The sequence below is a fragment of the Bombina bombina genome, chromosome 2 (genome assembly GCF_027579735.1).
Source record: "Bombina bombina isolate aBomBom1 chromosome 2, aBomBom1.pri, whole genome shotgun sequence".
NCBI lineage: Eukaryota > Metazoa > Chordata > Amphibia > Anura > Bombinatoridae > Bombina > Bombina bombina.
In genome coordinates this window covers 910,795,367-910,939,545 of record NC_069500.1, presented here as the reverse complement: position 1 = coordinate 910,939,545, position 144,179 = coordinate 910,795,367, and the positions used below count along the sequence as shown (strand labels likewise).

General features: G+C 37.5%; 1 protein-coding gene and 1 long non-coding RNA gene across 2 annotated transcripts; both read left to right on the top strand.

Annotated features, from left to right (window-relative positions):
- The first annotated feature begins 45,432 nt into the window (after positions 1-45,432).
- On the top strand, positions 45,433-106,448 carry LOC128648099 (uncharacterized). The gene is made up of 4 exons (XR_008400510.1): positions 45,433-45,448; positions 78,110-78,193; positions 91,675-91,716; positions 106,322-106,448. It is a non-coding gene; the product is annotated as an uncharacterized LOC128648099 (long non-coding RNA).
- A 1,991-nt stretch (positions 106,449-108,439) lies between these two features.
- Positions 108,440-109,707, top strand: IBSP (integrin binding sialoprotein). Its single transcript, XM_053700157.1, has 3 exons — positions 108,440-108,523; positions 108,833-109,091; positions 109,158-109,707. The coding sequence occupies exons 1-3, from the start codon at positions 108,440-108,442 to the stop codon at positions 109,295-109,297; spliced, it is 483 nt and encodes a 160-aa protein (XP_053556132.1). The 3' UTR covers positions 109,298-109,707.
- The last annotated feature ends 34,472 nt before the right edge of the window (positions 109,708-144,179 follow it).

The following is a 144,179-nucleotide window of genomic DNA, read 5'->3' as shown; positions in this document are numbered from 1 at the left end:
TCATATGGTGACAACAATTGAGCTACATAGGAGAGGAGGTCTTTATTGGAAATAGATTCTGGTACGCCTTTCAATCTGATGGTATTCCTCCTACTCCTGTTCTCTAGATCTTCAAGTTTCTCTTGCATTTTTGCAAGTTGTTGTTGTTGTGAACTGACTGTTTGAGATACTTCATTAAGATCTTCTGTTAGGGTGTCGTTATACTCTTCCAGGGAGTCAATCCTGCCTCCCAAGTCAGTGATTTCTGTTTTGATCTCAAAGAGACGGTTGGTTACTGCTGTATGCAAATTGTCTATTTTGTTCCACAACTTTTCAAAGTTGGCTGCGATGTCTTGTTTGGAAACTAGAGCTCTTAGGTCAGCTCTTATAACTGGTGTTTGATCTCCTTCCATATATAATGTTTCCACTTCAGATTCTTCCTGTTCCTCTGATTCTGTGTTAGTTATATGTGCCGCTTTGTGGGTTTGAGAAATTTTAAAGAAGGTGTTCATATTAGATAGTTTGGAGGGTTTATCCCCTTTAGTGGATTTTCTGGAGGACATTTTCTGCTTAATTCTGTGTATGTAGAGTATTTAGTTAAATCATATCTTCTAGGTATTGGCTATTATGTCAAAGAGGTTGTATAGGTTATAGCTGGTGACTGAATGTTTCCCTCTTCTGTGATAGCCAAAGTATAGAGTCTGGATTAGACTCCTTGTAACTCTTTAGTGTCCCTTTAAGTGTAAGGCATGATTGATCACTTTTTTAAAGCCTTATTCCCTTTACTTGGCAGCTTCTCTTGGGCAGCTATATGTAAACAAAATATAGATGTGCCTGTATTATATTCAGCTTCATTTAAACCTCAGGCCTCTTGCCAGTACTTTTACAAATATATATTATGTTGCTCTCACTCTGGTTAGTTAATAGCAGCTATTTCTGGTATTATTTGTCTCCAGATCCCCTCTACGCTTGCTGGTATTCTAACTTATCATTGCTCCATAGACTTTGAAGGGATATTATGCACTAAATACATGTTATAAGCATTGCATTAAGGTTATTCCCCGTCTCCCTCTAGTCATGGGTGCTGCCGTGTTGAAATCTGTCTTTTACTACATTCCAGTGCTAACCTGTTTGCACCTCTACAGTGTAACCAAGGTTCCATAAAGGCAGCACTCATAATTAAAGGGATGTGCTTGCAATGTATTTAGTGTTTCTTCAATGGGGATTTTCTGCTGAAACCCATTAGATACATTTTTCTAATGTATTGTGATCAAAGTCTAGGTTTAGTTATTCGTCAAAAATAGTTCATATCTTGCTGTAGGCATTTTAATTTACATCAACCATTATTTATTTGTTCTGATATGCTACAATTGGCTAATACTAAACATTTTCAATGTTTATTGTCCAAATTATAATTACATTAATGTTTAATAATTCAATTGATTTGTGCTTTGAATAGCAGAAAATGTTATAATATTACAAAGTATTACACTGCCCCGCCCAGTTACTTTATAAAGCCACCCGGCTGACAAAAAATTCTGTGGAGAACAGATGGTATTTGAAAAGCCCAGATTTGCACAGATATTTGTGTATTGCACTTTTACGCTAATAACACAGACTGCTGCTGCCTGCAGCCATATTCAGCATTTGTTTCTATAACGAATGCTTAATAATTAAACTCTGCACATGCCTACTAATAAAGAGTATGAAACAAAATATTTTCTGTGATGGATGTTGAAAGTTATGAGTCAATGGCCTCTATTTATCATAGTCTTGCGGACCTAATCCGACAGTGCGGATCAGGTCCGCCAGTCCTTGCTGAATACAGCGAGCAATACGCTCGCCGTATTCAGCATTGCACCAGCAGCTCACAAGAGCTGCTGGTGCAACACCGCCCCCTGCAGACTCGCGGCCAATGGGCCGCCAGCAGTGGGGTGTCAATCAACCCGATCGTACTCGATCGGGTTGATTTCCGGCGATGTCTGTCCGCCTACTCAGAGCAGGCGGACAGGTTATGGAGCAGCGGTCTTTGTGACCGCTGCTTCATAACTGCTGTTTCTGGTGAGCCTGCAGGTTCGCCAGAAACATGGGGCATCAAGCTCTATTCGGAGCTTGATAGATAGGCCCCAATATCTGACAATTTTGTTGAAGGCATATGAAAAGGTGAGGTAGGCCCATTTGAATAGGATTTTGATATTATCTTAAAGGGACACTGAACCCTAATTTTTTCTTTTGTAATTCAGAAAGAGCATGCAATTTTAAGCAACTTTCTAATTTACTCCTATTATCAATTTTTCTTCGTTCTCTTGCTATCATTATTTGAAAAAGAAGGCATCTAAGTTTTTTTTTGGTTTCAGTACTCAGGACAGCACTTTTTTATTGGTGGATGAATTTATCCACCAATCAGCAAGGACAACCCAGGTTGTTCACCAAAAATGGGCCGGCATCTAAACTTACATTCTTGCATTTCAAATAAAGATACCAAGAGAATGAAGAAAATTTGATAATAGGAGTAAATTAGAAAGTTGCTTAAAATGTCATGCTCAATCTGAATCACGAAAGAAAAATTTTGGTTACAGTGTCCCTTTAAGTTGTCCTACAGGATACAAAAAACATGTTAAATTGGGTGCTTCCCTCTTTATGGCAACATGCTACAGGATACAAATACATATTAAATAGGGTGTTTTGAGAAGGTCAAGCATTACTGGGCCATGTGCTAAAAGGGGAGTTACATGAAGATCTAGGTTGGAGTGGTGGAAATTGAGTGGCCTTCACAAAGTCATTACCCCAACTCCATTGTACACTGTTGTGATAAATTGGAACATCAATTGATGACCAGACTTTCTGGTCCAACTTCAGTGCCAAACCTCACAAATGCTCTTTTGGCTAAATAGGCACAAATTCCCACAGACACACTACACAATTCATAAGAAAACCTTCCAAGAAGGGTGGTGGGTGTTAAAACTGCAAAATGGGGAGGGACAACTCCATATTAATGCTTATAATTTTGGAATGAGATGTTTAACAAGCTCATATATTTGTGATGGTCAGATGCTCATATACTTTTGGCCATATAGTGTACCTCCCTGTTGGTCTATGGGATTGTGTATGGTTCCTCCATTCTTCTTCACCCCAGCAATTAATCATGTTTTAAAACTATACTCTGCCCAACATAGGTTTCACATGCCTTTTGAACTTGTGGCATCAATATATTGTTGTTTAATTTTGTTATTCTATTATTTCTGTTCATTTCTTATCCAATACAAATGCATTTAAAAAAATTAACCACAAATGTAAGAAAGATCCTCTTTGGACATAAAAATAGCAAGGAAAACGTGCATGTTTTAAAAAAAATAAAATATTTAGCTTATATATTATAGAAAATTAACATTTACATTAGATTAATCAAGCAGCTCAATCAAAAGGGGCTGTTATATGAACAATTGTGCTTAAGCAGGGATATCCTATGTTGTGAAAAAATCACAGTGGATTTTTTTTTATTGACAATTTAAAAAACAATACTTATTGGATCACATTTAAAAGAACTGGATCCTGAATTTGTTTCTCTATTCAGATTAAATATTGATATATCAGGATTACATAAATGCCAGATGATAGTTAATCAGATAAAAGAATAAAAAAATACACATATATTTTATATTTTTTTCTTGTTTTGCTTATATTTTTAAGATCCAAAGAATTCATAATTATGAAGAACGCAACTTGACTTTGAGTGAAATCCCTCATGATGTTGGAAAGCTACAGAAGATGAACAGAAATATTAAGCAAGATGAAGCGTTTGAAGTAGTAAATGAACCAACACAGCAACAAACTGCACATGGGCTATCCCTAAAATGCTCTGCTGCTGTTATCCATGGTGTAAAGAAAAAGTCAAGAATTTACAACTTAAAAAATAATTCTGTAATAGTTAACAAATCCTCACAGGGTATAAGCAAAATAAGTGACATGTCAAAGACAGATTTAAACCAGAAAATTCAACCCATTACAAATGAACACAAAATAAAAGCCAAAATAAGTAATAAGCAAATTGAAATTACAGAAGGTTCTTACAACAATTCCAAAGAAATTCTTATTAATAAAAGGCATGGTGTTCGCTCAATAGCGGGTAAGAAAACTGTAAAGAAACGCAGTGTTAAAAATAAAGAAAACCAGTCATCAGTATCATTTCATGGTCCGAATGCTATGAGCTTGGTAGAATTGACATACTCAGCAAATTTAGAAGGGACTGGCCACTCTATTGATTTAAATGCGATGGCAAGTAATTCTGGTTCTTTAGAAGACCACACTAAATCAAATGATTCTAATAGCTCATATGATTCAAGTGAATTGACTAACTCAATTGAATTAAGCATTTATACTGGTTCAACAGAATTGTATAAACCCTCTAGTTCAACTGAACTCACTATTTCAGGTGATTCTAAAAGTTCAATAAGTGAATCCAGTGACCAGAGTTTAAACAGAGATCAGAATACATCCAGTAGTTCTAGTGAACAGAACACAACCAGTAAACCCAGTGTTCAAAGTTCCTCCAGTGAATCTAGTGATAAAAATACATCCAGTGAATCCAGTGATCAGAGCTCCTCTAGTGAATCTAGTGATCAGAATACATCCAGTGAATCTAGTGATCAGAATACATCCAGTGAATCTAGTGATCAGAATACATCTAGTGAATCTAGTGATCAGAATACATCCAGTGAATCTAGTGATACAAATACACCCAGTGAATCTAGTGATAAGAATACATCCAGTGAATCTAGTGATCAGAATACATCCAGTGAATCTAGTGATCAGAATACATCCAGTGAATCTAGTGATCAGAATACATCTAGTGAATCTAGTGATCAGAATACATCCAGTGAATCTAGTGATAAGAATACATCTAGTAAATCTAGTGAACAGAATACATTCAGTGAATCTAGTAATAAGAATACTTCCAGTGAATCTAGTAACCAGAGTTCCTCTAGTGAATCTAGTGATCAGAATATATCCAGTGAATCTAGTAACCAGAGTTCCTCTAGTCAATCTAATCACCAGAAAACATCCAATGAATCTAGTAACCAGAGTTCCTGTAGTGACTCTAGTAATAATAATACATTTAGTGATCAGGAAACACCCAGTGAGTCTAGTCAATATAGTTCCTTTAGTGAATGTAGTGATCAGAATACAGCCATTAAATCCATTGATCAGAATACTCTAAGTGAATCTAATTAGAGTTTCTCCAGTAAATACTCTGGCCAGTATTCCTTCAATAAATCTAATGATCAGAATACATCTAATGAATCTAGTAACCAGAGTTCCCCTAGTGACTCTAGAAACCAGAGTTCTTCAAGTGAATCTAGTAACCAGAGTTTCTGTAGTGAATCTAGTAATAATAATAAATTTAGCACCCAGTGAATCTAGTCATCAGAGTTCCTCTAGTGAATGTAGTGATCAGAATGCAGCCTATGGGGCCTATTTATTAAAGGTCTTGCAGAAATGATCCGACAGTGCGGATCAGGTCCGCAAGACCTCGCTGAATGCGGAGAGCAATACGCTCACCGCATTTAACATTGCACCAGCAGCTTACAAGAGGGAGGTGTCAATCAACCCGATCGTACTCGATCGGGTTGATTTCCGGCAATTCCTGTCCGCCTCATCTGAGACCGTTTTAGACCGCTGCTTCATAACTGCTGTTTCTGGCGAGTCTGAAGACTCGCCAGAAACACGGGCCCACAAGCTCCGTTCGGAGCTTGATAAATGGACCCCAATGAATCCATTGATCAGAATTCTCACAGTGAATCTAATTTTTAGAGTTTCTCCAGTAAGTATTGCTTCAATAAATCTAATAATCAGAAATCTTGAAGTCCCCTAGTGAATACAGCAGTATGATTTTTACAGAATCCAACTGTAGCCAGTGGCGTCACTAGGGTTGGTGTCACCCGGTGCGGTAAGTCATGGTGTCACCCCCCCCCCCCCAGAAAGCAGACACACACAAAAACACAGGCAAACACACATACAAACACTCAGACACACTTAAAAACATACTGAGATGCACACACAAACACTCGGAAACACACTCAGACACACACACAAAAACACACACACAAAAACACTGACACACAAAAACTCAGACACACACATATAAAATATGTAAACTGCACTGCATTAATTATGAAGCTCATGCTCCCTGGCTCAGCAGAACATCAAATGAAAGATAAACAGAGCACTCTAAAATAAATCACTGAAGAAAAGGTTTAGGCGCACAAACTATGAAAATTCTGCTCTCTGACTCTGTTCCAAGTCTGTCAGTGCACAGCCCTGGGCCGCATGTCACTGAGCAGTGAGCACAGATAGGCAGGCAGGTTTAGGCTAGCAGCGCAACTTTGCAAGCCCCACGGCACACCCATAACATTCATAGTGAAATTGGGCAGGGGAGGAGCAAAGTACAAACAAGCAAAAGCAGCCAGGAAAACTATTTGTTGAAATTGCAGTACTGGCTCAAGGGGCAAAAAAATTGTGTGGCTACAACTTCCCCAGTCCCACTAATGTTCACAAATGCCAGCCTCTAATAAAATAATCTATGCATCTCAACATTGTATTTCTTTGAATTTCAATAAAATGTAAAAAAAAAAAAAAAATTTTTTTTTTTTTTTGGTTTCACCCCCTGGAGGGTGTCACCCGGGTGCGGCCCGCCCCCCCCCCCGCCCCCCCCTAGTGACGCCACTGACTGTAGCTTTTATAAGGTCAGCAGAGTTTTTTTTTTGTCAGAAAAGCAATAGTCAGCATGAAGTAGCTGCGTTAATGTTGTGAGCAAGAAAGCTCTTATACAAAGTATCTGTTTCAATTGCATGACTTGTATTTATTAGATATAAGCCTTCATAATACTTATTAATTACAAGTTGCAAAAGTTGCTTTCCTATTCACTATTGTTTAGATAAGTCTGAGTTCTATATGCCATTACTAAAAGGCTATCACTTTGTATCTTCCATATTTGTGATTTTGTGCATTTTTTACACACCAGAAAATATGTATATCTTATATATATCTTATGTAAATCTTATGTATATCTTATCTATATCTTATGTATATCTTGATGTAATCATTGTTAAAAAATAAATACATAAAACAAACAGATATTCAGAAGTGTAATTTTCATACTTTTTCAGTTGCTGTTTAAATCATAAAACATTTTCTTATTATTATTATTTATTATTATTATTATTATTATTATTACATCAGCGAAAACGGTAAAAAAAAAAAAAAACAGGTATATTTATGCCACAGTTTAAGTTCTTATCTAAGAATGAAAATGCAGGCAATTACTGGTATCAATATTTGCTTAGAGGAATATTAACTCAACAATTTCTATAACGCATATAAAAGAACAATATTTAAATTTGTTAAAAATATAGAAAAGTGTTATGTCTACACACAGCAAGTCCATAGAAGCTCACTGACTTATAAGGAAGACTTTCAGCAATGTTGGTGGGCGGTGACCCCCAAAAAATAAAAACAAAACATCTTTATTTTTTCAGCACAGGAAGATGCATTTAAAAAATAATTTAATGAATATTTCAATTCCTTCTCTTAGCTGAAAGAAAAAAAGAAAAAAAAAAACATGTTAATGTCTCATTAATTTTAGCCTAATTAGGGCCAGAGTGGAGCAGTATTTCACACTCCCGCTCGAGCATTAACTCAGCTAGATGGAAGCTTTTTGCGAGCGCTGGGTAGCGCTTGTATTACAACTTAAAAGTAAATAGTTTTCGTTTGTGTGCTAACCCGACTAGTGAAAAAAGTCAAACTTAGAATATTGCGTGTGCAATAGCCTATTCTCCCATAGAAGTCAATGGAGCAAAAAAAAACAAAGAAAAAAAAAAAAACCCTCTTCTCGCGCACAGCACACTTGAGAATAAGCGATCGGGTTTAACCCAACATGGAAATATGAATATTTCACATAGGAGAATATGTTCTTCACATAGGAGAATATGTTCTATTTATTCATAAATACATAGAGCATATTCTGCTATTTGCAGAACATTGAATGTAAAATATTTATAGTAAATACACAGTATAACACTGAATACTGCATAAATATGATTTTACATGTTTTCGTCTTCTTAAAGGGACAGTCTACACCAGAATGTTTATTGTTTTAAAAGATAGATAATCCCTTTATTACCCATTTCCTAGTTTTGCATAACCAACACAGTTATATAAATATACTTTTTACCTCTGTGATTACCTTGTATCTAAGCCTCTACAAACTGGCCCCCTTATTTCGGTTCTTTTGACAGACTTGCATTTTAGCCAATCATTGCTGACTCCTAGGTAACTCCATGTGCGTGAGCTCAATGTTATCTATATGACACACATGAACTAACACTCTCTAGTGGTGAAAAACTGTCAAAATGCATTCAGATAAGAAGAGGCGGCCTTCATGGTCTAAGAAATTAGCATATGAACCTCCTAGGTTTAGCTTTCAACTGAGAATACCAAGAGAACAAAGCAAAATTGGTGATAAAAGTAAATTGGAAAGTTGTTTAAAATCCATGCCCTATCTGACTCATGAAAGTTTATTTTGGACTAGACTGTTCCTTTAACTGCAAAGGGCTCCAATTAACTTATATATATACAGGGAGTGCAGAATTATTAGGCAAGTTGTATTTTTGAGGATTAATTTTATTATTGAACAACAACCATGTTCTCAATGAACCCAAAAAACTCATTAATATCAAAGCTGAATAGTTTTGGAAGTAGTTTTTAGTTTGTTTTTAGTTATAGCTATTTTAGGGGGATATCTGTGTGTGCAGGTGACTATTACTGTGCATAATTATTAGGCAACTTAATAAAAAACAAATATATACCCATTTCAATTATTTATTTTTACCAGTGAAACCAATATAACATCTCAACATTCACAGATATACATTTCTGACATTCAAAAACAAAACAAAAACAAATCAGTGACCAATATAGCCACCTTTCTTTGCAAGGACACTCAAAAGCCTGCCATCCATGGATTCTGTCAGTGTTTTGATCTGTTCACCATCAACATTGCGTGCAGCAGCAACCACAGCCTCCCAGACACTGTTCAGAGAAGTGTACTGTTTTCCCTCCTTGTAAATCTCACATTTGATGATGGACCACAGGTTCTCAATGGGCTTCAGATCAGGTGAACAAGGAGGCCATGTCATTAGATTTTCTTCTTTTATACCCTTTCTTGCCAGCCACGCTGTGGAGTACTTGGACGCGTGTGATGGAGCATTGTCCTGCATGAAAATCATGTTTTTCTTGAAGGATGCAGACTTCTTCCTGTACCACTGCTTGAAGAAGGTGTCTTCCAGAAACTGGCAGTAGGACTGGGAGTTGAGCTTGACTCCATCCTCAACCCGAAAAGTCCCCACGAGCTCATCTTTGATGATACCAGCCCAAACCAGTACTCCACCTCCACCTTGCTGGCGTCTGAGTCGGACTGGAGCTCTCTGCCCTTTACCAATCCAGCCACGGGCCCATCCATCTGGCCCATCAAGACTCACTCTCATTTCATCAGTCCATAAAACCTTAGACAAAATCAGTCTTGAGATATTTCTTGGCCCAGTCTTGACGTTTCAGCTTGTGTGTCTTGTTCAGTGGTGGTCGTCTTTCAGCCTTTCTTACCTTGGCCATGTCTCTGAGTATTGCACACCTTGTGCTTTTGGGCACTCCAGTGATGTTGCAGCTCTGAAATATGGCCAAACTGGTGGAAAGTGGCATCTTGGCAGCTGCACGCTTGACTTTTCTCAGTTCATGGGCAGTTATTTTGCGCCTTGGTTTTTCCACACGCTTCTTGCGACCCTGTTGACTATTTTGAATGAAACGCTTGATTGTTCAATGATCACGCTTCAGAAGCTTTTCAATTTTAAGAGTGCTGCATCCCTCTGCAAGATATCTCACTATTTTTGACTTTTCTGAGCCTGTCAAGTCCTTCTTTTGACCCATTTTGCCAAAGGAAAGGAAGTTGCCTAATAATTATGCACACCTGATATAGGGTGTTGATGTCATTAGACCACACCCCTTCTCATTACAGAGATGCACATCACATAATATGCTTAATTGGTAGTAGGCTTTCGAGCCTATACAGCTTGGAGTAAGACAACATGCATAAAGAGGATGATGTGGTCAAAATACTCATTTGCCTAATAATTCTGCACTCCCTGTATATATATATACAATATAATATAATACATATAAACACACACACACACACACACATATATATATATATATATATATATATATATATATATATATATACATATATAGATACGTATTACATATCCATCTTTAGACATGTATATGTACTGTACATATCTTTATGTTAAAGCCCTTTGCTTGCCTCATATATTTAAACCTAATAATGTTTTTGTGCAATATTTGTTTTAATAATTTTTATTAGATAGTGTTATTTTGAGCGAAACTGTACTTTGTAATGTATTTTTTATGTTTTGTGCAACTTTTTTGTTTTGATTAAACAGTTAAAGGGACAGTCAAGTCCAAACAAACTTTCATGATTTAAATAGGGAAAGTAATTGTAAACAACTTTCCAATTTACTTTTATTACCAATTTTGCTTTGTTCTTTTGGTATTCTTAGTTGAAAGCTAAACCTAGGAGGTTCATATGCTAATTTCTTAGACCTTGAAGGCCGCCTCTAATCGGAAAGCATTTTGACAGTTTTTCACCACTAGAGGGCGTTAGTTCATGTGTTTCACATAGATAACATTGAGCTAAGGCACGTGAAGCTCCTAGGAGTCAGCACTGATTGGCTAAAAATGCAAGTCTGTCAAAAGAACTGAAATTAGGGGGCAGTCTGCAGAGGCTTGGATACAAGGTAATCACAGAAATAAAAAGTATATTATTATAACTGTGTTGGCTATGCAAAACTGGAGAATGTGTAATAAAGGTATTATCTACATTTTTAAACAACAAAAATTCTGGTGTTTACTGTCCCTTTAAGTCTATCGACCCTACACTACTGTGTCTTTAATCATCAAAAAGGGGTTAAACACATAGAAGAAGTATTGCTTTGGCCCATCTAATATTTGCACATCTAAGTCATCCTGAGTAGCACTCCTACTGAGTGTTTAACCCCTTTGTGGTTTTAGTGTAGGGTCAATAGTGTGTAAGTTTTATGCTTTAATTTAAAGTATTATTTTTTTAAACTCCCCAAAAAAATTTAATTGACATGGGAGAAGTGCTGAGTAGTTTGCATTAAAGGAACATTAACCCCACAATTTGTCTTTCATGACTCAGATAGGGCATGCACTTTTAATCAACTTTCTAATTTACTTCTATTATGTAGTTAGCTTTTTTATCTTGATATCCTCTGTTGAAAGCATACCTAGGTAGGCTCAGGAGCAGAAATGCACTATTGGAGCCAATGATCCCTCTAAGGCCAGTTTTGTGAGTGGCCCAGCAGTGACAAAGTTAATAAGAGAACCATATGTTGCAGTCTGCATTGTGCAGTGTTTGCTAATTGCGGGGTGTGGTTCCCTAATTAACTGTTTCACTGCTGGGCCACTCACAAAACTGGACTTAGAGGAAACACTGACTGGGAGCTAGCTGCTGATTGGTGGCTGCACATATATGCTGCTTGTCATTTGCTCCCATAGTACATTGCTGCTCCCTCAACAAAGAATATCAAGAGATCAAAGTGAATTTGATAATAGAAGTAAATTGTAAATTGCTTAAAATCTTATGCTCCTAAAATATTTTAGGTTTCATGTCCCTTTAATTAAGTACCCATATTTTTATCCAATAGGATAAATAAAAATAATCAACAAATTGCATGTTTATTACACAATACAATAGCAATCACCAACAGATCCGCCCATAATCCAAAATGATCCGATTCTTCAAGCTATACGGCTAGATTACGAGTTTTGCGTTAGGCTTAAAAGCAGTGTTGGCCAGTCCTAACGCTGCTTTTTAACGCCCGCTGGTATTACGAGTCTTGCAGGTACAGGTGTACCGCTCACTTTTATGGCCAAACTTGGAAATACCGCAAATCCACTTACGTAAATTGCTTATCCTATTTTTTCAATGGGACTTGCATAGCGCCGGTATTACGAGTCTGCCAAAAAGTGAGCGGTAAACCCTCTCCTGTAAAGACTGGTACCAAATTTTAAAGTCAGTAGTTGACAGTTTTATGGTACAACACTGAAAACTCTTAACTAAAGTGCTAAAAAGTACACTAACACCCATAAACTACCTATTAACCCCTAAACCGAGGCCCTCCCGCATCGCAAACACTAAAAAAACTTTTTAACCCCTAATCTGCCGAACCGGACATCGCCGCCACTATAATAAATATATTAACCCCTAAACCGCCGCACTCCCACCTCGCAAACACTAGTTACATTTTATTAACCTCTAATCTGCCATCCATAACATCGCCGCCACCTACCTACATTTATTAACTCCCCAATGTCGCTGCCACTATTCTAAATGTATTAACCCCGAAACCTAAGTCTAACCCTAACCCTAACCCCCCCTAACTTAAATATAATTTAAATAAATCTAAATAAAATTCCTATCATTAACTAAATTATCCCTATTTAAAACAAAATACTTAGCTATAAAATAAACCCTAAGCTAGCTAGCTTGTAACTAATAGTTACATTGTATCTAGCTTAGGGTTTATTTTTATTTTACAGGCAAGTTTGTATTTATTTTAACTAGGTAGAATAGTTACTAAATAGTTATTAACTATTTAATAGCTACCTAGCTAAAATAAATACAAAAGTACCTGTAAAATAAAACCTAACGTAAGTTACACTAACACCTAACACTACACTATAATTAAATTAATTCCCTAAATTAAATACAATTAAATAAAATTAGCTAAAGTACAAAACCCTCCCCCACTAAATTACAGAAAATAATAAACAAATTACAAGATTTTTAAACTAATTACACCTAATCTAATCCCCCTAACAAAATAAAAAAGCCCCCCAAAATAAAAAAGTCCTACTTTACACTAAATTACAAATAGCCCTTAAAAGGGCCTTTTGCGGGGCATTGCCCCAAAGTAATCAGCTCTTTTACCTTTTAAAAAAATTACAAATCCCCCCCCAACATTAAAACCCACCGCCCACACAACCAACCCTACTCTAAAACCCACCCAATACCCCCTTAAAAAAAACCTAACACTAACCCCTTGAAGATCACCTTACCGGGAGAAGTCTTCATCCAACTGGGCTGAAGTCCTCAACGAAGCTGGGAGAAGTCTTCATCTAAGCTGGGCAAAGTGGTCCTCCAGACGGGCAGAAGTCTTCATCCAGACGGCATCTTCTATCTTCATCCATCCGGCGCGGAGCGGGTCCATCTTCAAGACATCCGACGCGGAGCATCCTCTTCATCTGACGGCTAACACAGAATGAAGGTACCTTTAAGTGATGTCATCCAAGATGGCGACCCTTCAATTCCGATTAGCTGATAAAATTCTATCAGCCAATCGGAATTAAGGTAGAAAATCAATAGGATTGAATTCTATCAGCCAATCGGAATTTAAGGGACGCCATCTTGGATGACATCACTTAAAGGTACCTTCATTCTGTGTTAGCCGTCGGATGAAGAGGATGCTCCACGTCGGAAGTCTTGAAGATGGACCCGCTCCGCGCCGGATGGATGAAGATAGAAGATGCCGTCTGGATAAAATCTTCTGCCCGTCTGGAGGACCACTTCGCCCGGCTTAGATGAAGACTTTTCCCGGCTTCGTTGAGGACTTTGGCCCGGTTGGATGAAGACTTCTCCCGGTAAGGTGATCTTCAAGGGGTTAGTGTTAGGTTTTTTTAAGGGGGTATTGGGTGGGTTTTAGAGTAGGGTTGGTTGTGTGGGTGGGGGTTTTAATGTTGGGGGGGATTTGTAAAAAAGTTTACAGATAAAAGAGCTGATTACTTTGGGGCAATGCCCTGCAAAAGGCCCTTTTAAGGGCTATTTGTAATTTAGTGTAGGGTAGGGCTTTTTTATTTTGGGGGGGCTTTTTTATTTTGTTAGAGGGATTAGATTAGGTGTAATTAGTTTAAAAATCTTGTAATTTGTTTATTATTTTCTGTAATTTAGTGGGGGGGTTTTATGTACTTTAGCTAATTTTATTTAATTGTATTTAATTGTATTTAATTTAGGGAATTAATTTAATTATAGTGTAGTGTTAGGTGTTAGTGTAACTTACGTTAGGTTTTATTTTACAGGTACTTTTGTATTTATTTTAGCTAGGTAGTTTATTAAATAGTTAATAACTATTTAGTAACTATTCTACCTAGTTAAAATAAATACAAACTTGCCTGTAAAATAAAAATAAACCCTAAGCTAGATATAATGTAACTATTAGTTATATTGTAGCTATCTTAGGGTTTATTTTATAGGTAAGTATTTAGTTTTACATAGGAATAATTTAGTTAATGATAGGAATTTTAATTAGATTTATTTAAATTATATTTAAGTTAGGGGGGGTTAGGGTTAGACTTAGGTTTAGGGGTTAATAAATTTAGAATAGTGGCGGCGACATTGGGGGCGGCAGATTAGGGGTTAATAAATGTAGGTAGGTTGCGGCGACATTGTGGAAGGCAGATTAGGGGTTAATAAATATAATCTAGGTGGCGGCGATGTTGCGGGAAGCAGATTAGGGGTTAATAAGTATAATATAGGTGGCGGCGGTGTCCGGAGCGGCAGATTATGGGTTAATAATATAATGCAGGTGTCGGCGATGTCGTGGGAGGCAGATTAGGGGTTAATTAAGTATAAGATTAGGGGTGTTTAGACTCGGGTTCATGTTAGGGTGTTAGGTGTAGCCATAAATTTTATTTCCCCATAGGAATCAATGGGGCTGCGTTAGGAGCTAAACGCTGCTTTTTTGCAGGTGTTAGACTTTTTTTCAGCTGGCTCTCCCCATTGATACCTATGGGGAAATCGTGCACAAGCACGTTACACCAGCTCACCGCTGACTTAAGCAGCGTTGGTATTGGAGTGAGATTTTGAGCAAAATTTTGCTCTACGCTCACTTTTTGCCTTTTAACGCCGGGTTTGTAAAAAACTGTAAGTGAGCAGTGAGAGAAAACTGCTCGTTAGCACCACACCCCTGTTACCGCAAAACTTGTAATCTAGCCTATAGTTAGCGAACAGCCAAAAATTGTATATACCAGGGCTCCTACCCTTAGGAGCAAATTAGCACCCAGTAAAAGGGTTAAACATAAAAATATGGGTTCTCTCAGTACAAAAGAGAAACCTAAAACGTTTTTAGGACATATAGGTATTTTCAAATGTAGTAAAATAGGATGTAACACGTGCAGATACATAACATCTGGCAAAAAATCTTTCAAATCCAACTCTACAGGTGAAAATTTTGAAATCTCCAGATTCTTTAATTATGACTCTAGCTTTATCGTATATGTACTTGAATGTATATGTGGGGTCCAATATGTAGGTCGCACCTCCAGAAAGGCTCGTACCCATTGGGGGGAACACTGGCAGAACTGCAAAAATTGTAAAAAGAAAAATATCAAACATAGCATGCCCGATCACTGCCTCACTAAACACGATGGTAATCATCAATTTTTTTAATTTTTACCCCATTGACTATATTCCTCCCTCTACAGATTATAACCAGCTCATTAAAATGAGACAACGTGAGACCTTTTGGATACATAAATTAAATACTCTCAGCTAGATTACAAGTTTTGTCGGTAAAGACTAGCGGTGCTAATGCTCCTTTTTTTCCAGCGCTCACTTTAAACAACGCTGGTATTACAAGTTTTCTGCATGGCTGCGTTAGCCTCAGAAAAGTGAGCATTGAGCAAATTTAGCACCACTTCTCCCTGTAATACCAGCGTTGCTTACGGTAGCGGTAAGCTGGCTAAAACGTGCTCGTGCACGATTTCCCCATAGGAAACAATGGGGCTGAGCTGGCTGAAAAAAAACCTAACACCTGCAAAAAAGCAGCGTTCAGCTCCTAACGCAGCCCCATTGTTTCCTATAGGGAAATACTTTCTAAGTCTACACCTAACACCCTAACATGAACCCTGAGCCTAAACACCCCTAACCTTACACTTATTAACCCCTAATCTGCCGCCCCCAACATCCTCGCCACCTGCATTATATTATTAACCCCTAACCTGCCGCTCCGGACACTGCCGCCACCTACATTATAGTTATGAACCCCTAATCTGCCACCCCCAACGTCGCTGCCACCTACCTACAATTATTAACCCCTAATCTGCCGACCGGACATCGCCGCCACTATAATAAATGTATTAACCCCTAAACCGCCGCACTCCCGCCTCGGAAACACTCCCTAGTTTTTATTAACCCCTAATCTGCCCCCCCCCAACATTGCAGACACCTACCTACAATTATTAACCCCTAATCTGCCGACCCTAACGTCGCCGCTACTATAATAAAGTTATTAACCCCTAAACCTAAGTCTAACCCTAAACACCCCCTAAATCAAATATAATTTAAATACATCTAAATAAAATTACTATACTTAAATAAATTATTCCTATTTAAAAATAAATACTTACCTATAAAATAAACCCTAATATAGCTACAATATAACTAATAGTTACATTGTAGCTATTTTAGGATTTATATTTATTTTATAGGAAACTTTGTATTTATTTTAACTAGGTACAATAGTTATTAAATAGTTAATAACTATTTAATAGCTAACTAGTTAAAATAATTACCTGTAAAATAAATCCTAACCTATGTTACAAATACACCTAACACTACACTATCAATAAATTAATTAAATAAATTAACTACAATTATCTAAAATAAAATACAATTAAATAAACTAAACTATATTACAAAAAGCAAACACTAAATTACAAAAAATAAAAAAATATTACAAGAAGTTTAATCTAATTACACCTAATCTAAACCCCCCAAAATAATAAAATTCCCTATCCTTAACTAAATTACAAATAGCCCTTAAAAGGGCCTTTTGCGGGGCATTGCCCCAAAGTAATCAGCTCTTTTACCAGCCCTTAAAAGGGCTTTTTGCGGGGCATTGCCCCAAAGTAATCAGCTCTTTTACCTGTAAAAAAAAAAATACAATACCCCCCAACATTAAAACCCACCACCCACATACCCCTACTCTAAAACCCACCCGATCCCCCCTTAAAAAAACCTAACACTAACCCCCTGAAGATAACCCTACCTTGAGCCGTCTTCACCCAGCCGTGCCGAACTCTTCATCCAATCCGGCAAGAAGAGGTCCTCCAGAGGGTCCGAAGTCTTCATCCTATCCGGGCAGAAGAGGACATCCAGACCGGAAGAAATCTTCATCCAAGCGGCATCTTCTTTCTTCATCCTTCCGGCGCGGAAAATCTTCCTTGCCCGATGACTAGACGATGAATGACGGTTCCTTTAAATGACGTCATCCAAGATGGCGTCCCTCGAATTCCGATTGGCTGATAGGATTCTATCAGCCAATCGGTATTAAGGTAGGAAAAATCCGATTGGCTGATTCAATCAGCCAATCGGATTGACCTCGCATTCTATTGGCTGTTCCGATCAGCCAATAGAATGCAAGGTCAATCCAATTGGCTGATTGGATCAGCCAATCGGATTGAACTTCAATCCAATTGGCTGATTGACTCAGTCAATCGGATTTTTTCCTACCTTAATTCCGATTGGCTGATAGAATCCTATCAGCCAATCGGAATTCGAGGGATGCCATCTTGGGTGACGTCATTTAAAGGAACCTTCATTCATCGTCGGGCAAGGAGGATGTTCCGTGTCGGAGGTCTTCAAGATGGTGCCCCTCCGCTCCGGAAGGATGAAGAAAGAAGATGCCGCTTGGATGAAGATTTCTTCCAGTCTGGATGTCCTCTTCTGCCCGGATAGGATGAAGACTTCGGACCCTCTGGAGGACCTCTTCATGCCGTATTGGATGAAGAGTTCAGCATGGCTGGGTGAGGACGGCTCAAGGTAGGGTGATCTTCAGGAGGTAAGTGTTAGTTTTTTTTTTAAGGGGGGATGTGGGTGGTGGGTTTTAATGTTGGGGGGGTATTGTATTTCTTTTTTTTTACAGGTAAAAGAGCTGATTACTTTGGGGCAATGCCTCGCAAAAGGCCCATTTAATGGCTATTTGTAATTTAGTTTAGGATAGGGAATTTTATTATTTTGGGGGGCTTTTTTATTTTATAAGGGGGATTAGATTAGGTGTAATTAGATTAAACTTCCTGTAATATTTTTTTATTTTTTGTAATTTAGTGTTTGTTTTTTTTTGTAATATAGTTTAGTTTATTTAATTGTATTTTAATTTAGATAATTGTAGTTAATTTATTCAATTAATTTATTGATAGTGTAGTGTTAGGTGTATTTGTAACTTAGGTTAGGATTTATTTTACTATTGTACCTAGTTAAAATAAATACAAAGTTGCCTGTAAAATAAATATAAATCCTAAAATAGCTACAATGTAACTATTAGTAATATTGTAGCTATATTAGGGTTTATTTTATAGGTAAGTATTTATTTTTAAATAGGAATAATTTATTTAATTATAGTAATTTTATTTAGATGTATTTAAATTATATTTAACTTAGGGGGGTGTTAAGGTTAGGGCTAGACTTAGGTTTAGGGGTTAATAACTTTATTATAGTAGCAGCGACGTTGGGGACGGCAGATTAGGGTTTAATAATTGTAGGTAGGTGGCGGCGATGTTAGGGATGGCAGATTAGGGGTTAATAAAATTTATTATAGTGTTTGCGAGGTGGGAGTGTGGCGGTTTAGGGGTTAATACATTAATTAGTGGCGGCGATGTCCGGTCGGCAGATTAGGGGTTAATAAGTGTTGGTAGGTGGCGGCGACGTTGGGGGGGGCAGATTAGGGGTTAATAACTATAATGTAGTTGTCGGCGATGTTAGGGGCAGCAGATTAGGGGTTCATAGGTATAATGTAGGTGGCGGCGATGTCCGGTCGACAGATTAGGGGTTAAAAAAAAATATTTTAGTGTTTGCGATGTGGGGGGTCTCGGTTTAGGGGTTCATAGGTAGTTTATGGGTGTTAGTGTACTTTGTAGCACTTTAGTTAAGAGATTTATGTTCCGCGTTAGCCCATAAAACTCTTAACTACTGACTTTTATATGCGGTAGGAGTCTTGGAGGTAGAGGCTGTACCGCTCACTTCTTCCAAGACTTGTAATACCAGCGTTAGGCAAATCCCATTAAAAAGATAGGATACACAATTGATGTAAGGGGATTTGCGGTATGGAAAAGTCACGGAAAAAAGTGCCTAACTCGTAATACAAGCGGGTGTTAAAAAGCAGCATTAGGACCCCTTAACGCTGCTTTTTAAAGCTAACGCCGAACTCGTAATCTAGCCGTCTGTTTCCTACAGGTCTTAATTCTAATGTAAATTTGGTAGCTTTCAATTGATTGCTCTATATTCAAATTCAATGATCTTCTTTAAACATGTGCACTCTAATTTCCTTTTTACCATCAAGTTCATTTATACATGTGCGTTTTAACATCCATTTAAACATGTGCGCTCTTTTAAATATGAGCACCCTAACATCTACTTTTTCACCATTAGTTCGCTTACATGTAAGAGTGAGAATCATGCTTCGAACTCCCCGCACATTTGCGTTTTCCATTTTCTCTTGTTGACAAACACACATGCATGGGGTATTTTTCTCCATATTTTCTCTGTGGTATAAATTTTAAAATAGTTTTAATATTATGTTACCAGTCGCTATATTACCTTGCCGCTACAAACTGTTTATATGACTGATTAAATGTAAATAATACATTGATTGCAATCTTGAGATCGCTAGCTATCTGTAATTTTTATAATTATAATTTGTGTTATTTATTGTTTAGATGATCAACTTATTCTCTTTATATAACACTACCGTTTGCCCTTTTTTGTGTATATGTTTCTATTTTTCAGATGGACCCACATATGTAGCGATATTTCCTCTGATATAGATTAATACATTGCTTGTATTATGCTGTCAGCCTCTACAATTATTTGTTCCTAATTTTATGTTACTTATTGTGTACATTGATATCTCTTGATATGAGTATCATTTTAGTGCTGTCATTATGTTACTTTTTTGTCAATTGTGCAGCTATATATTATTTTTTGTCTTATTGGTCTATCCCCTGTTTACCATTGGTTATCTAATTATCCAATGACATCCGTTGTTTGTTTTTTAAAAGCCTCTGCGAAAGCATGTCATGTATTCAGCCTGAGGAAACGGCCAGAGCAATACGGCCGAGAAACGCGTTGCTAAGCATATTAAAACCTGTTTATACTTACTCGGATGTCCTGCTTTATTATCCATACATTGTTTTCAATTCAAATCACCAATATCAAGATCAGATGCCACTCCAGCATTGTACTTGCTACAGTAATTACCATTGCAGTTTGACCGTTTGGGCTCTGTTCCTGGAACCTGTTACAAGACAGACACTGGACTGGCGATCTAAGGATTGTACCTGCTGTGGATCGCATACCATCCTCTGAACCACTGAAGTACTGAAAATATTTCCATGATTTTTCACAAAGTAAGAACCTACAATTTTCCATTATTATATTTTCTTTTCTTTTTTTTTTTAAATTCTGTTTATTAAGAATCTGTTTTCGGATTACAACATAGTTTTCAGACATACAAAACAAAGCAATTTTCTTAAAAGGTATATTGGTCTAGTATACAGATTTTTTTTTAAATTTAGCGTAATGAAATTATAAGCATTTCAAAAGTAACTGTTGTGTCTCAGTATATGTTAAATTTCTTCTCTTTTCTTCTGCAGGGTTGAGGTTAAAGATTAGTAATGTATTAGCTCTGGATCAGTTGGTGTTATTACTAAGCATTTTACCTAGTTGTTCTCTGCTTACTCCCCAATGGTTGGCTGGAGTTTGGTGAGGTTTCTAATGTGATCATCCCACATTGCTTGTAATTCTATGAAATTATTCCTTTTGCCACATTTAAACGAGCTTTACTCTTCTAGTTCAATTAGTTCTGTGATTTTGTTTCTCCACATTACAAGGTCCGGAACTTCTTTTGACTTCCAGTTCTTGGCAATGAGGATGTTTGCACTATTCGTAAAAATTCGAAAGAGATGATTGAGGTGTTTGATAGGGAGTCGGTAAGATTTATTTAACAGCCATATCTGAGGGTCAGATGGGATAGGAGTCTGTAAGATGTTCTCAATTTCTTGTATAATGTTATACCAGTATTGGTTTATTTGGGAGCACCCCCACCACATATATCCCATTCCGATTCCCACATGCCCACGCCTCCAGCACCTGTTATTAGTAGTGGGAAACAGTCGGTGTAGTTTTCTAGGAGTCATATACCAGCAATGCAGTATTTTGTAGTTAATTTCCAGAATGGAAGCAGAAGTAGAAGACTTCTTAGTGTTAGAAAACATATTAACTGCTGTTTGTGGTAGTATTATAACTCCTAGTTCTCTTTCCCACATTTCTATGGAGTATGGTAAGTTCCCGGGGAGGGGTTGTGTGAGAAATTTATGTATAAGAGAGATTTAGTGTTTTACTGGAGTGTTGGATAGGTAGAGTTTTTCGATATTAGTGGGAGAACGGGTCATGTTGCGGGAATGTTTGTGTGTGGAGATGTAGTTATGTAGTCTCTATAAGAAAACCATTTCCTGACCCAATTATGTCCTCTGTCTATTTGCTGGTCTTGGGTGCATATTATTATTATTATACTTTATATATGAAGCGCCAACATATTCCGCAGGGCTGTCCATGGATACAGTTCATTTAAATAAAACGATGATATAAAACTTGTAAGAGACAGGACACAATTTACAAACACAAACAGGAGGAATTGAGGGCCCTATTCCCATGGGAATTTACAATCTAGAATGGTTTTGTCTATAGTTATGTGGTAGATTAGAATGTCTTAAGTTGGGTGTTCTAGATGATGTTGCTTCCCTAACTTACATTATATTTTATTTTTTATTTTAAAACCTCCCTAGATTTACTCAAACATAGACAATTCATAAAAAAAGTTATTTAGCAGCTTGGCTGCAACACGTTACTTGTGCAATTTGCTGCAGCCAAGTATTAAAGTTATTCATACCAAGAACTCTATACTTATAGTCTAATACGTATGTCAGCTGAGCTCTCATTGTCTTTGTAGATTTAAAACATTTCAAAATGAAAGAAGAAAAAATAACAGTCATAAGAGAGATTAAAACATTTTAAACTCACCAAAGCAGTTAGTTGTTCTTTAACTTAAGCTATCCGGTATCTTGATACATTAATGATGACATCACATACCAGATCAACATTCACTAATCAGCTTTCTATACAAGTGATATTACCTAGATATTACCTAAACATTTGTTTGTCATTTAATTTCATCAATGCAGAGCTATCGTACTCTCCTATTGGAAAGCTAATCTTAAAGGGACAGTCTATTTAAAATAAAAACTTTCATGATTCAGATAGGGCATTCAATTTTAAACAACTTTTCAATTTACTTTTGTCATCTAATTTGCTTTGTTCTCTTGGTATTCTTTGTTAAAAACTAAACCTAGGTAGGCTCATATGCTAATTTCCAAGCCCTTGAAGGCCGCCTCTTATTTCAGTGAATTTTGACAGTTTTAACAGCTAGATTGTCCTAGTTTCATGTGTGCCATATATATATACCATTGTGCTCACTCCTGTGGAGTTACCAAGGAGTCAGCACTGAGTGGCTAAAATGCAAGTCTGTCAAAAGAACTGAACTAAGGGGGCAGTCTACAGAGGCTTAGATACAAGGTAATCACAGAGCCCTTGAAGGCCGCCTCTAATTTCAGTGAATTTTGACAGTTTTTACAGCTAGATTGTCCTAGTTTCATGTGTGCCATATATATATACCATTGTGCTCACTCCTGTGGAGTTACCAAGGAGTCAGCACTGAGTGGCTAAAATGCAAGTCTGTCAAAAGAACTGAACTAAGGGGGCAGTCTACAGAGGCTTAGATACAAGGTAATCACAGAGGTAAAAGGTATATTAATATAACCGCCTCAGTTTTGCAAAACTGGGGATTGGGTAATAAAGGGATTATCTATTGTTTTAAACACAAAGGGCTAGATTACAAGTGGATCGCTAAATATCGCTTTTCAAGTTGAAAGCAATGTGAACACAAAGCATTGCACTCAAAAGAGAGTGCTTCCGTAAGCTTAAATGGAGCCTCGTTGTCGCGCAGCGCAGGGGGTAAGTAGCACAGCAATGGGCAGCAAATGTTAAATACTGTATATATGCATATGACTATATACATATATATTTATGTGTTAATATGTGTATATATATATATATATATATATATATATATATATATATATATATATATATATATATACATATTAACACATAAATATATATGTATATAATCATACACACATATATATATATATATATATATATATATATATATATATATATATATATAACACACAGTTTCCATAGACCTCAATATAAAGGCACTAATTTAGTGCTCCACTTGTAATCTAGCCCTAAATATTCTGGAGTATACTGTCCCTTTAATCATGTGTACTCATTCCATTTAGCTATCAATTTCTTTGCTTTTTCTGTGTAATATATAAAAAAGCATTAGTGTGCAGAAATACCGAAACATTTGGAAAAAAAACAAACTATCATGCAGAAAAACATATTTTATTTCATTATATATATATATAGTTAGTCGCTTGAACAAGATCTCTTGTGGACTGGAATGTCAGTCATAAAAAAATAAACCAAACTTTAACTATTGCTTTAATGTTACTTAGTTCTGAATATTATTTGTAGTTTCCATCTACTTTTAATTCATTTTTACAAAAAGTATTGGTTATTTTACATTACTATGTTGCCTATGTAAATACATCATGTATAGGAATTTTTTGGCTAAATTAAGTTTTTAATTCTATAGTTACTAAATGAAATGAAGATAGAACAAACAATTTGTTTAAAAATCTACTTAAAATAGTTTTGGAGGGAAATAGCAGATGAAAGGATTTTTTCTACACTCTACTAACCCATCCAGTATCATTATATGTTGGCATCTGTGACCAAACCCTTCCAGTAAATCAAGACCTTCAATTATACAGAATGAAACAAACATGTTGGCCTTAGAGGGATGTTTTATGTAAACTGTGTGGCCATGCTTACTGTTGATATTGCTGGACTTCATGGAGACAAGCCGCTCTATGACCTCAGAAAAAGACATTTGATTGGTTAATGATGAAAAAGGAGTAGCTTATATTGCAACATGTCAAATTAGCTAACCAGGACAAATCAGTGCTCCTTCATTCTAAGCTTCAGAATTCCAACAATAAGGTAAGGCGCTCTTGCCATATGAAACCTTTCACATTATAAATGTGAAATATTTATGTACTATATATACTGTATATATATGTGTGTGTGTGTGTGAACAGTTGTTAAGAGATTCTGTATAATATATAATCACAGAGAATGTGATTAGTGAGGAAGATTTTTTTATTTATTTTATTCCAAATCAGAAGTATATTTTTGTTGTATTTTATGTTGGTTTAGGTCTGACCTTCACTAACAGGAATCTTTATTTTCTAATAAAGGGCTCTAAAAGAATGTATTTTTATATAAGTTTGAAAATGAGTGGGCAACAAAACACTTATTGTGGAAAAGCAGACATGAAGGGGATGACGCAACTGATGAAGGGCAGGTTGTTGCCAGAAACGTTGTGTGTGTTTCTACAAAGGATGTTTTATTATGTGGTACCTTTTGGGTATAAATATATATGCTCAGTCTTATTTTGACTACATGGACAAGATGGGGTTTAGTACAAATCGTTTGCAATTTATTGCATTAACAGATAATTTTGTTCTTATTATTACTATTATTTTCATTAATTATTATCATTTTTCTTTCTACCATGACATTATGATTCAGGTACAGAGAAAGGCTTGAAAATACACCACTAAGGAAATTGTTTTTGGAGAATGTGTTGCTAGCTATAATGTACATCTATGTGAAAGTGACTTTAAATGCATTTATTTGAAAATAAAGAGAAAGGAGTGTCTAAAGAAACAGACATTGGAGCTGGGAATGAAAAGTAAATAAAGGGAAACCCATTTAGAATGTAGAGTGGGCACTGAGATTTAAACCATTTCCTCCTTTATATTAATTACGTACAGCTGTGTTAACATTAAAGGGATATGAAACACCCCAAAAATATTTTATTATTTGGACATAACATAGAATTTTAAAAAAAAGTTTCCAATTTACTTCTATCAAATTTGCTTTGTTCCCATGGTATCCTTTGTTGAAGATATACCTAGGTAGGCGTCTGGAGCACTACATGGCAGGAAATAGTGCTGTCATCTTGTGCTCTTGAAAATGGATAATATTCTTGCAAAGCTGCTGCCATATAGTGCTCTAGACACGTGCACGCTCCTGAGCTTACGTACCTGCTTTTCAATGAAAGATACCAAGAGAACACAGGAAATTTGATAATAGAAGTCAATTAGAAAGGTTTTTAAAATTGCATGCACTATCAAAATCATCAAAGAAAAGTTTTAGGTTTTATATCCCTTTAAGGTTTCTTATCAATAATGTTGAACCTAATTTTTTAACCTACAAGAAAAAGTTGTCATTAAAGGAACACTGAAACCAATTTTTTTCTTTCGTGATTCAGATAGAGCATGAAATTTTAAGCAACTTTCTAATTTACTCCTATTATCAATTTTTCTTCATTCTCTTGGTATCTTTATTTGAAAAGCAAGAATGTAAGTTTAGATGCTGACCCATTTTTGGTGAACAACCTGGGTTGTTCTTGCTGATTGGTGGATAAATTCATCCACCAATAAAAAAAGTGCTGTCCAGAGGTAAGGAACCAAACAAAAAGCGTAGATGCCTTGTTTTTCAAATAAAGATAACAAGAGAACGAAGAAAAATTGATAATAGGAGTACATTAGAAAGTTGCTTAAAATTGCATGCTCTATCTGAATCATGAAAGAAAAAATTTGGGTTCAGTGTCCCTTTAACAAATACAAATTGTCAACACAAAAATTTCATGCTGTTAAAGGGATAGAAAAGTCAAAAAGGAAATGTGCATGGGTGCACCTTTTAGGTGGTGGAGAGGTTAAGGAGCTGCGTTCTTATGGGCCTTTGAAGTAGACTTGTGCGCAGCGGAAATATTTGTTTCGGAACTCAGATTTATTCGAATTTCGTTTTCGGATCGATTCTAAATCGGATACATTTGAATGTATTCGTTTTGGATTCATTCGGATTCTAATAAATTCTGATGTACTCGGATGTATTCGGTTCGGATTCGATTCGTAAATTCGGAAGTTCGGTATATGTTAGGTGGGATGTGCTGTGTATTAGACTAGTATTATGTACTGTATATTAGGTGTAACCCATCTGAATCAACATAAGTACCAACCTCACAGGTACCAGCTACACAATATGCACAGAGCTAGCAGAGGTATATAACCTAATATACAGTACATAATACTAGTCTAATACACAGCACATCCCACCTAAATACCAACCTCACAGGTACCAGCTACATAATGCACCCTGCACAGAGCTAGCAGAGTGATATAACCTAATATACTGTACAATACTAGTGTAATTGTGATTAGTCCATGGCCATTCGAATGTAACGGATAAATCCGAACTAATTCTGACTTATTCATTACAAATGCATTCAGATTAATTTAGTTTCGTTGCTAGGGTAATTCAGAAATTCGAATCGTTCCGAAGCTCCGAATTTGACAAATTCATCCGAATTTCGATTTGGAATGAAACAAAACGCACGTCTACTCTGAAGCAGCATCCACTGCTTGATAAATGAAGCCCTACTTCTTCAGAGAATGTACACACTACCGCCAGCTCTCTGAGCAGGTATGGTGTTTGAATATTGGTGCACGGGCCCTCAGAGGATATGTGCGTATGCCGCAGAAAAACATAAATAACTTTACTAGAAGCATTTTCGCGAATGAAAGTATATTGCTAAAATGCTTATATTTAAAATTGAAAAGCACCTATGCACATTCCATTTTTGACCTTTCTAATCCTGTAAGAAGGGATCTTAAAAAAAAATCCATGATATCCAGCTTTTTTCTACAGTATTTTTCAATAATTTTATAACTAAAGATGCCGCCCCCTGCAGATTCGCTGCTAGCAGGGGTGTCAATCAACCCAATCGTATCCGATCGGGCTGATTGCTGTCCGCCGCTTCAGAGGTGGCAGAATGGCGGATGAGTTAAGGAGCAGCGGTCTTATGAACGCTGCTTCTTAAATCCTGATTCCAGCAATCTGGAAACTATGGGGATAGATTGCAGCATCCGTTGCTTGTTAAACCTACCCCTAGAAGGACATTCACAGACAGAATTACTCAAATCATGCAAGATCTGCTTATTGATGATTATTGATGATTAACGTTAGTATATTTGTATATATTTATATAAACCCTGGCTTCTCTATATTTCAGTGAGGACAAAGTCATTTAAAACTGCATTTGTTTATACTAACATTTTGTAAAGTTCCCACACAAATATAAAAAAAAAACTGGAAAAATTCCAAAGAGCTAAGTGATTGCATAAATGCAAATTTAAAATTAAATTACCCTCCAAACCTTCTGATTATGATTATTTCAACTGTTATTTTAGTCAAATGTTTCTATTTAAAGGCATGTATTTGTATTATAGTTATATTACCCTACAATGAGTTAAATTATGATCCTTTAGAAAGCTTAGAATGTAATGTTTCATTTTTTAGAAAGAACACTTTTCTTAAAAACACTAAATACATTTCATGCATCTAGGGTTGCCAGCTTTTCTCCACAAAAAATACTGGACAATGTTTTGGTGACTGGGCCCAATGGTAAGGTTGGAGGAAAGGAGATTTAATCTCCTGCAACGGAAACGTTTTTTCACTGTACGAGCAATAAAATTGTGGAATTCATTACCAAAAGGAGGTAGTGAATGCCAATACCCTAGATACATTTAAAAATAGTCTGGATACATTTCTGTATATAAACAAAATTCATGAATATGATTGCTAGTATTAAATGGGTCACCTTTTAGTGGAGTTATTTAAGCTTAACTGGAGCTTTTTGTAAGTATTTTAAATTTGAATAGGTTGAACTCGATGGACTTCGGTCTTTTTTCAACCTTATCTACTATGTTACTATGTTACACACAAAATCCACCCTCCAAAAGCTCTTCCTGAGCTCCCACTCTTGATCGCACCTTGTATATTTTTCATAACTGAGTAGTCATTTTACCCATTGGTTGCCAGTAACACACACAATCACAAATTATTTGACTCCGTGGCTGCCCCTCACTTCTTTTTGCTCTATGTTTGTAATACTTTGAGGCATAGGAGGCCTTTTACTTTTAGCTAACACTCATTACATTAAACTGTCCAGTGTTTTTGTGAAAATTTGACTGGACAGATTTCAATATGGCAGCACCCATGCCAAGAAGGAGCTGGGTAAATACCTTAATACTATGCTTATAAAAAGTATTTAGAGTTTAATTTCTTTTCAAGGATCCAAATATTCCTACTTGTTTGTTTGCATAGAAGTGCCATTTAAAAAGTAATTTTAAATAAGGGAATATGTGGGCTTCCCATAAGTTTTATTTCAGTTCATTAGATGTGCTGTACAAAATTATTTGTGCTGTTTTCTTCAAGGTTTTCAAATTCAGGGATGTTCCTCTGAATTTTGTGTAAAATTGTGCTTGCCTTACACCCCCAAGAGACAACAGTAAATTCTATATAATCTGCAGATGCTGCAAATCAAAAATCTGCTATAGGCAATATGCAGAATTTTGAAACCTAGGCTACAGATGTTGCTTTTTTGGCCTTTCTATGGAGCATGGGATAAAGTATGTTTTACACAAAAACAAAAGGGGTTTAATGTCCCTTAAATAATAAAATCAATTGGAGAGCATAGGAGTGGGGATGCATCATGCTACAGAGACAAAACAAAATCTCACTGAGCCCCAGGGCAAAAGTTGTGACAGGACCCCACATTTTAACACTGCCTTTTCTGTCTGTTTGAAATCAGCAGAAGCTGAACCAGCAGCAGCACTGGAACAACAGAAGCTAATTCTCTGTGATTATGTGTAGGATGCCCCCTTTGATTAGTTCACACCAGAAGATATGCTTGTGTGCAGCCTTCCTATACAAGTATGGTGGCAATTTGCATGGCCACATTGTGACGGCCATCTTGGAATCCCTGTCACCATATTAATAAAGGCAAATACATACAATTTACTTACACTGTGAGCAGGGAGGGCAGATAGAGGGGGGGTCACACAGGATGCAGTGGGAGCCCGGGCCTCTCCAGGCCCACCTGTAGTAAAACCAATACTTATTGCAGGGCCAGATGGGCCCCACAGAGGTGCAGGCCTGGTCTCAAATGAGACATCTGTAGTTACACCCATTGTAAACACTATTATTTTAAGTAAAAATTTAACAACAGTTTCCCCATTTTGGCCTGTTTCAGCAAACTTACTTTGTTTGAAAGGCTTTTTTCAATGCTAAAAGTTTTGCACATGCTCATTTCACATGTCAATAATCACAGTCATTTATTTATTTTATTATTTGTTTGATAAATTTATAACAATGCTGATATGTTTCTCCAATATTTGTTCATTTACAGAACAAATGAATGATCAAATACATTTTTCATTCATTCATTCATTAATATGTTTCTCTATTAAAAAGTATAACAAAAATAAATCTTTAAACCTATTAATGTCTGTTTATTAATGTGAAATGAGCTTGTGCAAAAAATTGTTTAGCAAACAGAATTTTTTTTTTTTACATATCTAATAAAAGTAAAAATTTTTTTTTAGAACACTTATAAAAATTTAAGTCTCCAAAATGTTAATCTTTGAACATAATGAGGCATATTTAACAAATGTCTGTCAGACCTGATCCAACAGTGCGGATCAGGTCCGACAGACATCGCTGAATGCGGAGAGCAATACGCTCTGCGTATTCAGCATTGCACCAGCTGCTCTTGTGAGCTGCTGGTGCAACGCCGCCCCCTGCAGACCTGCGGCCAATCGCCCGCCAGCAGGGGGTGTCGATCAACCCTATTGTACTCGATCGGGTTGAATTCCAGCGATTCCTGTCCGCCTCATCAGAGCAGGCGGACAGGGTTATGGAGCAGCGGTCTTTGTGACCGCTGCTTCATAACTGCTGTTTCTGGGGAGCCTGCAGGCTCGCCAGAAACACGGGCCATCAAGCTCCATTCTGAGCTTGATAGATAGGCCCCAGTATGTTTTGTGGACAAAAAAATACATTGAAAAATTACCCAAAATTATATGAAATTGTTAATTGGATGTCATAATTGTACATGAATGGGGAATTAGCCATTAAGTTTTATGTTTTAATTGGATGGTTGTCTACGCCACATGAAAATATAAGAACTACCTGAGAAAACCCTGTTTATAGTTTTACTAATTTCACCAAATCTGCTTGTAAGAGAACCAGACTTTCTTGGTATATCATATTTGTAATTTAGGTGGCTTAAAGAGACTCCTACTGAGCATGTGCAAGAATGCACAGGATAAACATATATGCATTTGTGACTGGCTGATGGCTGTCACATGGTACGTGTATGCATTTGTGATTGGCTGATGGCTGTCACTTGGTACAGGGGGAGTGGAAATAGACATAACTTTAAAATTGTCAGAAAAAAAATCTACTACTCATTTGAAGATCAGACATAGAGGCCTATTTACCAAATGTCTGTTGGACCTGATCCGACAGTGCAGATCAGGTCCGACAGACATCCATGAATGTTGAGAGCAATACGCTCTCCGTATTCAGCATTGCACCAGCAGCTCACAAGAGCTGCTGGTGCAACACCGCCCCCTGCAGACTCGCCAGCAGGGAGGTGTCAATTAACCCGATCTTACTCGATCGGGTTGAATTGTGGCGATTCCTGTCCGCCTGCTCAGAGCAGGCGGACAGGGTTATGGAGCAGCAGTCTTTAGACCGCTGCTTCATAACTGCTGTTTCTGGTGAGTCTGAAGACTCACCAGAAACACGGGCCCACAAGCTCCATACAGAGCTTGCTAAATGGGCCTATAAGTGTGCTATTGCATTGTCTTTTTATCATGCTTTTGTTGATTATGCAAATCTACTGTGTTTACTGGTCCTTTAAGGAAAAAGGAAGATATTTGACCTTCAGCACACCAAAGGAAATGTTCTTTGATCTAGAGCTACTCTTTTTATTTCCATCTGCATAGTGAATAAACAAACAAAAGCAATGGTGGAAAAAAACCAAGATCAACAGCGCATCACTTTGCTTTACTGTCAGCTCATGGGATTTCATGTAAATCTTGCAACATTTCATAACAAACTTCCTCAAACTGAAGAGGGAGATACAATTACTATGCCTACACATGTCAGATGCACACTACCTTGCAAGTCCTGGGACTAGCATCCTGATTGGATGCTTAAAGTCCCTTTACAGTGTTATAAGGATATTAAATAAACTTTGAGGTGAAACATTTTTCCTTTTTTAAAAATGATTATGTGATATTTCCTAATCAGCTTTTTACAGATATGCAGCACCACTTTCAAGTGATTCAACATTTGGGTATCATGCCCCTTAATTTAAACAGTGTATCTTCTGATAGATTGGAATTGTATACAACAAGAAGCCAAGACACTGGAGTTGAATACACAGGTTTTTTGTACAGCAAACTGTAATGTGTTGTGGAGGGGCCCATATTCCTGATGATTCCCTACATATAAAAACAGAAAAATGAAATGCTCAACTGGGGATGTACAGAGCCCAGTAGCTTGTCCTATGGCATGGTGCCCACCCATGATGCAACCTCTTTCAGGCCACTTGTGCTTTTCACAGAAGCAAACTTTCCAGCAGTTTATCAGTCTGATCTCTCCCAGAAGGACAGTCCAAAATACCAGACAATTCTCTGCTGAACAAATATTCTGTACAGCTAACCCAAGACATACATTTCTGCCTCATCAGTTGGGTGCAGCTGTATCCCTCTAAGACACAGTGAAGAAGGGGTCCATGTCTGTTCACTCCATTACCCTTAGGGGTCAGACTGATATACTGCAGGAACGTTCTCTTCCATAAATAGTGCAAGCTGGCTAAAAGAGGCTGTACCCTGATTGGGTACCATCCCATTTAGCAAGCTGATCACTTCTATTTTCTATTTTTTATTCCCAATATATCTCAGGTTGATCCCATGAGTCTTTGGGAATTTGTACCAATTACTGCACTTTATTTTTGTTTCAGAAACAGGTGAGAAAATGAAAACAGCAATTGCCTTTCTCTTTCTTCTGGGACTGAGCAGTGCATTTTATGTAAGTAAATCATTAATCCAATTTTATGTACCTAAGCAACAAAAATAAACAATTCCAACTGAAGAAGTTGCACCATTGTGGTATAGAGGAGCATTAGAAGAGACTAAAACACCAATCCTGGGTTGCAAACACCTCTCACAACATGAATGCATTGTACTCATAATTTTTGCTGGGAAATCTGGTACCCCTATTTTATTAGGCCAGCATGGTTCAGATGAAGGGCTATTTATATCATGTACTGCTGGTCTGGGTGAAATGTTACTTTGTATAGTAAAACGAACAATGGCACTACTCTTGTATGGACTGAAAGGTGATTAAGATGTATAAGTCTTAACATAATGTTAATATAATACTTATTCAAATATCAATAGGTGCTGTGTATCTGGGAAAATGTTACATTGACAGTTCCAGCGGAGAGCTGGACAGGATACACTTTCAAGCACTCATTCCCTTCATAAATGGAGACGTTTGGCGTGAATTGTCACCTATTAAAATGGGTGATCAAATGCTGACAGCATAAATACCAGACATTATATAGGAGTCTTGGTACTGCCATTGGCAGCGCTAGGTTGGGGAATATGCCACATTTTTAAGAGGGATCAATGAGTCTACTAATGGTCTCTGTTTTGCACTTTCTTTACATAGATGTATGAATTATCCTTTAATAGTCAATCACTAGAATTTCTAATAAACTAACTGAATATCATCTGAGGATTTTGGAAGTTTAACTACTAATTTTTTAATTCATTTCAAGACAGATGGGTGCTAAAATAAATATTTTATATTGAATTATTTGTCAGAACGTCATAATTTACTTAATTGTCAATAAACAAAATATTATTTATCCTAATTAAAAAAAGTCCCTTCTAACTCTTAATCTAATTAGCAAACAAAGATATTTCTAGTACTGCTCTAGCTGGCATGATATTACTAGTAGCAGCATTTATTTTATCCACAATTTTCCGAAGAAGAAAACTTAAAATACTTGTGCTCTTTAGAGAAAACACAATATGAACTGGCTCTATAAAAACATACAGATTGTTATTTCTGATATTTTATAAAGCACATCTTCTTTCATTGGTTGCTAATGTTATTTATTCATTGGTCTAACGTTAATCTAAAGTAATAAAGAAGTGATTCATATTTTAATAAAACTTGTTGCTTTGAAGACTAGTGTCACTGTCACTTGCAAATAAACACTCCCACACTGCCCCCCTGCTGATATTTGTCAAGGATGTTTTTAAATGCTAAAATTGCAATTTAGTTTATGATACAGTGGGAGTTATGACTTCCTGCCATGCTCTATAATGAGAAGATGTACAGGTTAGTCATACATCCTACAGTCTTTACTTTCATTGCATCCATTTCTGTTTCTTCTCTGCATTTGTCTACTCTTTTACCCTTCATAGGTGTCTACAGATTTTTTTTTCAATGGGAAAGACATGAAAATGACACAAATCTACATAAATATAAATGAAGAACAGTAGTTGTATCCACTAATAAAAAGGCATTTTAAATAAACAAATACATAATATGCATAAAATAAAAATAATATTCCGATATAGATTTATCTATGTGCACACATTGCACACAATTGTTTGGACATAATTATATTTGATGCAGCACACAACTACACAAACAGTTGTGTACATATAGCAGACACATATAAAATATATTTACACTTCCAATACAAATATACAAACCAACACTTAGCCACTGCCTTTTTCCTTGCATCCCATATAGTTTTGATTTATCCTTTGTCCCTTTTATTCTACAGTAGCAGATAGGGATATAAAAAGGCAAAATTAAACTTTAACTTTAGCATCTTATTAGATTTTCTGCCAGTACCTAAGATGGTGGTGACCATGGGGGGGGGGGGGGGGGGGGGAGAGCTGTTTGGGAGGGATCAGGTAGGTACAAGAAGGTGGGAGGTGTCAGGTGGGTATGTAATCTGCAAACTGGTTAACCCCATTCACTGCTGGGAATTTTGTGTGTTGCACAGATGCAATTAGAAACCTTCTACTTGCGAAAAAACAATTGCAAAACCATGCATGTCAGCTGTTTCTAAACAAAGGGGACCCTAGCTTTTACAACCATTTGTCTTATGGCGGCAGTAGTTGTGTGTAAATAATTTCAATGAGAAAACAAAAGTTTTTATGTATGATTTTGCCAGCTAAATAGTAGCATCAAATGTACCAAAATAGCCTAGATCAATACCTAGGGGCGGATTTATCGTATCATGTCCGCCAGACATCACTGAATGCCCACAGCATACTCTGTCGGCATTTAACAGTGCACAAGCAGTTCTAGTGAACTGCTTGTGTAATGCCGCCCCTGCAGATTTGTGGCTAATGGGCCGCTAGCAGGGGGTGTCAATCAACCTGATCGTATGCGATTGGGCGGATTGATGTCCGTAGCCTCAGAGGCAGCGTACGAGTTAAGGAGCAGCGGTCTTAAGACCGCTGCTTCTTAACTGCTGTTTCCGGTGAGCCTGAAGGCTCGCGCGGAATCAGGGGCCATTCGGCCCTTGATAAATTGACCCCTTAAGCCCCAATTTATCAAAGGTCTTGCGGACCTGATCCAACACTGCGGATCAGGTCCGCAAGACCTCGCTACATGCGGAGAGCAATACGCTCTCCGCATTTAACATTGCACCAGCAGCTCACAAGAGCTGCTGGTGCAACGCCGCCCCCTGCTGACTCGCGGCCAATCGGCTGCCAGCAGGGAGGAGTCAATCAACCAAATCGGCTGCCAGCAGGGAGGAGTCAATCAACCCGATCATATTCGGGGTTAAGCATTATTAAAATCTAACTTAAACCTAGAAACCTTGCGTTGAATATGATGACATTTTAAAGCAGAGCTACCTAAATGGTGGATGATCTGCAAAAATAAAACTTTTAAGAAGAGACTTCAAAACTTTAATATTTATAGCTTGTAAATAAGAGGCAAACTAAGTTTTACAGAGACAGAGAAATAGCAGATTCTGTGGTCATAAACTGAAATGAAACATAATCTAATAAAAGGGTTATGATATTTATTTGACTGTTTATTCCAGAGAGTGGATGAATGTTTGTGATAATTTATTTTGGCAAAGTTGCAGACACAGTTTCATGGCAAAAGGAAGGAACGCACATGTACATTATTACTGAGTTAACAACAAATGTTAATAGATTTTTTGAGCTGTGGTTCCCTGGCAATATGATTTGTCAAACCAGCAGCAGACCCACTCAACATAGGGCCCTGGTGCAAAATTATTTTTGGGGCCCCAAAGGTAACTCAGTAGTAAGCAATAGTAATAATACAGATAAATAGATAGACAGATAGATAGATAGATAGATAGATAGATAGATAACAGAAAGATAGATAGATAGATATTGTAGATAAAAAAGGGAGATAGATCATCTATGAAATGATCTTGGCAGTTTGGAACGGAACAATTTAAAGAAATTCTCCTCCCTACCCCCCCCCCTTTTTTTTTTTTTCTTTTTTTTTCTCTCCCCCCCTTTCTATTAGTGTGCAACCTCTTTTATATTTGCATTGCATCGAATATCCGTAGGAACCTACATGTATTTTAGGTTTTAAGGATAAAAAGATATATGTAACAAATAGGAAAGTTTGAAAGTGTAAAAACTTTTTCATCTGTATGTTAAGTTTGTTGAATATACCAAAGGTATGTTCTTAATGTTAACCTTTATAAGTACCAATAAAGCTCTTTTGAAAAAAAAAAAAAAAAAAAAAAAAAAAAAAAATGGGAGAAAGATATATAGTTAGGTGGACCTGAAACCTGCACTAATAAAAGCCCCCCCCTGTATTAGTATTGTACACACTTATGTATAGACAGGCTGCTATGCACCCCTCCCAACAGACATTTTGGAAGTTCCACCCCTGTATCAAACCCTGGGCCTGGACTATATGACATGTGGAGATTAGGAAAATTAAAGGAACAGTCTACACCATACTTTAGTGTTTTAAAAGATAGATAATCCCTTTATTACCCATTCCCCAGTTTGGCATAACCAACACAGTTATATTAATATACTTTTTACCTCTGTGATTAACTTGTATCTAAGCATCTTCTGACAGCCCCCTGATCATATGACATTTTATTTATTATCTATTGACTTGTATATTAACCAATTAGTGTTGTTTTGTGCTGACTCTTAAATAACTCCACGGGCATGAGCACAATGTTATCTACATGGCCCACATGAACTAGCAGTCTCCTGTTGTGAAAAGCTAATTAAAAAAAAATGTGATAAGAGGCTGTCTGTAGTGGCTCAGAAACAGGCAGAAATGTAGAGGTTTAAAGGTTATAAAGTATATAAATATAACAATGTTGGTTGTGCAAAGCTGGGGAGTGGGCAGTAAAGGCATTATCATTTTAAACAATAACTATTTTGGTGTTGACCAGGCCCGGACTGGCCCTAGAGCATACTGGGCAAATGCCCGGTGGGCCGGTCTCTAATGTGGGCATTGTTGCTATATAGAGGCCCCAACCTGGATAAGAATAGGAAAGCTGTTAAAGTCTGCCTATTTTGGTTGTTAAGCAGAGGTGCTGCAGAATGAGAGTTCTGGTCTATTATGGCTACCTAGCTGACAAAAGTCTAACTGATGTGGGCTGCTCTGCCTTTAAATACCCAGGCCTATTTTTGTTCCCAGTCCGGTCCTGGTGTTGACTGTCCCTTTAAACAGGCTCAGAGTTAAATTAAATTATTATTCATGCCAAGAATTAGACGTCAGGAATTTACAAGCAGTTAAAGGTCATCTGCCACCTCCCCTTCTATATCCCTAATATAGTTTATCTCTCAAACCCATTCCTAATAACGGAACCTATTTGAAGAGAGCTGTGCACATCAGGGAAAGCAAAACCATGGGGAGTAGTAACCCATTCTGTTATAGCTGTACCCAGCAGTTTAGTGTTCCTTAAAATCTCACATGTAACACTTCTATAACCCCTCTTATATATATCTTGTCTTTTTATTATAATCTTTTATTAATATCTCTTCATTTTCTCCATATCATTCTCATCTGTTTATACTTTTTCCCACCTTTGTTCTCCCTCTCTCCTATTTCCTGTACATTCACATTTACTTTTTCCAATGTATTTTTTACCTGTATATCACCTCTTTGCCTGTCTTATTCAGAAAAGTATTTCTCATCAGGTATAGTAGGTAACTGGGGGTCTCTGTCTGGCTGATCAGTATGGTGTTTCCCCCTACATTCTGTACACAACTAATGTGTTTGCAAAGTACAACAAATCAGAAAGTGAACTATCTATAGCATCTATAATACATCTAATACATTTTGTTTAGTAAATATGTATTTGTGTCATTGTGTGCACAACATAGTGGATATTAGTTGGACAAAATATGTGCATGACTAAGCAACTGATGTTAAAGGGACAGTCTAGTCCAAAACAAACTTTCATGATTCAGATAGGGCATGTAATATTAAACAATTTTCGAATTTACTTTTATCACCAATTTTGCTTTGTCCTCTTGGTATTCTTAGTTGAAAGCTTAACCTAGGAGGTTCATATGCTAATTTCTTAGACCTTGAAGGCCACCTCTTAAGAATGCATTTTAACAGGTTTTTCACCACTAGAGGGTGTTAGCTCATGTTTTTCATATAGATAACACTGTGCACGTGAAGTTACCTGGGAGCTATCACTGATTGGCTAAACTGCAAGTCTGTCAAAAGAACTGAAATAAAGGGGCAGTTTGCAGAGGCTTAGATACAAGATAATCACAGAGATAAAAAATATATAAATATAACTGTGTTGGTTATGCAAAACTGGGGAATGGGTAAAAAAGGGATTATCTATCTTTTAAAACAATAACAATTCTGGTGTAGACTGTCCCTTTAAGGGTTTCATTCTCCCTTTCTAGGCCTTTTTTATCATCACTTATATCTAACAACACTTTTACTTTCTTCCTTTTTCCTCATTTCTCCCTCTCGCTTTCATCTCCCTTACCAATTCTTTAGCCATCTTTGAATCCCTGTCTACCTGGCACATTCCCATTTCTACAGTATCAATTCACACCTGGCAACTCTTATTGTCTCAGTGTCTCTCTGTGTTAAAGGGACACGGTACCCAAAAAAATTCTTTTGTGATTCAGATTGAGCATGAAATTTTAAGCAACTTTCTAATTTACTCCTATTATCAAATTTTCTTCTTTCTCTTGGTATCTTTATTTGAAATGCAAGAATGTAAGTTTAGATGCTGGCCCATTTTTGGTGAACAACCTGGGTTGTCCTTGTTGATTGGTGGATAAATTCATCCACCAATAAAAAAGTGCTGTCCAGAGTACTGAAACCAAAAAAAAGCTTAGATGCCTTCTTTTTCAAATAATGATAGCAAGAGAACGAAGAAAAAATGATAATAGGAGTAAATTAGAAAGTTGCTTAAAATTGCATGCTCTATCTGAATCACAAAAGAACATTTTTGGGTACCGTGTCCCTTTAAGCATTTATTTCTTCTTTTGCTCATTACTGACAGTTATTACTAACAATCACTACCATTCCATTAACCATGTATTATGTCCCCCCCATAGATTAATCGCTTCCAAAGGAAATGGAAAGACGACTCTGATGAAAAAGCGGTAAGTATCAGTCTTATAGATACACTACATTATTAGTGGAGCATAAAAGTATAATTTGTTATTAATGACTGACCCCAATTCACTAGAGGCTGCCTGTGCAACTAATATTTAATATGACATTAATATCCAATTTAATATCTAAACTGCCCACCTCTTGCATTAAGTCCTCCATCTGTTTGGCTGTCGTGTGTACAGTGGTCTGAGATCTCACAAATGCTGTCAAGTGTAGCACTAAACTAGTACTTATTTATAAATATTTCTTAAAGGGACATGAAAACCCACAATTTTTATTTCATGATTCAGAAAGAAAATACAATTTAAAAACGTTTCCAGTTTACTTCTATTATCAAATTTACGTCATTCTCATATTATTCTTTGTTGAATAGATATCTAGGTAGGTAGCGTGCATATGTCTGGGGCACTACATGACAGGAAATAGCGCTGCCATCTAGAGTGCACTTGCTAATGTATAACATTGGTGCAAAATTGCTGCCATATAGAAATGCAGACACGTGCACACTCCTGAGCTTAACTTCCTGCTTTTCAACAAAGAATAACAAAAAAAGAAAACAATTGTATAATAAAAGTAAATTAGAAAGTTGCTTAAAATTGTATGTTCTATCTGAATCATAAAATAAAATTTGGGGTTTTATGTCCCCTTTAAAGCCCGGCTGTACAAAATAATTGAGGATGTTTATAGCTCAATAATTTCAATTATTGCATACATTTTCATTGTTGAACATTTTTTCAACCCAAGCAAAAGGTGATAAACACATAGACTAATAGAAAGGGGCTATAAAAGAGATGTTATCAATAGGTGAAGTAAACCAGTTTGATAGAAATTCTTTGCTGCAGGACAGAAATAAAACCGTCAATAACAGGAAGTACATCAACAACAATCAGGTCACCTTTGTTACACAATACTCTACATTTTGTTATGATATTTGTAAAATTATCCGCAGACACCTTCCTAACGGCTAGATTCCGAGTTTTGTGGGACGGCTATACCGCTGAAAAATTGGGGAACGCATATTGCGAGTCGCGGCGGTATAGCTTTACCGCAAGCATTTTAGCCTGTAACCCAACCCTCCATTCCGCACTCAAAAAAATGACGTTTGAGTGCAGGATTTTCCATAGCGCCATATTACAGGTTGTGCAGTCCGGCTAAAATGCTTGCGTTACAGCCTATACCGGCACGATCCATTCCGCCATCTGAGAGCAGTAGTTATGGATTTTGCAAAACAAAACTGTTGCACAAAACTCATAACTAAAATGTTACAAAGTACACTAACACCCATAAACTACCTAACTCCTAAACCCACATCGCCGACACTAAACTAAACCTATAATACCCTTAAACTGCCGCCTTCCTGCATTGCAAATACTATAATAAATGTATTAACCCCTAATCTGCCGCCCACCCACATCGCAGACACTAAACTAAACATATTAACCTCTAAACGACCGGACCCCCACATCGCAAAACACTACATTAAACTAATAACCCCTAAACCTAACACCCCCCCTAACTTTAAATTAAAAGTTACAATATTACTATCTTAAAATAAATAAAAACTTACTTGCGAAAAAAAAACTTAAATTAAACTATAAATTAACCTAACATTACTATTATAATAAAATTAAAAAAACTACCAACTATAAAACTAAATTTAAAATTTAATAAAACCTAATACTATGAAAAAAGTAAAAAAATTTAACGTTACAAAAAATAATAAACACTAAATTATGAAAAATAAAAAACTCTAAGACTAAAAAAAATAATAAACAAAATTAATCTAATAGCCCTATAAAAATAACCCCCCCCCCCGAATAAAAACACCCCCCAACCTACAATAAACTACCAATAGCCCTTAAAAGGGCCTTTTGTAGGGCATTGCCCTAAGTTACCTGGAAAAAAATACAAAGTCCCCCCAACAGTAAAACCCTCCAGCCAACCAACCTCCCAAAATAAAAAACCTGTCTAAAAAAAACCTAAGCTACCCATATGCTCATAATGGGCATTTGTATGGGCATTGCCCTTAAAAGGGCATTCAGCTCTTTTACTGCCCTTAAAAGGGCATTCAGCTCTTTTACAAGCCCAAAGCCCTAATCTTACAAAAAAAAAAAGTATAAAAAATTTAACACTAACCCCATAAAATCTACTCACAGTTCCTGAAGTCCGGACATCCATCTCCATCCAGGCAGCGAGAAGTCTTCATCCAGGCAGCAAATGGCTTTAAATGTTTAAATGTGTGTACATATATATTTATGTATTTATATGTGTATATATGTCTGTAAATACATATATACACATATAAATACATAAATACTTATGTACACACACACACACACACATATATATATATATATATATATATATATATATATATATGTGTGTGTGTGTAGCCATTTGCAGTTAAGTAGATGAAAACATGCAAAAACATATTTATGCAATATTTATATTTAAAAAAGTGTTATACTGTGTATTTACTGTAAATATTTCACATTCCAATATGTTATATGTATTTGTAAATAGATATTCATATATATATCTGTATACATCTATACCTTTATTATTATCAGTTATTTGTAGAGAGCCAACAGATAACGCAGCGCTAAAAACATGGGTCTAAAATGCAAGGTGACAATTATGGGTGACAAAGGGATTAAGAACCTTGCAAGGAGTTTCACTGTTGTAAATCATCTCTCATGAAGGTGATCTACAAAGCAGCTAGGTTCGTAGGCTTACATGCTAAGAGGGTTTAAGGGGATAACTAAATGAGATGTGGATGGGAGGGAGAGTATCTGGAGACTAGGTTGGAGATCTGGGGGTCTATTTATCAAGCCGTCAACCGCAAATACGCTGGAATTCCGCAGCGTAATTGTGGAGAGCTTGATTCGCCTTATTTATCAAAGGCTACAAACCGGCAAAAGTAGAATTTTGTGACGTAACCTACGATCCGCCGGTTTCAGTCCGACACAGATCGATGCTTACGTCACTACAGATGTTCCGAATGCAAATTCGCCACTATCTGACTACTTTTGCTAGTTATCAAATAACTACCAGGTACGCTCGCCACTATTCCGGCCCAACGTACCTGGTTTTCAATCCACAGGAATAAATGGAAGTCTGAAAGCAGCGAAAGCTTATGTTCGCTGCTGCCCGATATCCCATTGATTCCTATGGGAGAATAAAAGTAACGTTTACACCTAACACCCTAACATGTACCCCGAGTCTAAAAAACCCTAACCTGCCGCCCCGACACCGCCAACACCTACATTATACTTATTAACCCCTAATCTGCCACCCCCTACACCGCCACCACCTACATTATACTTATTAACCCCTAATCTGCTGCCCCGCCACCGCCGCCACCTAAATAAAAGTTATAAACCCCTATCCAGCCACTCCTGGAGCCCACCGCAACTAAATAAAGTTATTAACCCCTAAACCCCTGGCCTCCGACATCACTAGCACTTATTAAACCTATTAACCCCTAAACCGCCAGCCCCCCACTAAGTTACAAAAAATAAAAAATAAATTATCAAAGCTTTAAACTAATTACACCTAATCTAAGGGCCCTATGAAAATAAAAAAGCCCCCCCTAAATAAAAAAACCTAACCTACAATAAACTACAAATAGCCCTTAAAAGGGCCTTTTGCGGGGCATTGCCCCAAAGTAATCAGCTCTTTTACCTGAAAAAAAATACAAATACCCCGCCAACAGTAAAACCCACCACCCACACAACCAAACCCCCAAATAAAAAGCTAACTAAAAAAACCTAAGCTCCCCATTGTCTTGAAAAGGGCATTTGGATGGGCATTGCCTTTAAAAGGGCATTTAGCTCTTTTGCAGCCCAAAACCCTAATCTAAAAATAAAACCTACCCAATAAACCCTTAAAAAATCCTAACACTAACCCCTGAAGATCGACTTACAGTTTTGAAGATCCGACATCCATCCTCCAAGAAGCCGGGAGAAGTCTTCATCCAAGCGGAAAGAAGTCCTCCAAGAAGCCGGCCGAAGTCTTCATCCAAGCCCGCAGAAGTCTTCACCCAGACGGCATCTTCTATCTTCATCCATCTGGCGCGGAGCGGATCCATCTTCAAGACATCCGACGTAGAGCATCCTCTTCTTCCGACGGACTAACGACGAATGAAGGTTCCTTTAAATGATCCAAGATGAAGTTCCCTTAGATTCCGATAGAATTCTATCAGCCAATCGGAATTAAGGTAGAAAAAATCATATTGGCTGTTGCAATCAGCCAATAGGATTGAACTTCAATCCTATTGGCTGATCCAATCAGCCAATAGGATTGAGCTCGCATTCTATTAGCTATTCCAATCAACCAATCAGCGCTTGGATGAAGACTTCTCCTGGCTTCTTGGAGGATGGATGTCGGATCTTCAAAACTGTAAATCGATCTTCAGGGGTTAGTGTTAGGATTTTTTAAGGGTTTATTGGGTGGGTATTATTTTTAGATTAGGGTTTTGGGCTGCAAAAGAGTTAAATGCCCTTTTAAGGGCAATGCCCATCCAAATGCCCTTTTCAGGGCAATGAGGAGCTTAGGTTTTTTTAGTTAGCTTTTTATTTGGGGGGTTGGTTGTGTTAGTGGTGGGTTTTACTGTTGGGGGGTATTTGTATTTTTTTTACAGGTAAAAGAGCTGATTACTTTGGGGCAATGCCCCGCAAAAGGCCCTTTTAAGGGCTATTTGTAGTTTATTGTAGGTTAGGGTTTTTTTTATTTTGGGGGGGCTTTTTTATTTTCATAGGGCCCTTAGATTAGGTGTAATTAGTTTAAAGCTTTGATAATTTATTTTTTATTTTTTGTAACTTAGTGTTTATTTTTTTGTGTAACTTAGTGTTTGTTATTTTTTGTAACTTTGTAATTTTTTAGTGTAGATTTAAATTATTTAAATAGGGTTAGGTGTTTAAATAAAGAATATAGTTATTTTAATTTGTAGTTTAATGTAATTTTAGTTTAAAAGTTAGGGTAGACTAATTATTATTTTAATATAGTTTAATTTAATTTTAAAGGTAAGTTTAAATTTATAATAAGATAGGGATGAGTTAATATTTAATATAAAGTTAGCGGGTTGTTAGGTTAAGGGGTTAATAGCTTAATTTAGTTTATGGCGATGTGGGGGGCTGGTGGTTTAGAGGTTAATAACTTTATTTAGTTGCGGTGGGCTCCGGGAGCGGAGGGATAGGGGTTAATAACATAATGTAGGTGGCAGCGGTGGGGGGCAGCAGATTAGGGGTTAATAAGTATAATGTAGGTGGCGGTGGGCTCTTGGAACAGAGGAATAGGGGTTAATAAGTTTATTAGAGTGGCGGTGGGCTCTGGGAGCGGCGGTTTAGGGGTTAATTACTTTATTTAGTTGCGGCGGGGTCCGTGAGCGGCGGTATAGGGGTTAAACAGTTTAGTATAGTGTGGGTGCTTAGTGACAGTATAAAAATAAAGCTGGGAAAAAGCCGAAGAGCAGCGAGATCGATGACTGTTAGTTAACAACAGTCCGCTGCTCATCACGCCTTACTTGAAGCGCGGCTTTTTGACAGCTTTTTAGCTTAAATAAGGAAGATCAGCCTGGCAGAGGCATTTATTATGTATTGTAAGGGAGATAGGCAGCAGCTAGGGAGGCCAGATAGGATATAGTTACAATAGTCAAGGCGGGAAATGATGAGAGAGTGGATTGATGTCTTAGTTGTGTCTTGTGTGAGGAAGTGGCGAATTTTGGAGATGTTTTTAAGGTGGAGATGGCAGGAATTGGCCAAAGCTTGGATGTGGGGAGTAAAAGAGAGATCTGAGTCAAGTGTGACCCCAAGACATTGTGCATGCGGGGTAGGGGTAATGATGTTATTAACAATTAGAGAAAGTTGAGGAGTAGGGATTTTGGAAGAAGCGGGGAAAATAAGGCTCTCAGTTTTGGAAAAATTTAGCTTAAGGTAGTGAGAGGACATCCATGATGAAATATTAGAAAGACACGAGTTAGTAAGGAAGGGGATAAATTTATATCTATAAATAATCATCTATATATAGGTATAAATATATATTTGTGCAAAAAAAATATCATATATATATATATATATATATATATATATATATATATATATATACATTCTATTTCTTCATAAATACATATATATGTATTTATGAAGAAATAGAACATATTCTTCTTTGTACACAACATTGGAATGTGAAATATTCATATATTTTAATGTCTGGTTAGCAAACTTGAGAATATAATATCATGTTTGTGTGTGAGTAGGGTGTTCCCCCCCCCCCCACTTGTTTAGCTCTATTGACGAGGGAATAGGATATTGCGCGAGCATCAGGATAGTTCGCAAGTGAAAACAGTTTACTTTCAACTCATAATACAAGCATAACTTGACGTGCAAAAAGCTTACTTCTAGCGCAGTTAATGCTTGAGAGTGAGCTTTAAATATCGCTCCACTTGTAATCTAGCCCTGTATGTGCACACATACATACCAAAGGAAATGGAAAGACGACTCTGATGAAAAAGCGGTAAGTATCAGTCTTATAGATACACTACATTATTAGTGGAGCATAAAAGTATAATTTGTTATTAATGACTGACCCCAATTCACTAGAGGCTGCCTGTGCAACTAATATTTAATATGACATTAATATCCAATTTAATATCTAAACTGCCCACCTCTTGCATTAAGTCCTCCATCTGTTTGGCTGTCGTGTGTACAGTGGTCTGAGATCTCACAAATGCTGTCAAGTGTAGCACTAAACTAGTACTTATTTATAAATATTTCTTAAAGGGACATGAAAACCCACAATTTTTATTTCATGATTCAGAAAGAAAATACAATTTAAAAACGTTTCCAGTTTACTTCTATTATCAAATTTACGTCATTCTCATATTATTCTTTGTTGAATAGATATCTAGGTAGGTAGCGTGCATATGTCTGGGGCACTACATGACAGGAAATAGCGCTGCCATCTAGAGTGCACTTGCTAATGTATAACATTGGTGCAAAATTGCTGCCATATAGAAATGCAGACACGTGCACACTCCTGAGCTTAACTTCCTGCTTTTCAACAAAGAATAACAAAAAAAGAAAACAATTGTATAATAAAAGTAAATTAGAAAGTTGCTTAAAATTGTATGTTCTATCTGAATCATAAAATAAAATTTGGGGTTTTATGTCCCCTTTAAAGCCCGGCTGTACAAAATAATTGAGGATGTTTATAGCTCAATAATTTCAATTATTGCATACATTTTCATTGTTGAACATTTTTTCAACCCAAGCAAAAGGTGATAAACACATAGACTAATAGAAAGGGGCTATAAAAGAGATGTTATCAATAGGTGAAGTAAACCAGTTTGATAGAAATTCTTTGCTGCAGGACAGAAATAAAACCGTCAATAACAGGAAGTACATCAACAACAATCAGGTCACCTTTGTTACACAATACTCTACATTTTGTTATGATATTTGTAAAATTATCCGCAGACACCTTCCTAACGGCTAGATTCCGAGTTTTGTGGGACGGCTATACCGCTGAAAAATTGGGGAACGCATATTGCGAGTCGCGGCGGTATAGCTTTACCGCAAGCATTTTAGCCTGTAACCCAACCCTCCATTCCGCACTCAAAAAAATGACGTTTGAGTGCAGGATTTTCCATAGCGCCATATTACAGGTTGTGCAGTCCGGCTAAAATGCTTGCGTTACAGCCTATACCGGCACGATCCATTCCGCCATCTGAGAGCAGTAGTTATGGATTTTGCAAAACAAAACTGTTGCACAAAACTCATAACTAAAATGTTACAAAGTACACTAACACCCATAAACTACCTAACTCCTAAACCCACATCGCCGACACTAAACTAAACCTATAATACCCTTAAACTGCCGCCTTCCTGCATTGCAAATACTATAATAAATGTATTAACCCCTAATCTGCCGCCCACCCACATCGCAGACACTAAACTAAACATATTAACCTCTAAACGACCGGACCCCCACATCGCAAAACACTACATTAAACTAATAACCCCTAAACCTAACACCCCCCTAACTTTAAATTAAAAGTTACAATATTACTATCTTAAAATAAATAAAAACTTACTTGCGAAAAAAAAAACTTAAATTAAACTATAAATTAACCTAACATTACTATTATAATAAAATTAAAAAAACTACCAACTATAAAACTAAATTTAAAATTTAATAAAACCTAATACTATGAAAAAAGTAAAAAAATTTAACGTTACAAAAAATAATAAACACTAAATTATGAAAAATAAAAAACTCTAAGACTAAAAAAAATAATAAACAAAATTAATCTAATAGCCCTATAAAAATAACCCCCCCCCCCCGAATAAAAACACCCCCCAACCTACAATAAACTACCAATAGCCCTTAAAAGGGCCTTTTGTAGGGCATTGCCCTAAGTTACCTGGAAAAAAATACAAAGTCCCCCCAACAGTAAAACCCTCCAGCCAACCAACCTCCCAAAATAAAAAACCTGTCTAAAAAAAACCTAAGCTACCCATATGCTCATAATGGGCATTTGTATGGGCATTGCCCTTAAAAGGGCATTCAGCTCTTTTACTGCCCTTAAAAGGGCATTCAGCTCTTTTACAAGCCCAAAGCCCTAATCTTACAAAAAAAAAAAAGTATAAAAAATTTAACACTAACCCCATAAAATCTACTCACAGTTCCTGAAGTCCGGACATCCATCTCCATCCAGGCAGCGAGAAGTCTTCATCCAGGCAGCAAATGGCTTTAAATGTTTAAATGTGTGTACATATATATTTATGTATTTATATGTGTATATATGTATTTACAGACATATATACACATATAAACACATAAATACTTATGTACACACACACACACACACATATATATATATATATATATATATGTGTGTGTGTGTAGCCATTTGCAGTTAAGTAGATGAAAACATGCAAAAACATATTTATGCAATATTTATATTTAAAAAAGTGTTATACTGTGTATTTACTGTAAATATTTCACATTCCAATATGTTATATGTATTTGTAAATAGATATTCATATATATATCTGTATACATCTATACCTTTATTATTATCAGTTATTTGTAGAGAGCCAACAGATAACGCAGCGCTAAAAACATGGGTCTAAAATGCAAGGTGACAATTATGGGTGACAAAGGGATTAAGAACCTTGCAAGGAGTTTCACTGTTGTAAATCATCTCTCATGAAGGTGATCTACAAAGCAGCTAGGTTCGTAGGCTTACATGCTAAGAGGGTTTAAGGGGATAACTAAATGAGATGTGGATGGGAGGGAGAGTATCTGGAGACTAGGTTGGAGATCTGGGGGTCTATTTATCAAGCCGTCAACCGCAAATACGCTGGAATTCCGCAGCGTAATTGTGGAGAGCTTGATTCGCCTTATTTATCAAAGGCTACAAACCGGCAAAAGTAGAATTTTGTGACGTAACCTACGATCCGCCGGTTTCAGTCCGACACAGATCGATGCTTACGTCACTACAGATGTTCCGAATGCAAATTCGCCACTATCTGACTACTTTTGCTAGTTATCAAATAACTACCAGGTACGCTCGCCACTATTCCGGCCCAACGTACCTGGTTTTCAATCCACAGGAATAAATGGAAGTCTGAAAGCAGCGAAAGCTTATGTTCGCTGCTGCCCGATATCCCATTGATTCCTATGGGAGAATAAAAGTAACGTTTACACCTAACACCCTAACATGTACCCCCGAGTCTAAAAAACCCTAACCTGCCGCCCCGACACCGCCAACACCTACATTATACTTATTAACCCCTAATCTGCCACCCCCTACACCGCCACCACCTACATTATACTTATTAACCCCTAATCTGCTGCCCCGCCACCGCCGCCACCTAAATAAAAGTTATAAACCCCTATCCAGCCACTCCTGGAGCCCACCGCAACTAAATAAAGTTATTAACCCCTAAACCCCTGGCCTCCGACATCACTAGCACTTATTAAACCTATTAACCCCTAAACCGCCAGCCCCCCACTAAGTTACAAAAAATAAAAAATAAATTATCAAAGCTTTAAACTAATTACACCTAATCTAAGGGCCCTATGAAAATAAAAAAGCCCCCCCTAAATAAAAAAACCTAACCTACAATAAACTACAAATAGCCCTTAAAAGGGCCTTTTGCGGGGCATTGCCCCAAAGTAATCAGCTCTTTTACCTGAAAAAAAATACAAATACCCCGCCAACAGTAAAACCCACCACCCACACAACCAAACCCCCAAATAAAAAGCTAACTAAAAAAACCTAAGCTCCCCATTGTCTTGAAAAGGGCATTTGGATGGGCATTGCCTTTAAAAGGGCATTTAGCTCTTTTGCAGCCCAAAACCCTAATCTAAAAATAAAACCTACCCAATAAACCCTTAAAAAATCCTAACACTAACCCCTGAAGATCGACTTACAGTTTTGAAGATCCGACATCCATCCTCCAAGAAGCCGGGAGAAGTCTTCATCCAAGCGGAAAGAAGTCCTCCAAGAAGCCGGCCGAAGTCTTCATCCAAGCCCGCAGAAGTCTTCACCCAGACGGCATCTTCTATCTTCATCCATCTGGCGCGGAGCGGATCCATCTTCAAGACATCCGACGTAGAGCATCCTCTTCTTCCGACGGACTAACGACGAATGAAGGTTCCTTTAAATGATCCAAGATGAAGTTCCCTTAGATTCCGATAGAATTCTATCAGCCAATCGGAATTAAGGTAGAAAAAATCATATTGGCTGTTGCAATCAGCCAATAGGATTGAACTTCAATCCTATTGGCTGATCCAATCAGCCAATAGGATTGAGCTCGCATTCTATTAGCTATTCCAATCAACCAATCAGCGCTTGGATGAAGACTTCTCCTGGCTTCTTGGAGGATGGATGTCGGATCTTCAAAACTGTAAATCGATCTTCAGGGGTTAGTGTTAGGATTTTTTAAGGGTTTATTGCGTGGGTATTATTTTTAGATTAGGGTTTTGGGCTGCAAAAGAGTTAAATGCCCTTTTAAGGGCAATGCCCATCCAAATGCCCTTTTCAGGGCAATGAGGAGCTTAGGTTTTTTTAGTTAGCTTTTTATTTGGGGGGTTGGTTGTGTTAGTGGTGGGTTTTACTGTTGGGGGGTATTTGTATTTTTTTTACAGGTAAAAGAGCTGATTACTTTGGGGCAATGCCCCGCAAAAGGCCCTTTTAAGGGCTATTTGTAGTTTATTGTAGGTTAGGGTTTTTTTTTATTTTGGGGGGGCTTTTTTATTTTCATAGGGCCCTTAGATTAGGTGTAATTAGTTTAAAGCTTTGATAATTTATTTTTTATTTTTTGTAACTTAGTGTTTATTTTTTTGTGTAACTTAGTGTTTGTTATTTTTTGTAACTTTGTAATTTTTTAGTGTAGATTTAAATTATTTAAATAGGGTTAGGTGTTTAAATAAAGAATATAGTTATTTTAATTTGTAGTTTAATGTAATTTTAGTTTAAAAGTTAGGGTAGACTAATTATTATTTTAATATAGTTTAATTTAATTTTAAAGGTAAGTTTAAATTTATAATAAGATAGGGATGAGTTAATATTTAATATAAAGTTAGCGGGTTGTTAGGTTAAGGGGTTAATAGCTTAATTTAGTTTATGGCGATGTGGGGGGCTGGTGGTTTAGAGGTTAATAACTTTATTTAGTTGCGGTGGGCTCCGGGAGCGGAGGGATAGGGGTTAATAACATAATGTAGGTGGCAGCGGTGGGGGGCAGCAGATTAGGGGTTAATAAGTATAATGTAGGTGGCGGTGGGCTCTTGGAACAGAGGAATAGGGGTTAATAAGTTTATTAGAGTGGCGGTGGGCTCTGGGAGCGGCGGTTTAGGGGTTAATTACTTTATTTAGTTGCGGCGGGGTCCGTGAGCGGCGGTATAGGGGTTAAACAGTTTAGTATAGTGTGGGTGCTTAGTGACAGTATAAAAATAAAGCTGGGAAAAAGCCGAAGAGCAGCGAGATCGATGACTGTTAGTTAACAACAGTCCGCTGCTCATCACGCCTTACTTGAAGCGCGGCTTTTTGACAGCTTTTTAGCTTAAATAAGGAAGATCAGCCTGGCAGAGGCATTTATTATGTATTGTAAGGGAGATAGGCAGCAGCTAGGGAGGCCAGATAGGATATAGTTACAATAGTCAAGGCGGGAAATGATGAGAGAGTGGATTGATGTCTTAGTTGTGTCTTGTGTGAGGAAGTGGCGAATTTTGGAGATGTTTTTAAGGTGGAGATGGCAGGAATTGGCCAAAGCTTGGATGTGGGGAGTAAAAGAGAGATCTGAGTCAAGTGTGACCCCAAGACATTGTGCATGCGGGGTAGGGGTAATGATGTTATTAACAATTAGAGAAAGTTGAGGAGTAGGGATTTTGGAAGAAGCGGGGAAAATAAGGCTCTCAGTTTTGGAAAAATTTAGCTTAAGGTAGTGAGAGGACATCCATGATGAAATATTAGAAAGACACGAGTTAGTAAGGAAGGGGATAAATTTATATCTATAAATAATCATCTATATATAGGTATAAATATATATTTGTGCAAAAAAAATATCATATATATATATATATATATATATATATATATATATATATAAATATATATATATATACATTCTATTTCTTCATAAATACATATATATGTATTTATGAAGAAATAGAACATATTCTTCTTTGTACACAACATTGGAATGTGAAATATTCATATATTTTAATGTCTGGTTAGCAAACTTGAGAATATAATATCATGTTTGTGTGTGAGTAGGGTGTTCCCCCCCCCCCACTTGTTTAGCTCTATTGACGAGGGAATAGGATATTGCGCGAGCATCAGGATAGTTCGCAAGTGAAAACAGTTTACTTTCAACTCATAATACAAGCATAACTTGACGTGCAAAAAGCTTACTTCTAGCGCAGTTAATGCTTGAGAGTGAGCTTTAAATATCGCTCCACTTGTAATCTAGCCCTGTATGTGCACACATACATACATATAAACACACACATATAAAGTATGTATATATATATATATATATATATATACATATACATACACACACATGCTTTTGAGCCCTTCCCAGCCCAGTCAAATACATTTAGAATATAAAATATAATTTTTTAAATAATATAACATGTTTTTATGGGGGTTTTTTAAATTGAAAATGCTTCAAATGATCTCTCTCTATATATACTATAAATGCCAGTGACTATGGGCTAGGGGAAGGCCTGAAACATGTTTGGCACTCTTTTCCACTTTTTATTTTGGATATCCTTTGTATGAGAGGTGCAGATAATACTTGTACTATATATATATATATATATATATATATATATATATATATTTATATATATGTGTGTGTGTAAAAAATCATATAGATAGAGAGGTATAGAGATATAATTTACAAAACTATATATATACATACATACATACATACATACATACATACATACAAGTTGCTAGTGAGCCCAGCACTCATTAATAGAAACAACCACCGTGGTGCCTTTCAAAAAATTTCATATAATACAAGATGGGAAAAGCACACATCCGGATTTGCACAAACAGTGCATTTTTATTACAATAAATGCATTGTTTGTGCAAATCCGGATGTGTGCTTTTCCCATCTTGTACTATATATATATATATATATATATATATATATATATATATATGTGAGTAAATAAGAGACTTTTTTGAAGCACAGTGCTTGTAAGGACAGGCGACTGTGCTGGAGGCGCACAATTGTGTAGGTAGTGGAGAGAAGCTGCTGGAATAAACGGTGTAAAAGTGTTCAGAATTTGCCCTTTAAATTCTAGACACTGGATAAGTATTAAGTAAGAAAGATTGTGTAAATTCTACAGCGCTAATCTCTGTTGATATATAAACAGTTTAATAGACCAGTTTGAATAAGCTCAAATAATGTCTACAGTAGTGCAGTATTACAAATGCAGCTTATGCACACAAATTATGATACACAGACTTGTATAGAGTTTCGTAGGAGGTGTATAATGTCCATAAAATCTCTGCGGTATACCGCAAGATATAAATAACAGTATTTTAGGAACCAATGATTGACAACAGCAAAGACACTTCTAATGGCGAGTCCTTAAACGGTCTCTCAGTTCACTTACTTCTCTGTCCTCAATCGTATGAGGTAAGTGATGAATGGTATAGACAGGTCCAGAATGGAACGAGATTCCTTCCGTTTTAGCCAATTTCTTTTCCTCAGGCTCACTCCAGCGTTACCCTTCCTTCTTTTTTCCCCCTCTTATATACGATTAGCCCGCTTGTCACAGGAACTCCAGTATGTATATTTAGGGATAAAGAAGGGGACCAAACATAGTGTGATACCGTAGAATCAGTGTATAATTTATTACAAATGAAAAGTGGTACTCACAAGTCTGTCCTCAAACATATGAGGTATTGATACAGCGTATAAAAAATGTCAGTAAAAGTACAGCTGGAACTTAGTGCCCGCGGGACACCACAGTAGAACCAGGCAATATACAGCGTATTGGGAACAGCCAGATCCAACACCCAGGTAGCCTGAGGAAAAGAAATTGGCTAAAACGGAAGGAATCTCGTTCCATTCTGGACCTGTCTATACCATTCATCACTTACCTCATACGATTGAGGACAGAGAAGTAAGTGAACTGAGAGACCGTTTAAGGACTCGCCATTAGAAGTGTCTTTGCTGTTGTCAATCATTGGTTCCTAAAATACTGTTATTTATATCTTGCGGTATACCGCAGAGATTGTATGGACATTATACACCTCCTACGAAACTCTATACAAGTCTGTGTATCATAATTTGTGTGCATAAGCTGCATTTGTAATACTGCACTACTGTAGACATTATTTGGGCTTATTCAAACTGGTCTATTAAACTGTTTATATATCAACAGAGATTAGCGCTGTAGAATTTACACAATCTTTCTTACTTAATATATATATATATATATAAATGTATATATCAATAAAAAGTGTCAAATGTGTCTTTAATAAATTTGACACTTTTTATTGAACTTGCTCTATGTTCTATCATTTCACCTCCTACGGCACCTGTTTAAATCTTAAGGACGTTGAGTACCCGGTCCGATACACTCTGTGTGCTGCAAAGCTGTTTGTTGTGGTCACCTGGGACACTTTGGGGCTCCTGCATCCAGATTTGAGATCGATCCTCACGTGATCAGCCCGGTTGGCATGGTAGTGAGTCTGTCGGGCGACTTTTTGAGGTCCCGACCTGCTTTGTCTGGCACATTCCAAGTGCAGCTCCTTATGTGAGTACCCACCCACCAGGGTATGTCCTTGTCCATCGTTATTTTCTGCACAGACGATATTGCTCTATGTGGCGCCTCTTTCTGTCTCCACAGGATTTTCTCTTTGTCTACACCGTCAAGAGTGCTGCCGCCTGTCAATGTCTATCTCCTCCTGTGAATTTGGCTTGTTTTTCACTAGCGCACCTCTCTTAGGGCACTGTTGTCCTTATCCTTAAATTGTAATGTAGTCTTTTTTTGTTTGTAATTGAGGGGTTAATTTAGGGGGTGGTAGGTTAAGGGGTTTAGTCATTAAATTAGTTTTTTGCATTGTGGGGGTTGGCGGTTTAAGAGTTAATAGGGAAATTAGGTTTAATGCGTTGTGGGGGTTGTCGGATTAGGGTTTAATAGATGTATTAGGTAGTTTGCGATGTTGTGGTTGGCGGATTTAGGGGTTAATAATTTTATTGGGTATTTGTTTTTTTCTTAATACTTCATGTGGGCGGTTATTTTATTTTTTTTAATACTTATTGCGGCGGTTATTTTTTGTTTTGTTGTAATGCTCCGTTTGCCTTCGCTGCATCCCAGTGGATTCCGAAAATGGCAGGCTGGTGAAAGAATCCACCTTCAGAATATACATATTTAGACATGTGTATTTATGTATATCTATGTTAAGGTTTTCCTAACACCTGAGACCTCATATCTTTGAGCTCTTATAACTTTTTATTGCAATTTAAAAAAATATATATATATTTTTTATTAGACTGTTATTATGAGTGTAACTGTATTAACAGTGAGTTAGGGCTTCTTGGAGTAAGTGGTCTTGGGGATCTTGGAAACAATATAGTCACAACATTTTATTGCAAGACAATCTGCAATGCATAATGACATTTAGCTTTTTTAATCATTTTATCAGTGCCAGTGCACACACATGGTAAGTATGTGCCAATCACAGTCCAGGAAGCATACTTACCTATAAGCGCTTTTGTCAGCACAGAGACATTTATCTTTGTTTCTACAAACTTCTAAAAACTAATTAGATCAGTTTGGCATAATGTATTTCTCATAAAACCCTGCTGATTGTCACTCATGATCTTGTTTTAATGAATATACCCATTAATATAATTCCTTATAATGCCATCTAGTAGCTCCCCCACCTTTAAAGGGACAGTCAAGTCCAAAAGAAACTTTCATTATCCAACTAGGGTAATAGTTGTCATTTTAAACCACTTTCCAATTTACTTTTATCACCAATTTTGCTTTGTTCTCTTTTGTATTCTTAGTTGAAAGCTAAACCTAGGTAGGCTCATATGCTAATTTATTAGAACTTGAAGGCCGCCTCTAATCTGAATGCATTTTGACAGTTTTTCCCCACTAGAGGGATTTATTTCATGTGTGTCATATAGATAACATTGAGCTCACGCATGGGAAGTTACCTAGGAGTCAGCACTGATTGGCTAAAAGGTCTGTCAAAAGAACTGAAATAAGGGGGCAGTTTTCAGAGGCATAGATACAAGGTAATTACAGAGGTGAAAAGTGTATTAATATAACTGTGTTGGTTATGCAAAACTGGGGAATAGGTAATAAAGGGATTATCCATCTTTTTAAACAACAACAATTCTGGTGTTGACTGTCCCTTTAAAGTCAGGCTTCCTAGGCTATATCATCCTGAATGTGTTCTAGTTTCTATTTTAAACTGTGATACCACATTAGTATTTCACCACGCCTGGACTACCGTGCTTAAGGAATTTGAGGTCACTCAAAATAGGGTCTAACGCTCACTTTTCAGCCACGACTTTTCCATACCGCAGATCCCCTTACTTCAATTGCGTATCCTATCTTTTCAATGGGATTTTTCTAACTCCGGTATTTAGAGTCATTTCTGATGTGAGCGTTAGACATCTAACGACAAAACTCCAGCCGCAGGAAAAAAGTCAGTAGTTAAGAGCTTTCTGGGCTAACGCCGGTTTCTAAAGCTCTTAACTACTGTACTCTAAAGTACACTAACACCCATAAACTACCTATGTACCCCTAAACTGAGGTCCCCCCACATCGCCGACACTCGAATAAATTTTTTTAACCCCTAATCTGCCGACCGATTGGCTGATAGGATTCTATCAGCTAATCGGAATTAAGGTAGGAATATTCTGATTGGCTGATGTAATCAGCCAATCAGAATCAAGTTCAATTCGATTGGCTGATCCAATCAGCCAATCAGATTGAGCTCGCATTCTATTGGCTGATCGGAACAGCCAATAGAATGCGAGCTCAATCTGATTGGCTGATTGGATCAGCCAATCGGATTGAACTTGATTCTGATTGGCTGATTCCATCAGCCAATCAGAATATTCCTACCTTAATTCCGATTGGCTGATAGAATCCTATCAGCCAATCGGAATTCGAGGGAAGCCATCTTGGATGACGTCCCTTAAAGGAACCGTCATTCGGCTAGTAGGCGTCGGGAGAAGAGGATGTTCCGCGTCGGAGGTCTGCAAGATGGATCCGGAAGAAAGAAGATTGAAGATGCCGTTGATAGAAGACTTCATCCGGATCATGGACCTCTTCAGCTCCCGCTTGGATGAAGACTTCATCCGGATCATGGACCTCTTCAGCTCCCGCTTGGATGAAGACTTCAGCCGGATCATGGACCTCTTCAGCCCCCCGCTTGGGCTTGGATCAGGACATCGGAGGAGCTCTTCAGGACGGATCGGTGAACCTGGTAGGGTGAAGACAAGGTAGGAAGATCGCGGTGAGCTCCGGTCGGCAGATTAGGGGTTAATGTTTGAAGTTAGGTGTCGGCGATGTTAGGGAGGGCAGATTAGGGGTTAATACTATTTATTATAGGGTTAGTGATGCGGATTAGGGGTTAATAACTTTATTATAGTAGCGCTCAGGTCCGCTCGACAGATTAGGGGTTAATAAGTGTAGGCAGGTGGAGGCGACGTTGAGGGGGGCAGATTAGGGGTTAATAAATATAATATAGGGGTCGGCGGTGTTAGGGGCAGCAGATTAGGGGTACATAAGGATAATGTAAGTAGCGACGGTTTACGGAGCGGCAGATTAGGGGTTAATAATAATATGCATGGGTCAGCGATAGCGGGGGCGGCAGATTAGAGGTTAATAAGTGTAAGGTTAGGGGTGTTTAGACTCGGGGTACATGTTAGGGTGTTAAGTGCAGACGTAGAAGTGTTTCCCCATAGCAAACAATGGGGCTGCGTTAGGAGCTGAACGCGGCTTTTTTGCAGGTGTTTGATTTTTTTTCAGCTCAAACAGCTCCATTGTTTCCTATGGGGGAATCGTGCACGAGCACGTTTTTGAGGCTGGCCGCTTGCGTAAGCAACTCTGGTATCGAGAGTTGAAGCTGCGTTAAAAATGCTCTACGCTCCTTTTTTGGAGCCTAACGCAGCCATTCTTTGGACTCTCAATACCAGAGTTATTTTTATGGTGCGGCCAGAAAAAAGCCGGCGTTAGTTTTTCGGGTCGTTACCGACAAAACTCCAAATCTAGCCGTCTAAGACTACAAAAAATAAACAAAATTATCAAAAATAAAAACAATTACACCTAATCTAATAGCCCTATAAAAATAAAAAAGCCCCCCCCCGAATACAAACACCCCCCAACCTACAATAAACTACCAATAGCCCTTAAAAGGGCCTTTTGTAGGGCATTGCCCTAAGTTACCTGGAAAAAAAAATACAAAGTCCCCCCAACAGTAAAACCCTCCACCCAACCAACCCCCAAAATAAGAAACCTGTCTAAAAAAAACCTAAGCTGCTACCCATATGCTCATAATGGGCATTTGTATGGGCATTGCCCTTAAAAGGGCATTCAGCTCTTTTACAAGCCCAAAGCCCTAATCTTAAAAAAAAAAAAAAAAAAAAAGTATAAAAAAATCTATCACTAACCCCATAAAATCTACTCACAGTTCCTGAAGTCCGGACATCCATCTCCATCCAGGCAGCGAGAAGTCTTCATCCAGGCAGCAAATGGCTTTAAATGTTTAAATGTGTGTACATAAGTATTTATGTATTTATATGTGTATATATGTATTTACAGACATATATACACATATAAACACATAAATACTTATGTACACACACACACACATATATATATATATATATATATATATGTGTGTGTGTGTGTGTGGAGCCATTTGCAGTTAAGTAGATGAAAACATGCAAAAACATATTTATGCAATATTCATATTTAAAAAAGTGTTATACTGTGTATTTACTGTAAATATTTCACATTCCAATATGTTATATGTATTTGTAAATAGATATTCATATATATATCTGTATACATCTATACCTTTATTATTATCAGTTATTTGTAGAGAGCCAACAGATAGATAACGCAGCGCTAAAAACATGGGTCTAAAATGCAAGGTGACAATTATGGGTGACAAAGGGATTAAGAACCTTGCAAGGAGTTTCACTGTTGTAAATCTTCTCTCATGAAGGTGATCTACAAAGCAGCTAGGTTCGTAGGCTTACATGCTAAGAGGGTTTAAGGGGATAACTAAATGAGATGTGGATGGGAGGGAGAGTATCTGGAGACTAGGTTGGAGATATGGGGGTCTATTTATCAAGCAGTCAACCGCAAATACGCTGGGATTCCGCAGCGTAATTGTGGAGAGCTTGATTCGCCTTATTTATCAAAGGCTATAGACCGGCAAAAGTATTTTGTGACGTAACCTACGATCCGCCGGTCTCAGTCCGACACAGATCGATGCTTACGTCACTACAGATGTTCCGAATGCAAATTCGGCACTATCTGACTACTTTTGCTAGTTATCAAATAACTACCAGGTACTCTCGCCACTATTCCGGCCCAGCGTACCTGGGTTTCAATCCATAGGAATAAATGGAAGTCTGAAAGCAGCGAAAGCTTATGTTCGCTGCTGCCCGATATCCCATTGATTCCTATGGGAGAATAAAAGTAACGTTTACACCTAACACCCTAACATGTACCCCGAGTCTAAACACCCCTAATCTGCTGCCCCGACACCGCCAACACCTACATTATACTTATTAACCCCTAATCTGCCACCCCCTACACCGCCGCCACCTACATTATACTTATTAACCCCTAATCTGCCGCCCCGCCACCGCCGCCACCTAAATAAAAGTTATTAACCCCTATCCAGCTGCTCCTGGAGCCCACCACAACTAAATAAAGTTATTAACCCCTAAACCCCTGGCCTCCCACATCACTAGCACTTATTAAACCTATTAAGCCCTAAACCGCCAGCCCCCCACTAAGTTACAAAAAATAAAAAATAAAGTATCAAAGCTTTAAACTAATTACACCTAATCTAAGGGCCCTATGAAAATAAAAAAGCCCCCCCAAAATAAAAAAAACCCTAACCTACAATAAACTACAAATAGCCCTTAAAAGGGCCTTTTGTGGGGCATTGCCCCAAAGTAATCAGCTCTTTTACCTGAAAAAAAATACAAATACCCCCCCAACAGTGAAACCCACCACCCACACAACCAAACCCCCAAATAAAAAGCTAACTAAAAAAACCTAAGCTCCCCATTGTCTTGAAAAGGGCATTTGGGTGGGCATTGCCTTTAAAAGGGCATTTAGCTCTTTTGCAGCCCAAAACCCTAATCTAAAAATAAAACCTACCCAATAAACCCTTAAAAAATCCTAACACTAACCCCTGAAGATCGACTTACAGTTTTGAAGATCCGACATCCATCCTCCAAGAAGCCGGGAGAAGTCTTCATCCAAGCGGAAAGAAGTCCTCCAAGAAGCTGGCCGAAGTCTTCATCCAAGCCCACAGAAGTCTTCACCCAGACGGCATCTTCTATCTTCATCCATCCGGCGCGGAGGGGGTCCATCTTCAAGACATCCGACGTGGAGCATCCTCTTCTTCCGACGGACTAACGACGAATGAAGGTTCCTTTAAATGACGTCATCCAAGATGACGTCCCTTAGATTCCGATAGAATTCTATCAGCCAATCGGAATTAAGGTAGAAAAAATCCTATTGGCTGTTGCAATCAGCCAATAGGATTGAACTTCAGCGCTTGGATGAAGACTTCTCCCGGCTTCTTGGAGGATGGATGTCGGATCTTCAAAATTGTAAGTCGATCTTCAGGGGTTAGTGTTAGGATTTTTTAAGGGTTTATTTGCAGGGTTTTATTTTTAGATTAGGGTTTTGGGCTGCAAAAGAGCTAAATGCCCTTTTAAGGGCAATGCCCATCCAAATGCCCTTTTCAGGGCAATGAGGAGCTTAGGTTTTTTTAGTTAGCTTTTTATTTGGGGGTTTGGTTGTGTGGGTGGTGGGTTTTACTGTTGGGGGGTATTTGTATTTTTTTTACAGGTAAAAGAGCTGATTACTTTGGGGCAATGCCCCGCAAAAGGCCCTTTTAAGGGCTATTTGTAGTTTATTGTAGGTTAGGGTTTTTTTATTTTGGGGGGGCTTTTTTATTTTCATAGGTCCCTTAGATTAGGTGTAATTAGTTTAAAGCTTTGATAATTTATTTTTTATTTTGTGTAACTTAGTGTTTATTTTTTTGTGTAACTTAGTGTTTGTTATTTTTTGTAACTTTGTATTTTTTTAGTGTAGATTTAAATTATTTAAATAGGGTTAGGTGTTTAAATATAGAATATAGTTATTTTAATTTGTAGTTTAATGTAATTTTAGTTTAAAAGTTAGGGTAGACTAATTATTATTTTAATATAGTTTAAGGTAATTTTAGTATAATAGTTAGGGTAGATTAATTATTATTTTAATATAGTTTAATTTAATTTTAAAGGTAAGTTTACATTTATAATAAGATAGGGATGAGTTAATATTTAATATAAAGTTAGCGGGTTGTTAGGTTTAGAGGTTAATAGCTTAATTTAGTTTATGGCGATGTGGGGGGCTGGTGGTTTAGAGGTTAATAACTTTATTTAGTTGCGGTGGGCTCCGGGAGCGGAGGGATAGGGGTTAATAACATAATGTAGGTGGCGGCGGTGTAGGGGGCGGCAGATTAGGGGTTAATAAGTATATTGTAGGTGGCGGTGGGCTCTGGGAACAGAGGAATAGGGGTTAATAAGTTTATTAGAGTGGTGGTGTGCTCTGGGAGCGGCGGTTTAGGGGTTAATGACTTTATTTAGTTGCGGCGGGGTCCATGAGCGGCGGTATAGGGGTTAAACAGTTTAGTATAGTGTGGGTGCTTAGTGACAGTATACAAATAAAGCTGGGAAAAAGCCGAAGAGCAGCGAGATCGATGACTGTTAGTTAACAACAGTCCGCTGCTCATCACCCCGTACTTGACGCGCGGCTTTTTGACAGCTTTTTAGCTTAAATAAGGAAGATCAGCCTGGCAGAGGCATTTATTATGTATTGTAAGGGAGATAGACAGCAGCTAGGGAGGCCAGATAGGATAGAGTTACAATAGTCAAGACGGGAAATGATGAGAGAGTGGATTGATGTCTTAGTTGTGTCTTGTGTGAGAAAGTGGCTAAATTTGGAGATGTTTTTAAGGTGGAGATGGCAGGAATTGGCCAAAGCTTGGATGTGGGGAGTAAAAGAGAGATCTGAGTCAAGTCTGACCCCAAGACATTGTGCATGCTGGGTAGGGGTAATGATGTTATTAACAATTAGAGAAAGTTGAGGAGTAGGGATTTTGGAAGAAGCGGGGAAAATAAGGCTCTCAGTTTTGGAAAAATTAAGGTAGTGAGAGGACATCCATGATGAAATATTAGAAAGACACGAGTTAGTAAGGAAGGGGATACATTTATATCTATAAATAATCATCTATATATAGGTATAAATATATATTTGTGCAAAAAAAATATCATATATATATATACACAGTATATATATATATATATATATATATATATATATATATATATATATATGCACAGTATATATATATATATATATATATATATATATATATATATATATATATATATATAAAAATATATATTCTATTTCTTCATAAATACATATATATGTATTTATGAAGAAATAGAACATATTCTTCTTTGTACACAACATTGGGATGTGAAATATTCATATATTTTAATGTCTGGTTAGCAAACTTGAGAATATAATATCATGTTTGTGTGTGAGTAGGGTGTTTCCCCCCCACTTATTTTGCTCTATTGACGAGGGAATAGGATATTGCGCGAGCATCAGGATAGTTCGCAAGTGAAAACAGTTTACTTTCAACTCATAATACAAGCATAACTTGACGTGCAAAAAGCTTACTTCTAGCGCAGTTAATGCTTGAGCGTGAGCTTTAAATATTGCTCCACTTGTAATCTAGCCCTGTATGTGCACACATACATACATACATACATATAAACACACACATATACAGTATGTGTATATATATATATATATATATATATATATATATATACATACACACACACATGCTTTTGAGCCCTTCCCAGCCCAGTCAAATACATTAAGAATATAAAATATCATTTTTTAAACAATATAACATGTTTTTATGGGGTTTTTTTTATTGAAAATGCTTCAAATGATCTCTCTCTCTATATACTATAAATGCCAGTGACTAAGGGCTAGGGGAAGGCCTGAAACATGTTTGGCACTCTTTTCCACTTTTTATTTTGGATATCCTTTGTATGAGAGGTGCGGATAATACTTGTACCATATATATATATATATATATATATATATATATATTTATATATGTGTGTGTGTAAAAAATCATGTAGATATAGAGGTATAGAGATATAATTTACAAAACTATATATATATATATATATATATATATATATATATATATATATATATATAAATATATATATATATATATATATATATATATATATATATACATACATACATACATACATACATACAAGTTGCTAGTGAGCCCAGCACTCATTAATAGAAACAACCACCGTGGTGCCTTTAAAAAAATGTCATATAGTACAAGATGGGAAAAACACACATCCGGATTTGCACAAACAGTGCATTTATTTTATTACAATAAATGCATTGTTTGTGCAAATCCGGATGTGTGCTTTTCCCATCTTGTACTATATATATATATATATATATATATATATATATATATATATATATATATATATATATATAAATGTATATATATCAATAAAAAGTGTCAAATGTGTTTTTAATAAATTTGACACTTTTTATTGAACTTGCTCTATGTTCTATCATTTCACCTCCTACGGCACCTGTTTAAATCTTAAGGACATTGAGTACCCGGTCCGATACACTCTGTGTGCTGCAAAGCTGTTTGTTGTGGTCACCTGGGACACTTTGGGGCTCCTGCATCCAGATTTGAGATCGATCCTCACCTGATCAGCCCGGTTGGCGTGGTGGTGAGTCTGTCGGGCGATTTTTTGAGGTCCCAACCTGCTTTGTCTGGCACATTCCAAGTGCAGCTCCTTATGTGAGTACCCACCCACCAGGGTATGTCCTTGTCCATCGTTATTTTCTGCACAGACGATATTGCTCTATGTGGCGCCTCTTTCTGTCTCCACAGGATTTTCTCTTTGTCTACACCGTCAAGAGTGCTGCCGCCTGTCGATGTCTATCTCCTCCTGTGAATTTGGCTTGTTTTTCACTAGCGCACCTCTCTTAGGGCACTGTTGTCCTTATCCTTAAATTGTAATGTAGTCTTTTTTTGTTTGTAATTGAGGGGTTAATTTAGGGGGTGGTAGGTTAAGGGGTTTAGTCATTAAATTAGTTTTTTGCATTGTGGGGGTTGGCGGTTTAAGAGTTAATAGGAAAATTAGGTTTAATGCGTTGTGGGGGTTGGCGGATTAGGGTTTAATAGATGTATTAGGTAGTTTGCGATGTTGTGGTTGGTGGATTTAGGGGTTAATAATTTTATTGGGTATTTTTTTTTTTTTCTTAATACTTTATGTGGGCGGTTATTATTTTTTTTTTTAATACTTATTGCGGCGGTTATTTTTTGTTTTGTTGTAATGCTCCGTTTGCCTTCGCTGCATCCCAGTGGATTCCGAAAATGGCAGGCTGGTGAAAGAATCCACCTTCAGAATATACATATTTAGACATGTGTATTTATGTCTATCTATGTTAAGGCCCTTTGCAACCTTTTTTTTTTCCTAACACCTGAGACCTCATATCTTTGAGCTCTTATAACTTTTTATTGCAATTTAAAAAAATATATATATATTTTTTATTAGACTGTTATTATGAGTGTAACTGTATTAACAGTGAGTTAGGGCTTCTTGGAGTAAGTGGTCTTGGGGATCTTGGAAACAATATAGTCACAACATTTTATTACAAGACAATCTGCAATGCATAATGACATTTAGCTTTTTTAATCATTTTATCAGTGCCAGTGCACACACATGGTAAGTATGTGCCAATCACAGTCCAGGAAGCATACTTACCTATAAGCGCTTTTGTCAGCACAGAGACATTTATCTTTGCTTCTACTAACTTCTAAAAACTAATTAGATCAGTTTGGCATAATGTATTTCTCATAAAACCCTGCTGATTGTCACTCATGATCTTGTTTTAATGAATATACCCATTAATATAATTCCTTATAAGGCTTATAATGCCATCTAGTAGCTCCCCCACCTTTAAAGGGACAGTCAAGTCCAAAAAAAACTTTCATGATCCAACTAGGGTAATAGTTGTCATTTTAAACCACTTTCCAATTTACTTTTATCACCAATTTTGCTTTGTTCTCTTTTGTATTCTTAGTTGAAAGCTAAACCTAGGTAGGCTCATATGCTAATTTATTAGAACTTGAAGGCCGCCTCTAATCTGAATGCATTTTGACAGTTTTTCCCCACTAGAGGGATTTATTTGATGTGTGTCATATAGATAACATTGAGCTCATGCATGGGAAGTTACCTAGGAGTCAGCACTGATTGGCTAAAAGGTCTGTCAAAAGAACTGAAATAAGGGGGCAGTTTTCAGAGGCATAGATACAAGGTAATTACAGAGGTGAAAAGTGTATTAATATAACTGTGTTGGTTATGTAAAACTGGGGAATAGGTAATAAAGGGATTATCCATCTTTTTAAACAACAAAAATTCTGGTGTTGACTGTCCCTTTAAAGTCAGGCTTCCTAGGCTATATCATCCTGAATGTGTTCTAGTTCCTATTTTAAACTGTGATTCCACATTAGTATTTCACCACGCCTGGACTACCGTGTTTAAGGAATTTGAGGAGTTTGAAAGGTTAAAGGTGATATAAAAATGAATTTGGAAAGCCTACCTGATCCCTTCATATTCACATAGAAGCTATTTTGTAATATTCTTGCATTTGCAAAACTGCTTCTGAGAAAATTTCGTTTTTTTATAACTTTCCACAAACACATTCACCTAGATTATGAGTTTTGCGTTAACAGGGGTGCGGTGCTGACGAGCAGTTTAAGCTCACCGCTCACTTGCAGACAGCGCTGGTATTACAGGTTTTTACAAGCCCGACGTTAACCGCAAAAAAGTGAGCGAAGAGCAAAATTTAGCTCCACATCTCACCTCAATACCAGTGCTGCTTACGTTAGTGGTGAGCAGGTAAAACGTGCTCGTGCACGATTTCCCCATACAAATTAATGGGGGAGAGTCGGTTGAAAAAAACCTAACACCTGCAAAAAAGCAGCGTAAAGCTCCTAACGCAGCCCCATTGATTCTTATAGGGAAATAAAAGTTATGTCTACACCTAACACCCTAACATGAACCCCGAGTCTAAACACCCCAAATATTACATTTATTAAGCCCTAATCTGCCGCCCCCGACATCGCTGACACCTACATTATATTATTAACCCCTAATCTGCCGCTCCGGACACCGCAGCCACCTACATTATACTTATGAACCCCTAATCTGCTGCCTCCAACATCGGCGAACCCTACATTATATTTATTAACCCCTAATCTGCCGCCCCCAATGTCGCCGCAACCTAACTACATTTATTAACCCCTAATCTGCCGCCCACAACGTTGCCACCACTATAATAAAGTTATTAACCCTTAAACCTATGTCTAACCCAAACCCCCCCTAACTTAAATATAATTTAAATAAATCTAAATAAAATTACTACAATTACCTAAATTATTCCTATTTAAAACTAAATACTTACCTATAAAATAAACCCTAAGATAGCTACAATATAACTAATAGTTACATTGTAGCCATCTTAGGGTTTATTTTTATTTTACAGGCAACTTTGTATTTATTTTAACTAGGTACAATAGTTATTAAATAGTTATTAACTATTTAATAACTACCTAGTTAAAATAAAGACAAATTTACCTGTAAAATAAAACCTAACCTAAGTTACAATTACACCTAACACTACATAATTAAATTAATTACCTTAACTAAATACAATTAATTACAATTTAAAAAAATTATCTAAAGTACGAAAAAAACAAACACTAAATTACAGAAAGTAATAAAATAATTACAAGATTTTTAAACTAATTACACCTACTCTAATCCCCCTAACAAAATAAAAAAAGCCCCCAAAAATAAAGAAAAGCCCTACCCTACACTAAATTACAAATATCCCTTAAAAGGGCCTTTTGCGGGGCATTGCCCCAAAGTAATCAGCTCTTTTACCTGTAAAAAAAGTACAAATACCCCCCCAACATTAAAACCCACCAACCAGACTACCAACCCTACTCTAAAATCCACCCAATCCCCCCTTCAAAAAAACCTAACACTAACCCCTTGAAGATCACCCTACCGTGAGACGTCTTCACCCAACCGGGCAGAAGTGGTCCTCCAGACGGGCAGAAGTCTTCATCCAGACGGCATCTTCTATCTTCATCCATCCGGCGCGGAGCGGGTCCATCTTCAAGACATCCGACGCGGAGCATCCTCTTCTGACAACATCTTCTTACGAAATGACGGTACCTTTAAGTGACGTCATCCAAGATGGCGTCCCTTCAATTTCGATTGGCTGATAGAATTCTGATGCAATTAGTCAATAGGATTGAAGTTCAATCCTATTGGCTGATCCAATCAGCCAATAGGATTGAGCTGGCATTCTATTGGCTGTTCCAATCAGCCAATAGAATGCAAGCTCAATCCTATTGGCTGATTGCATCAGCCAATAGGATTTTTTCTACCTTAATTCCGATTGGCTGTTCAGAGAAGCATGTTCAGAGAAGCGCTATTGACACGTGCATATGCTGCCAGTGCATGTGAAAAAATGCTTTCTCTATGTGTATTTGAAATATGAATGTGATAAGCACTTGCATTTGCATGCTTATGTCACATTAAAGGGACAGCCTACTGCAGAATTTTTATTGTTTAAAAAGATAGATAATCCCTTTATTTACCAGTTTTGCATAACCAACAAAGTAATATTGAAATACTTTTTACCTCTGTGATTACCTTGTATCTAAGCCTCTGCAGACTGCCCCCTTATTTCAGTTCTTTAGACAGATTTGCATTTTAGCCAATCAGTGCCCTCTCATAAGTAACTCCACGGATGTGAGCACAATGTTATCTATATGGCACACATGAACTAACGCTCTCTAGCTGGTAAAAACTACCAAATGCATTCAGATAAGAGGCGGCCTTTAAGGGCTTAAAAATTAGCATATGAGCCTACATAAGTTTAGCTTTCAACAAGGAATACCAAGAGAACAAAGCAAATTTGATGATAAAAGTAAATTGGAAAGTTGTTTAAAATGAGAAGCCCTATCTGAATCATGAACGTTAAGTCTAATATTTACTACAAATATTTGCCATGTAGATGACTGTTATTCTTTTATATTGTAATAGACATAACTAGTAATGCTAATAATAATTTTCAATGAAAGGGGAATTATAGCAAAAGCAAAAAATAATGGTTCATTTAATTAGAAACAGATACAATGATATTTGTTGAATTGAGAACCATATGTTATGGCCAAGTAATATGTCACAGAAATTGACTAGATGCACCAACTTGAAACAAAAGGAATACATTTTTTGTTGCTGTTGAAGTGGAAAGTTATTTTAACTTTGCTGGAAAGTATTCCATAACCATTTGTGTGTGTGGGATCAGCATCTAAATATATCTGGCAATGAATGTCTGCAATTACATGATTACACAGGAAGGACACACACACCTACTGAAGCTTAAAAAGAGACACTAGAAACGTAGAATTGTAATATAAATTGGCTTTCTGCCTTAGGAACAAAATGTTACACTGTTGTGCAGTATTTTTTTCATAGAACCACAAAACTAATGGTAAAGTGGGCAATAAGTTTAGTGAACTTATTTTAAATTGACTCATCATTTTGCATAATGAACAAGGTTAAGTGGCAATATTGATTTTTCCAAAAAAGTTATGGAATTAAACCGTACAGAAGAAATAAATAATTGGACATCAAAAAACATATAAACAAGAGAAAAGAAGATAACAACCCCATGTTGTATAAATAGATATGGTGTAAGAAGCCCATACAAATCCTCTGGTTATTGATTATGATCAGAGAACATCAGAGCACAATTAAGGAGATAAAAAAGGGAAATAAAATCTATCTTTTACAAATGATCTTACTCCCTCATGCCTCTACCAAGTCTCTCTATTTCCAGGGGGAGTCTGGTCCTTCAGTTTTACATCCTCTAATCCCCCACTGAGAACTCTCTATACCAGTTCAAAATTATAACCCCCCCCCCCCCCATTTGTATCACTGCTGGGCCCCAACTTTCCTTTCATAGTTCTTAAACATTATCTATGGTTCCCAGATTTCTAAAAACACATATCTCTTATCCAGGATAAAAGAGGTTAACCTAGCTATTTCATGAAAATAACTAATCTTGTTCTTTATGAGGGACATTAGTTTTCCAGTATTTTGCTATAATCTTTCTTACTGTCGTATATATCATAGTTGTTAGTTTGGCAGCATACTTGTGTATGCCTTTTTATAGGTTGATGTAGCAGAGCCTGAGCTGGTATGAGATATATTCCCCTATCAAATATCTAGAAGTCTCCCCATAAGTCTCTAACAAGCGGATAATTCCATCACATGTGGAAGTAGATACCTCTTTCTCCACAACCTCTAAAACGTACCATATCCTGATGTGTTGTATTAGAATACAATTTGGTGATTTCAGGCACCATCTAAATGCTACTTTTATGAAGTATTCCAGTAAAGTAGCACTATAAGAGAAGGAGGTCCCCTCTTGTAATAATTTTAACCACTTGTGTAGTAAGATTACCCCCTGAGTCTGTTTACCATTCATCCATAAAGGACATTTGCTTTGTTCTGTCAGGCATATTGAGATTAGGGTACAGGCCTGTAGTTGCCCCCTTAACTCAAGATCTCACAAGGCACAAAGAGTCTACAAATGTTGTGTCTAGCTGAATGGTTCCACCAATTACTTCTCTAACCCTAGACCTGAGTTGGAGGTATTGGAACCACCAGGGTGAGTAAGTCTCATCAAGTTCCAAGTATTTTTCATAAGCAATTATATTCTGATCTTGTAAAAGCTTCTTTTGTAACATACTATTCAGTTTACTGTTTCTCAACAGTGTAGAGAAAATTACTGTATCCTGTTCACTAGTTCTATAAGAATTTTTTACCACTGTAGAGTTCCTTGAATTCCTAGTGCTCCTAATTTTCCCACATTTGAGTAAAATTGTCCCCAACACAATAAATTATGCCCCAAAATTGGCTCTGCCCAGGACTGCCTGAGTTTGTTCCACATTAACTAACTCTACCCTTAGTGGCCCACCCAGTTGCCATACTTGCAGCACAAGCTCCCCCGAATCACCTAGAGTCAGGACTTCAGGACAGCAGAAGATCAACTGTCAGCATCTTAAACTTGAAAGAAGGGACAGCATCCTGTGTGGCTAGCAGATGGGCCATTAGAGATTTTAGTTTTTTAGCTGAGATTACCTCATTTTCTGACAAAGCAGGTGGGCGTGTCAGAGGAATATTTCTCAGAGCTTGGAAAGTCTGGATAAGTGTTTTTATACAGGGGAGGAGCAGATGGTGTAACACATGCATCCAAATTGTCTAAGAATACATTCACATTTTGTAGTAAACTATGGGGAAGGTCAGTATTTAAAGTGCCAATTTGAATAAAACTATTTTGTTTAGTACAATACATAAAACCACTACCATATGTACTATTAGAGAATTTAACATTTGCAAAGGTTTTTCGCAAATGTTGCAAAGATTCAACAACTTCCTCAAGCGAAGTATTATTATTTTCTAATGTAGAAATTTTATCATTTAAAAGACCACATGTATGTGCTGATATCATACTTTGTTTCCTACTGTCTTCTAACTGTATATTTATGGAATCTAAAAGAGATGTAATTGCTCATTTAATCACAAGGATTTCAATAAGGTACGTAACAGACCTTTTAACATTCTATCCTTTTTAACCACCATTTTTTTAATGTTAGCAATTACACAATCCTGAAACACATAAGGGAGATTATACAAAAGAGGGGTGGATCTCTGATCTATGTCAATTAAGTCAAAATCTATGGTGGGCCCAGCCATAATTTAACTCTAAAAAAAGAAAAGAAAATACTTACATAGCAGCAGCATACACACACAGCATTTAAAGGTCCAGAAGCTTTAATAAAGTACTGTGGTCCAAGGGTCGAACTCCAGGAAGCCGAGCCCCCAAAGTGTTGTATACCTCATTCTAGGGCTGTTACTAAATGAGTATTTAGCAACAGATGTATATGTATGATTCTTGCAAAAGAGGATAGAAAAAGAGAAGAATTATTATTTAATATGACTATTAAATGCATTGGCTATAGAAAACTAGCTATAGACAAATATGCAATCTGGGTTATCTAACAGATTAATTTAATACTCATATCTATCAAATATTAGTTGACATAAATAATTTATTAATCACAACAAGATTAATACATACCTTGAGATCTGAAGGTAACAGATAACACTAGCTTCATACAAATTCAAAGCTTATATACACATTTTAAGCCAATCAAATTAAAGCATACCATAAATGAAAGGCTATCTTTATATATTTTAACTTCCTTAAAAGACTTTATAATTTTGGCTGACATATAGAAAAACATAATTTATGTAAGAACTTACCTGATAAATTCATTTCTTTCATATTAGCAAGAGTCCATGAGCTAGTGACGTATGGGATATACATTCCTACCAGGAGGGGCAAAGTTTCCCAAACCTCAAAATGCCTATAAATACACCCCTCACCACACCCACAATTCAGTTTAATGAATAGCCAAGAAGTGGGGTGATAAAAAAGTGCGAAAGCATATAAAATAAGGAATTGGAATAATTGTGCTTTATACAAAATCATAACCACCACAAAAAAAAGGGCGGGCCTCATGGACTCTTGCTAATATGAAAGAAATGAATTTATCAGGTAAGTTCTTACATAAATTATGTTTTCTTTCATGTAATTAGCAAGAGTCCATGAGCTAGTGACGTATGGGATAATGACTACCCAAGATGTGGATCTTTCCACACAAGAGTCACTAGAGAGGGAGGGATAAAAATAAAGACAGCCAATTCCTGCTGAAAATAATCCACACCCAAAAATAAAGTTTAACGAAAAACATAAGCAGAAGATTCAAACTGAAACCGCTGCCTGAAGTACTTTTCTACCAAAAACTGCTTCAGAAGAAGAAAATACATCAAAATGGTAGAATTTAGTAAAAGTATGCAAAGAGGACCAAGTTGCTGCTTTGCAAATCTGGTCAACCGAAGCTTCATTCCTAAACGCCCAGGAAGTAGAAACTGACCTAGTAGAATGAGCTGTAATTCTCTGAGGCGGAGTTTTACCCGACTCAACATAGGCAAGATGAATTAAAGATTTCAACCAAGATGCCAAAGAAATGGCAGAAGCTTTCTGGCCTTTTCTAGAACCGGAAAAGATAACAAATAAACTAGAAGTCTTACGGAAAGATTTCGTAGCTTCAACATAATATTTCAAAGCTCTAACAACATCCAAAGAATGCAACGATTTCTCCTTAGAATTCTTAGGATTAGGACATAATGAAGGAACCACAATTTCTCTACTAATGTTGTTGGAATTCACAACTTTAGGTAAAAATTCAAAAGAAGTTCGCAACACCGCCTTATCCTGATGAAAAATCAGAAAAGGAGACTCACAAGAAAGAGCAGATAATTCAGAAACTCTTCTGGCAGAAGAGATGGCCAAAAGGAACAAAACTTTCCAAGAAAGTAATTTAATGTCCAATGAATGCATAGGTTCAAACGGAGGAGCTTGAAGAGCTCCCAGAACCAAATTCAAACTCCAAGGAGGAGAAATTGACTTAATAACAGGTTTTATACGAGCCAAAGCTTGTACAAAACAATGAATATCAGGAAGAATAGCAATCTTTCTGTGAAAAAGAACAGAAAGAGCAGAGATTTGTCCTTTCAAAGAACTTGCGGACAAACCCTTATCTAAACCATCCTGAAGAAACTGTAAAATTCTCGGTATTCTAAAAGAATGCCAAGAAAAATTATGAGAAAGACACCAAGAAATATAAGTCTTCCAGACTCTATAATAAATCTCTCGAGATACAGATTTACGAGCCTGTAACATAGTATTAATCACAGAGTCAGAGAAACCTCTTTGTCCAAGAATCAAGCGTTCAATCTCCATACCTTTAAATTTAAGGATTTCAGATCCTGATGGAAAAAAGGACCTTGTGACAGAAGGTCTGGTCTTAATGGAAGAGTCCACGGTTGGCAAGAGGCCATCCGGACAAGATCCGCATACCAAAACCTGTGAGGCCATGCCGGAGCTACCAGCAGAACAAACGAGCATTCCTTCAGAATCTTGGAGATTACTCTTGGAAGAAGAACTAGAGGCGGAAAGATATAGGCAGGATGATACTTCCAAGGAAGTGATAATGCATCCACTGCCTCCGCCTGAGGATCCCGGGATCTGGACAGATACCTGGGAAGTTTCTTGTTTAGATGGGACGCCATCAGATCTATTTCCGGAAGTTCCCACATTTGAACAATCTGAAGAAATACCTCTGGGTGAAGAGACCATTCGCCCGGATGCAACGTTTGGCGACTGAGATAATCCGCTTCCCAATTGTCTATACCTGGGATATGAACCGCAGAGATTAGACAGGAGCTGGATTCCGCCCAAACCAAAATTCGAGATACTTCTTTCATAGCCAGAGGACTGTGAGTCCCTCCTTGATGATTGATGTATGCCACAGTTGTGACATTGTCTGTCTGAAAACAAATGAACGATTCTCTCTTCAGAAGAGGCCAAAACTGAAGAGCTCTGAAAATTGCACGGAGTTCCAAAATATTGATCGGTAATCTCACCTCCTGAGATTCCCAAACTCCTTGTGCCATCAGAGATCCCCACACAGCTCCCCAACCTGTGAGACTTGCATCTGTTGAAATTACAGTCCAGGTCGGAAGCACAAAAGAAGCCCCCTGAATTAAACGATGGTGATCTGTCCACCATGTTAGAGAGTGTCGAACAATCGGTTTTAAAGATATTAATTGAGATATCTTCGTGTAATCCTTGCACCATTGCTTCAGCATACAGAGCTGAAGAGGTCGCATGTGAAAACGAGCAAAGGGGATCGCGTCCGATGCAGCAGTCATAAGACCTAGAATTTCCATGCATAAGGCTACCGAAGGGAATGATTGTGACTGAAGGTTTCGACAAGCTGCAATCAATTTTAGACGTCTCTTGTCTGTTAAAGACAGAGTCATGGACACTGAATCCATCTGGAAACCCAGAAAAGTTACCCTTGTCTGAGGAATCAAAGAACTTTTTGGTAAATTGATCCTCCAACCATGATCTTGAAGAAACAACACAAGTCGATTCGTATGAGATTCTGCTAAATGTAAAGACTGAGCAAGTACCAAGATATCGTCCAAATAAGGAAATACCACAATACCCTGTTCTCTGATTACAGACAGAAGGGCACCGAGAACCTTTGTAAAAATTCTTGGAGCTGTAGCTAGGCCAAACGGCAGAGCCACAAACTGGTAATGCTTGTCCAGAAAAGAGAATCTCAGGAACTGATAATGATCTGGATGAATCGGAATATGCAGATATGCATCCTGTAAATCTATTGTGGACATATAATTCCCTTGCTGAACAAAAGGCAAGATAGTCCTTACAGTTACCATCTTGAACGTTGGTATTCTTACATAACGATTCAATATTTTTAGATCCAGAACTGGTCTGAAGGAATTCTCCTTCTTTGGTACAATGAAGAGATTTGAATAAAACCCCATCCTCTGTTCCGGAACTGGAACTGGCATAATTACTCCAGTCAACTCTAGATCTGAAACACATTTCAGAAATGCTTGAGCTTTTACTGGATTTACTGGGACACGGGAAAGAAAAAATCTCTTTGCTGGAGGTCTCATCTTGAAACCAATTCTGTACCCTTCTGAAACAATGCGCTGAATCCAAAGATTGTGAACAGAATTGATCCAAATTTCCTTGAAAAAACGTAACCTGCCCCCTACCAGCTGAGCTGGAATGAGGGCCGCACCTTCATGTGGACTTAGAAGCAGGCTTTGCCTTTCTAGCTGGCTTGGATTTATTCCAGACTGGAGATGGTTTCCAAACTGAAACTGCTCCTGAGGATGAAGGATCAGGCTTTTGTTCTTTGTTGAAACGAAAGGAACGAAAACGATTATTAGCCCTGCTTTTACCTTTAGATTTTTTATCCTGTGGTAAAAAAGTTCCTTTCCCACCAGTAACAGTTGAAATAATGGAATCCAACTGAGAACCAAATAATTTGTTACCCTGGAAAGAAATGGAAAGTAAAGTTGATTTAGAAGCCATATCAGCATTCCAAGTTTTAAGCCATAAAGCTCTTCTAGCTAAAATAGCTAGAGACATAAACCTGACATCAACTCTGATAATATCAAAAATTGCATCACAGATAAAATTATTAGCATGCTGTAGAAGAATAATAATATCATGAGAATCATGATGTGTTACTTGTTGCGCTAAAGTTTCCAACCAGAAAGTTGAAGCTGCAGCAACATCAGCCAAAGATATAGCAGGTCTAAGAAGATTACCTGAACACAGATAAGCTTTTCTTAGAAAGGATTCAATTTTCCTATCTAAAGGATCCTTAAATGAAGTACCATCTGACGTAGGAATAGTAGTACGTTTAGCAAGGGTAGAAATAGCCCCATCAACTTTAGGGATTTTGTCCCAAAATTCTAATCTGTCAGACGGCACAGGATATAATTGCTTAAAACGTTTAGAAGGAGTAAATGAATTACCCAATTTATCCCATTCTTTGGAAATTACTGCAGAAATAGCATTAGGAACAGGAAAAACTTCTGGAATAACCACAGGAGCTTTAAATACCTTATCCAAACGTTTAGAATTAGTATCAAGAGGACCAGAATCCTCTATTTCTAAAGCAATTAGTACTTCTTTAAGTAAAGAACGAATAAATTCCATTTTAAATAAATATGAAGATTTATCAGCATCAACCTCTGAGACAGAATCCTCTGAACCAGAAGAGTCATCAGAATCAGAATGATGATGTTCATTTAAAAATTCATCTGTAGGGAGAGAAGTTTTAAAAGATTTTTTACGTTTACTAGAAGGAGAAATAACAGACATAGCCTTCTTTATGGATTCAGAAACAAAATCTCTTATATTATCAGGAACATTCTGCACCTTAGATGTTGAAGGAACTGCAACAGGCAATGGTACTTTACTAAAGGAAATATTATCTGCTTTAACAAGTTTGTCATGACAATCAATACAAACAACAGCTGGAGGAATAGCTACCAAAAGTTTACAGCAGATACACGCTTTGGTAGATCCAGCACTAGACAGCGATTTTCCTGTAGTATCTTCTGACTCCGATGCAACGTGAGACATCTTGCAATATGTAAGAGAAAAAACAACATATATATATAAAGCAAAATTGATCAAATTCCTTAAATGACAGTTTCAGGAATGGGAAAAAATGCCAAAGAACAAGCTTCTAGCAACCAGAAGCAATGAAAAATGAGACTTAAATAATGTGGAGACAAAAGCGACGCCCATATTTTTCGCGCCAATAAGACGCCCACATTATTTGGCGCCTAAATGCTTTTTTGCGCCAAAATGACGCCACATCCGGAACGCCGACATTTTTGGCACAAAATAACGTCAAAAAAATGACGCAACTTCCGGCGACACGTATGACGCCGGAAACGGAAATGATTTTTTTGCGCCAAAAAAGTCAGCGCCAAAAATGACGCAATAAAATGAAGCATTTTCAGCCCCCGCGAGCCTAACAGCCCACAGGGAAAAAGTCAAATTTTTTAAGGTAAGAAAAAATGATTAAATCAAATGCATTATCCCAAATATGAAACTGACTGTCTGAAAATAAGGAAAGTTGAACATTCTGAGTCAAGGCAAAAAAATGTTTGAATACATATATTTAGAACTTTATAAACAAAGTGCCCAACCATAGCTTAGAGTGTCACAGAAAATAAGATTTACTTACCCCAGGACACTCATCTACATGTTTGTAGAAAGCCAAACCAGTACTGAAACGAGAATCAGCAGAGGTAATGGTATATATAAGAGTATATCGTCGATCTGAAAAGGGAGGTAAGAGATGAATCTCTACGACCGATAACAGAGAACCTATGAAATAGACCCCGTAGAAGGAGATCACTGCATTCAAATAGGCAATACTCTCCTCACATCCCTCTGACATTCACTGCACGCTGAGAGGAAAACCGGGCTCCAACTTGCTGCGGAGCGCATATCAACGTAGAATCTAGCACAAACTTACTTCACCACCTCCATCGGAGGCAAAGTTTGTAAAACTGAATTGTGGGTGTGGTGAGGGGTGTATTTATAGGCATTTTGAGGTTTGGGAAACTTTGCCCCTCCTGGTAGGAATGTATATCCCATACGTCACTAGCTCATGGACTCTTGCTAATTACATGAAAGAAATACTATTTTAATTTGTTCATGCACAGTCAGTCTATAGGGAGTTAATAATAATAATAAGTGTCTAGCTAGCAGTAAAGGTGTTTTGATTGACAACAGCAACTGAATGTACATGTCACAGTCCTAAATACAGTGTCCTTAAAAAGCATTAACCCATTACAAACTAAATTCTAACTAACCCTCTCTATGTTAATTTCATTTATATAATTCCACATTCCCATATTCTATATTTTATAACTCCACATCATAAACTAAAGAAATAACGATTTGGTGATAGATTTATTATTTTATATCTAAATGTTTTATCTATGAAGAACATATTTAATGTGTAATTCTTCTTCGAAATAGTATATTTTATTCTAATCATGATTTTATAACTCCAAACTTACCACTGCTTTATATGTGAATTAGAGAAGGGGATCATCTCTATTCTATGTATGGAAGACAGAAATGGCTAACACTGCTATCACTGTAGCTATCATAAAGGTTTAACACTGCTTTATATACAGCAGAGAAAAGGCATAAACAACGGCATATAAGTGGCATACAGAACAGGCAAACAATTATTTGGGGTCGATTTATCAAGCCCCGTATGCCCCTGTTTCCGCGCAAGATTTCAGGCTGGTCTGAAACAGAAGTTATGAAGCAGCGGTCTAAAGACCACTGCTCCATAACTTATCCGCCTGCTCTGAATACAATTTTGTTGATTGACACCCCCTGCTAGCGGCCGATTGGCCGCGCATCTGCAGGGGGCGGCATTGCACCAGCAGTTCACAAGAACTGCTGGTGCAATGATAAATGCCGACAGCGTATCCGCTCGAACTATGATAAATCTACCCGTATGTTGCTTTTTTTCCAGAAAAAGAAAAATCATATTTAAATTCTGCTCTTTCATATGATTGAAAGTATTTTATGTGCAATGTCCCTTTAAGTAATTTTATTTAATTTAGAATAATATTTTAGAATATTATAAGATATCAAATGCTAATTATTAACTTGTTACTTATAAATATATGATTGTATATGCTTTTTTGCCAGATTTCAAAAAACAGACTTGGCTACTTCTTTAACAGAAATGCATATCTGCAGCCACTCTTGAAGAATTATAGAAATTATGCAAAGGTAAGTCTATGAGGCCCATTTATCAAGCAACGAACGGGGGCCGTGAATCTGCAGGGGGCGGCGTTGCACCAGCAGCTCACAAGAGCTGCTGGTGCAATGCTAAATACGGAGAGCGTATTGCTCTCCGCATTCAGCGATGTCTGTCAGACCTGAGCCGCACTGTCGGATCAGGTCCGACAGATGTTTGATAAATAGGCCTCTATAAGTTGACATATAAAGCAGTATTTATACAACTATATTTTAATAGCTTATCAATAACTTTATGATTTTATGCTTTTAATAGTAAACAAAGTATATATGAGTGCATCTAGAAATAAGCATTTTTTTGTTATACTCTTGAATTACCAAAAATGTGTCTCGTGAAAATCATGATTCTTCAATTATAAATTTTACTTGGCATGGAATACGTTCCACATATGTGCATATGCTCTGTGCAACCACATTCATATGACAAACTTACTCAGAGAGAGGGCGCTAGTGAGAATAACAATGGAAATTACTTGTAAAGGGTAGATCAGCAGTAACTAATATTCGCACACTACAATTTCTTTTGACACATAACTGGAATCAAAGAAAACTTTGGAAAGTAAGAGAGACTAAAGAAGCCTGCGCTCTATTAGCAGATGCAGAAAAAGACTTCAACAAGGTACTCTGGACTCACCTATTTTTCACTCTCAAGAAATTCGGGATTGCATGAGATTTCCTACAGGCCCTTAAAATATTATACTCCTCACTACAGGCTGCAATCTTAGTTTATGGAATCCCATCCCAACCCTTTGCCCTAGAAAGTGGTACGAGGCAGGGCCGCCCCCTCTCCCCCCTCCTCTTTGATTTGACATATGAACCCCTAGCAGCAAAAATTAGACTAGAAAAAGAGGGACTTACAATTGGAGATAAAACACTACACCTATCCCTCTTTGCAGATGACATGGTATTATACATACAAAACCCTAGAACAAACATAACCAAAATCATGGGAATCATCACAGAATTTGGACACATATTAGGATACAAAGTCAACTAATCTGGTTGACTCACACTAATATTATGCCAGATTTGCATTATGAATTCAAACCAATAGGGAAAACCTTTAAATATCTGGGAATCAAGCTATATATAGACCCTGCTAACTGGTATAACGCCAACTATGCACCATTAAAAAAAGAGGCATAGCGTTTGTTCCGAGGGTGAAAGAGTTGTTGACAATTGCCAAGTTCAGCCATATGAAGTAATGGAGCTGCCTCACACTAGGTCCTGGAGCCCTGCTGTTGAGAGCATTACTTTCAGCTCATCTGAGATCTTCCCGCACAGAGACCCAGGAGTCTGTTGGAGTGACTTTGTGGTCCTCAATTCTGAGGTCAGTAGTGGCAATCTAGAGAAACTGTTTTCATGGCCTCCCATCCTGGCTGGGGACAAATGGAGACTGACCAGCCATCCTGCCGAGGACAAGGCTTACCCCTCCCCCCGCTGACTTTGCTGTGGGTTATAAGGCAGAGCAAGGGGTTGGTGAACATATCAATTCTCTGTTATTTTGAATCTCATAGGTCCGGAGTGTGCTAAAAACTTCCTTACTATGAGAACAGCCATATATCACACTGCCCATAATCCCAAAAGGAATGGTGTAGACTACAAATTTTCTTTTAATATCCAGTTACTTAAAGTTAGTGTGGTTTATGTCAATCATCATCACTTTTTTGTTTTGTTTTTTCCTGTGTGATTTTCTCATATTTTTCCTATGCATTAGGTAATTTTATTGATGTGTCTAAGATAGTATTCTTCTAAATAACAATCATAACCTATAGTAACATCAAACACCTAAGTCTGTATTTTGAAAATTTCCAAGGGGATTTTGGCTCTTGTTCTGATAGGGGAATGGTATTTTCCTTAGAGATATAGCTCTGATTTTACAATGGTACCTACTGTACATACACTTACTCATACACATGCCTGTCTATATGTGTACCTAACTTTACATAAGCGATAAGATTTACGTATCTACTCCTCCCCACTATAACAGATGCTATGGGTGCAGGGTAGAAGTCTCATCTTCTACTACCTGTTTCTAATTGTTTTATTTTTTGTAACCCTTTAAGGTTAGGAGTACTACAGTAAGTAATAGAGTATTAGAAGATATTACTTTTCAACACTTTATTCCATCTTTATGTAGAAAATGAGTGGGGGGGGGGGAACAAACCAAAAAATTGAGTAGTGATTTCACTCATTTGGGCAATGTTTTTCACTCTTCCCAGTCTCTCTTTGCATATAATAAAATAACAAACGAAAACACAAAAAACTAAATTCTTGCATCAATAAAATATCCTACATAGATTCATATTTACACTCATTGCACTACCCATTTTGCAGAATTTCTTAAAATGTTTGATTACTCAGCAAAACAAAATGAAGTTAGCAGTTATTGCCAACTGATTATAAGCCACAAACACGTAATTGAACAGTGGGCACCATTTTTTTTAAATTAGGTGTTTTATGATGAGTTTCTTGGTCAGAGGGGGTTAGCAAAGTATCTTTAGTAAAGTAAAATCCTCCAAAACAGACTAATTCTGTAAGGAATTGCTTTTGCTATTACAATTGCCAGATCACTTAATAAACACATCACCACATATTTGAAAGAGGAATGCTTCTTTTGAATACAAGGTTTCACAAACTGATATATTGGTGAGTGGGGCAAGATAACTGCTATCCCACCCATTAAAAATTTGTTCCATATACATATGGTTCTATAAGGTGATTGGTAATCACAAAGGGACCCTCCTATTTAAAAAGATGGGATATATAAGCATAGTTTAAGATTCTGTGACAAACTACTCAACTATTTCTTTTTTGTTGTAGCGCACCCTCTGGTTAGCACTCAAGTGAAAGACAGGAACGTAGATTTTCAGCACGCTCCCTAGAAATCTATTATGTGAGAGATTTAACGCAGCCCTTTCCAGTCCAACACCTTGTCATATGTCACATCCCTTTAAATAATTGTTAAAACATTTTTATTAATACAAAACATTTATATATATATATATATATATATATTGCATTTAATATGTATATATTGTACAAAATGCATATTAAACATGTGTTTTGTTATACTTTCATTCTAGCCCTAACTTATTTACTTCAGGTCTCCAAATGCTCAAACAAATTTTTTATGTGTTTACGTTATACCTCTCCATTGAAAGTAAACTGTATGCAAAAAAAAAATGTAGGCCATGTTAACATTCTCTGGTAAAACTAATTTACCTTTGACTTGTAATACAAGATTGTGCGCTATTCCTCCCAGTCCCTCTATGTTCTGTAGAAGATTGCTAATCTTCCTGTCATTCACGGTTTAGTTCTAGCCTGGCCTAGAATTAAGACATTTATTATCCAATTTTTATCTACTTGTAACCTTTATTTGGTCTTTAAGGATTTAGTATGTTTCTCCTTTTGAACCTATGCATCAGGTGAATATTAAACTTATTTCTGGATGTTTTGTTTCTACTTTTTCTTGTGTTCCTCCTTATTTTATTTTTCTTTAGTACAAGGTTGTGTTTTCTGACATTATTATTTGGAACCGTGTTGTTCTTTATGTCTTAATCTTTAGAAATTTGGCTTCTTGGTTAAAGCTTCTGTTAGCTTTCTTGGAAACAGGTCTTCTTCCATCTAGATGGATTTCTGCTCATTCTATAAGACCAGTTATCACTGCTTTAAATTTGCAAGGCAGCTATTTGGTCTTCTTTGCATATTTTTTTCTACCCTTTTGAAGTATTTGCTTCTTCTGAGGAAGCCTTTGTTAGGATGTCATTTAGGCAGTTGTCTCAGGTTGATTTATTTTTGCTTGTTGGTTATTTTTAGTTGCCTTTTTGAGGCTCTACTGGGGTTGCAGATTTGATTTCTCATTATGAAAAATATGTTTTTTAGATCCTTCTTTTTAATTATTACTTACAGCTTGGGTGTTAGTTCCCAGGAGTAATGGATCGTGGACTCTCACTACCTGTATGAAAGAAAACATTATTTATGCTTACTTGCTAAATTAATTTCTTTCATCTTATTTCCTGCTCCTATTTTATTTGTTCTTGTTACTTTTCCTTCCTCTTTGTGCTCAGCTATACGTTAGACTGAGGTACTGGTGAGGTGGGAGGGATTTTATAGAGTGCTTGAGGTTTGGGAAGAGTGGTAGAGAATAGTTATTCCCAGGAGTAAGGGATCATGGACTCTCACCACCATGAAAGAAATTAATTTATCAGGTAAGCATAAATTATGTTTTTTATTGTAAATACATATTTCTTTATGTCTATATATGCCTATACCTATTCCTATAGATATTTAGGTAAAGCTATTTATTTACATTACCATTATCACATATCTAGAAATATATATTTAATAATAAAAAGTACATTTTTCTCTGTGAAGAACTTGGCAATGTAAAATATGCATAACGTGCACCAGTGTTCGCGATTTATGTCTAACAATGTCAGGTTAGCTAACATGAAAAACTGTTTTTATGTTTGGCTCCATTTTATAAACAATCTGCATAAGAACAGTTCCTTGCTTTTGGTCCAGAATATTAGGTATACACAATTCAAAACAGTCCCACATTTAATTTTACAGTATGTTACCAGCTTGGGAGCTCTGTTTTTCTGTCTTTTCTTCTTTGATAATAGGAGTAAATTAGAAACACCTAGATTACGAGTTTTGTGCTATACCGGGTGCATAAAGAACGCAATATAATGAGCAGTATCACACTTTCCATAGTGCTGCCTTCACGAGTTACCAGTGGAGGCTCCTCTCTATGTGCACAGGTGCACGTGAACCCCCTGAGAGGAAAAACCACAAAACCAAAAAAAAAAAAAAACCTTTTGGCTAAATAATTATAATTTTTTCAATAGTACCCCTATTGGAAAAATTATATTTATTCAACCCAAAATGTTCTAGTCAAATTTTGCACAAAAAAAATTGCAGTTTTTACTTCTATCTATCACACCGCACATGCAATAGATAGAAGTATAGGCTTCCAGCCCATAGCACTTATTTCTTAGTGCTTGTAGCACCACCCCCAAACCAGCTCCTAAGCTTCCTAACCTTACAGATTTTGCTGTGCGAGTGAGAGCCATGTGATGTCACAGTGAGGGATGAAGAGCCTGGTCGGTGCACAACAGAGTCAAAGGCAGTAAGGGAGAGGAGAGGGCAGGCAGTGGGCAAATCAGTCCTAAAGTGTGGACTGGTTTATTTTAACAGAAAAGTTAGTACACTTTCTTCGCTCCTCTATTTTAATTCTATAAAACTGTTGTGAGTGTTCAACATTTTTAACCTACCATGAAATCATCTGAAGGGCCATGATAATACTGATGATTTAATAATGCCTTGACTTTCAAATGAGAGGTCTTTAGGGTGTATAAATATACTTTTTGCTTAGAGATACAAATTCAGCATCCTCCTTTCATAATCCTAATTAAGATAAATAGTTGTTTATGCAATTGTCATTTTCACATCAACCACTAGTGTACCAAGAGGGTCAGATAATCACTCATTTAAAATGTAATTGTTTTCTTTACAGTGAGGGATCACATATGCATTAAAGATGGCTGAGAAAGCAAAGCATAGTGTCATATTCTTCCAATATTACTACTGGTTGACTAATCGGTTTAGAACTGTACAAACTGCCACTTTCTCATCAACTACATGATCTACAGAGGTTACACAAATTTGAAACAGCAGATCCTCTACTTTGAAATAAGAGGGCCCTTTACGTTGCAAGGTTATGGGGTTTTTTTTGCCTAAAGACTGAAGATGTGTAAACATCTATGGGAAGCATGTGCACCCTTTTGACCCTCTCTTAAACATCTGCTGTATGATTATAAGAAATGAGGAAGAAGGGGGATTGTATATTAAGTCCTGGTATATATTTGTGTGCAAATGTGTAGGAGGTTGCAGATGTGTCTTTTTATTACTGTACTTTGTGTGTGTGTGTAAATGACCATTTATAAACAAGCAATTAATTTGATTGTATACTCTGGCATATAGGGGTGTTTGTAAAGAGTATTATAGAAAGAGAGGGGGAGAGAGAGAGAGAGAGAGAGAGAAAGAGAGGGAGAGAGCAGGAGATGGAGAGGGAGGGAGAGGGAGAGAGAGAGAGAGGGAGGGAGAGAGGGAGGGAGAGAGGGAGGGAGAGGGAGGGAGGGATGGAGAGAGGGAGGGAGGGAGAGAGGGAGGGAGAGAGGGAGGGAGAGGGAGAGAGAGAGAGGGCGAGAGGGAGATAGAGAGATAGAGAGAGAGAGAGAGAGAGAGAGAGAGGGAAAGAGTGAGGGGAGAGAGTGAGGGGGAGAGAGAGGGGGAGAGAGAGGGGGAGAGAGAGGGGGAGAGAGAGCGGGAGAGAGAGAGGGGGAGAGAGAGAGGGGGAGAGAGGGAGGGAGAGAGAGAGAGACACTGACTCTCTCTCTCTATCTTGCTAGGTGGTATTTAACCCCAGTTCATGTATTGTGAACTCCCATTTGAATAACCCACGAGCCGCCACTGCGAGTTACTGAAAAACATCCTTGTGCTGTTTAGTTAAGATGTGGGGGGCTGGTTGTTTAGGGGCTAATAGGTTTAGTTTATTAGTTGGGATGTGGGGGGCTGGAGGTTTAGGGGTTAATACTTTATTATAGTGTTGTCAATGTGGGGGGCCAGCGGTTTAGGAGTTACTAGATTTATTTAGTGTTGGCAATGTGGGGGGTTGGCGGATTAGGGGTTAATAGCTTTATATGGTGTTGGCCATGTGGGTGGGCCGCAGACTAAGGGTCAATAGGTTTAATATAGTATTTGCCATAGGGGAAAGTGGCGGTTTAGGGGTTAATAGGTAGTTTATAGGTGTTAGTTTACTTTGTAACATTTTAGTTATGAGTTTTGTGAAACATTTTTGTTCCTCAAAATCCATAACTACTGGTCTCAGATCGCGGAATGGATTGTGTCGGTATAGGCTGTGTTATAAGCTTGTATAATGTGGCTATTCCCATAGAACCTTAAGTAAAACAGGCTTATACAAAAGGTTATTACCAAGGGAGATAGCTGGTTTACTTAGTACAAGTTCTTTTTATAACACTTTACAAAATCAAAATAAAGTGAATAAAACAGATGAAATGAAGCCTTTGTATATTTTACACAGTTGTAAAGAGTTGTGTTCTTTAAAGATAGAAGGCAGCAAACAAGCAGCTTATTGGTATTGTCTGAGAAAAGCAGAATTTTATAGCAAAGTCTCTTTATAGTTAAGCTTAGAAATGAGAAACTGATTTGCAGTCTGCAGTGTCCATATATCAAGAGGTATCAGGTTACAGCAGGCAGAGTGTGTGATGCAGAGAGAAGGAGAGAGCCAGATTTAACCAGTTGTGAGCACTTTAACAGTTTGTATGTCAGCAGAACTTTGGATAAGAATATATACAGCTAGAGACAATTGTATATAAAATTAATGATACTTGCGAGTGAGTTTAGAACTGCAGAGAGCGAAGTTGGCACTGAGTCAAAATGGATCACAGCAGGGAAGATGTTCTTATTTCCTGGTAGAGGTAAACACTCAGTAATGGAGCTGGCTGGAAAATCAGACTGCAGAGTTAACACAGACTTGCAAGAGTTGCTGCCAAAGACTGTTCCTTGAAGTGTAAAGCAGCAGGAAATGCTTCTTAGGTTTAGAAGCTGGAGAAATGACAACAAGGATTTCCTTTAACAGGTACAAAAGCAGGATCTGTAGATTTTAGCTTTAGAGCTTGAAGCAGAGTGGGAACTACAAACTTCAATTATCAAGCAAAGCACAGGTGTACTGAACACACCTTTAAAGGGAGGTGAAGGAGTGGGTTGGTCTTAGTTCTTAAAGCTACAGGAATATGACAGATCCCCCCTTTCAGGGGCGCCCCCTTCCCGGCTCCAAACCTGGTTTGTCAGGATGTAGACGATGGAAGGATGTGAGCAATTGGGGAGCATGTAAGTCCCTAAGGGGTATCCAAGAATCCTCCTCATGACCATACCCTTTCCAATGTACTAGATACTCAATTGTTCTACCCCGGCGGCGCGAATCCAGAATTGATTCCACTTCGAATTCCGTTTGATCTTCTATCAGCTGAGGAGAGTCCTCGATGACTTGAGGAATATTAACATCAGATCCTTCATAGGGTTTAAGTAGAGAAACATGGAAGGATGGGTGTATCCTGTAAGATACAGGTAGATCAAGAATCTCTGCATTAGGGTTGATCATTCTTTTTATCTTGAACGGACCTATGAACTGGTTAGCCAGTTTTTTGCTTGGTACCTTTAATTTGAGGTTTTTTGTTGAGAGCCAAACTCTATCGCCAACTGAGTATTGAGGTGGAGTTAGATGTTTTTTATCAAAATAACTTTTGGGTACATTTAGATTTCTCTAAGTGAATCTTTAGGGAAGTCAAAGTTTGTTTCAAATTAGAGACATAATCCAGAGCATAAGGTGATTTTGAGGTGGAGATGAAGTTGGGTACAGTGGTTGGATGGTAACCATAAGTGGCAAAGAAGGGTGAGACTTTAGTAGAAGAGTTGATGGAGTTGTTGTATGCGAACTCTGCAAGCGGTAACCATTCAACCCAGTCATCCTGGTTCTGTGAGATATAACACCTTAAGTATTGCTCCAAAGTCTGATTCAGTCTTTCAGTAAGGCCATTAGATTGGGGATGAAATGCTGTTGTCATTCTAGAGGAGATTCTTAACAATTTACATAGTGCCTTCCAAAACCTGGATGTGAATTGAGTCCCTCGATCAGTGACTATAGAGGTCGGTAAACCATGGAGTTTCACAATGTGATCAAAGAATGTTTTAGCTGTTGTGATAGCGTTTGGAATTCTCTTAAGAGGTATGAAATGAGAGAGTTTAGTAAGATGATCTATAACCACTAATATGGTTGTGAATGAATTAGATGGTGGTAATTCGACTATGAAGTCCATTCCAATCATGGTCCAAGGGACTTCAGGTATAGGTAATGTTTTTAGTAAACCAAAAGGTCTGTGGTGTTCTTTTTTGCAAGCTGCACATACATGACAATCTGACACAAAGGTAACTACATCTTGTCTTAAACCAGGCCACCAGTAATTCCTTGTTAATAAATCCTGGGTTTTAGTGATTCCAGGATGACCGGACATAGGGTTCGTATGATGTAGATGTAGGATCTCCTTCCTTACAGAAGGAGGAACGTATAACAAATTGTTGTAGAAGTATAAACCTGAAGTGGTGTCCTTTACGCAGCATGATGGAATGGTAGAATCTTTTAGTAAAGCTAATAAAATGTCTTTTTGTAGGCTAGAAGTTACAGCTATAAACTTGGTCGACGGTATAACTGTTTGTTGTTCTTCCTTTTCATTATGTTTAATGAAAGAACGGGAAAGAGCATCAGCTTGGATGTTCCTTGAACCTGGTCTATATGTGATCTGAAAGTTAAATCGGTCCAGGAATAAAGACCATCGGACTTGTCTTGATGACAAGGTCTTGTTTTTTCTAAGATATTGTAAATTCTTATGATCTGTAAGAACTGTAAAAGGTTTGAGTGTCCCTTCCAGTAGGTGTCTCCAGTGTTCCAGGGCACATTTGATAGCTAGAAGTTCCAGGTCCCCCACGGAGTAATTCCTTTCAGCTATAGACAGGAGTCGAGAGTAAAAAGCTACAGGATGTAGGACTGAAGTATCGGTTTGTTGTTGGGAGAGAATAGCACCAATACCAACAGTGGAAGCATCAACCTCTAACACAAATTGAAATTCTGGATTAGGAAGCTGTAGGATAGGAGCTGAAGTAAAACATTCTTTTAAGTGCTCAAAAGCTTGTTGGGCTTCTACAGTCCAAACGAGTCGATTCTTACCGGTTAACTTAGTTAGAGGTTGGACAATGGATGAAAATCCTTTGATGAATCTCCTATAAAAATTAGAGAAGCCTAGAAACCTCTGAAGTGATTTCACAGAGGTAGGTACAGGCCATTTGAGTATGGATGTAACCTTCTCTGGATCCATGTTTACACCGTTAGGGGAAATTATGTAACCCAAAAATGTTATTGTCTTTACATGGAATACACATTTCTCAGCCTTGGCGTATAGCTGATGTTCTCTTAATCTAGACAAAACCCATCTTACATGTTTTACATGATCAGTTAGATTTTTGGAGTATATCAAAATATCGTCTAGATATATTACAACACACACATCCATTAAGTCTTTGAAAATATCATTTATGAAAAATTGAAATGTGGCCGGAGCATTAGTTAAGCCGAATGGCATAACATTATATTGAAAGAGACCATAACGGGTTCTAAATGCTGTTTTCCATTCGTCACCGCTTTTTATCCTGATTAAATTGTATGCTCCCTTCAAATCTAGTTTGGTAAAAATGGTTGCATCTGTTAACCGTTCAAGTAATTCAGGTATTAAAGGAAGTGGATACCTATTTTTAATCGTAATAGAGTTTAATGCTCTGTAGTCAATGATTGGGCGTAAGGTCCCATCTTTATTTGTGACAAAGAATATGCCCGCTGCTGCAGGAGAGGTTGAGGTAGAAATAAAACCTTTCCTTAGATTATCGTCTAGGTACTCTCTGAGAAATTTTAATTCTTTTTGAGAGAGTGGAAAAATTCGGCCGAACGGTATGATAGACCCAGGTTTAGTATCAATGGGGCAATCATAAGGTCTGTGTGGAGGTAGATTTTCGGCTTCCTTAAGGTCAAATACATCTGAAAAGTCTGAATACTGCAATGGTATATGAGGGTGTAGAGTTTTGATTTCCACACAGGGAAAACAGGTATCAGAACAGTATGGGGAAGAGAAAGTTACTGTGTTACTGCTCCAGTCTATTTGAGGGTTGTGTTTTCTTAACCAAGGATAACCCAATATTAAGGGGTGTAGTGAGCTAGGAATGATATCAAACGTAATGTATTCTGTATGACCCATGTTACAAGAGACAAGTAAAGGAACAGTATGGTGTGTGATTGGGCCTTTTAAATAAGTAGAGCCATCAATAACCTTCACATAGATAGGGGTTTGCTTTTGCACACAAGGTATTTTATTAGTATCTACAAGGGTTTTGTCAATGAAGCTTCCATAAGCTCCAGAATCTATCAGCGCCTCAGACTTGAGAAGATGCTGGTCCCACTGTAAAGACAATGTGAAAGTTAATTGTGATTCATGATTGTTATCAGTATTTGGGTTAACTATAAGAATCTTACCCCTTTTTTGCCGGTTCAGAATAGGGCAGGAAGAGACACTGTGTTCTTTATTCCCACAGTACATACAGAGGTTTGAAATCCTCCTTCTCTGTTTCTCTTCTTGGGATAATGGTCCACGGATGGCCCCAATTTCCATGGGCACAGGGGCTGTGGAGGTCTTTTCAGAATGAGAGGGTGTAAACCTTTTGAGGTAAGTTTCTGGGTGTTGTTTTTCAGCTCTCCTCTCTCTGTATCGTCTGTCCATGGCTATGCATATCTTTATGAGGGATTCCATGGTGTCTGGAGGTTCAATGCGAGAGATCTCATCCTTAAGATGTTCAGAGAGACCTAAACGGAATTGGTTTTTTAGACTTACAGTATTCCACTGTGAATCTGTAGCCCAGAGCTGAAAATCTGCCACATAGTCCTCAACTGGACGTTTGCCTTGCTTCAGGGTGCGCAAATTTGTTTCTGCGGTTAACTGGGTGTTGCAATCCTCATATAAGACAGCCATCTCCTTAAAAAATTCACTGATAGAATTCAAAATAGGATCATCAGTTTCATAAAACTTATCAGCCCACGAACGGGGATCTCCAGTTAGATAAGAGATGGTAGTACAAACCTTGATCTTGTCAGTATAATATGTCCTGGGCTTCATGGAAAACATCAGCATGCATGCATTTCTGAATTCACGAAAGCGTGTTCTTTCACCAGAAAAAAATGCGTGGAGGTTTAACCTGTGGTTCAGGGTGATCAGCCTCTTTCCTTGAAAAGAAATTCATTAACCTCTTCAGGGTGTGGTTTTCATTTTTAACTTCAGTCAAACCTTGTGCTAAAATTTCAACTTTCTGGTTTAAGGAAGCTATTTCAATTGCCATTGAGGCAGGATCCATGATTTTTTTTTTTTTATATACAAGCTTTAAACTATAATGTATATATGTTAGTAAATTTCTTTATGGCTTGATAATTCTGTTATAAGCTTGTATAATGTGGCTATTCCCATAGAACCTTAAGTAAAACAGGCTTATACAAAAGGTTATTACCAAGGGAGATAGCTGGTTTACTTAGTACAAGTTCTTTTAATAACACTTTACAAAATCAAAATAAAGTGAATAAAACAGATGAAATGAAGCCTTTGTATATTTTACACAGTTGTAAAGAGTTGTGTTCTTTAAAGATAGAAGGCAGCAAACAAGCAGCTTATTGGTATTGTCTGAGAAAAGCAGAATTTTATAGCAAAGTCTCTTTATAGTTAAGCTTAGAAATGAGAAACTGATTTGCAGTCTGCAGTGTCCATATATCAAGAGGTATCAGGTTACAGCAGGCAGAGTGTGTGATGCAGAGAGAAGGAGAGAGCCAGATTTAACCAGTTGTGAGCACTTTAACAGTTTGTATGTCAGCAGAACTTTGGATAAGAATATATACAGCTAGAGACAATTGTATATAAAATTAATGATACTTGCGAGTGAGTTTAGAACTGCAGAGAGCGAAGTTGGCACTGAGTCAAAATGGATCACAGCAGGGAAGATGTTCTTATTTCCTGGTAGAGGTAAACACTCAGTAATGGAGCTGGCTGGAAAATCAGACTGCAGAGTTAACACAGACTTGCAAGAGTTGCTGCCAAAGACTGTTCCTTGAAGTGTAAAGCAGCAGGAAATGCTTCTTAGGTTTAGAAGCTGGAGAAATGACAACAAGGATTTCCTTTAACAGGTACAAAAGCAGGATCTGTAGATTTTAGCTTTAGAGCTTGAAGCAGAGTGGGAACTACAAACTTCAATTATCAAGCAAAGCACAGGTGTACTGAACACACCTTTAAAGGGAGGTGAAGGAGTGGGTTGGTCTTAGTTCTTAAAGCTACAGGAATATGACAGGCTGTAACGTAAACATTTTAGCTGGACCGCACAACCTGTATAGCCGTACTGCACCATAACACAAAACTTGTAATCTAGCTGAAAAATTCTTACAATTACATGCTCTATCTGAATCACAAAAGAAAAAAATATGGGTTTAATATCCCTTTTAATGCTTATTTTTAATGGTCTTTAATGTGATTGTCTGGAATTTGTTTCCACATTTTGTCTCTCATAGTTGAGGTATACCCATGATGAAAATTACAGGCCTCTCTCATCTTCTTAAATGGGAGAACTTGCACAATTGGTGGCTGACTAAATACTTTTTTGCCCCACTGTATGTACTGTAGAAGCTGAATAAAAGTGTTGTATATGTTCTCCAAAATCCAGGATACATCTTTTAAATGGTAATGTAATTGCTCTTTTGTTTATCTAATGCTTGCACTATTTTTTTTTTTTTTTAGGGTGATGACTCTTCAGAAGAAAATGGCGATAGCTCAGATGAGGTAAGGCGCCACAATTTTCTTTATACTTTAATCTTATTTAAATACATCAAAACTGTGAAAAATCAATAAGCTGCTTCTTGTGATAAAACTAAAACAAAATACCAATAAATGAATCCATCAGAATGATATAACAGTAACATGACATAATTAAAATGTATAATTTTTGCATGGATTTTCACAAACCTTACCAGAAGCAAAAGTCAAATCCAACTTAAAATATGACAGTTAATTAATTCAGTGATAACAGCCTATGAGCTAGATTACAAGTGGAGCGCTAATTTATAGCGTGCCGGTGGGTGCTCAATAAATAACCAGCTATTACAATTAATTAATAAACATAAACTATAGAATGTCAAAACTCCATTAACTATGCAAAAAGCTGAGGGACTTTTTTCCCTATGTATTGTAATACCAGTTTTCATGTGTTATGGAGCCAGTAATGCAGCAGGGTTGTGTTATTGAATTAGTTACTCAGCATAGTTGTGTTATTAATTCAGTAACTCAGCAGGGTTGTGTTATTGAATCAATAATTCATCAGGGTTGTGATACTGAATCAGTAACTCAGCAGGGTTGGGATATTGAATCAGTAATTCAGCAGGGTTGTGTTATTGAATCAGTAATTCAGCAGGGTTGTGTTATTGAATCAGTAATGCTGCAGGGTTGTGATATTGAATCAGTAATGCAGCAGGGTTGTGTTATTGAATCAGTAATGCCGCAGGTTGGTGTTATTGAATCAGTAATGCAGCAGGGTTGTGCTATTGAATCAGTAACTCAGCAGAGTTGTGTTATTGAATCAGTAATTCAACAGGGTTGTGATATTGAATCAGTAATATAGCAGGGTTGTGTTATTTAATCAGTAATTCAGCAGGTTTGTGTTATTAAAGCAGTAATGCAGCAGGGTAGTGTTATTTAATCAGTAACTCAGCAGGGTTGTGTTATTGAGTCAGTAACTCAGCAGGGTTGTGTTATTGCATCAGTAATTCAGCAGGGTTGTGATATTGAATCAGTAACTCAGCAGGGTTGGGATATTGAATCAGTAATTCAGCAGGGTTGTGTTATTGAATCAGTAATGCTGCAGGTTTGTGTTATTGAATAAGTAATGCAGCAGGGTGGTGATATTGAATTAGTAACTCAGCAGGATTGTGTTATTGAATCAGTAATTCAGCAGGGTTGTGTTATTGAATCAATAATTCAGCAGGGTTGTGTTATTGAAACAGTAACTCAGCAGGGTTGTGTTATTGCTTCAGTAATTCAGCAGGGTTGTGATATTGAATCAGTATAGAAGCAGGGTTGGGATATTTAATCAGTAACTCAGCAGGGTTGTGTTATTGAATCAGTAATTTAGCAGGGTTGTGTTATTGAATCAGTAATGCAGCAAGGTTGTGATATTGAATCAGTAATGCAGCAAGGTTGCGATATTGAATCAGTAATGCAGAGGGGTTGTGATATTGAATTAGTATTGCTGCAGGGTGGTGTTATTGAATCGGTAATTCAGCAGGGTTGTGATATTGAATCAGTAAGGCAGCAGGGTTGTGATATTGAATCAGTAATGCCACAGGGTGGTGTTATTGAATCAGTAATGCAGCAGGGTTGTCAAATTAAATCAGTATCTCAGCAGGGTTGTGTTATTGAATCAGTAATTCCGCAGGGTTGTGATATTGAATCAGTAATTCAGCAGGGTTGTGTTATTGAATCAGTAACGCAGCAGGGTTGTGTTATTGAATCAGTAATGCTGCAGGGTTGTGTTATTGAATCAGTAAATCAGCAGGGTTGTGTTATTGAATCAGTAATTCAGCAGGGTTGTGATATTGAATCAGTAATTCAGCAGGTTTGTGTTATTAAAGCAGTATTGCAGCTGGGTAGTGTTATTGAATCAGTAACTCAGCAGGGTTGTGTTATTGAGTCAGTAACTCAGCAGGGTTGTGTTATTGCATCAGTAATTCAGCAGGGTTGTGATATTGAATCAGTAACTCAGCAGGGTTGGGATATTGAATAAGTAATTCAGCAGGGTTGTGTTATTGAATCAGTAATGCTGCAGGGTTGTGTTATTAAATCAGTAATGCAGCAGGGTGGTGATATTGAATTAGTAATTCAGCAGGGTTGTGTTATTGAATCAGTAATGCTGCAGGGTTGTGTTATTAAATCAGTAATGCAGCAGGGTGGTGATATTGAATTGGTAATGCTGCAGGGTTGTGTTATTGAATCAGTAATACAGCAGGGTTGTGATATTGCATCAGTAATCCAGCAGGATAGTGATATTGAATCAGTAATTCAGCAGGTTTGTGTTATTGAATCAGTAATGAAGCAGGGTAGTGTTATTGAATCAGTAATTCAGCAGGCTTGTGTTATTGAATCAGTAATGCAACAGGTTTGTATCATTGAATCAGTAGTGTTATTGAATCAGTAACTCAGCAGGATTGTGATATTGAATCAGTAATTCAGCAGGGTTGTGTTATTGAATCAGTAATGCAGCAGGGTTGTGTTATTGAATCAGAAATGTTGCAGGGTTGTGTTATTGAATCAGTAATGCCACAGATTGGTGTTATTGAATCAGTAATACAGCAGGGTTGTGATATTGAATCAGTAACTCAGCAGGGTTGTGTTATTGAATCAGTAATTCAGCAGGGTTGTGATATTGAATCAGTAATTCAGCAGGGTTGTGTTATTGAATCAGTAATTCAGCAGGTTTGTGTTATTAAATCAGTAATGCAGCAGGGTTGTGTTATTGCATCAGTAATTCAGCAGGGTTGTGTTATTAAATCAGTAATGCAGCAGGGTTGTGATATTGAATCAGTAATTCAGCAGGGTTGTGTTATTGAATCAGTAATGCAGCAGGGTTGTGTTATTGAATCAGTAACTCAGCAGGGTTGTGTTATTGAATCAGTTATTCAGCAGGGTTGTGTTATTGAATCAGTAATTCAACAGGTTTGTGTTATTAAAGCAGTAATGCAGCAGGGTAGTGTTATTGAATCAGTAACTCAGCAGGGTTGTGTTATTGAGTCAGTAACTCAGCAGGGTTGTGTTATTGCATCAGTAATTCAGCAGGGTTGTGATATTGAATCAGTAACTCAGCAGGGTTGTGATATTGAATCAGGAATTCAGCAGGGTTGTGATATTGAATCAGTAATGCAGGAGGGTTGTGTTACTGAATCAGTAATGCCGTAGGGTTGTGTTATTGAATCAGTAATGCAGCAGGGTTGTGATATTCCATCAGTAATTCAACAGGGTTATGTTATTGAATCAGTAGTGTTATTTAATCAGTAATTCAGCAGCGTTGTGTTATTGAATCAGTAGTGTTCTTGAATCAGTCATTCAGCAGGGTTGTGTTATGGAATCAGTAGTGTTATTGAATCAGTCATTCAGCAGGGTTGTGTTATTGAATCAGTAATGCAGCAGAGTTGTGTTATTGAATCAGTAACTTAGCAGGGTTGTGTTATTGAATCAGTAATGCTGCAGGGTTGTGTTTTTGAAACAGTAATTTATCAGGGTTGTGTTTTTGAAACAGTAATTTGCAGGGTTGTGTTATTGAACCAATAATGCAGCAGGGTTTTGTCATTGAACCAGAAATGCAGCAGGGGTTTGTTATTGAATCAGTAATGCAGTAGTTGAACATAGTGATAAGTGGGTTTTAATGGAGTTTCAAAAATATTGGAGTGGGGTTGAATTTAAAAATACTGTGAAAATCCATTTAATTGCAAATTTACGGCTAGATTACAAGTTTTGCGGTAAGCTGAAAAAGCAGCGTTAACAGGTCGTAAAGTCTTGCAGGTTTAGGGGCACCAAACACTTTTTTGGCCTTACCGCATACCTACTTACGTAAAGTTCGTAAAATCTTTTTTCTATGGGACTTCCATAGCGCTGGTATTACGAGTTTGTCATGGGAGGCCAAAAAGTGAGCGGTACATCCTCTACCTCCAAGATTCCCAACACATTCTAAAGTCAGTAGTTATGAGTTTTACACTACTACGCCGTAGCATAAAACTCATAACTAAAGTGCTAAAAAGTTCACTAACACCCATAAACTACCTATTACCCCCTAAACCGAGGCCCTCCCGCATCGCAAACACTATAATAAAAATTGTAACCCTTAATCTGCCGCTCCGGACATCGCCGCCACTAGAATAAACATATTAACCCCTAAACCACCTCACTCCCGCCTCGCAAACACTAGTTAAAAATTATTAACCCCTAATCTGCCGCCCCTAACATCGCCGCCACCTACATTATACTTATTAACCCCTAATCTGCCGCCCTTAACGTTGCCACAACCTACATTATATTTATTAACCCCTAATCTGATGCCCCCAACATCGCCGCCACCTACCTACATTTATTGACCCCTTATCTGCCGTCCCCAACGTCGCCGCCACTATTCTAAATGTATTAACCCTTTAAACCTAAGTCTAACCCTAACCCTAACACCTCCAACTTAAATATAATTTAAATAAATCTAAATAAAATTACTATCATTAACTAAATAATTACTATTTAAAACTAAATACTTACCTATAAAATAAACCCTAAGCTAGCTACAATATAACTAATAGTTACATTGTAGCTAGCTTAGGGTTTATTTTTATTTTACAGGCAAGTTTGTATGTATTTTAACTAGATAGAATAGTTATTAAATAGTTATTAACTATTTAATAAACTACCTAGCTAAAATAAATACAAATTGACCTGTAAAATAAAACCTAACCTATGTTACAACAACACCTAATTCTACACTACAATTAAATAAATTCCCTACATTAAATACAATTAAATAAATTAAATTAGCTAAATCACAAAAGAAAACCCCCACTAAATTACAGAAAATAAAAAACAAATTACAAGATATTTAAACTAATTACACCTAATCTAATAGCCCTATCAAAATAAAAAGCCCCCCCCCCCAAATACAAAAAAACCCTAGCCTAAACTAAACTATCAATAGCCCTTAAAAGGGCCTTTTGCAGGACATTGCCCCAAAGAAATCAGCTCTTTTACCTGTAAAAAAAATACAAACAACCCCCCCAACAGTAAAACCCACCACACAACCAACCCCCCAAATAAAACCCTAACTAAAAAAACCTAAGCTCCCCATTGCCCTGAAAAGGGCATTTAGCTCTATTGCAGGCCCAAAGCCCTAACCTAAAAATAAAACCCACCCATACACCCTTAAAAAAAGCCTAACATTACCCCCCGAAGATTCACTTACTGGGAGAAGTCTTCATCCAAGCGGATGAAGCCGGCAGAAGTGGTCCTCCAGACGGGCAGAAGTGGTCCTCCAGATGGGCAGAAGTCTTCATCCAGACGGCATCTTCTATCTTCATCCTTCCGGCGTGGAGCGGGTCCATCTTCAAGACATACGACGCGGAGCATCCTCTTCTTCCGGCGGACTAACGACGAATGAAGGTACCTTTAAATGACGTCATCCATGATGGTGTCCCTTATATTCATATTGGCTGATAGAATTCTATCAGCCAATCAGAATTAAGGTAGAAAAAAATCCTATTGGCTGATTGTGTTCTTTTCATGGTTACATATCTCTTCCAGGGCACAAAACAATATACCATGTAAACAGCAAAATGTTTTAAGTCTTTTTAACAGGATGGAGAAAGTGCATTTTCTCTAATGTATGTAGACACTAGTATCCTCTGCAAAATTATCTGTTTTGATAGCTCTTAAAGGGACATGAAACCCACATTTAAAAAAAAAAAAAAAGAAAAAAAGAAACCCACATTTTTTTCTTTCTTTCTGAAAGAGCATAACATTTTAAACAACTTACCAATTTTTTTCTATTATCAGATGTGCTTCATTCTCTTGGTATCTTTTATTGAAGGAGTAGCAATGCATTACTGGGAGCTAGCTTATCACATCAGGTGAAACAATGACAAGAGTCATATATGTGCAGCCACTAATCAGCAGCTAATTCCCAATAGTGCATTGCTGCTCATGAGCCTACTTAGTTATGCTTTTCAACAAAGGATAACAAGCAAATTAAGCAAATCAGATAATAGAAGTAAATTGGAAAGTTGTTTAAAATTGCATGTTCTATCTAATCCATGGACATTTAATTTTGACTATACTGTCGCTTAAAATGAAATAATTTGCTTATATTAATGCCATAAGGTCAACTAGGTATACACATTATCTATGTAAGGACACTGCAAGATTATAAATAGCTCCCACCTCACAAATTAGCTAAAGTGGCGCTTTATGAATTCTACACTTTTTCCACCTCACATAACAGTAGAGGAATTCAGCCTATAAATTCTGATAGGATGAATTGTAGAATTTTAATTTGTCTTATGTTATACATAGCATCCAATCAGTGTTGCACAGTAATATTACACATTTTAATACAATTTATGTTGGCATTAAACCTCTAAGTAAAGTGAAAATGAGGCTTTTTATTATATGCTTTTATATTAATAATCTTTAAAAAAAAAAAAATATATATATATATATATATATATATATATATATTTATTACAGTGGGGTAGTTTATATGCTTAAAGGGACATGAAACCAAACATTTTTCTTTCATGATTTAAAAATAGCATGCAATTTTAAACAACTTTCTAATTTACTTTTATTAACTAATTTGCTTAATTCTCTTGATATTCTTTGTTGAAAAGCATATCTAGATATGCTCCGTAGCTGCTGATTGGTAGATGCACATAGATGCCTCGTGTGATTGGCTCACAGATGTGCATTGCTATTTCTTCAACAAAGGATATCTTAAGAATGAAGCAAATTAGATAATAGAAGTCAATTGGAATGTTATTTAAAATTGTATTCTCTATCTGAATCATTAAATATTTTTGGGGGGTTTAGTGTCCCTTTAATTAAAATTGCAAAAACAAAATCTAAAAATTCTAATTGCAGTACAAATTTTCTCAAGAAATGTATAGATCATTCTATGTATGTATAGTAAAATTATAACAGTCAGTAGTCTATCCTGTTTTTAAATTTTGTGGTTTAGTGACTCATAAGGCATTTTTCCAAGAGTTCTTTTTCTTGCTTTTAAATCACAAGGGAGGTTAACCTCAAAGATAACAAAAGCAGCAAAATGAACCGTATGTTTATATATGTTCCAGATGACACTGGCACGAGTTAGAGGCCAAACACTTCCAGTACAATACACTTGCCTTAGTAATACCCATAAGGAATCTTGTTATTGATATTCCGCCACCAAGAGGAAAACGTATCTACAGAGAATTATACTCTTTTTTTGTAAATTGTGCTAGCCTGGAAACTGTATGCCGAGTGAAACATGTTAAATCAGTATTTCTTTATGTATTAATTTCTATATTTTGTGTTTGTTTCCTTTAAAAAGTTTAAAATGGAACATAGCTTACATTTTTCCATCTTTTCACAAAAAGCTACCTGATTTCTGATTAGCGTGGTAAAAAGTTTTCGTTGTTTCATATTTTATTCTGCATTTACTGCACCACACTAGGCAGTGAATACATTCTATAATTCCAAATAATCAGAACCAAAATCACTCACATAATACATGTGCAGTAATAATGTCCCTTTTTAATGTCCCTTTAAAGGGACATAAAACCTACATTTTTTATTTCATGATTCAGATAGAAAATACAGTTTTAAACAACTTTTCAATTTACTTCCATTATCAAATTTTCTTTGTTTTCTTGTTATCCTTTGCTGAAAAGCAGGAAGGTAAATTCAGGCGTGTGCACGTCTGCATCATTATATGGTAGCAGTTTTGCAACAATGTTATACATTGGAAAGAACACTAGATGGAAATACTATTTCCTGTCATTTAGTGCTCCAGACATTTGTACACTACCTATTTAGATATCTTCAACAAAGAATAACATGAAAACAAAGCAAAATTGATAATAAAAATAAATTAGAAACTTTTTAAAAACTGTATTCTCTTTCTGAATCATAAAAGAAAAATGTTGGGTATAAACTTTAATGTCCCTTTAAGTGTTGTTTGGCTATAATGTAAGTTAAAGGTTTACTACTCAACATAGAACGCTATGAGCTTAACCTTCACAAAGGGGTTAGACACAAAGATAAAGTTTTACTTGGGAGCTACAAAGACATAATTGTTCCAAGCAAGAAAGGGCCAGTAAACCAATTGCAGCTCCTGAGTGGGACTTTACCTGTGTTTGTGAGTAGCGAAGAAACTATCGCCTAGATTACGAGTTTGCGTTAGCCTTAAAAAGCAGCGTTAAGGGGTCCTAACGCTGCTTTTTAACGCCCGTTGGTATTACGAGTCAGTCATGAAAGGGTCTACCGCTCACTTTTTTTCCATGACTTTTCCATACCGCAAATCCCCTTACGTCAATTGCATATCCTATCTTTTTAATGGAATTTGCCTACCGCTGGTATTACAAGTCTTGGAAGAAGTGAGCGGTACAGCCTCTACCTCCAAGACTCCTACCGCATATAAAAGTCAGTAGTTAAGAGTTTTATTGGCTAATGCCGGAACATAAAGCTCTTAACTACAGTGCTAAAAAGTACACTAACACCCATAAACTACCTATTAACCCCTAAACCGAGGCCCCCCACATCGCAAACACTATAATAAAATTATTTAACCCCTAATCTGCCAACATCGCCGCCACCTACATTATACCTATGAACCCCTAATCTGCTGCCCCTAACATCGCCAACACCTACATTATATTTATTAACCACTAATCTGCCCCCCCCAACATCGCCGCCACCTACCTACACTTATTAACCCCTAATCTGCCGACCGGACATCGCTACCACTATAATAAATGTATTAACCCCTAAACCACCGCACTCCCGCCTCGCAAACACTATAATAAATTTTATTAACCCCTAATCTGCCGTCCCTAACATCGTCGCCACCTACCTACAATTATTAACCCCTAATCTGCCGCTCCCAACGTCGCCACTACTATAAAGTTATTAACCCCTAAACCAAAGTCTAACCCTAACACCCCCTTAAATTAAATATAATTTAAATAAATCTAAATAAAATTACTATAATTAAATAAATTATTCCTATTTAAAACTAAATACTTACCTATAAAACAAACCATAAGATAGCTACAATATAACTAATAGTTACATTGTAGCTAGCTTAGGATTTATATTTATTTTACAGGCAACTTTGTATTTATTTTAACTAGGTACAATAGCTATTAAATAGTTAATAACTATTTAATAGCTACCTAGTTAAAATAATTACAAAATTACCTGTAAAATAAATCCTAACCTAAGTTACAAATACACCTAACACTACACTATCAATAAATTAATTAAATTAATTAACTACAATTATATAAACTAAAATACAATTAAATAAACTAAACTATATTACAAAAACAAACACTAAATTACAAAAAATAAAAAAAAATTACAAGAAGTTTAATCTAATTACACCTAATCTAATCACCCTAATAAAATAAAAAAGCCCCCTAAAATAACAAAATTCCCTATCCTAAATTAAATTACAAAGTAATCAGCTCTTTTACCAGCCCTTAAAAGGGCTTTTTGCGGGGCATAGAATCCTATCAGCCAATCGGAATTCGAGGGACGCCATCTTGGATGACGTCATTTAAAGGAACCGTCATTCTTCGTTAGGACATCGGAAGAAGAGGATGGCTCAGCGTCGGCTGGATAGAGGATGGCTCCGCTCCGGAAGTATGAAGATAGAAGATGCCGCCTGGATGAAGATGTCCACTGATCCGGATGTCCTCTTCTGCCCGGATAGGATGAAGACTTCTGCCGGTCCGGATGTCCTCTTCTACCCCATCGGTGCTTGGCTGGGTGAACACGGCTCAAGGTAGGGTGATCTTCAATGGGGTACTGTTAGGTTTTTTTAAGGGGGGATCGGGTGGGTTTTAGAGTAGGGGTGTGTGGGTGGCGGGTTGTAATGTTGGGGGGGTATTGTATTTCTTATTTTTACAGGTAAAAGAGCTGAATACTTTGGGGCAATGCCCCGCAAAAAGCCCTTTTAAGGGCTGGTAAAAGAGCTGATTACTTTGTAATTTAGTTTAGGATAGGGAATTTTGTTATTTTGGGGGGCCTTTTATTATATTAGGGGGATTAGATTAGGTGTAATTAGATTAAACTTCTTGTAATATTTTTTTATTTTTTGTAATTTAGTGTTTGTTTTTTTGTAATATAGTTTAGTTTATTTAATTGTATTTTAGTTTAGATAATTGTAGTTAATTTATTTAACCTCTTAAAGACATATGACAGAATTTTTCCGTCATAAAACAATTGAGCAAACTGAAATCTGTGTCCTTAAAGGGTTAATTAATTTATTGATAGTGTAGTGTTAGGTGTATTTGTAACTTAGGTTAGGATTTATTTTACAGGTAATTTTGTAATTATTTTAACTAGGTAGCTATTAAATAGTTATTAACTATTTAATAGCTATTGTACCTAGTTAAAATAAATACAAAGATGCCTGTAAAATAAATATAAATCCTAAAATAGCTACAATGTAACTATTAGTTATATTGTAGCTATCTTATGGTTTATTTTATAGGAAAGTATTTAGTTTTAAATAGGAATAATTTATTTAATTATATAAAATTTATTTAGATTTATTAAAAATAGATTTAAGTTAGGGGGGTGTTAGATTTAGGGGTTAATAACTTTATTATAGTAGCGGCGACGTTGGGGGCAGCAGATTAGGGGTTAATAATTGTAGGTAGGTGGCGGCGATGTTAGGGAGGGCAGATTAGGGGTTAATAACATTTATTATAGTGTTTGTGAGGTGGGAGTGCGGCGGTTTAGGGGTTAATACATTTATTATAGTGGCTGCGATGTCCGGTCGGCAGATTAGGGGTTACTAAATGTAGGTAGGTTACAGCGACGTTGGGGGCGGCAGATTAGGGGTTAATAACTATAATATAGGTGTCGGCGATGTTAGGGGCAGCAGATTAGGGGTTCATAGGGATAATGTAGGTGGCGGCGGTGTCCGGAGCGGCAGATTAGGGGTTAATAGTATAATGCAGGTGGCGACGATGTCGGGGACGGCAGATTAGGGGTTAATAAGTGTAAGATTAGGGGTGTTTAGACTCGGGGTTCATGTTAGGGTGTTAGGTGTAGAAGTATTTCCCCATAGGAAACAATGGGGCTGCGTTAGGAGCTGAACGCTGCTTTTTTGCAGGTGTTAGGTTTTTTTTAAGCCGTCTCAGTCCCATTGTTTCCTATGGGGAAATCGTGCACAAGCACGTTTTAGCCAGCTTACCGCTACCGTAAGCAACTCTGGTATTACAGTGGAGTGGAGCTAAATTTTGCTCAACGCTCACTTTTCTGAGGCTAACGCAGCCATTCAGAAAACTTGTAATACCAGCGTTGTTTAAAGTGAGCGCTGGAAAAAAAAGGAGCGTCAGCCCCGCAAGTTTTTACCGACAAAACTTGTAATCTAGCCGTATATGCTCTAATTTTACCACTACAATATTCTTTTAAATAAATCATAGATGTGGGATGCATATGGTTTACTATGATAGAAATCCACCAATATACTGCTCACAATTTACATCTAAAATCGGAATAGCAGTTTTCTGTTAATAAAAATGTTTTAACAGTGATTTAAAGGGATATGGTAGATGACAAGGTACTGGGAAGGGCTCAAAATGTTATATGTATTTATGTGGATTTGTATGTGTGTATGTATATATATGTATGTATGTATATATGTGTATGTTTGTGTATGTTTGTGTGTGCATACTTTTGAGCCCTTCCCAGTCCAACACCTTGTCGTATACCATATCCCTTTAAATCACTGTTTAAACATGTTAATACATTTCATGTATTTTACATTTAATTTGTATATGTGTAGATAAAATACTTTATTTTAATATATTATACATGTGTTTTATTTTGCATCTTTTTTAACCTTAACACTTTAATTCAGGTCTCTAGTTGCACTAAATTTTTCAGTGCTATTACGTGCTGGTCTTGCAAATAACTCACTACTTATACTATGAGCAATAATAGTGCACCCTGTGTTATCCATTAAAAGTATAGGGCGAGCCAAAAAAATGACAGCCACACTAACATTCTCTAGTAATTCTTTTTTACCATTGACTTGTAATATCAGATTGTGCACTATCCTTAGCGCAGGGTCGCAAAAATGAATATCTATACTATAATTGTGTTTGTAATGTCCATCGCCGTCAGCATTTGCATACACTTCCTCAATGGAATGTTGGCAGCGGGAGGCAACCAACAGAATGTTTTCTGCGCGCACAGCCAAAAGAATTCACCTGGATGCAGCAAAGCTGCATCCAGGTGGATTCCGAAAATGGCAGGGTGGTGAAGGAATCCACCCCTAAACCGCAAAACCCCCACATCGCAATAAAAATAATTAACCTATTAACCCCTAAACCACAAAACCCACACATCGCAATAAACCTAATTAACCTATTAACCCCTTAAACCGCCAAAACCCACAACGCAAATAGCTAATTAAATTACTTAGCCCCCTAACCTAACACCCCCTAAATTAACACAAAATAACTAAATTTGATTTAAACAGCCAATAGGATTTCAGTAGCTCTCATCCTATTGGCTGATTTGAATTTGAAGAATCAAATCAGCCAATAGGAATTCAAGGGATGTCAAATTTAATCGTGTACCTTGAATTCACTATTCAGTGTACGGCGGCGATCGTACGAAGAGGATCCTCCACGCTCCATGGCTCCGCGGTCGCCGGTCTTCAGCTCCGGGGTTGCCGGTCTTCAGTTCCAGGATCGCCGGTCTTCAGTTCCAGGGTCGCCGGTCTTCAGTTCCAGGGTTGCCGGTTTTCAGTTCCAGGGTCGCTGGTCTTCAGCTCCAGGGTTTCCGGTCTTCAGCTCCGCCCTCCACTCTGCGCCAGATTGTTCCTGGAAGAAGAAAAAAGAGGTCACCACTTGGAAGAAGAGTTCACCGCCTGGAACAGAACCTGGGGGTTAGATTTAGGGTTTTTTAAGGTTTTTTTTGGGGCGTTTGTTTTATTTAAATTAGGGATGGGCAGTAAAAGAGCTAAATGCCCTTTTAAGGGCAATGCCCAAACAAATGCCCTTTTCAGGGCTATGGGTAGTTTAGGTTTTTTAGTGTTAGGTTCTTTTATTTTGGGGGGTTTGGTGGGTGGGGGGGTTTACTGTTAGGGGGGACTTTGTGTATTTTAATGTAAGAGAGCTGTTTATCTTGGGGCAATGCCCTGCAAAAAGCCCTTTTAAGGGCTGCTGGCAGTTTATTCTTAGATTAGGGGGTGTTTTTATTTTGGGGGGGCTTTATTATTTTCATAGGGATTAGGTTTAATTTTGTAAACTTTGGTAATTTGTTTTTTTATTTTCTGTAATAGATTTTTTTTAATTTTCTGTAACTTAGGTCTAATTTTTGGGGGTTAGAATGCCCTTTTCAGGGCAATGGATAGTTTAGGTTTTTTAGTGTTAGGTTTATTTATTTTGGTGGGTGGTGGGTTTTACTGTTAGGGGGGACTTAGAATTTTTTGGTAACTGCAAAAGAGCTGTTTAACTTAGGGCAATGCCCTACAAAAAGCCATTTTAAGGGCTATTGGTAGTTTAGCATCAGCTTAGGGGGTGTTTTTATTTGGGGGGGCTTTTTATTTTCATAGGGATTAGGTTTTATTTGTTTATTTTTTTCTGTAGTTCAATTTGTTTTTGTTTTATTAACAACACAGACTGAGAGGGGAGAGAGAGCAAATGAGAGGGGAGAGAGAGCAAATGAGAGGGGAGAGAGAGCAAATGAGAGGGGAGAGAGAGAGCAAAAGAGAGGTGAGAGAGAGCAAAAGAGAGGGGAGAGAGAGCAAAAGAGAGGGGAGAGAGAGCAAAAGAGAGAAGGAAGAGAGCAAAAGAGAGTGGGAAGAGAGCAAAAGAGAGGGGGAAGAGAGCAAAAGAGAGGGGGGAAAAAGAGCAAAAGAGAGGGGGAGAGAGCAAGAGAGAGGGAGGAGAGAGAGCTAAAGAGAGGGGGAGAGATCAAAAGAGAAGGGGGAGAGAGAGCAAATGTGTAAGCTGCATTCAGGTGGATTCTTTCACCACCCTGCCATTTTCGGAATCCACCTGGATGCAGCGTAAGCAGCATCCAGGTGGATTCTGAAAATGGTAGGGTGGTTCCGTCACCACAATAGATTGCGCTCTGGGCAGGCTTTCCCACTAGTATATAAATAATAATCTTTTATTTGCATAACATTTTATTTTTGTTTTTTAAACTATCACACAATGTTTAAACTTTGCTTTGAAAATGCTATGCCCAAAGATGTTTTAACAGAAGACAAATGTGTGCACCTAAACTTGATACGTAAGAACAGGCGGCTCATTGGCTGATAAAGACAACTCCCTCAGTTCTATTGGTGGATAGTAACACTTCTCACAAACATACAAACAGTAAGGTTATTTTCAGCATAGGAAAATCCATTTTCCAACAAACAAAATTCTTCAATGCATTTTTAATTTCCCTCTTCTAGTTGCAGGCAGAACATTACCTTAATGTGTTAGTGACCGATTGTTAGTGTTAGTGACATAATTATTTACTGCATAGAATATAATTATTGTGCTCTTTAAGGAGCATCACAACATAAATAAATAACTGCAGGAATATTTAGTTCCAGGTAGAAAATGGTTTAATTAATAAATGTTTTAATTAACAGAGTGAATCCAGTGAAGTTGGTACCAATGGAAACAAGGCAGGTCCGGTAGGGACTAAACCAGCAGGCGCTGAAGAAAAAGCAGCTGGAAAAGAAGATGACTCTGAAGAAGAAGAGGCTGAAAATGGTGGTGCATCTGCTCCAGAGGTTAGAAGACTTTTTTATCGCTTCGACATCAATAACAATAATCATTCATATTGTGTTCTCACATTAAGCAATGGGTTACAACCTATAAAGCGCTAGACTATGAGTAGAGCGCTAACAGTTACAAGCAAGCAGAAATGGGTTTATCGCGGCTGTTGGCGCGCGTCAGGTTTTTCACTCATATTACAAGTTAAAAGTAAAGGTGATCGCTTGAGTGCAATTGAAGTTAACGCACATCGGGTTGGAGTAACCTCAGAGCTCTAGTTAACTGTGTCACAAAAATACATTACAAAGTACAGTTACACTCATAATAAAACTATCTCATTAACATTATTCAAAAAATAATGCACAAAAAAGTTATAAGGGCTCAAAGATATGAGGATATGAGGTCTCAGGTGTTCAAAAAAAGGCAGGCAGAGGGCTTTAACATAGAGATACATACATATACATATATAAATATGTACAGTATATGTGTGTCTATTTACAGACATATATACACATATTAACACATAAATACATATGTACACATAAATATATATATATATATATATATATATATATATATATATATATAGATATGTGTGTGTGTATTGGAGCCCTTTGAAGTTAAGTAGATGAAAACAATATTTATGCAATATTCATACTTAATAAAGGTTTACACTATAGGGCCGAATTATCAAGGGCCGAATGGCCCTGAATACCACTGTTTCTGCCAGAAACAGGAGGCGGCGAACATCAATCCAGCCGATCATGTATGATCGGGTTGATTGACACCCCTTGTTAGCAGCCGATTAGCCGCGAATCTGCAGTGGGCGGCATTGCACAGGCAGTTCACCAGAACTGCTTGTGCAATGTTAAATGCCGACAGCGTATGCTGTTGGCATTCAGCAATGTCTGGCGGACATGATCCGCTACAATGTATTTATTGTAAATATTTCACATTCAAATGTCCTGTACATAGGGGAATATGTTTAAATATTTTTAAATAGCTATTCCTAGATATATCTGTATATATCTATACATATATATATATATATATAATCATTCATATATATATATATATATATATATATAATCCAAGACAAATAGATGCACTCTCAGGTCTTTTGTTGAAAAAGTAAATACTCTTTAATGGAACGTTTTCGGGGACTTCCTCCCCATCATCAGCATAAACATATTGTGCATTAAACAAACTTATATACAAAATAAAGTGATTGCCAAAATTCAAATACCTGTGTGATTGTTTCAGTGTACTCTCAGTGAAAATCGCGCCAAATAGTGCGTATGTGGACCGCACTGTTTGCCGCGAGTTTCACTGAGAGTACACTGAAACAATCACACAGGAATTTGAATTTTGGCAATCACTTTATTTTGTATATAAGTTTGTTTAAAGCACAATATGTTTATGCTGATGATGGGGAGGAAGTCCCCGAAAACGTTCCATTAAAGAGTATTTACTTTTTCAACAAAAGACCTGAGAGTGCATCTATTTGTCTTGGATTATCTATTGCATGCTTGCACCCAGGCAGACATCCTACAGGAGGGTAACACAGTACATTGGACGGTAGTATATATATATATATATATATATATATATATATATATATATATATATATATATAATATACATGTAATTATATATAACAGTTTACTTTCAACTCGTAATACGAGTGCAAGCCAATGAGCACAAAAAGCTTACTTCTAGCACAGTTAACCTTCGAGTGGGAATGTTAAATAGCGCTTACAACTTGTAATCTGACCCATATTCAATTAACCTATTAAAGAACAATGGAGTTGATCACAGTCCTTTAGAAATGTTCACCTAATGATTTTTCTACAAAATTCACCATTAAAGTCTATGGGGACTTTAGTAGATAAATCATTTGATAAATATTTCTGAAGGATTAGTAAATCAGCTGTGGAAACATTGGCTGGAACTTAAAATTCCCCATCCATCCAGATGGTTGAGAACCCCCTATGGACCGTGGTTCATTAGCACTCATAAATGATCCCACATTTCCAACATTTCCCAAGATGTTCATTGTGTTGGGTTATAATGAAGTGAATCTGGACAATCTAACACACATATTAAATTCATTGTATAAAAAATGAGAGGGCTGGGGGGTAAGGTTGACAAAAGTCCTGCATGAAATGGTCAGTTAATAATTTTCTAATGGCAAATGATATAACAACATTTATATAATCAAACTTTATGAAATTTTGTGATATTCCCTTAATTACTGCTCATATGTAAACAAAATTCCATCCAAAAATACAGATGATAAGATGTTGTATGTAATTGTATGTATTTAGATGGACCCATATGGTACACATTGCTCATTATTTTGTATTATCTGGCAAATTGAATAGGTAGAAGGCACAACTGCAACCAGCAATGCAACAGAGAGTGCAACGGAAAGTAATGAAGCTGAAGAGACTGAACCAACAGTGGCAAGCACAATTGAGTCCACCACTGGACAACTGGAGACCACAGCTGATGCACTCACTACAGCCAGTGAAACTGTTGACTATGATACTGTAGGCTACGAAGAAGGCAGTAACGGCGGCATTGGAAGCACTGCCGTGTATGAAACAGCAGGAAATGGTGATCCATATGAAAATGGCTATGGTTATGAGCATGAAAATGGCTATGGCTATGAGCATGAAAATGGTTATGGTTATGATCAAGAAAAAGGTTATGGTTATCAACATGAAAATGAAGTGGATTATTATAGAACCAGAGGTGACAATTTTGCAAGATATGAAGATGAATATGGTTATAGAAATCATGTGTATGATGGGTATAATGGTCAACAATATGAATATTATCAATAGACTCTGGCCCATGATAGTACAAAAACAGCATTGGCCTGGCAATTGTGTAGTCTATGCAGTTGCATCTCTTTTCTGTATTACATATTTTCTTATGGTGGAAGAGCTACTGTTTGCTTTCATAGAAAGTAATATGTACCCTCAGGTAAAACAAGCAATACACATCACATAGAATTATCTATTTAATACTTAACTGATTGTGTAATTGAGATGTGTGTTGCATATCGATGTAGCACTGAGCAGTATCTATGGTGCTTTAAAATACTAAAGATGTTATCAGTTCTGAGAAAAATGTAATTATGAGGAATATGATATATTTAATAAATAATATATACTGATATACAAAAATATAAATCCTCACTGTAATGTTTACAGACAATTTTCTCAATACAATAAAATATTTCAGAAACATACATTATTTGGTTGGTATAATTATTTCAATCTAATTATTATAATCATTAAATGGAAATGTAAAATGAATGTATTTATTCTGACAAATACTTTAGCACATTAATGCATGTCTATCACTATAACGTAGTTCATTTCGTGTAACTTAGCAAGAGTCACTCAATGATTATTTCCATTTAAAATCTGTAGATAGTAAGATTTTAAATGACAAACAAATAAATATATATATTTTTAATGATACTGAACTTGCTAGTAGGTGTCTTTTTATTAAAGGGACATTAAACACCTGTTACTTTTGAGTAAAACCTATTTCGCGATCCTTAGACAGGCCAAAAAGCTAAATCTGTAAGATATTTTTTTTTTTTAAAATGCTGAAAATGAACTAAAACAACTATTTGATTTGCAGATTATAGAACTTGCTTTTTGTCTTCTCTAGGGAGCGTGGGACAAGCATCATTTTTACACAAATGGAGAAAAGTGTTGGTATCACTTATAATAAAAATGTTATTTTTAAAACACATGATAAAACAAATGTCCTTAAAGGGACATGAAACCCAAAAATTGTCTTTCATGATTCAGATAGAGAATACAATTTTAAACAACTTTACAATTTACTTCTATTATTTAATTTGCCTCTTTCTCTTGTTATCATTTGCTGAAAGGTTTATCTAGGCAAGTTCATGGGCAGCAGAGAAACTAGGTTGTAGCTGTTGATTGGTGGCTGCATATATATTAAATATGATTGGCTCACCCATGTGTTCAGTTAGAAACTAGTAGTGCATTGCTGCTCCTTCAACAAATGATACTAAGAGAATAAAACAGATTAGATAATAGAAGTAAATTAAAAAGTTGTTTAAAATTGTATTCTCTATCTGAATCATGACAGAAAATTTTTGGGTTTCATGTACCTTTAACAATGTGGACCCTTTATTTCAAATAAAGAATTTTCAGTACACAAGCTATTCATGCAAGCACACTACTGGGCTGTAATTCGCTTTATACATTTTTATACTTTTTGTACAAGCTCTTATATATGATTATTTAAAAAAGAAAAATATTAATTTGAACTTGTGAACCATAGCATATTAACGGGGTATCTTATAATATATTAGAAAAGATGAACAAGAACAATCCTTTAAAAAATACAAAGTGTTATGAAATTATGTTAAAAATTTTACAGATGTATAAATCCCATAAAAAAACAAGAAAGTACAGATGAACAGATCATATAGACTTACGCGTTTCAGATAACCTTGTTCATAGACTTGTTCTTATGATAAATCCAGTCATTTGATAAGACCTTAAACATTTTTACATTTCATAATGACGTCACATACAGAAGTAAGCAATTAATCCTATTATATAAAAGGCCAAGTGTGTTTGTCCGAAGCTGTCATGCGCAGTAGAGACAGCACGAGGACAAACGCACCTGGCCTTTGAGTCCTACTCCCTAGCTGATCCATCATCTGCGGCAGAAGTGGGCGTGACCGGGAGTGGGAGGGGGCATGACCAACATGAAGGAGGCGTGGCCGGGTGTGAATGGCTGTGAAAGGGGCGGGGTGCGGTCGCGAGATGGGGAGGGAGACAGAGAGGAGGGGAGAGAGAGGAGAGGGAGGGAGAGAGAGAGAGGGGGAGAGAGAGAGAGAGAGAGGGGGAGAGAGAGAGAGAGAGAGAGGAGGAGGGGGAGAGAGCGCAAAAGAGATGGGGAGAGAGAGAGCAAAAGAGAGGGGGGAGAGAGCGCAAAAGAGAGGGGGGGAGAGAGCGCAAAAGAGAAGGGGATAGAGAGAGCAAAAGGGGGGGGAGAGAGAGAGCACAAAAGAGGGGGGGAGAGAGCACAAAAGAGAGGGGGAGAGAGAGAGAGAGCAAAAGAGAGGGGGGAGAGAGCGCAAAAGAGAGGGGGGAGAGAGAGCACAAAAGAGAGGGGGGAGAAAGAGGAGGGGGGAGAGAGAGAGGGGGAGAGAGCGCAAAAGAGAGGGGAAGAGAGAGAGCGCAAAAGAGAGGGGGAGAGAGAGCACAAAAAGAGAGGGGGGAGAGAGAGAGCAAAAGAGGGGGAGAGAGAGAGAGGAGGGGGGGAGAGAGAGAGGGGGGAGAGAGAGGAGGAGGGAGAGAGAGGAGGGGGGAGAGAGAGGAGGGGAGGGAGAGAGAGAGGGGAGGGAGAGAGAGCTCAAAAGAGAGGGGGAGAGAGAGCGCAAAAGAGATGGGGGAGAGAGAGAGGGGGGAGAGAGCTCAAAAGAGATGGGGGAGAGAGAGGGGGGAGAGAGCGCGCAAAAGAGATGGGGGAGAGAGCTCAAAAGAGATGGGGAGAGAGAGCGCAAAAGAGATGGGGGAGAGAGAGAGAGCAAAAGAGGGGGAGAGAGTGCAAAGAGAGGGGGGAGAGAGCGCAAAAGAGAGGGGGGAGAGAGAGAGTGCAAAAGAGAGGGGGAGAGAGACAGCACAAAAGAGAGGGGGGAGAGAGAGAGAGCAAAAGAGGGGGGAGAGAGAGGAGGGGGGAGAGAGAGAGGGGGAGGGAGAGAGATAGGGGGAGAGAGCGCAAAATAGAGGGGAAGAGAGAGAGCGCAAAAGAGAGGGGGAGAGAGAGCGCAAAAGAGAGGGGGGAGAGAGAGAGCAAAAGAGGGGGGAGAGAGAGAGAGGAAGGGGGAGAGAGAGAGGGGGAGAGAGAGGAGGGGAGGGAGAGAGCTCAAAAGAGAGGGGGAGAGAGAGCGCAAAAGAGATGGGGGAGAGAGAGAGGGGAAGAGAGCTCAAAAGAGATGGGGGAGAGAGAGAGGGGGAGGGAGCGCGCAAAAGAGATGGGGGAGAGAGAGATCTCAAAAGAGAGGGGGAGAGAGAGCGCAAAAGATATGGGAGAGAGAGAGAGAGCAAAAGAGGGGGGAGAGAGTGCGAAGAGAGGGGGGAGAGAGCGCAAAAGAGAGGGGGAGAGAGAGAGCACAAAAGAGAGGGGGAGAGAGACAGCGCAAAAGAGAGGGGGGAGAGAGAGAGAGCAAAAGAGGGGGGGAGAGAGAGAGAGAGCAAAAGAGAGGGGGGAGAGAGAGCACAAAAGAAAGGGGGGGAGAGAGAGCGCAAAAGAAAGGGGGGAGAGAGAGAGAGAGAGAGCAAAAGAGGTGGAGAGAGAGAGAGCACAAAAGAGAGGGGGGAGAGAGAGAGGGGGAGAGAGACAGAGGGGAGGAGAGAGAGAGGAGAGGGGAGAGAGAGCGCAAAAGAGATGGGGGAGAGAGAGAGCGCAAAAGAGATGGGAGAGAGAGAGCACAAAAGAGAGGTGGAGAGAGCGCAAAAGAGAGGGGGAGAGAGAGCGCAAAAGAGAGGGGGGAGGGAGAGCGCAAAAGAGAGGGGGAGAGAGCGCAAAAGAGATGGGGGAGAGAGCGCAAAAAAGAGGGGGAGAGAGAGAGCGCAAAAGAGAGGGGGGAGAGAGAGCGCAAAAGAAAGGGGGGAGAGAGAGCGCAAAAGAGAGGGGGGAGAGAGCGAGAGAGAGCAAAAGAGGTGGAGAGAGAGAGAGCACAAAAGAGAGGGGGGGAGAGAGAGAGAGAGGAGAGGGGGGAGAGATAGAGAGAGGAGAGGGGGGAGAGAGCTCAAAAGAGAGGGGGAGAGAGAGCTTAAAAGAGAGGGGGAGAGAGAGCACAAAAAAGATGGGGGAGAGAGAGAGAGAGAGCGCAAAAGAGATGGGAGAGAGAGAGAGCACAAAAGAGAGGTGGAGAGAGCGCAAAAGAGAGAGGGAGAAAGAGTGCAAAAGAGAGGGGGGAGGGAGAGTGCAAAAGAGAGGGGGAGAGAGCGCAAAAGAGAGGGGGGAGGGAGAGCGCAAAAGAGAGGGGGAGAGAGCGCAAAAGAGAGGGGGTGAGAGAGCGCAAAAGAGAAGGGGGGGGAGAGAGAGCGCAAAAGAGAGGGAGAGAGAGAGAGCTCAAAAGAGAGGGGGGAGAGAGAGAGCTCAAAAGAGAGGGAGAGAGAGAGAGCTCAAAAGAGAGGGGGAGAGAGAGAGCAAAAGAGAGGGGGGAGAGAGAGAGAGAGCAAAAGAGAGGGGGAGGGAGAGAGCGCAAGGGGTGGGACCGCTGTATTGCAAAAAATGGCCCATGTGAACAGGCTTTAGGACTAGTAGTCCATAATAGACATAGTGTAAATATGCCTATAAACCTACTCTCTTTGCAAAAGGTCTTTTGCTGTACATCACATTTGGTTGGTCTTAAACCATATACAAAATGAACTTTAAGTCTATCCGTATGTTTGTATGTTTAGGATATTTAGTCTGATCTAAGAAATATAACGTTTAAAAGTAGAAAAGAAAAATATTAACTGCTATGATATAATCTTAAAGTTGCAATTTTCAATAAAGCTGGCCAATCTTCTAAACTATCTAGAAGTTTGGTAAATTATTTTACCGTTTTCCATTGTAGAATGAAAAGATGTAAAGAAGTTGACATAGAGAAGTAGACTCTTGGTCCATCAAAGACCTAGGTAAAATGCGTTAACAAAGAGCTCTCTATGCAAACTATGGCCTAGATTTAGAGTTCGGCGGTAGCCGTCAAAACCAGCGTTAGAGGCTCCTAACGCTGGTTTTGGCCGCCCGCTGGTATTTGGAGTCAGTGATTAAAGGGTCTAACGCTCACTTTACAGCCGCGACTTTTCCATACCGCAGATCCCCCTACGCCATTTGCGTAGCCTATCTTTTCAATGGGATCTTCCTAACGCCGGTATTTAGAGTCGTTTCTGCAGTGAGCGTTAGAGCTCTAACGACAAGATTCCAGCCGCCTGAAAATAGCAGGAGTTAAGAGCTTTCTGGCTAACGCCGGTTTATAAAGCTCTTAACTACTGTACCCTAAAGTACACTAACACCCATAAACTACCTATGTACCCCTAAACCGAGGTCCCCCCACATCGCCGCCACTCGATTAAAATTTTTAACCCCTAATCTGCCGACCGCCACCTACGTTATACTTATGTACCCCTAATCTGCTGCCCCTAACACCGCCGACCCCTGTATTATATCTATTAACCCCTAACTTGCCCCCCACAACGTCGCCGCAAGCTACTTAAAATAATTAACCCCTAATCTTCCGACCGCAAATCGCCGCCACCTACGTTATCCCTATGTACCCCTAATCTGCTACCCCTAACATCGCCGACCCCTATGTTATATTTATTAACCCCTAATCTGCCCCCCTCAACGTCGCCGACACCTACCTACACTTATTAACCCCTAATCTGCCGAGCGGACCTGAGCGCTACTATAATAAAGTTATTAACCCCTAATCCGCCTCACTAACCCTATCATAAATAGTATTAACCCCTAATCTGCCCTCCCTAACATCGCCGACACCTACCTTCAATTATTAACCCCTAATGTGCCGACCGGAGCTCACCGCTATTCTAATAAATGTATTAACCCCTAAAGCTAAGTCTAACCCTAACACTAACACCCCCCTAAGTTAAATATAATTTTTATCTAACGAAATAAATTAACTCTTATTAAATAAATAATTCCTATTTAAAGCTAAATACTTACCTGTAAAATACATCCTAATATAGCTACAATATAAATTATAATTATATTATAGCTATTTTAGGATTAATATTTATTTTACAGGCAACTTTGTAATTATTTTAACCAGGTACAATAGCTATTAAATAGTTAAGAACTATTTAATAGTTACCTAGTTAAAATAATAACAAATTTACCTGTAAAATAAATCCTAACCTAAGATATAATTAAACCTAACACTACCCTATCAATAAAATAATTAAATAAACTACCTACAATTACCTACAATTAACCTAACACTACACTATCAATAAATTAATTAAACACAATTGCTACAAATAAATACAATTAAATAAACTATCTAAAGTACAAAAAATAAAAAAGAACTAAGTTACAGAAAATAATAAAATATTTACAAACATAAGAAAAATATTACAACAATTTTAAACTAATTACACCTACTCTAAGCCCCCTAATAAAATAACAAAGCCCCCCAAAATAAAAAATTCCCTACCCTATTCTAAAATACAAATATTACAAGCTCTTTTACCTTACCAGCCCTGAACAGGGCCCTTTGCGGGGCATGCCCCAAGAATTTCAGCTCTTTTGCCTGTAAAAAAAAACATACAATACCCCCCCTCCAACATTACAACCCACCACCCACATACCCCTAATCTAACCCAAACCCCCCTTAAATAAACCTAACACTACCCCCCCTGATGATCTTCCTACCTTGTCTTCACCATGCCAGGTTCACCGATCCGTCCTGGCTCCAAGATCTTCATCCAACCCAAGCGGGGGCTAGACATCCACTGAAGAAGTCCAGAAGAGGGTCCAAAGTCTTCCTCCTATCCGGCAAGAAGAGGACATCCGGACCGGCAAACATCTTCTCCAAGCGGCATCTTCTATCTTCTTCCATCCGATGACGACCGGCTCCATCTTGAAGACCTCCAGCGCGGATCCATCCTCTTCTTCCGACGACTAGACGACGAATGACGGTTCCTTTAAGGGACGTCATCCAAGATGGCGTCCCTCGAATTCCGATTGGCTGATAGGATTCTATCAGCCAATCGGAATTAAGGTAGGAATTTTCTGATTGGCTGATGGAATCAGCCAATCAGAATATAGTTCAATCCGATTGGCTGATCCAATCAGCCAATCAGATTGAGCTCGCATTCTATTGGCTGATCGGAACAGCCAATAGAATGCGAGCTCAATCTGATTGGCTGATTGGATCAGCCAATCGGATTGAACTATATTCTGATTGGCTGATTCCATCAGCCAATCAGAAAATTCCTACCTTAATTCCGATTGGCTGATAGAATCCTATCAGCCAATCGGAATTCGAGGGACGCCATCTTGGATGACGTCCCTTAAAGGAACCGTCATTCGTCGTCTAGTCGTCGGAAGAAGAGGATGGATCCGCGCTGGAGGTCTTCAAGATGGAGCCGGTCGTCATCGGATGGAAGAAGATAGAAGATGCCGCTTGGAGAAGATGTTTGCCGGTCCGGATGTCCTCTTCTTGCCGGATAGGAGGAAGACTTTGGACCCTCTTCTGGACTTCTTCAGTGGATGTCTAGCCCCCGCTTGGGTTGGATGAAGATCTTGGAGCCAGGACGGATCGGTGAACCTGGCATGGTGAAGACAAGGTAGGAAGATCATCAGGGGGGTAGTGTTAGGTTTATTTAAGGGGGGTTTGGGTTAGATTAGGGGTATGTGGGTGGTGGGTTGTAATGTTGGGGGGGGGGTATTGTATGTTTTTTTTTACAGGCAAAAGAGCTGAAATTCTTGGGGCATGCCCCGCAAAGGGCCCTGTTCAGGGCTGGTAAGGTAAAAGAGCTTGTAATATTTGTATTTTAGAATAGGGTAGGGAATTTTTTATTTTGGGGGGCTTTGTTATTTTATTAGGGGGCTTAGAGTAGGTGTAATTAGTTTAAAATTGTTGTAATATTTTTCTTATGTTTGTAAATATTTTATTATTTTCTGTAACTTAGTTCTTTTTTATTTTTTGTACTTTAGATAGTTTATTTAATTGTATTTATTTGTAGCAATTGTGTTTAATTAATTTATTGATAGTGTAGTGTTAGGTTAATTGTAGGTAATTGTAGGTAGTTTATTTAATTATTTTATTGATAGGGTAGTGTTAGGTTTAATTATATCTTAGGTTAGGATTTATTTTACAGGTAAATTTGTTATTATTTTAACTAGGTAACTATTAAATAGTTCTTAACTATTTAATAGCTATTGTACCTGGTTAAAATAATTACAAAGTTGCCTGTAAAATAAATATTAATCCTAAAATAGCTATAATATAATTATAATTTATATTGTAGCTATATTAGGATTTATTTTACAGGTAAGTATTTAGCTTTAAATAGGAATCATTTATTTAATAAGAGTTAATTTATTTCGTTAGATAAAAATTATATTTAACTTAGGGGGGTGTTAGTGTTAGGGTTAGACTTAGCTTTAGGGGTTAATACATTTATTAGAATAGCGGTGAGCTCCGGTCGGCAGATTAGGGGTTAATAATTGAAGGTAGGTGTCGGCGATGTTAGGGAGGGCAGATTAGGGGTTAATACTATTTATGATAGGGTTAGTGAGGCGGATTAGGGGTTAATAACTTTATTATAGTAGCGCTCAGGTCCGCTCGGCAGATTAGGGGTTAATAAGTGTAGGCAGGTGTCGGCGACGTTGTGGGGGGCAGATTAGGGGTTAATAAATATAACATAGGGGTCGGCGATGTTAGGGCAGCAGATTAGGGGTACATAGGGATAACGTAGGTGGCGGTGGTTTACGGAGCGGCAGATTAGGGGTTAAAAGTGTAATGCAGGGGTCAGCGATAGCGGGGGCGGCAGATTAGGGGTTAATAAGTGTAAGGTTAGGGGTGTTTAGACTCGGGGTACATGTTAGAGTGTTAGGTGCAGACGTAGGAAGTGTTTCCCCATAGGAAACAATGGGGCTGCGTTAAGAGCTGAACGCTGCTTTTTTGCAGGTGTTAGGTTTTTTTTCAGCTCAAACTGCCCCATTGTTTCCTATGGGAGAATCGTGCACGAGCACGTTTTTGATGCCGGCCGCGTCCGTAAGCAACTCTGGTATCGAGAGTTGCATTTGCGGTAAATATGCTCTACGCTCCTTTTTTGGAGCCTAACGCAGCATTTGTTTGAACTCTCGATACCAGAGTTAAATTTATGGTGCGGCCAGAAAAAAACCCGCGGAGCGTTAACAGCCCTTTTACCGCCGAACTCCAAATCTAGGCCCAAGTTAACAGTTGATTTACCACTAAGAGAGAGATAATTTACTATCCTAAAATAGAAAGGGAAAATTATCAGCACACGGAATGGATACTCAAATATTATTATTTATTATGGTCACAGAAAATACCTCGGATTCACCTGTTCGTGAGTCACAGCACTATATGAAAGAAAACCATATTAGCACATATGGGAGACCCTAATGAACGGCAAACATTACTAACATACGTTCACAGAAAATGTGTGTCCCTAAAGACACAACAGCTAGATATAAAGCAGATATCAATATAATTGTTATAGAACAAACAATATAAACAGAGTTATGGACAGCAGACTAAGCTGCACTCTAGGTCCCTGGAGGAAGCACAGTCTTATGTGCTTTACGAAAGAAATCTTATTAAAAAAAGTGAGGCATTTGACCGCAGACTAGGCTGCACTCTAGGTCATAAAGTAAAGCACAGTCATCTGATATACTTGCACGTATCTCCAAGGGTATATTATCTTATATGCAGCGGACTTTCCAGCATTGCTGCTTACTCCTCACCTCCTCTCTGGGCGTCTTTCCAGCAGCATGACGTACGGTAGAGGAGTGGCTTGTCTACAGCAGCTGTCCGTGAATGGTTCCAATCAGTAAAGGCCGCTCCTTATTGGCCAGGCATGTTTCCAGCTGATAGAACAGCGTATTATTTTGAAACACCGCAAATCTTGCAAAGATATACCGTCCTTCTGTAACACGTTTTTTTGTACTTGATCTGCTGGGGGTCAGCACCGCAATGGGAAAGTCCTTGCTGTCGGTATGAATGTGTTATACCACAATTACACTTTAGCACAATGCCAGCAGACGGACAGGGATCTCCCAAAGCCACTTTACAATAGCATGACGTTAGTATCTGCTCCCATAGACTTGAAAACGCAATACACTGGAGATAGTCGACTTAGACCAGTGTTAAGTTAGAACACATGAGTGCCAACGCACGTTTCACCCCCACATAGAGTATGTGTCTCAGGGGCTCATCAGGGCTTCTTTCCCATGCATATGTAAATTTCTACAGCTGCCCGTATGAAGTTTAAGCTCTTCTCTAAGAAGTCTTCAAATTTTCTTTACTTTTCACTTAACCTTTTCTCCGTCAAGGTGGGCTAAAACGCATTGCAGAGTAATGTATTACAACCCTCTTTAGCAGCTAAGGGGTAAAGCATTTAAAAATAAGAGAACAATCAGCTTTAATGGTTTATATCACAATCTCCAATCAGCACTCATACGGCACTCACACTTTTATTTTTTTTCTAGCTAGAGCGCGCTGATTGGAGAACAGTTCAAACCACCTATTAACCCCTAAAACACTGCCCCCCCAAATCGTCAACACTAACTAAACCTATTAACCCCGAAAAGCGCTGCCCCCACATTGCCAAAACTAACTAAACCTTTTAACCTCTAAAGCACCGCCCCCCCCCCCACATCCCCAACACTAACTAAAGCTATTAACCTCTAAACCGCCCCCCCCACATCGCAACTTCCTAAATTAAACTATATTAACCCCTAAACCTAACACCCCCTAACTTTAACATAATTAAAATAGACCTAAATTAAAGTTACAATTATTAACTAACTACCTATTTAAAAATAAATACAAACTTACCTGTGAAATAAAAATAAAACCTAAGCTAGTTACAATATTACTATTTACTAACTACCTAGTTAAAATAAATACAAACTTACCTGTGAAATAAAAATAAAACCTAAGCTAGTTACAATATAACTATTTACTAACTACCTAGTTAAAATAAATACAAACTTACCTGTGAAATAAAAATAAAACCTAAGCTTAAATGGACATGAAACCCAAAACTTTTCTTTCATGATTCAGATAGAGAATACAATTTTAAACAACTTTCTAATTTACTTCTATTATCATTTGTTGAAGGAGCAGCAATGCACTAATGGTTTCTAACTGAACACATGGGGGAGCCAATCACATTCAATATAGATATGCAGCCACCAATCAACAGCTAGAACCTAGTTTCTCTGCTGCTCATGAACTTGCCTAGATAAACCTTTCAGCAAAGGATAACAAGAGAAGGAAGCAAATTGAATAATAGAAGTAAATTGGAAAGTTGTTTAAAATTGTATTCTCTATCTGAATCATGAAAGAAACATTTTGGGTTTCACGTCCCTTTAAACTAAAAAAAACCTAAGATTACTAAAAAAAACAAAAAACTAAAATTACTAAAACTAAAAAAACCTAACATTAAAAAAAAATTTAAACTACAATTACAAAACATAATAAAGACTAAAATTACAGCGGTCTTAAGCCCCAAAGTATCCAATGTAGACTGAAGTCTACAGATACCTCCTGCTCATATTTGTCTATAGGGTCTTTCCATATGCAGGGGAGGGGGGAAGTGTCTGTTCTACCTTATTTCCCAGCTCCTTTAATTAGGTGCCCCAGCCTATCCTCATCAACAGACTAACAGCGCTTAACTGAGAGCTTTTAAATATGTTTTTTTTTAAAAGGTGTATATGAAAATTGGTGTATACTGTCTCTTTAATGCTCTTCAAGGAGATAGAAATAGTTTATAACTGGTCTAAAGCTTACAGAAAAAGATGAAAGCTGTGTGTCTGACAGGAATGAGTGAATAATTGCTCAGTATGTTTGTGAGTAATTTATATAAGGCAAGTATAAGATAAAATGGGCAAATACAGGGTCTTTAGAGGGCAGCAGATTTTCCAGTGCCTGCTTCCAGGGAAAATCATGTTTTGCAACTGCCTTTAGGACCCTTGCAGTCTAGTTTTTATCAGAACCTCAATTCAGTTTTATTATTACAATAATCCTGGTCCCAGGCATTTCATTGTCAAGAGTTTGCAACAAGATTTAATAAAGCTGTATATGAAGCACATAGTGATAAACAAATTACTGGAAATTACATGTTTGATTGAGCTAAAAGTGAATACTAAAATAGACATTGAAGACAGATGGCAGTTATTGATTCTATTTCTTAGTACTCTGGGGTATACTTAAGTCAACCACATGTATTTCTGTATATCCAAAATTGTGGTTGATGATTATTGTAATTTGCAAGCCATCTTCTATTGCAGTGTTTCCAAACTCTAAAAAGTTCCACATTATTAACACAAGAAGAAATTTAAGATCCAAAAATATTCCAATAAATGAAGGTTGCATCCAAAATATATAGTGTTGCAATATGCCTGTGTTATCTTTTTTTTAATTGTTTTAACCACAGAACAATTTCAGTTTAAAATAATCTCATGATTTCTGGAATTGTTGTCACAGATTTGCTTCTGAAAAAAAAAAGCTGATTGGCTGTAAAAAACATTAAAATTCTCAGATACAAGACAACCAGTCTGCAGATTCTATTGATGGTGAAAAGAAAAGATAAAGTTACAAGGTAATTTTTATTTCTTTCCCCACATCATTTATGTTCTTTCATTGATTTACTTGCTGAACAACTTCTAAAATCTTTTAATTAGTTTACATTTACTAACAATCTCTGCATCTAATGGATTTAAACATTATCTTTTTTTTTTCAGTGCATGCTCCCTGTTTACTTGTCTTTAGTACTCTATCGCAGCAGTGTTTTGCCACATTATTTGTAGGTTTAGTTTTTACAAAATACTTTGTTTTATATAAAGTAATGGGTGCCACCATGCATGAACCTAAGTTTCCCGAATCCCGGTTTGCCTATTTTATCTACAGAGGACAATTAGATACAGATATAGAGCAGGCAGCACAATATAGTGTAAAAATAAGGTGTAGAATTTAGTATTGTTAAAGAGATAGTAAAGTCCAAATTAAACTTTCATGATTCAAATAGGGCACATAATTTTAAACAACTTTCTATTTTCTTTTATCATCAAATTTGCTTTATTCTCTTGGTATTCTTAGTTGAAAGCTAAACTAAAAGGGACAGTCAAGTCCTAAAAAAACGTTTATAATTTAAATAGGGCATGTCATTTTAAACAACTTTCCAATTTACTTTTATCACCAATTTTGCTTTATTTTCTTTGTATTCTTAGTTGAAAGCTAAACCTAGGAGGTTCATATGCTAATTTCTTAGACCTTGAAGACTGCCTCTAATCTGAATGCATTTTAACCACTAGAGGGCATTAGTTCATGTGTTTCATATAGATAACATTGAGCTCATGCACATAAAGTTACCCAGGAGTGAGCACTGATTGGCTAAAATGCACATCTGTCAAAAGAACTGAAACAAGGGGGCAGTTTGCAGAGGCTTAGATACTAGGTAATTATAGAGGTAAAAAGTGTATAAATATAACTGTTGGTTATGCAAAACTGGGAAATGGGTAAAACAGGGATTATCTTTCTTTTCAAACAACAAAAATTCTGGTGTTGACTGTCCTTTTAAGTAGGATTATATGCTAATTTCTAAGCCATTGAAGGCTGTCTCTTATCTGGATGCATTTGACAGTTGTTCACAGCTATAGGGTGTTAGTTCATGTGTTTCATATAGATAATATTGTGCTCATGCACGTGGAGTTATTTAAGAGTCAGCACTAATTGCCTGAAATGCAAATCTATCAAAAGATCTGAGATAAGGAGGCAGTCAACAGACACTTAAATACAAGGTAATCACTGAGGTAAAAAGTATATTTCTATAACAGTGTTGGTTATGCAAAACTGGGGAATGGTAAATAAAGGGATTCTTTTTCTTTTTAAACAAAAACATTTTTGGGGTTTACTGTCCTTTTAAAGTAATTGTCTAAAGGTTTTTCACACAGCCTTTTTGCGCACTCCATTTTATTGTCTGTTATATATATGTCCCTAATTGTCCTTAGCAGAAAAGACAGATAAATAGGGGGAACCTATGTTCCAACACAGTGGCACAAATTAATTTACAGAAACTCAAAGGAACTTAAAAAAACCAACACTTTTTATATTCAAATTACAGGAAAAGAGGACAAAATATAATGATGCTATGGTGCAAAGAATTTTTACTACACCTAATTATTTTATATAATTATCTGAAACTGTTTAAAGTCCCTTTACAAAACATACTTTGTATCATATTTAATTTGCCCCTTGTGTATATATGTTTATGTATTCAATGTTTTTGATTGATCTGCTTGATAAAATTACATTCTATTGCAACCAATTTTCTCATGAAAATCCATATAGACTAGCGTTTCTCAATTCGAGCACATATAGAGCCAGATTACAAGTGGAGCAAAATTTAACGCCCCCTCGCTTGAGCGTTAACTGCGCTAGAAGTAAGCTTTTTTGCGTGACGGATTGTACCTGTATTATGAGTTGAAAGTAAACTGTTTTCGCTCATGCACTAACACGAGTCCAAAAAAAACAAACTTACAATTTTGCGTGCATGTTCACGTATTCCCCCATAGAAGTGAACAGAGCAAAAGAAGTGGGGAAAAAGCTAACACCACAGTCTCACGCAAACCTGATCCCATATTCTCATGTGCGCTAACCCAACATGAAAATATGAATATTTCACATTTCAATGTTCTTCACATAGAAGAATATGTTCTATTTATTCATAAATAAATACTACTACATATATTTGCTGAAATATATATATATGATTATATAAGCCTTTCGTGGCTCTCTTCCTACCTGGCAAACCATACCTTTAGTGTAGTCTTCTCTGGGGCCACCTCTACCCCGTCACCACTTTCTGTTGGAGTACCGCAAGGCTCTGTCCTCGGTCCCCTTCTTTTCTCAATCTACACGTCATCACTAGGTTCCCTAATAAAGTCCCGCGGTTTCCAATATAATTTGTATGCTGACGACACCCAAATCTACTTCTCTGCACCAGACCTATCTCCTTCTTTGCTAACCCATCTCTTCCTGGATGTCCTCTCACTACCTCAAGCTAAATCTCTCCAAAACTGAGCTCCTTATTTTCCCCCCTTCTTCCAAAATCTCCACCTACCCCGCATGCCCGATGTCTCGGGGTCACATTTGACTCAGATCTTTCTTTCACTCCTCACATTCAGTCCTTGGCTAAAGCCTGCCGCTTCCATCTTAAAAACATCTAAAAAATGTGACACTTCCTTACACAAGACACAACTAATATTTTATTCCACTCTCTCATTCTTTCCCGCCTCGATTACTGCAACTCTGTCCTCTCTGGTCTCCCCACCTGCCGCCTAGCTCCTTTACAATCCATAATAAATGCCTCTGCCAGACTCATCTTCCTTACACGTCGCTCTTCATCTGCTGCACCTCTCTGCCAATCCCTTCACTGGCTTCCTCTTGCCTCTAGGATCAAACACAAAATTCTCACTCTGACATACAAAGCCCTCAACTGCACTGCTCCCCCCTATATCTCAGATCTTGTTTCCAGATACTCTCCCTCCCATCCCCTTCGCTCTGCTCATGACCTCCTACTCTCATCCTCTCTGGTTACCTCATCGCACTCCCGTTTACAGGACTTCTCCAGACTGGCTTCCATCTTGTGGAACTCTCTGTCTCGCTCCACAAGACTCTCCCCTAGTTTTGAAAGTTTCAAGTGCTCCCTAAAGACTCTACTGTTCAGGGATGCTTACAACATTACAACATATGCTAACCTTACTTTATACAAGTTCCACTCCTCCATCACTATCCCCTGAATCCCCTTAGCATGTAAGCCTAAGAGTCCAGCTGTTTGTAGATCATCTTCTTAAGAGCTGACTACAACAGTACAACTCTTGGCAGGGCCCTCTACCTATTTGATACCTATATGTGTTTTGTTGTACTCCCCCTTTGTTTATAGCACTGCGGAATCTGTTGGCGCTCTACAAATAACCGATAATAATAATAATGGGTATAGATATATATATATATATATATATATATATATATATATATATATATATATATATATATAGGAATATCTATTTAAAAAAATACTTAGAACATATTCCCCTATGTGCAGGACATTATAATGTGAAATATATACAGTAAATACACAGTATAACACTTGATTAAAAATAAATATTAAATAAATATGATTTTACATGTTTTCATCTATTTAACTGCAAAGGGCTCCAATGTCTTTATATGTGTACATTTGTATTTCTGTGTGTATATATATGTCTGTAAATACATATATACACATATACATACATAAATACATTTGTATATACATGCATTTCCATCTTTAGACATGTATATGTATGTATATGCCTTTTTGTCTAACACCTGAGACCTCATCTTTGAGCCCTTATAACTTTTTGGGGAATTATTTTTATTAGATAGTGTTATTATGAGTGTACGTGTACATAGTAATGTATTTTGTATGTGTTTTGTGCTACTTTTTTATTTCAAGAAACAGTTAACCAGAGCTCTGAGGATCATCAGTAATCATTCTAGCGTAAATCACGATTGCACTCAAGAGATTGCAATTACTTTCAACTCATAATACCAGCGATAAACACGGCGAGCGCAAACACACGCTGTAAACCCCTTATCGCTCTTGCACAAGCGTTAAAGCTCCACTCGTAATCTGGCTCATAATAGGCTAAATTGGTAGTGTTTCCCAACCTGTTCACAGTTTAATCCATCAAAACTGAGTGCAGAGACATTACATTCAGAAAAAGTATCATTTATATCCTTTGTTGAAATAGCTCTTTTTATGAGACCATATTTAGGTAGGCTAAACGTACACAAGTCTTGAGCATTATGTGGTAGCAGAGTTTTACTAACAATATAGTACTCAAGTAGGGTAACCATATTTCCGCTTTAAAAAGGGACACATGTAAAATACATGTGTCAGGGCTGTTTAAAGAAATGTTTTGTATAAGCAACCCTGACATATGTATTTTTCATATGTGTCCATTTTTAAAGCAGCAATATGGTCAGCCTATGCTCAGGACACAAAGAAAGGAGTTGTGTTTCAGGATTACAAGAACATTATATATGACAAAAAGAGAAATGAAGCAATTCTTATTGTAGTGAAAGCTTGATTACAAAATATCAGCACCAGCTTACGGACGGGTTTCACTCATGCACTTATGAGCTTCCCTAGAGATCTTTCAAATTGTCTTTCATTTTAAGTTTATTAAAAAGACTATACGATAAGCCTGCCAAGAGGGCAGCCTATTTAAAAAAAAATATAAACCCCAAAGGTAATAATACAAAAAATAAAAAAAGTAAAATTACAGAAAAAAATAAACAAAGCTAAAAAAATTAAACCTAAACTAATACCTCTATAAAAATAAAAAATCCCCCCAAAATAAAAACACTGCCTAATCTAATACTAAACTACCAATAGCCCTTTAAAGGGCCTTTTGTAGGGCATTGCCTTAAGTTAAACCTCTCTTTTACTTAAAACAAATTACCAATTACCCCCTAACAGTAAAACCCCCCACCAAACCAACCCCCCAAAATAAAAAAACTAAGTCTAAAAAAACCTAAGCTACCCATGGCCCCTAGGCATTGCCCTTAAAGGGGCATTCAGCTCTTGCTGTCCTTAAAAGGACAATCAGCTCTTTTACAGGCCAAAAAACCCTAATCTAAAAAAAAGCCACCCCAAAAAATAAAAAAAGCCTAAGACTAAGCCCCAAATAGGTACTCACCGTTCCTGAAGTCCGGCGGTGAAGGTCTTCTTCCAGGAGGCTCCATCATCTTCTATCTTCATCCGAAGCAAATGCAGCGCCGCGGAACAGAGATGCGGAGCGGTCCTCCCCGATGCACGGATCCAGAGCGGCGGTCCTCAGCGGCGGTGGTCCTCAGCGGCATTGAGGCTCCTCTTAATCCGATCTCCATCATACACTAAAAATTGAATGGAAGGTACCGCATTCAATTTGGGGTACCTTGCATTCCTATTGGTTAAAAATTTGAAATCAGCCAATAGGATTAGAGCTACTGAAATTCTATTGGCTGTTCAAATCTGCCAATAAGATTTCAGTAGCTCTCATCCTATTGGCTGACTTGAAAATTTCAGCCAATAGGAATGCAAGGTACCCCATTTTTAAATGGGTACCTTGCATTCCATCTTCAGTGTGCGGCAACGATCGTACAAAGAGGATCTCCACACTAAATGGCTCCACAGTCACCGGTCTTCTGTTCCGTGGTTACCTTCCCTCCACGTCGGCTTGGTCCTGGATGAAGATAGAAGAGGTAGCCAACCTAAAAGAAGATATCGCCGCCTCTAAGAAGATTTCACCGCCTGGAAGAAGACCTTTTCCGCCAGACTTCAGGAACGGTGAGTACCTATTTGGTGTTAGATTTAGACTTTTATTTTTATTTTTGGGGGAGGTTTTATCTTTAAGATTAGGGATTTAATGGGCTTGTAAAAGAGCTGAATGCCCCTTTAAGGGCAGTAAAATAACTGAATGTGCTTTTAAGGGCAATGCCCCTACACATGCCCCTTTAGGGGCAATGGGCAGTATAGGTTTTTTTAGTGTTGGTATTTTTTAAATTGATAAAAGCTGCTTAACTTAAGGCAATGCCCTACAAAAGGCCCTTTTAAGGGTTATTGGTAGTTTAGTTTAGATTAGGGGGTGTTTTTATTTTGGGGGGCTTTTTTATTTTTATAGGGATTAGGTTTTTTATTTTTCATAATTTTAGATATTTTTTTTGCAATTTAATGTTAGGTTTCATTTTTAAATTAATTTTATGATTGTTTATTTTAATTGTAACTTAGGTTATGTAATTGGGGTGTTAGGTTAGTGGGCTTAGTAATTAAATTTGTTATTTGCGTTGTGGGGGGTTGGCGGTTTAAGAGGTAATAGGTTCATTAGGTTTATTGCGATGTGGGGGTTTGGGGGTTAACAGGTTAACAGGTTAATTAGGTTTATTGCAATGTGGGGGTTTGGCGGTTTAGGGGTTAATAGGCTAATTAGGTTTATTGCGATTTAGGGGGTTGGCGGTTTAGGGGTTAATAGGTTAATTAGGTTTATTGCGATGTGGGGGGTTGTCGGTTTAGGGGTTAATATTTTAATTATGTTATTTGTGTTTTTTAATTTGCCGATTAGGGGTTAATTACTTTATTATTTTGCTATGTGGGGGTTGGCGGTTTAGGTGTTTGCTAATACTTTGTGTGGGCGGTTAGGTTTTTTTGTGTTGGTGGTTACGTGTTGTTTTGTTAATATTTCGTGCAGGCGGTTGCGTGTTTTTTTTCTTAATGCTTCGTTTGCCTACTACGCAGCATCCAGGTGGATTCTTTTGGCTGCCTCACGCAGCCAACATTCCTTTGAGGATGCGTGCGCAACTGACGACAACCGAAAGACGTGTTACAAACACGATTATAGTATAGATAAGGAGATACATGTGATAATAGAATAAATTGTATTTTTTTATTTGTGCCCTCTATTTTAATCATAAAAAGTGTAATTTTGACTTTCATGTACCTTTAAGATAATGAAATACAAATTGTCCAGAGTGTGTTTGGTTATAATGGGACTCTTATTTATAGATATTTTATGTATTTACTGATCGTGATATTGTTCACTGTCCATCCTGGTGAGCTTAATGCAAATATAGTGATTGTGCATATAGGTTACACACTTGCCCTCTTATACCTCGATGATGGTCTGTATGTGACTACAAACTTTTTCAGTTAATGTGAAGCTGACGTTTCTTATACATGCAGGTGTAACTTTAGACTGGGGTTGAAAATGTCTTATCTACACAGTCCTTGTGTTTAAACAGTTAGCAACATTTGCTTAGTTTACCCGTCAACCCTCACAGTACTCTGTGTAATAGACTTTAGCTTGTGTATTAGCACTCACCCCTCTTTTATCTTCACCTTTGTCCGTCTCTTAGCTCCTACTGCTGTACTCCATTATGAAGTCCGTTAGGATCCATGCTTACGTAACGTCACCCCAGTGGGTGTGTATCCTGGGCATCTTCCTATTGGTTGAGAAGTCGCAAGCCGGTTGTCCTGCCTTTGCTCTGCCGCTTGTACTGGTTACAATCTGGCTTGGTGGCTTGTTTAAGTGCACTTGTTAATGCGATCCAAGTCTCCAGATATCCATTTATCCTTGGCTGGGCCCAAAACTTTGTTTCTTCTAGCTTGTCTTAATGGATAGCGATGACGATGTCCCAGGGGGGAGTGTGTATCTAGCTCACTCGGGATTGGTTAAAGGGCAGATAACACGGAGTGCGGGAGGGCGGCTTAGTAGATACACCAAAAAAGACAGTCCCACACTCTGAAAATTAAAATAACAAATTTGTATTCCAAAAAATTTAAAACGTGACAGCTTGCCACCTACAAAGATAATGTGAGAGGCTTACGCGTTTCGGCAGTTTGCTGTATTCATAGCCTAAAATAAAATATAAATAAAAATAATTGTTAACTTTTTCACAAACTTTGGCTTTCTCACTGAAATTATTTACATACCGCTTGTGTAATCATGACACAAATATTGTAAACACTTCTCTGGGATCCCCTTTGTTCAAAAATAGCAGACATGCATGGCTTTGCTTTTGCTTTTGGTAATTAGAAGGCCACTAATTGCAGCTGTGCACCACACGTCTGAAATTGCCGGTAGTGAAGTGAAATTATTTAGCTGCAAATAGTTATAGTATTCTAGTGTAAAGATTACCCTCCCATCTGACATCTCCCTCCCAAAAAGCTCTCCCACCATCCACCCCATATTACTTACCACCATCTTAGGTTCTGGCAGACAGTCTGCCAGTATGAAGTTTTAGGGCTTCTTATTTTTTAAAATTAATACATTTTTACATCATCGAATTTGGCGGCTAAATGATGATATGAAATATACCAAAATGGGCCTAGATTAATACCTTGGGTTGTATACTTAAAAAAAATATATAGATATAGTTTCAATAGGTAAATATTTTTTTTAAAAAAAAAAAAGACTCTTGGCGTTGTGCGTTAGGGTTAAAAAGCAACGTTAAGAGGTCCTAACGCTGCTTTTTTCGTAACGCTGGTATCACGAGTCTTGAAATTGCGTATCCTATATTTCCTATGGAACTTGCATAATGCCGGTATTACGAGTCTAACCAAAAGTGAGCGGTGCAGCCTCTCCTGTCAAGACTGATACCGCATTTAAAAGTCAGTAGTTAAGAGTTTTATGGGCTAACGCCGTAACATAAAACTCTTAACTAAAGTTCTAAAAAGTACACTAACACCTATAAACTACCAATTAACCCCTAAACCAAGGCCCCCACCACATCGCAAACAGTTAAAAAATATTTTTAACCCCTAATCTGCTGAACCGGACATCGCCGCCACTATAAAAATATATTAACCCCTAAACCGCCGCCCTCCCGCATTGCAAACACCAGTTAAATTTTATTAACCCTTAATCTGCCGTCCCTAACATCGCCGACACCTACCTACATTTATTAACCCCTAATCTGCCACCCCCAACGTCGCCGCAACTATATTAAATGTATTAACCCCTAAATCTAAGTCTAACCCTAACACCCCCCTAACTTAAAAATTCACAAGAACTGCTGGTGCAATGATAAATGCTGTCAGCGTATGCTGTCGGCATTTATCGATGTGCAGCGGACATGATATGCTACTTCATATCATGTCCGCTCGCACATTGATAAATATGCCCCTGATAGTTCATGTGGGCCATATAGATAACACTGTGTCCCCGCCCCGGGAAATTATTTAAGATTTAGCACAACACAGTACTAAATGCAAGTCAATAGATAATAAATAGTTACAGTCATGTGATTAGAGGGCTGTCTGCAGATGCTTAGATACAAGATAATCACAGAGGTAAAAAGTATATTAATATAACTGTGTTGGTTATGCAAAACTGGGGAATGGGTAATAAAGGGATTATCTATCTTTTAAAACAATAACAATTCTATTGTAGTCTGTCCCTTTAAAGGGAAACATACACCATTACCGTCAATTAAAAAAATTAAAAATAAAACACTATACATTTTAAATACCATACCATTTACAATACTTTACATAACAATTTAATAATATAATATAATTTATATAATATTTATATTCTGTGTTGAAGAGATACCAGGGTAGGCATCTAGAGCACTATATGGCAGGAAATAGTGCTGCCATCTAGTGCTCTTGATAATAGATAACATTCTTGCAAGACTGCTGCCATATAGTGCCCCAGAAATGGGCGGCTCCTAAACATTTGTCCCTGCATTTCAACAAGAGATACCAAGAGAATGAAGAAGAATTGATAACAGGAGTAAATTAGAAACTTGTTTAAAATTGCATTCTCTATCTGAATCATGAAATAAACATTTTGGGTTTCATATCCCTTTAAGGCATGAATCAGTGAATCACTGTCACGAATAGACAATAACAAATAAACAAATTATTGCATAGAGTTACTAAAATACTATTTGTTGCACACGTTCAAGAATAGATGTTTGCAGGAAATTATACCTTTTGTGGATCAACATAATATTTCTTTATAGGGTAAGTAAAAATCTTTCAAGACATGGTTTTCTCTTTAAACATGTTAGAAAATTAGTAGCAAACAATTCTGTGTTTCTTTATAGGATCATTCCAAGATGAAAGTAAAAATCCTCTTGCTGTGTCTCATTACTGAAGCATACACATTTCCAGTAAGTTTGATGTATATTGTAAAGCTGGGATGTCCAACATTTTTACAGTTGGGGCTGCGTTGTGATAAGAGCTATGCAAATAAGTAACAGCAGCTGTAATCATCCTCAAAGTTGGGATGGGAGAGAGGTACTAAAATGTTCTTTTTCAATTGTTCTCTCTAAGGGCCTGATGATCTAAAGCTCTCCACTCTGGTGAGATTATCTATGGAGTCTCATCAGTACAGTGAGGTTCCTCATATTATTTTATAAGGGTACATTTTAGTTTGAGAACTGTTTATCTTGCTGTATAGGATTCTGTTTAGAAAGGAAGGTTAGATACATGCATTGCAATATAAAGCTCCAAAAAAGCCCTAAAGATTTTGTTTGATTTCTCTCTGTGCCTGCGAGTTTATGATTATCAAGTCCTTAGTATTGGCTTTTGTTTATACAGAGAAAGATAAGATACAAATGTATTTGTGAATAGAGATAGGGGTCGATTTATCAAAGGCTTCGCCCCCTGACGACTGCAGGTTCTCAGACTGCTGCTTCCCTAACCTCTTCACCACCTCTTAGATGGCGAATTTCAATCTCCCTGGTCTCATCTGACCTGGGAAATTGACAGTTCCTGCCCCCCCCCTGCCCCCCCATGATTGCATTCTTGTGCAAAACTATGCGCAGAAAATTACCACATTACCTCACACCTATGTATAGACTGACTGTTATGGCCCCCAGAACTTGAGCCCTTGTGCCACTGAACCCGCTACACCAATGGTAGTTCCACCCCTGCACAGCCAGCTAATTATCCAAAATTAAACCTAAATGAGCAATTTCCCATGCATTTTATTCTCTGCGCCTGCCATAACAAGTTATTGAAAATATGTTTATTGAAACCAATTTTACAGTAATTTTAATATATAGTATTATCCTGCATATTATATTTTAAATGCATTACAGTTTGATGTCCAAGGCTGGGGAAATCCTCAATAGGACCTAAAAGGACCCAGTTCCGGACTGACCATAGGGCATACTGGGCAAATGCCCGGTGGGCTGTGGGTTACCTTAGCCCCGCCCACACTGAATGCTTTCAGTCTGTGGCTCTGAGCCTCTTACTTTGCCCTAAAATTGTATTTATTGTTGTGACATGATGTTGCTGTTATGTACAGTTACACCTATTTAAACAGTAGGTTTTGTATTGGCTTTTATGTTTATTTATATACACAATAATTAAGTCATCTTTTTTATGAATATGTTGTGGCATAGTGTAATGGGATGTTATTTCATTGCAAATGTTATTTTTATTCCTTACATTGCTGTGTCACCACTGAGTGCATTTATCAGTTACAAGATGGCCTTATGAAATAGTGATATGTGCTTCATTTTCTGATTGATAACTGTCAGTCTGTCTTACCCTCAGATATTTTAAAATAGTTGCATGTACCTTACACAATAAGAGATATGTGTGCCTTATTCCAAGACGGCTGAATTTGTGACAGTTATATGTGCTTTTCAAGATAGCTACAGTATATGGAAGCCTTCAGTGCCTGCACTGCACTTTATTCTAAGATGTCTGTTTCTGTCTTAATCATGATAGAAAAGTAACTGTGCTTTATCCAAGGTGGCCTTAAAGGGATAGAAAGGTCAACATTGATATAGCAGCATTTTTGCAATATAATTCCATTAGCAAAAATGCTTCTAGTATAAGTTATTACTGGTCTTAAGCGGCATACGCACATATGGTTTGAGGGCCTGTTCAAACTCCACACCTTCTCAGAGAGTTAGCAGAACAGAACACACATCACCGCCAGGTCTCTAAGCTTCTATACTGATGTACAGGCCCTTGTTTTTGCTGTGTTTTTTATATTTTACTTTCTTTTTTCAAACCAACCAATTCACAAAATATATTAAATATGACAAGTATAATGAATACAGTTAAATAAGAAATGGGTGATAGTGGGGTGGAGTGGGCTGCTTTGCCTTAAAATGACCGGGCCTATTTTTGGTCCCAGTCTGGCCCTGAAAGGACCTCTTCCTTTTGAAAACATTTTGTATTTTGTTCATGCTCGTTAGAGAGTCCAAAAAACAAAATCTGCTTCTTCAAAATGCTGCATAGCTGGTTTAGCAGATAATTTTAAAGAATAAAAAATTGCTGTTTGGCCTTTCTATGGCGTGCAAGGAAATCACAATTTTTACACAAAAAAGAGGTGTTCAACTTCTTAGGTACTGGGAATTTCATAGAAAAGATGCCCAAAATACCATAGACTTTTTGGCATTTTTTGCTATCTCTCTGTTAAAACAGAAATAGAGCCTTTGTTTATTTGATTCACCTCTGAAAACTATATATTTTTTGGCATAAAACAAGCTTTCAGTGGACATCAGTTTTAACTAGGCATTCAGAGAATTAAGAAATGATTGTAAAATTACAAAAAAAAGTAATATATATATATATATATATATATATATATATATATATAGATTAATTATCACATCCATCGAAAAGCTGTAGCTTTCTAACTGTAGGGGGGAACATTTTTCAAAATTTGTTCATTGGCATTCTCTAGTTTAGGCCAAACATGTTTATAGTTGGTACTATTCTTTGATAATTTTAGGGTCATTATCTGTAGCAATGAATATCATGTTCTAAAATGATGCATCATGTAACTCTCATTTGGTATAGCAGAATGGCCCAAATTATCAAATTGGCCCTCAATAAGCTATATATATTTTTAAAGTAGACAGCCTAAGGTATTTATCTAGGCCCATTTCAGTATATTTCATGCCACCATTTAGCTGCCAAGCGATCATATAATGAAAATAGTTAATGTTTTCACAAACTTTGGGGTCCAACTGAAATTATTTACACACAAATACAACAGTCATAAGACAAATTGTTGTAAAAGCTTCTCTAGATTCCCCTTTATTCAGCAATGAATATATTTGGTCATTTAGGAAGCTGCTAATTGCAGCTGCGTACCACACTTTTGAATTATTGGCTGCAAAGGGCTTACCCAGTAAGCTGTTAAGGGTAATATTAACTTGAAGTGTAAGGATTGCCCCTCCAACCTGATACTCCCCTGATCCCTCCCAAACAGCTCTCTTCCTTTTTCCCCTCCCAGCAGTCACCACCATCTTAGGTACTGGCAGCAAATCTGCAAGTATGTAGTTTAGGGTGTTTTTTTGGCTTTTAATTATTTATTTATTTCTGTAGTATAGACAGAGATGAGAAGGTTAGAGAGAAGATAAGCGAGAGAGAGAGAAAACAAGGGAGAGATAGCAAAGATAAAAAAGATAGAGAATACAAGATTGACAACATCTCTATATTTTACTATGTACTCTGTTATTGTATTCTCAAATTCCCCAATTAAACAAATTATATAATAAAAAAAAAAAAAAGAGCGAAAAATTAGAAGATAAAAGAGAGAGAGAGAGACAAGAGGAGGAAGGTAAAAGGAAAGACGAGAGAGAAGTGAACAGAGAGCAAGATGAAGAGAGCATGAGAGAGAGGATAAGAGAGAAACAGATGAGGTTGAAAAAGAGAAGAGATACAGGGAGAGGCAATAGGCGAGATGGAGAGTGAGAGGATATATGAGAGAGAAGGTTAGAGAGAGGGAGAGAAATACAGAGACAGATAAAAGTGAGAAAAGGTAGAGGGTAATAGAGCGAACATAAGAGAATAACAGGGAGAGAGAACATAAGAGAAAGACAGGGAGAGAGAACGTAAGAGAAAGACAGGGAGAGAGAACATAAGAGAAAGACAGGGAGAGAGAGCATAAGAGAAGACAGGGAGAGAGAACATAAGAGAAAGACAGAGAGAGAGAACATAAGAGAAGACAGGGAGAGAGAACATAAGAGAAGACAGGGAGAGAGAACATAAGAGAAGACAGGGAGAGAGAACATAAGAGAAGACAGGGAGAGAGAACATAAAAGAAAGACAGGGAGAAAGAACATAAGAGAAAAACAGGGAGAGAGAACATAAAAGAAAGACAGGGACAGAGAATGTAAGAGAAAGACAGGGAGAGAGAACATAAGAGAAGACAGGGAGAGAGAGCATAAGAGAAAGACAGAGAGAGAACATAAGAGAAGACAGGGAGAGAGAACATAAGAGAAGACAGGGAGAAAGAAAATACGAGAAAAACAGGGAGAGAGAACATAAAAGAAAGACAGGGAGAGAGAACATAAGAGAAGACAGGGAGAGAGAACATAAGAGAAAGACAGGGAGAGAGAACATAAGAGAAGACAGGGAGACAGAACATAAAAGAAGACAGGGAGAGAGAACATAAAAGAAAGACAGGGAGAGAGAACATAAGAGAAGACAGGGAGAGAGAACAAAAGAGAAAGACAGGGAGAGAGAACATAAGAGAAGACAGGGAGAGAGAACATAAAAGAAGACAGGGAGAAAGAAAATGTGAGAAAGACAGGGAGAGAGAACATAAGAAAATGACAGGGAGAGAGAACATAAGAGAAAGACAGGGAGAGAGAACATAAGAGAAGACAGGGAGAAAGAAAATACGAGAAAGACAGGGAGAGAGAACATAAGAAAATGACAGGGAGAGAGAACATAAGAGAAAGACAGGGAGAGAGAACATAAAAGAAGACAGGGAGAGAGGGCATAAAAGAGAGTGAAATCTAATGTGACAGTGGAGTCTGCGGTTGTTAAAAATGAAGCAGAAATTTTGATAAAACAGATTACAATATTTCTTTATTGAATGTCTTTTTATTCTTAGACACAACCTTCTCATATTGAGGAAAGTGAAGCCTGCTGTGGGGGGGACCCAGACCCACAGGTAGGTATTCCGCCTCTGTTGTGTTTTTTAGATATGTTTATGATTAGGCTTACCAGAAGTCCCACTTTTACTGGGATTGTCCCGGTTTGGAGGCGCTGTCCCAGTGTCCCACCCGGTTGTTCATTCTGTCCCAGTAGGGTTGCCACCTCCAGGTTTCAAATCATGTGACCACCTGAAACCCGGACACATTATTCAAAATGACTGGACTGTGACTCTCCAGCATAGTTGGATGCTGGTGCTTTGTTACATACAGCCCTGCTTAGCTTAACGTTTGTGTCCTTCAAAGTTTACATTTAGTAATACAGGCTGAGTGAGCAGCATAGGGTTTTTTTAATTTTGTAGTACTACTTGGTTTATTTTTCTAAGAATTTAACACCCCCCAACCCTTGGTGTCATTGCCGGTAATACACCTTTAGGGGAATCATATGGGTATGACTAGGAAGTACAGACAGGCAGGATGTTTGGCGTGGATCTTTCTTTACTTCATGCAGGATAGCATTTTGGCTATAATCTTCCTGCATTATGGTATAGAGTAGCCTCTTAAACAGCTTTAGCAGGTACGTGCTTCTTTTTTACTTTCATTCAATGTTGTATTTATGCCTTATCAGTATTTGGCTCTGTTCCTTAATTAGACACATAAAACACATATTACACTGCAGATATTAAATTGTGAAATTGATAATTATGATAGTGATAATTATGCTTGATGTTTGGCATTATTTAGATTCTGAGATTTAGATTGATTTATTTGCCATGACAACGTAATGGTGCCTTTTTCTCTAGGGGGTGGTGTTATGGTCTATTTAAACTGTGTGATTCACTTGTTTGACTGAGGAAGGGTAGAGTATCCACGAAACATTACACACATGAAAGCTACTACTTTAAAAGGACCGGTAATTGCCACGCCCCCTTGACCACGCTCCTGACCACACCCCCACTGGCACCGCACCAGGTGGTCCCAGTTTCACCTCTAAAAATTATGGTAAGCCTATTTATGATCAAACATAATATATTTATGTGTGACCTGTAACTATTTACTATATACTGTATATGGCAGGTTTCACTATGCAGCAGTCCTGCTTCCGCATCTTGCTGAGACAAATATAATTCCACTAAGTGGAAATCAAATACAGTTTATCATATTTTGTTATCTGTGATTTAGCATGTGAAGCAAAATAAAGGCCTAAAATATTATGTTCTAAATTGTGAACCATGTTCAAGTAAACTGTGAATAAAAAACTCCATATTGACTTATTAATTTGTAATAAGGGTTTGCACTTTATAAACAGCCATTTTTGGTTTACTTCTGGTTTTAAAAAAATGATTTTCAGAACAAAAAATTAGCTTCTTTTTTTTTAATCAATACGGTCAAAAACAAATACACATGTTCTGAATTACGGCAAACAACTGCCTTTACCATACAGTTTTGTGGTTATGCATATTCTTTTAAATGTATCTACTGATATATTTGTATACTTGTTTTATATTTATTAACCCAATCTCTTCTATATTCACAGCTGGTTTACCAAGGCCATGATAGAAAACACGGGCTAAATGTGTTTGTGTTCGAGTTCCCACCTGTAAATGAAGAACATATTCCTAAGGTAACCTTATGGCATTTCACTTAGTTATGAGCTGTTTTTTTCAACATAAAATTACAGTCATTTTATACATATGTCAAAACTACACATATGCACACACAATAATGTGCAATAAGAGTTATCATGAATACTATTAGTTGGAACTGACATATGATCATCTTATATTGAGCCATACATGTTTTTATACAACATTCACCTTCTGAAGACTACAAGGGGAACATGAAATATAGATGGGATATTGGGTAATATTAACTTCTGCCTACACTCTTTTCCTACCTTCCCTACTCTTGAAACTACCAGTCTCTTATCCCATTCAAATTTCCAGGTAAATGTGCCCTTTTAATTAAAAAATTATAAAAACATTTAGCGTGTCATTTATAATGACTCTTGTGTGAACATAACAGCAAACTAATAAAACTGCCAATTCTTTTAATGTTTTCCATCATTTAGAAATCAGGAGATGGCCAAGCAAATGGATCTAAAAAAGATAAAATAGAAAGTGAAAAAACCTTAATAACAGATTCAGCAGGTGTACAACAATATGAGGATGTTACGCCCACTACAGAGGAACCTAAAACTGTTGAATGGGAAAATATTCTGGTTGGTACAAATGTTAATTTTGAAAATGTAATTTTGGAGTCAAAATTGTCCACAAACAATATAAATTATTCCAGAGGCAAAAGCAAAAATAATAGTAGTAACAATCTGGTTATTGAGGATTTTTATGAGCAAGTAGAGAATTCTGGGAATGACACAGATTTAGTCTTTAATACTGTCATAAAAATCTTAAGTGGTTATCCTGAGTCCAGTGCTTCTGCAAACCCCTATGATATTCTAATAGCTGACCCTAACAATGAAGACATCCAAACAGCCAATGGTTATGGTGATATTAATTTGTATTATAACACAGAAGGCAGCGCTTACAATGAGATTCCACTCTATAACAGGAGTTATGAAGATACAACCAGGAGTTATGAAGATACAACCAAACCAAATATTAGCATTAATTTTTATCCTACTGACATGGAGAGCAATAATACAGTAGAATGCTCTGATTCTAAATGCAGGAACTTTTCAAAAGACACAAAGGAAACTCTTGAAAGAGTTGGAAAAGAAACAAAGACAAAGAATGAATCTGGTTCAAGCATAAAAAAAAATAATTCTGGTAATGACAAAAAAAGTTTGAAAAAAACAAATGCAGAGACCAAAGCAGTCATACCAAGGAAAGACACTGCCCAAAATCAGAAAAACAAGGGAAAGAAAAAACAGTCCTTAAATGGTAGTGGTTATAGGTGGAAGATCTTTCAACATCGCAGTGGTCGTAAAAGGAACCCAAGTCCTCTAAATACCAGCAGTCAACAGTCTTCTGATACCAGCAGTGAGAGTGACAGCAGCAGTAACCAGAGATTTGGCTAAATCTCAATTTTTTATAGTATTCATTAAACTAAAGGTTTAACTGTGAATGTTGCATAGTTTGTGTATACTTTATACAATGTAAACTGTGTACTTTTTGTTGGTTTGTAATGTTGTACTAAAACAAATCTAGCTCTCTGTTATTAAAAATCATATTTTGTATACACGGTGTGAAAAAACTAAGGGCAAAAAGAGTTTATTCAAAATCACCTGACAATAAACAAAACACTTTGACCTATTTCAAACTTTATTATCAAATCTGTTCTTCTCAAAAAAAAAAAAATCTCCTTGGGGAAAAAAATGCTAGCCATGTATTTCTACATTGATAAAATTACTGGACAATGCGTTTTATTAAAATACTAGCTGGGTGGCAACCCTATCTATTAAAACCGCCTCACACTGTCCAAGTCAGTTGCTTGAAAATCAGCCCAGTTGCTTGAGGACAACTTAAAGGGACAGCCAAGTCAAAAATTAAACTTTAATGATTCAGATAGGGCATGTATCTTTAAACAACTTTACAATTTACTTTTATCATCAAACTAGCTTTGTTCTTTTGTTATTATTTATTTGAAAGTCAAACCTAGTTAGGCTCATAAACTGATGTCTAAGCCATTGAAGGCCGCTTCTTATCTCAGTGCATTTTGATAGTTTTTCCCAGTTAGATAGTTCTAGTTCATGTGTGTCATATAGATATTGCTGTGCTCACTCCCGTGGAGTCAGCACTGCTTGGCTAAAATATATGTCTGTCAAAAGAACTGAGTTAAGAGGGCAGTCTGCAGAGGCTTAGGTACAAGGTAATCACAGAGATAAAAGTGTATTAATATAGCAATGTTGGTTATGCAAAACTGGGGAATGGGTAATAAAGGGATTATCTATTTTTTTAAACAATAACTATTTTCAAGTAAACTGTCCCTTTAAGACTAATTTGAGAAATCCATCCGACTTTTTGCCTCAAATTAAAGATATCAAATGATTTTGATCAAACTGCAACATTTACACGTAAAGTCTATGGGCTGCATTTATCAAATGTCAAGCGAACATGATTCGCTGTATCGAATCATGTCTGCTGGACATAGCTGCTGCAGGTGGACAGCATAAGCTGTATTCATTTTAATATTATCGGTTATTTGTAGAGCGCCAACAGATTCCGTAGTTACCAGAAATGTTTGTGCAATGCCGCCCCCTGCAGAGGCTGTCAATCATCCCTATCGGATCAGATCAGGATGATTTCAATCCGCCACCTAAAAGGTGGTGGACAGGTTAAGGAGCAGTGGTCTTAACTTTCAGACGACCCTGAAATGATGGGCCTCCGAAGCATCCGCTGATTGATAAATGGAGCACTATAACTGCAACAAACTTTATTTGTGTTGACAATCAACAAATGCATAATGTTATTAGGGCACTTAATTATGAATATTACATTCAAATACTTACCCTGCAATTATGGTTGATACATAATGGCAATTAACATGTATCAGTTTAGATGGTTTAGTCACTGGGATGGTTGACATGCATGTAATTTGCAACTGTCACTCTAGGGGGCATATTTATCAAGCTCCGATGCCCTGTGTTTTCTAAAGACCGCTGCTCCATAACTTGTCCGCCTGCATCGCGGATACAATCGGGTTGATTGACACCCACTGCTAGCAGCCGATTGGCCGTTAATCTGCAGGGGGCGGCATTGCACCAGCAGTTCACCAGAACTGCTGGTGCAGTGATAAATGCCGAAACCGTATGTTGTCGGCATTTATCGATGTGCAGCGGACATGATCCGCAATATCGGATCATGTCTGCTTGCACAATGATAATTCGGCCCCTAGGTGTTTTAGATAAATACTAGTAAGTCAGTTTAAAGGTTGCTTTCAACTGACTTTGAATGTAAACTTGGTGTATCTGCTTTCATCAATCTTTTTTTTAACTGACTTTTTAAAATATTGAAATATGTAGTTTTGATTTTAACTACTATAATATATTAAAATGTATGAAATGTAAAAATATATAATTATAAAATGGAATACATGGATTTGTAGAATATATTTTGTGCAGTGGTGACTGGTGAAGTTTTCTCAATGAGGTGACTTTTCTACCCCTTAGCCAATAGCGTGCTAGCCATTAGCCCCAGGTACATTTTACTAAATAGTATAATATAGTATGATATATGGGAGTGTTGATATGTATATATATCACTTATTGGCCCCAATTTATCAAAGGTCTTGCGGACCTGATCCGACACTGCGGATCAGGTCCGCAAGACCTCGCTAAATGCGAGAGCAATACGCTCTCCGCATTTAACATTGCACCAGCAGCTCACAAGAGCTGCTGGTGAAACGCCGCCACCTGCTGACTTGCGGCCAATCGGCCGCCAGCAGGGAGGTGACAATCAACCCAATCGTATTCGATCGGGTTGATTTCCGGCGATTCCTGTCCGCCTGCTCAGAGCAGGCGGACAGAGTTATGGAGCAGCGGTCTTTAGACCGCTGCTATATAAGTTGTGTTTCTGGCGAGTCTGAAGACTCGCCAGAAACACGGCCCTTCAAGCTCCGTACGGAGCTTGATAAATGGGCCTGTCAGTGTCAAAAAATGTCTAAAGACATATCAAATGTTGTACAAGCCTAAGTTATTATTCCCAATGTCTATCCTAGGAGTTTCACGAGCTTTGGTTTCCCACACTGCAAATCCATTTTTTGGGGTTGATTAATTTTGTTTAAAATGCAGACAATGAGGCCGAATTATCAAGTCATCAACTATGCTGCATTTGATGGCACCAATACGCTTGCCTAACATCGCAGCTGTGGACCTCAACACACTCTCCTTATTTATAAAAAAGCTGTCAAAAAGCTGCGTACCAAGTACGGGGCGAAGAGCCGCGGACTGTTGTTAACTAACAGTCATCGTTCTCGCTGCTATTCGGCTTTTTCCCAACTTTATTTATACCCTGTCACTAAACACCGCCACTATACTAAAATGTTTAACCCCTATCCCGCCACTCCCGGACCCCGCCGCAACTAAATAAAGTTATTAACCCCTATCCCGCTGCTCCCGGAGCCCACATCAACTCTAATAAAGTTATTAACCCCTATCCCTCCGCTCCCGTAGCCCACCGCAACTCTAATAAAGTTATTAACCCCAATCCATCCACTCCCAGAGCCCACCGCAAATCTAATAAAGTTATTAACCCCTATCCCGCCGCTCCCGGACCCCTCTGCCACAAAATAAATGTATTAACCCCTAAACCCCTGGCCTCCCACATCACTACCACTTACTAAACCTATTAACCCCTAAACTGCCAGCTCCCCAAATCGCCATAAACTAAATTAAGCTATTAACCCCTAAACTTAACAACCCGCTAACTTTATATTATAATTACCTCATCCCTATCTTATAATGAATTTAAACTTACCTTTAGAATTAAAATAAACTATATTAAACTATTAATTAACCTACCCTAACTATTATACTAAAATTACATTAAACTAAAAATTAAATTATCTATATTACATTTCTAAAAACCTAACCCTACTCAAGTTATTTAGATCTACTATTAGAAATTACTAAGTTAAAAAAAATAACAACTAAGTTACACAAAATAAAAAACACTAAGTTGTACAAAATAAAAAATAAATGATCAAATATTTAAACTAATTACACCTAATCTAATAGCCCTATCAAAATAAAAAAGTCACCCCAAAATAAAAAAAAACCTAACCTACACTAAACTACCAATGGCCCTTAAGAGAAATCAGCTCTTTTACCTGTTAAAAAAATAAAAATACAACCCCCAACAGTAAAACCCACCACCCACACAACCAACCCCCCAAATAAAAACCTATATAAAAAACCTAGGCTCCCCATTGCCCTAAAAAGGGCATTTGTATGGGCATTGCCCTTAAAAGGGTATTCAGCTCTTTTACTGCCCAAAGTCCCTAACTTAAGATTAAAACCCACCCAATAAACCCTTAAGAAAACCTAACACTAACCCCCAAAGATCCACTTACAGTTTTTGAAGACCGGGCATCCATCCTCATCCAAGCGGCAGAAGTCCTCATCCAAGCCGGCAGAAGTCTTCATCCAAGCGGGCAGAAGTCTTCATCCAGACCGCAACTTCTATCTTCATCCATCTGGCACGGAGCGGCTCCATCTTCAAGACATCCGGAGTGGAGCATCCTCTTCTTATGACGTCTCTTGAAGAATGAAGTTTCCTTTAAATGACGTCATCCAAGATGGCGCCCCTTACATTCCGATTGGCTGATAGAATTCTATCAGCCAATCGGAATTAAGGGGGGAAAAATCCTATTGGCTGTTGCAATCAGCCAATAGGATTGAGCTTTCATCCTATTGGCTGATCCAATCAACCAATAGGATTGAGCTCGCATTCTATTGGCTGATTGGAATAGCCAATAAAATGCAAGCTCAATCCTATTGGCTGATTGCAACAGCCAATAGGATTTTTTCCCCCTTAATTCCGATTGGCTGATAGAAT

What these genes read in the sequence shown, in the direction of transcription:
- IBSP (XM_053700157.1), top strand. Translation starts at nt 108,440, where the DNA reads ATGGACCGTGGTTCATTAGCACTCATAAATGATCCCACATTTCCAACA. An exon ending in TTGTGTTGGGTTATAATGAA is followed by an intron (nt 108,524 to 108,832) that starts GTGAATCTGGAC and finishes CAAATTGAATAG; the next exon opens with GTAGAAGGCACAACTGCAAC. An exon ending in TCCATATGAAAATGGCTATG is followed by an intron (nt 109,092 to 109,157) that starts GTTATGAGCATG and finishes ATCAAGAAAAAG; the next exon opens with GTTATGGTTATCAACATGAA.